Here is a 144,179-nt window from a genome sequence, read left to right as displayed (position 1 = left end):
AAGTGGCACGAGGGAAAGTCATTTCATTCTCCCTCAACAAATAGTATTTATGAGAAACTGGCTTTCTCTAAGCAGTGGGTTGGACATCTCAACAAAACTTGGTCCAAAAATTGGAGCATGTTCAAATGGAGCCAGGTTTTGGAGGACATTTGGCACTTTGAATGCAAAGACAAGCAGAAAGTCTTCCTCTAGAAAGTTCTTTTTGGATTTTTGCCAATTGGGAAAAAGGCCAAAGTGAGGGCCTTGGTGATGGAACCTGCATTAGATGCAACCAACAAACTGAGACCACATCCCACCTCATTTGGGGATGTCCAACAATCAAGAGCTTCACTGGAAGAGTTTGTAGATGGGTGTTTTGCTAGCTTGACAACCCATTCTTTAGACGAGACCTAGCACTAGGCTCCAAACGGCTAGATAATGAAGAATTGAGGACATAAATGTGTATAGTCAGAGATGTAGTCCTGAAAGCCATATGGGTCTTTAGGAATGAATAACTATTTCAAAAAAAGAACGGAAGGCTACATACAAAATTAGTGCGGGAAACTTGCAAAATGCTTTTAGCAAGCAGGAAGAAGCGACTTGCCGAGAAGAAGAAGAAGATAATGAAGAATTGAGGACATAAATGTGTATAGTCAGAGATGTAGTCCTGAAAGCCATATGGGTCTTTAGGAATGAATAACTATTTCAAAAAAAGAACGGAAGGCTACATACAGAATTAGTGTGGGAAACTTGCAAAATGCTTCTAGCAAGCAGGAAGAAGCAACTTGCCGAGAAGAAGAAGATACGTCCTTGACAGAAATATAGAAATTTGGTAACATGGATTTGTTAAAGTTTTGGCGCCTCAAGTGAACTGCCCAATGTGATCCCATTATTTAGTTTGGCTTTTAGGTACTTATTTTACTTATTTGTCAAAGTCTTGGGTAGGGCAATTTACTGGGATTGCTATATAAGCAACCCCTTGCCTCCATTGTATACACATTCAGTTATTCATTGCCAAGGTTGATTGGTTCAGGAGACTCTCTCTCTCTCTCTCTCTCTCTCTCTCTCTCTCTCTCTCTCTCTCTCTGTGGTCTCTACGCTTCCACATTGTCAACTTTGACATGATATCAGAGCCCTTGGTGGAGATCCGTTCTTGAAGGCCTTGGACGTGGAAGAGCACCTTTGAGAAGAAGACAAGAACCGTTGTCGCCTGTGTTTCCCTCCACAGTCCCCCTTCGTCGCTGCCCTAACTCTACCTCTTGCATTTTAAAATGCTGCTGTAAGCAGCGGCGTTAATTTTCCCTTGTCTCTACTTGCGTTTTGAAATGCTGATTTCAGAGCTAGGAGGCAAGCCCCATTATCGACAGCGTTTTGAGATGCAAGCGCTAGTGCAATTTGAAGACGCCCCCCTCCCTGCAGCGTCTTGAAGCGCAAGCGATGGCCATTAGAGGTGTTTGCCAATAGCGTTTTAAAACGTTGTGCCAACCTTGACTAGCGATAGCCTTTGTGAATCTTGTCTAAATAGCGTTTTGAAACGCATGTGCATAGTATGGTGCAAGTGGGCTTTGAAAATCTGCACCAAGAGAAGGAGAAGGCTTGTAGCTATGGTTTTAAAGGATTGCTTGGTAGTGGAGAACCCTTCTCATGGAGTGTCTTGGTGCCAATCGTGTGGCCTTATGAAGGCGAGGATCTTGGATCAGAATTGTGCGGCAAGCATTATACAAGAGAGCGACTTCGTGCAAATTTTGTGGACCAGCTTGGATTCGGGATTAGTTATTTCCAGCTTGGGATTTTTTGCGGCCTATTGGAGCGCGAGAAGGTACGAAATACCAAGTTTTGCAACTTCAACAAGGCATCCCCTTGCTCGAGCACCCACGGTGATATCGATCAAAGACAACCAAAAGCTATGGATAACGGATCGCAACTATCCATTTAGCGGCCTATGCACTGGCATAGTTCTCAAGTAACCCAAAAAATTGTTTGGCTCGAGTTTGTGAAGTCAAAAGCAAATGGTGGTGTTCGCTAGAGGACAGCGACAAAGGCCAGTTGGACAAGGATGGAAATACCAGTACTCAGTTATCTGCCTTGGTACCCGGGAGGTATGACCATAGTCATGATGGTGATTCGATGCTTTGTTTGGCTCAAGAGTTTGAAGCCAAAGGCAAAAGCAGGAACTCACAGGAAGACAACGACAAAGGCAAGCTGGACAGAGATTACGGTAATAAGGATTTGACAGAGGAGATCGGCATGGCACTCGTAGCGGTGGCCACAGTGGCATCGATGTCAGATTTCTAGTCAAATGACAGGTGTCACCACTAGCTACAGCCATAGGGAGGCTTGTGAGTGGCAAGCAATGCTCCCTATAATTAATTTGGACCCTTGTGTTGGAGTTCAAGTTATTCGTGTTTGGACTCGTAGGTCGGAGTTCAATGCGCATGCATCTGGCAGGGAACCAATCAAACGTCTAAAACACTATGGATGAGTGCACCAATTCATTGTTGTTGGTCGGATCATGGACAGGATGTGTTCCAATAGTTCATTATCTTAGAGTTTTATATTTTTGACGTGATGTGTTCACGATTCACGAATGGGGATTATTGGACGTAGTATGGTCTACAGTTAAAAGTTTCTACAAAGGCAACCGATGCTCAAGATGGCATTACTTTCAGGTACAAAGTTGAGGAGAGCAACATCGAGGTGTATCCAGTTGGTGGCCACTATTGGGGTGTCCATGGTAGCTTCTTCATCGGCTTGGTCTCACTATTGATGTCCACTATGAGTTGCAGAGAGGGTGTTAAAGTTTTGGCATCTCAAGTGAATTGCCCAATGTGATCCCATTATTTAGTTTGGCTTTTAGGTATTTCTTTTACTCATTTGTCAAAGTCTTGGGTAGGGCAATTTACTGGGATTGCTATATAAGAAACCTCTTACCTCCATTGTATACACATTCAATTATTCATTGCCAAGGTTAATTGGTTCAGGAGACTCTCTCTCTCTCTCTCTCTCTCTCTCTCTCTCTCTCTCTCTATCTCTACGCTTCTGCATCGTCGACTTTGACACGATTAAGGATAGGTTTAGGGTCAATGGTCTCAAAGCCCCCAGTGGGCTTTGTGTCCATTGGATTGACTTTTTTGTATATGCTAGATGTCCTTGTGCAAAGAATATGCCAAGGTCTTCATGTAGTTAATTCAAATCAAGCTCAAATGAGCGTTTAAAAAAATAAATAAAAATGTTGCTCATGGAGTTAAAAGGGAAGAGTTAGCCTGAGGGTATTTTGAGATTCTTCCAAGTGGGCTTCTCAGCGCTATGCTTCTTGAAGGTCATGGGTGTGGCTAAAGGAATTATCAACTGCACTGGTCCCTCTTATCTCTAGACAACAAGAATTCACATTTCTAAAGCAAACCAACAATTTAAGTCGCCACGGTTTTGGAAAAATAAAAGCCTTTAAAACATCGAAAATTTTAAAAGTGTAGAAAATGAAAAGCCCTATGCCATTGGAAAAGTCATTCTACTCTCTACACCATGAGGTTGTATACTGTGCATGCAACGTATATATACACAACGTATATATGTATATATACATTCTATTTCATTTTTCTTTAGCTTTCTCTCTTTTCTTTTTGCTTTTAATAGCAAATCGCACATATTCTGTTGGAGACGATATAAACGTTCGTGAGCGCTACCAAGGTCGCTTGGTCGCACTCGAACCCATCTCCCGTGTCACGACGATCAAGTACTCAACCAACCAAGCTTTCTCTCTTTTCTTTTCAATAGGTTTTCATTGCACTATGGATCTATACAATGTATTAAGCTTGAAGCGAAGCATATATGTAGTAGACGTGAGAAGTATCATGGTTAGGGAGGATGGAGGAGACCCACAAAGGAGAGAAAATGAGTGCATTTTGTCCTCTATCATTATCCTTTGCAAGGGAGAGGATGCTGTGCTAGTGATTATCCTTTTCTATAAACAATGTCTTACCTTTTGGCAACAAATAGGCAAGCATAGTACAAATTTGAATTTGAAACATTTGTTTGCAATATTGATGATGCTCGAACACAAAGGACTGTCTTTCCATAAGTTTCGGTAAAGTGTATGCATCAATAAAACTTCTTACTCCTTCCGGGCTAGGAGCTAATAAGATTTTTTTCCGCAAATTTGTTTTCACATGCAAAGGGTAATCTTAGAAATAAAGAAAGATATAGCAATGTCTACAAAAGGCTAGCATGGCCATGAGACAAATTAGAGCAACTAGTATGTGACCCGCCTGTTGTCGCGGTTCATTTTATAAAAGAATGGCCTTCCTCCTCTCCAAAGTGGAAAAGTTTCAAATATGTTTTTTTAATGCTTCCACTACGGTAATGCTCCACTATGTATATGATCTTTCTACTACGCATCAATAAATTTCTCCATAGAGAGTAGTTATGCATCTTGCAAGGTTCTTGGTATAGAGAGAGAGAGAGAGAGAGAGAGGCCAAAAATGTGGAGCTATGGGCTGGAGAGATGCGTCAAGCTACGAAAAATGCAGCTATGGCTAGGGCATCCATGATAGCTGCACTCAACTTCAATAGAAATCAAAGCCTTAAAAATGCTTTCACTTTCCTGATAGAACAATTATCCTAATTTGCAAGCTGAAACTTTTTTCGTTTTTGTATTCATAGCTTTTGTCACCCCATCTTGTACATCCCTTGATGATGAACTTTGCAATATCAATTGCAAACCATGCAAAAAAACACATGCAAGATTCCAAGTGAAGGAGTAAAAGAGAGAGGGACTTTATTTTACTAGCTTTAAAATCCATATTAAGTGAGTGCCTAGTTCTAAAAATGTGAACATAACCCCATTAATACCTAGATGCCCGCACACCATCTCTCTCTCTCAGAGGGACTCTATTTTACCAGCTTTAGAAGCCATATTATGTGAGTGCCTAGTTCTAGAAATGTGAAAATAACCCCATTAATACATGGATGCCCGCACACCATATCTCTCTCTCTCTCTCTCTCTCTCACACACACACACACACACACACACACGCACACTTGTTGCTTCTTGTTCTCTCTCTCTATCAACACCAAGTGTTCATCATAAGGTAGAAAAATAGGAGCATATAATGTTCACATCACAAATCTACACACTGGGCTTCTAAACCAAGTGCTGCAACATAAAACTCCATCTTCATCGGGTGCTCCATCTCTTTGCCATTTTCTCTTTTCACCTATTTGGTTCTCATCTCCAACCATGTCTTCATCTATTATTCCATCTCTTGTAAGTCTGACTTGGTTGATGCCCACATTCCAGAATGCCCGTCGTAGTAGGTAAAGAATCTGCCATGACGTGAGAGTCTTAGTGATGAGTGATGTAATCCATTGATGCATGAATATGTATTCTTTTCCATACAAATCCTTTGGTTCATAATCTTCTCCCTTTCTTTGACTATCAGGTAGGATTCTTCTTTCCAATCTTCTTCATTCGCTCTTCTTCCCCTTCTATTCCTCATAAGCCCGTTGTATGAAAAATGCATGAGCATAACCTTGCATGGCATTGAAAGATAGAAGAACTTGGGCTACTGGTTCCTCATCCCTGCTAAAGCAGCAAGCAAGTCCATTGGTGGCTTGCCAGGCACACTTGCACCACATTCTCCATGGTACACACCCTATCAATAGAGTGATCTCCTCAAACGCAACCTTGTCAAGACTAACTCCCCTGCACCAACTACTCATACTTCCTTCCCTGAGTCAATCTTGCTTTGCCTGCTGAAAAAAAAAGGCATGAACGAGAGAGAGAGAGAGAGAGAGAGAGAGAGAGAGAGAGAGAGAGAGAGAGAGAGAGAGAGATCCCTCCAAGGAGCTGCGGGTAATCTGTAAGGTTGGTGACAATGAAATGGGCAACCTTGGAGCAGATAACTTGGGAGCCATAGGAAGTTTTGCCTTGACTATAGCTTGCATGGAACATCTATTACTTTTGTTGCTTCTCTTTATCTTCTTATTTCTCTCTCCTCTGGCTATCTATTGAAATTAGGGATTTCTCTTTTCTTCTTACAAGAATTGATACAAGGAGTTCTGCGTGTGTGTGTGTGTCTCACAGACACACACATATACACACGCACACGCACACACACCACACACACACACACACACACCCTAAAGGATTCCATGTGAGTGTGCTACCCCCACCTCCAAGAGCTTGTAATGTGCGCTGGTTCGTGATATGTAAGGTGAGCCGCTTAATATATCATGCCATCTCTCTTTCTCTCTCTCTCTCTCTCTCTCTCTCTCTCTCTCTCTCTCTCCCCCCCTCCCATAGAGTCACGGACATTCCTTTTCCTTTTTCGTCAATGTGACAGTGTGTGATAGTACTCTCTACTTGAGGACTTCTTAAGCAAAATAAAGAAGTAACACATGTAGGTGTAGTTTAGAACTTTACACTTTCAGTTCCACTTAAGTTTGTATAAGAAGTAGTACAAATATAGTATAAATATGAATAATATAAGTATTGATAAATATAAATAATATAAGCAGTACAAATATATTATAAATATGAATAATATAAGTATTGATAAATATAAATAATATAAGTATTGATAGAGTACAAAAGTTTTTGACTTTACAATGCCAGAACTCAGAAATCTTTTAATTTTTTACAATCTTACTACTTACTTTTCACTTTTGCATTAAACTTGAAATCAACTTATGTGTGACAAGTGGATGCCCTCTCGCTCCTTGAAATTTTTAAGCTCCATTATATATAGTACAGAAGGTGTTTTTCACATGCTCTTTTTATGACATGCACATGTTGTCGTCATATCTCACACATTGATTAATAATACTGGCTTTACCATGGATTTTGCCAATATCTCTTTGATGAGTTTTCATGAGAAGGTTGCTAAGGTGGTGGTCATGCGAGGCTTAGTTTTCACTTATTTTCCTTGGAAACTAAGCCTCGCAATGGTCACGTGCGTATAACTAAGCCGGCATAGTTCTACTATGCCTCCACTCCCCAACTATGCCAAAAAAGGCATAGTTGCAAACTTTTACCGGAGGTTGCCTTTAATGCCCTCTTGCTAGGTGCTCGCTCGGCTTGCTCAAATCCATTAGCCACCTTTCCCAGTTGCACAACTTTAGCAGAGAAAGAATAACGATTGTCTTCAGCGATTAGCGCTCCATGATTGCCTCTATTCTCTCACGCGCACACACACACACACACACACACACACACACACACACACACACACTCCCTCTCACTATACCATTCGACTAACAAACTTTTATATTAGTTTGTATTCATTTTTTACTTTTGCCCTAAACCTTGACTGTATCCCTTGGCTTAGCTTATACCACACTTTGAATAATGATATTTTTGGGTTCTTTAAAATGACCAACCACTTCTCTGGCGGTGTTGAATGCACCTACCGTCTCGTTTTTACTTTTCTTGGAATAGAAACTGGTTGCGGGTCCTTCCTGCACTCTGAACCTTTGAAGAAAACATACGTGCAAACTATTTCTGGCATCCACGTCCCCAAGAGGGTCTTCGTGGTATATATGGGAGCACTACACAGAGCTAGCAAGGCTATAAAAGGTGAGCGCAAGCTCACTTAGCTTTCATTCATACCTTTTTTCTGCCCATGTTTGTTTGAGCGAAGTGAGGAATACTTTTGAAAACCTGGTTGTAATCTTTCTCTGGTACTTATGGCTCCCAACAAAAAATCTGCAGCAAGCTCCTCTGAGGTATTTAGTTCTATCATTTCAATAAGAAACCCTAAGTTTCTCCTGATTGAAGTCAAAAGGGTTCTTCTTTTCTACTCTGTTCAATATTGGGATCAAGATGATGTCGAGATTCTCTATAGTTTGAGTAATGTCATATTTGGGTGGTACTACTAACACATCAACAAGGTTCTGCATTCCTTTTAGGTCTTGTTTTTAAAGTCCTTTTCACAATCGGTTCAAACTACGTATTTGGATTTTTAGTCATCTTGAGAGAATTATTTTCCTTGATGTTTGAGACATAAATAGGATCAATGATGGGACTTCACTATTGTGCACTAGCTTAATGACTAATCTGTTATATTTGTAAAGTCTTATGGCTGATATACTTAATCTCACTCACCCACAAATACACCTGCACACACTATTCTAATAAGAATGGACATCATCTTCAAAGAGATCATGGCTTTCACACCTAGCTCTCCTTTTTCAATAATCATTGGTTGCTAATCTCATCAGATACAATCTCCTTGAAGGTTTGAGTGACTTATGAGTCACACAACGCAAGAAGTTTTTAGAAAAATAATCACCTCATTTATGGTTTATTTGAATGGGTGTATGCACTGTGGGTTTTGGACTTGAACCTAAGGTCTTCCGTCTAACATTAACATTGCTAACCTATATATTTTTTGATGCTTGGTTGCTTTATCTGGGGGCCTATTAATTTGGCTTGCCTTGTTATATCTGATTCAATAGATGTGGATCTACCTTTTTGAATTTACTCTAGAAGGGCTCATTTTTCTCAACATTAAACTTCTTTGTGGCCTCAACTTCAAGGACACCTGAGATTTTCATTTCTCAGCTTGCAATTATAAATCTACTTGATCTTACATGCATCATCTAACTGCTGATAAGCTTTGCCCTACTCTTTTTGAATCTTCAAGATATGCATATGTTGGTTGTGTTTGGGATGGGCTGTGTAATATTCTAATGTATAAGCTGCTAGCATGAATTTTAACTAATTGATGGTCTCTTCTTTGCCACTTATTGGATGTTTTTGCTGATGGTTGTCTCTTAGTTGAACTAAGGCTACAAATTCTTGAACTAAAGAACTGGTAGCTTGGTTGTTGATTTCAGTAAACTGGTTTGAATCTACCGTGGGAAATTGCTATACCCGGGTGCAGTTCTTTTTAGTTATTTCTATCTGTTTCCAGCTCTAAATTTCCTTTTAGAAGTTTATTGGGTCCTTCATTGCTCCTTATACACAAGAGTTTGGTCTACGTAGTACCATGTTGTAATATTCTACCCTATTGATATATGGGTACCTGGCTCATTGGTATGGGGTTTTATGTTGATGGTTTTCTAGGGTTCCTTTTGAAGACTTTGTGGGGTCTCGTTCATAGGGTCAAAGTTTCTACTTATGCTAATTACATTTTTTTGTGAAATCTGTGGTAGCCTACATTTTGTTACATGATTTTGATATAGTTTGTTGCTGGTCTTTTCTTGTAGCCCTTTGATGCACCCGACTGATTTTTTTAGCATGATGTAATTGGCTATCTCTCAGGTGTACTAGTGTATGTCGGGTATGGCTTTGCCCTAGTCAACTGGCTGGGTTTTCATGGTTTGGCTTTCTGTGGCTTTAGTTTGCAGGTTTTACACTGGTTTCTGGCAGCAATGTGAGAAGAACCCTGCTCGTACATCATTCTTACTACTGGGCTGTGTTTTTGGGTATTTGACACATGGTACTTGGGTTCATTATGCTAGTTGGGCCGCTGGCTATCGGCAACATAAGTCACACCGGCTAGCGGCAGTTTAGGAGCAGCTGTTGGCAGATGATTTTGTGCTGCTTACAGCTACAAAATGCTGTGCATGGTGAGCAGCAGAGTACACAAAGGCCATGCATCTCCTGCCTCCTCGCGCCATGCTATGGCTATTGCTGCCACCTTGCCTCCAATATGCAGAAAATAACATCTGATGCTCTCTCTCTCTCTCTCTCTCTCTCTCTCTCTCTCTCTCTCTCTCTCTCTCTCTCAAGCATAAAAAATAACCCGAAGCTCTAGGAGTAGCTCTCCAGCCTTGAATTTCCCCCAACCATCATGGATCATTTTTCATTTGACCTCAACAGCCTCTCGTCTGAAGTGGAGGACAGCCAGCAAGGGGAGGACTTCTAATGGTCTCAACTCTCCCAAGTAATTGCATCGCAGCCATCTCTCTCATTCACATCCCAACCTACTATTCCGAGCGCATCACAACTTTCATCCCCGGTCGTGACAACCTACACCACCTGTTTGTCGTCACCCTTGGAGCGTTTCCTTCCATCGACTCACGGAATCATGCCAATTGGAGCTTCATTTTTTGGTCCTCCTCCATGCTTGCCCAATCCACCACCTTTGCCAACTCCACCCACTACATTGGCAACTGATTACGTCATGGCAACACCTTCAATTGACAATGAGAACACTAGGAGGACATCGTCTGCCAAGAAGGGCTCTAGCCATCTCATGGTGAGCGTGTCAAGAAGAATTCAAAGAATGCAACACAAAAGGCTCGTCGTACTAAGCTCTCTACAACTGACTCAATCGGCAATCATGGCAATTGGAGTTTGGAAGAGGTTCGTGTCTTGGCGGATGCAAAACTCCGTCTCCATGAGTTCTTGGTGGATGCACATGGTAGAGAGCGGGTCTTGTCCTTGGATGACCACTGGTGCAAGGTAGCCGAATGGTGCAAAGAAGGTGGAGTGACACAAGCGCCATTGCAGTGCATGGACAAATGGGAGAACATTTTCCCACAATTTAGGAAAATACGGGATTGGGAGAGGGCCGTGCCTTCCGGAATGATCTCTTGGGGACAAATGGATCCCAAGGAGCGAGTAGCCAACAACTTCCCAAGGTATTACGATGAGAAGATCTACACAATCCTCGACCAAAGATTCTCAAAGGACTCATTAGTTGATCGAGGTGATAACCCTATTCATAGTTCAAAGTCAAACTTTGGTAAGCCTCTTTATAAAAAGCAATGCCAACTGTTCTGCTTATTACCTATGTATTATTATTATTTGCGTATAATTGCGTATAATTGAATGCATTCCTATTTCTTGTATTTTTAAGAAAATTGCAATCCACCACCCTCCAGGTGAGGACTCATCATCAATCCTAGGCGAAGTTCCTAGTTCGAGTGGCAAAAAATGAGGGCAAAAGCTAGGGAGGGTTGTTGAGGTGAAGCACGAATTTCAAGAGATCTCCAAAAACTTGGTAGAGAGCATGGAGAAGACAGCTCAACACCGCTCACTAGAGCAAAAGCAACAAATTGAGGAGCTATTAGCTTTGCAGGAGCGCCAAACCAAGGTTGCAAAAGAGTAAACGGTGGTGCTTCAAGACTCCATTTTGACGCTAACCAATTTGGTGGGTGCCTTTTTAGCTAAGCAAGGTTAAATTGGTGGATGTAGCCGAGCTCTCTCTAGTTTGTGAACATACTTCGGTTTATTTTTGGATGTGAGAAAGAGTTGTTGTAATTTAAGCCTTTGGATATTGGAGTTCATTACTTTTGCAATGGCTCCTTCTAAAATGCATTTTGGATGTAATGTGCTAACTTCTCTCTCTCTCTCTCTCTCTCTCTCTCTCTCTCTCTCTCTCGCAAATCATGGTTGAGGGTTAAGGTCTCTATTATCTGCCATGGTTTGGTTTAAAGCCTTCTTAATAATAATTAACCATAATCCTCACTAGTGCCAACACGTGCTCAACAAGCTTTTGCATTGTCTAGCAAGTCAACATGGGTCTCAGCCTGTAGCTATACAATGCCACCTCATAGTTAGTTAATTATAAGCTCAACCCCTTAAGCAATTAAGGTTTGACTTAAACCTTGTTATTAAGTATGCCTTTAATTAAGTAAACTAAGGTCAAAGGGGATGTTGAGGCAATCACCTAGTGAAATTGGGTTTCTCTCTTTCTCTCTCTCTCTCTCTCTCTCTCAATGAGAAGAGGTAATTAAGAATTAATACAAATGGTAATGATTCTGAGGGCACTGAAGAAACAACCAAGAACTGTGAGACCTGAGTACAACTAGGCACATGGGAAAATTGGAAAAACCAAAAACCAAATGGAAATTCTCTCTTAAAGGATTAAAATTTTTCCATGGTAAGCTAAATGGAGAGAGGATGATAGCAGCCTCGAAAGATAGGCACTTCCATCAAGAGCACACTCTGCAAACTCTCTCTCTCTCTCTCTCTCTCACACACACACACACACACACACACACACACACACACACACACACACACACACACACACACACACACACACACACACACATCCATGAGAAGAATTTCTAATGTACGTGCATATACCCATGAGGGGTCACAGACGCAACGGAGAGAGGAATTTCTAACGTACGTGCATATGCCCATGAGGGGTCACAGACGCAACGGAGAGAGGAAAGTTGAGAATGGTGTAGACGACGAGTGCAAGCAGACAGATTGGTCCTACATAGCAATGACGAAAAAGGGGATGGATCTTTTGAATTCAAAGATTCAAAATTTAAAAAGAATCTAAATAACCATGTGGGTGCACTTCATAAAGCACACAAAGTGCTTAAGGAGCTTCATATCCGAGTCAATGTTGTCTCATGAAATGCACTAATTGTGGGATATGCCCAACTTGAAGGCCAAGGAGATTTGGGGACTGGTTTCAATCAATGTGAAGCGAGAGTATCTCTCCAAGTCTCTCTTCAAATGGAATGTTGTCTCGTGGAGTGCATTGATTGCAGGATATGTCCAACAAGGTCATGTCAAGAAGAGAGAGCTATTTTGAGTAGATGCGTGTATACACATACATATATAAAAAAAAAACACAAACACACACACACACACATTTAGGTACTTACACACATACTCACATGAATGAGCTTGAGAGTGTATAGGATTGACCGGTTGATAAGAGCGAGTAACACTTGCCGAAGTCGAGTCACGTGAGCTTGTAAAACATAAAAATGGCATTCAACTTATACCTTAACAGAAATTTTCTTGTTGCAAGCCTCAACATTTATTTATTTGCCAACATGAACAAAGGGTATTGAATGTAGAATTGAAATTTTCACTCAATTGGCATGTAAAAGAAAGCGTGAGTTTTTTAATCTTGTGTTAATCATGAGGAATGAGGAGTTTGACCTAGATAGTTTTTCACCATTTCTTTACCTCGGCAAACCAAGGAAAGTATGTATAAAACTTAAATCTAGCTGAGGTCACCCTTGGAAAGAAACTGAGAGTTTTGACCTTGAGGCAAGCAACCTTAACCATTCAAACTTAAGCTCCACCCTCTACAATACTTAAGGATCTTAAAGTCCTTATGAAATCAATTCAAATGTAAGATGGCACAAGACACCATTTGGCACAATGTGGGTGATGATCTTCACCATAGAAGACTCTCTAAAACACTAAGAAGGTGTGCAAGAGCGATCACTCATCAAAAGCTTCTTATATCACGTACCTTTAAGAGATTATTAATAATGTCTATATATAGCGGTTACATTTACATTGCAAACTTATTTTAAAACTCCAACCCCCGTCTAATGTATACATAAAAGTATACATTTTGAATCGTTAATAATCGTCTTAAGCTAACGCACGCTATAAGATACCCATTTTGAAAAGTCGCTGCCATGGGGTTTTACACTACAGTGAAATAAATCAAGGACTCACCGATATTACACTATAATCCACATGAAAAATTTCAAATTGTCGATGAGGCAAGCTAAAATTTGCCTATCTCTCATCACACAAGGTCTACAAGTTTGTACTTTCTTGCCTCTCTCTCTCTCTCTCACACGTGCACACACACACACACACACTCACTTAGAGAGAGAAAAAGAGAGTGGAGAGTCAATGAGAACGTTGGATGGTTGAAACTCATTGATGTTTGCTTTAGCTCACTCTCAATCTCATGTTCACCTAACTAAACTTTGATTGTAGTAATGACTTGAGGTTGCATTGTGTGTAAGTTAAAGCTTCAATGGAACACTCTTTTATTGGCTTTTTCTAAGAAACCCTTAGTGTTGTGTTGGGTTAGGAAGACTTTCATAGTTTTCACTGTATAATGGAGACTTACCTTTCATTTCACACCTTGACATGTCTTTACTTTTCTTGCATTCTATTCTTTTAGAATGCTAAAGTGAAGTTTCACCTTGCATAATTTTAGTAATTTTTACACACACACACACACACACACACACACACACATATATATATATATATATATATATATATGTTTTTTTTTTGCATTCTATTGTTTTAAAATGCTAAAGTAAAGCTTCACCTTGCATAATTTTAATAAATTCTATATACACACACACATATTAATTAGTTCTTTTTTATTTCACCTTTCATTTCAGAACTTCACATGGCTTTACATTTCTTGCATTCTATAGCTTGATTCTAGTCAATGTTGATGTTCAAAAAAGTCTCTTTTATTAAGCGATTGTTCGTCGAGTCTCCTTCTCACAAAGAAGAAAATCGAAAATACTAGCAGAATTTTTGAGATTTGTAAAATTTTTGGACGACTCTCACATATTTCATCGGTTTTTCTTCCATTTACCATGGTTTGTAGCTAGCTAGTCTCGATTTTCAATCACTGAAGACTAGGCTGAGGCAATCCTTTCCCAAACATTGATACTAGTTTAATTCAACCTAACAATTTTATCACTTTCTTATTGTTTTTGAAAACCGTTATAAGGATAAACACATTGATGTGGGTGGATTTTCATTGGATTGTCTTCTCAGAGGGTTAAGATGTCATCTCCTCCGTTTGTCTATATGAGATGTCACTATTGATAGTTAGTTATTATAGTTTCCTTATTGTATTTCACATGTTGTTGAGGAAAGAGAGTGTCACATACTTAAGCCTGGCTTCTAATTAGCTGCAACAACGCGGGGGTCACATACTAGTTCTCCTAAATTCACATGAGCAAAGTGAGACTGTATAAGTTGGACTCCCCATTTTTGGATGACTGTCCCATGGTAACCATGACACGTAAGATAAACTACCTTTGATTGTTGATCATGATGTGTAGAAAAATAAGGCAACTATTTGGTTGCGTTTGATAGCATAACAAATTGTACTTACGCAACCATCAAAAGAGTTTGTTCATACTTTTCGTTCATTCATACTTTTTGCTTTGTTCATTAGTTTAGTAGGAGTATTAACATGATTAAGTTTTTACTTTATCTTAAAGACAAAGGTGAGAGCTCTCTTCTATTTATACTATATATAATGGAGCTTAAAATTTTTAGGAAGGAGAGGGCATCCGCCTGTCACACATTGGTTGACTTAAAAGAAACCCTTACAAAAAACTTTATTTTAACATGCAAAAGTAAAGGTAAGAAAATTTAAAATGCAAAAACGAAGGGTGAGTATGTCTGCTTGATTTTAGAGAAATCGTTAAAAAATGGAATCTAGGGATGATGTATTTTGAGTGAAGACTGCAGGTAAGACGAAGGAGGAAGGTTTGGGATAGGTGGCACGTGGAGTGTATATCTGGAACTCTCTTCCCCCTTTCTTGTCGAGACTGCCCACCGACTCTCTCCTCTCATCCCCACATCATCACATTTGTCTCTCGCAAATGCACTCGAAGGTACAACAGCAATCGTAGCCTCGTAGGAATTGTAGCAGAGAGAGAATGTGACCTCTCTCTCTCTCTCTCTGAGTCTCAACTCGGTCAATAGGGTTGTGTGGTGATACCTGATGTACACGTGCAGGGCATGGAGGCTACGATCGCGTACTGTTGTAGACGGAGGTTGCCAAGCAGGGGCACTGTTGCGCAGGCGATAGAAGACAAAGGCAAAGGTTACGTGGGGATCTCGGGACGGATTGTGGGAGAGAGTTGGGTTTTGTTTAAAGTGAGAGAGAAGAGCAAGGAGGGGCGAGGTTGGCAAAAAGGAAGGCGCTATTGGTCGAGGCAGTGGCGGGGCAGAAGCCGTAGCAAGGCCGAACAAAGGCTCGGAGAGGGGGGGGGGGGGGGGGGGGGCAAAGAGAGGAGCAAGAGGTGTATGCACAGTGCGCTCTCTCTCGGAAAGTGTGTGGGAATATCCCAAGGGATCATCGTAGTTAATAGTATTTTATTTAATTCAAGCCAGTATATTAGTGAAGAATGTCTCCACGATTTCACAAACTGTTTAAAAAAGGGAATCTTGTGGTGATCCATTTCAATTTTTAAATAGAGGTTGATGAGAGGAGAAACACGTGGTTGATGCGCCCTTTGAAGTCGAAGCAGGTGGCTCTCTCTCTCTCTCTCTCTCTCGAGCGCGCGCGTGGTTCCTCTGGAACTCTCTGTCAAAAGGCTGCGAGGGTTGTGGGTGGGCGGTTGCCGACCTGCAGCTCTTACTCGTCCGTGCTCACTCAAGCCGGGACACGAAGGGGGTGGAAAGGTCTCTCTCCGCATTCAGTTCTCATGCGATGGGCAGGTGGGAGGCCCGATCGAGCAGGGGCGGAGGCCAGGGGATGTCACTGACGCCAGTGGTGCAAGAGTTGGGGACGAAAAGATATTTTTTTGGGAGAGGTTTGGCACAAAGCAGGGCTACATCATCTCAACTGAGTCGGCAATATTGGAGCACTAGTGGCACAGCAACGTCGTTGAGATTTGCAGGGGTGCAGCTGAGAGAAAAGGATGTAGAGCGGGGTTGCACGGGCATGGTGCTACAGGTCATGGGATTGAAGTAGTTGCAGGAGTAGTCGCTCTCTTTCTATTTCTGGTCTGTCTATAGCTATGAATGCAACGATCCAAGCCTAGAGAGTCCTCCAAGCGAGCACAATAATTTGAGCAGGGTATGCAAGGATTCATGCGCGTGAACGGGACAACAAGGCCTTTTCTTTTTAAATATGCAAGATTCCGACGGACGGTATCTTGATCATTAATTAATTGAGTTTTGAGAATGGACCCCTTTTTATAGTACTGGATTGGACTTGGACGTCGTTAGATAGTATCTCATGAGATGCTTGATCATTAATTAATTGAGTTTTGAGAATGGACCCCTTTTTATAGTACTGGATTGGACTTGGACGTCGTTAGATAGTATCTCATGAGATGCTCTCAAGTGAAAAAGCTGGGGGAAGAGGGAGAGACAGAAAGACATGCCATATGGAAAGAGAGATATTTTTTTATTATGAGCTGATGGCAATGATGGGAGGTGTGCCATAATCCATTTCCAGGTGCCTGTTGAGCTGCCGATTCCAGGTCGTTCTTCGTTGCCAGAGATGCCATGTCCGCACGAAAAGAGAGAGAAAGAGAGAGGGAGAGATGGATGGATTCTTTGATGCAGAATTCTTTGCAACGATCGATACTCACTCCCATTGTGCTGCTTTCTGTGTGCTATCCGATCTCGGCCACCAAACCCTGCGAGGTCACTCACTCTCAATGTCTCCATGACGAACTGTGGCACCCCATGAGGGGTCACAGATGTAACGGAGAGAGGAAAGTTGAGAATGGTGCAGACGAGGAGTGCAAGCAGACAGATTGGTCCTCATAGCAATGGCGAAAGGGGGGATGCATGACAACGAGTACTTTTTCTTTTGAATTCAAAGATTCAAAATTTAAAAAGAATCTAAATAACCCTGCGGGTGCACTTCATAAAGCACACAAAGTGCTTAAGGAGCTTCATGTCCGAGTCAATGTTGTCTCATGAAATGCACTGATTGTGTGATACCCAACTTGGGCAGGGCCAAGGAGCTTTGGGGACTGGTTTCAACGGATGTGAAGCGAGAGTATCTCTCCAAGTCTCTCTCCAGATGGAATGTTGTCTCGTGGAGTGCATTGATTGCAAGATATGTCCAACAGGGTCATGTCAGAAGAGAGTTATTTTGAGTAGATGGTGTATACACACATATATAACACACGCACACTTAGGTACATACACACATACTCACATGAGTGAGCTTGAGAATGTATAGAATTGACCAGTTTGGTAAGAGCGAGCGAGACCCTCTGGAGGCGGATTGCGTGACCTCGTAAAACATAAAAATGACATTCAACTTATATCTTTAAAAGAAATTTTCTTGTTGCAAGCCTCAACATTATTTATTTGCCAACATGAACAAAGGGCATTGAATGTAGAATTGAAATTTTCATCCAAATGGCATGTAAAAGAAAGTGTGAGTTTTTTAATCTTGTGTTAATCATGAGGAGTGTGACCTAGATAGTTTTTCACCATTTCTTTACCTAGGCAAACCAAAGAAAGTATGCATAAAACTTAAATCTAGCTGAGGTCACCCTTGAAAAGAAACTGAGAGTTTTGACCTTGAGGCAAGCAAGCTTAAGCATTCAAACTTAAGCTCCACCCTCTACAATACTTAAGGATCTTAAAGTCCTTATGAAATCAATTTAAATGTAAGATGGCACAAGACACCATTTGGCACAATGTGGGTGATGATCTTCACCATAGAAGACTCTCTAAAACACTAAGAAGGTGTGCAAGAGCGATCACTCATCAAAAGCTCCCTATATCACGTACGTTTAAGAGATTATTAATAATGCCCATATACAGAGGTTACAATTACATTGCAGGCTTATTTTAAAACCCCACCCCCCTCTAATGTATACATAAAAGTATACATTTTGGACTATTAATAATCCTCTCAAGCTACCGCACGTGATAAGATACCCATTTTGAAAAGTCACCGCCACAGGGTTTTACACTACAGTGAAATAAATCAAGGACTCACCAGTATTACACTATAATCCACATGAAAAATTCCAAATCGTCTATGAGGCAAGCTAAAATTTGCCCAGAATCTTCCAAACTTTAGCCTGGAGAAACTGAACCAAGTGTCGGATTTCCATAAATACCGATAGGAACACACATTGGTAATGGCAGACTATTTATCTTCTCCAAACAACACTCTCTCTTTGCATACTAAGGAGTCCAACCTCTTCGAGAAAACGCCCTTTATTTCACAAAGCAATAACGGTAAATGCCAACAGCAGCGTATGGATGAGGATGATGATAGCACCTGCATAGTTCACCAATGCTATCAAGTGTGTCGAACTAGACGTCGATGTGCAGTTGGAGAATATGGCATCCATATAATGAATATCAAGAGGTGGGGAATGTTGATAAAGGAATGTGTGAGAGGCATTCGGGGCTAGGGATGCTCCTGGAAGAAGTAGGCAAATGCCATCGCCTCCAATGCTAAGATCTGTCGCATTCACGAGAGCTTGGGTCCATTCGGAACCACACACTAGTCGTATGTCTGTGGCAAAGCATGCACATTCTACAGTTGCTGTGAAGGCAGTGATTGGATGATTAAACTGCAAGTCGCGCTGCTCTATTAAAATGGAGCTCTTCCCTTGGCACGTCGCTTCCTCGTCGCTTCCTGCATCTGATCGGTAAAAAAAAAGACCTGCATTTAAAAGAATAGAGTGTGCATCTCTGTTTGTTATCTTCAGAAACAAGATTTCAAATGTTTCTAAGGTTTGCTGAAAATCGAACAATTCAATACAAACAAAAACATCCGCAACCTGCATACCGAATATCCTGACACAAAATAGTATTATTTCATGAACTAAAACCTTTACTAGACCATTGAGTGTGCCTCCCAATTTCATTCAACTTGTTCCCATTTACTCTCGAGCTTTGTCAAAAATTTCTGGCACCCCATCTCAATGGCCAAAATCTCTGCAATAGAAAGGGCTGGAGCCACTAAGGTAAAGAACAGAAACATAATCAAGGGGTCCGTGCGTATTGCGCATTGTGCATACTCTGCTTCTCATCACCTCAACTCAAAACTCATGAATTATTGAACAGCCTTTCTGCTTATGCATGTGATTGTGTCGCTTCCAATCTTTGAGAACTGGCATACACACCTTATCCTTACTATGGCAGATTCATCCTATGGCTGGTTCAAATCAGGAAGAGGAAGGGAGGAGGGGCAGAGGTGCGTTTGCGGATGGGGCACACACATATTGGCAGAAGGAAACCCTCCGCTACTGCCAGGCCCACCATCTCTCTTTGGAACAGAGTCTACCATCCCAGCCCTACACCAAGTTCTGCCTCTCAACCACTGAGGGTGTCCCTCTCCTAAATTTCCTGCATACTTTCATGTTCAATCACATCTAAAACCCGTTCTTTTTGAAACTGCCCTCCCTAACAAGACGTATCATCATGTAGCTCCATACGCATAATGATGCCTGCTTCTACACACGAAAAAAACTCCAAAAGTCTGCATTCGTGATGATTACAACAGAGGGAATTCTAAACCAAATGCGCTCAATCATGCAGAAATGAGAAAGGAATGCAGAAAGGTACCAGCTTGCAGGAAGATGAAGATGCAGATTAGAGCGCGAGGGAGGAGGGAGGTGCTGTGCATGGTGGAAATGGCATGCACATGCAGAGATGGGGAGTAGTTACCGTCAAAGTTCAGAGAGTAACTTCGAGGATGTTTCTTCTTGACTCGAAAGCTCCCGCAGTCCCGGCCTGGTCAATAACTTCCCAACTCCAACATATGACTTTCAAACTTGTCCTAAAAGGAAGGCTTCAGAAAACTTTTGTTGGTGGCCCACCTTTAGGACTAAAGAACAGGGGGTTTTCAGTGAAGATCCCGTCATGGGATCCACGGCGAGGAGTTACGCACATAAAATACGAGGTAGGTTTGATCGTCCGATTTTAAACAAACGTGTTCGAGTTAACTTCTTCTGTCTTAGTTTACTTTTCCTTGTAGGAGTTTATCTTATATAGTTTATTTTTCGCCTTTGTGACAACGAAATGCATGCGCATGCATGGTTAGCTCACCGAATTTCCATGGTTAAGATTGTGGGTTCAAACCTTGGGGGGGACGTTGACCTCACTTTTTTGTTGGACGTTGATTGTCCTCGAGATTCTCGCATGCTACGTCTGTCGGTCGATCCCATGACGAGGCCTTCATTGAAGCCCCCGTGCCCTTTAGTCACGTGGGTGACCCACGCCATGCTTTCCATTCAAACTTGGACTCGCTCGGAGGTATCCAATATCTGTCTAGTTGTTCTATCACTCTATTGACCAACAGTCTTTCCGTCCCACTCAGGTGAAACCGGGAGGTCAGTTGTGTCTTTCTTTTGTATTGGTGTCATACTGCTCTTTCTCTTCCTCTCGTACCCTGTCTCTATTGCACACCATCTCAAGTCGCCATGGTCTCTCTTCGTTGGCACCCTACATAGCCACGTTGCCCCTACAACTGGTATCAGAGAATTTGTGCTCTTAGGCGGCAGATTTGGCGGCACTGAAGAAGGGAATTTCAAAAGGCATGCAGAACCAAGCCTCGTCGTCCTCCTCCTCCACCTAGGCAGTTGTGCAGAGCCGGAGGCAAACCTAGGCGGTGGCACCTACAGAGCGTATCAAAATGCCATCTAGAGCAGGTGACAAGGAGCACAATTAACTATGGCATATCAAAACACTGTTATTCTTAAGCAGTGAAATCCCACAGCGGTTCTTCACATTGCCTCTCAATGTTAGGAAAATTGAAGTATCAAATCAATCTCATCACCTAACCTCCCAAATATAGGTTGGCACACATTTCCTTTTCATCGGAATCAAGCAAGATACTAGTGGGCCGACGCTTTAAGTGACAAGTAAAAAGAGGAGGAGGGGGGGGGGGGTGTAGGGTATTTAAACAGATGGCAGGGTTGGATGGGGAGCAGCACCACGTGGCAACACGAGACATGTGAGGCAAACAAAGGGGCGCATGTGCCACCTGAGGTAGAGAACATCGATTGGAGCTGCAACATTTTTTCGTAATATCTCCAAGCTCGCATTTGTAGCTACCAGGTCATGGCATCAAATTGGCTCAGCTCGAATAATTGCTCTATAGGGTCCGTTCTTGAGCTCGACCGTGAGGGTCTGCATTGCCAAATGAAATGCCCCCACTCATGCTTTCACCCTAAGACGTCCCTATCTAATTCGGTACAACTTTAGCTAAGTTTGAGGGAACGAGATTTTATACCTACAAGAGATAAAAGTTCAATTCCATCTCACCAAAGAGAGGCTTTGCTATTACTTTTTCAAGAGAGAGGGTTTAGAGAACATGACAGCAGTTGAGGACCGGATTTATGTGGTTCTTCCATCAAGAGAGACTTGGTACCATACAATCTTTGTGTTCCTTGTGACCTAGGTGATGCAATCAAGATGGAAAGCTTAATGAAGCAATACAAGAAGGCGCTTATTTGCAATCAATAAGGTTTAGGATCAATCCACAATGCATTGCTCTTGATGAGGTAGCTTTGTCTACTTCATGGAGTAGCTCTCAACCAAGTGGATTTCTTAAATGGAAAGGGAAGAGTTATTGCCCTTGTGCACAAGAAGTAAGAGGAAAAGTTTTGGATGATTTCCATGATAGTCCTCGTCTAGGCCATCCTAGCATAGATAAAGCTTTACAGTTACTAAAGCACACATTTTGGTGGCCGCATCTCAAGTGATAAGTCCACACGTATTTCGCAGAATGTTTTAAGTGTCAGGTTAACAAAGCAAAAAGAGTTAAGGCACATGGGTTGTTACAACCTTTACAGATTCCAAAATATAATTAGCAAAGTATTTTTATGGACTTCATAGTGGAACTACCAAGAACTCAAAGAGCCAAGTACTCTATTTTGCTAATGGTTGATCGTTTGAGCACGATGGGTCATTTTATTCCTACTGTAGAGACTATGGTAGCTCCACATGTCACATTTATTTATTCAAAACATTTTTGGACTTCATGGATTACCTCAATCCATTTTTTCTTACAATATCAAAAGTTCACATAATATTTTTGGCAACAAGTGTTCGCTAAGTTGAATGTCACTTTAAGTATGAGTAGCGATGATCACCCTAAAATCGATGGTCAAATAGAAAGCGTGATCAGATTTTAGAAGATTTGTTAAGAACATATATATTTGACAAGCAAACACATTGGGATACTTATCTTTAATTGTTGGAATTTTCTTATAATAACCGTCCACAACGAGCTACAAGATTTACACCATTTGAAATGAATTACGGTATGACTCCTCTAGCTCTAGGAACTTTAGGTTCTTAGGATAGTTGCCCTATTGTCGCTGTTACCATATACATGTGGTAGTGATGTGTGTGAACACGCTAGGACCACCGGGGCATTTTTTCCCTCTTTAGGAGGTTTTTTCCCCCGAGCATTGTATATACGCCCATCACTCTAGGGCTATCTATCTTTCCATTGCATACTAAGTAACACACTCTCTATTGTGTGCCTTGAGCTTCCTTCGTCTTCTCCAAGCTGTGTGCGTTTCTCTGCAACCCTAATTCCAACAATTGGTATCAGAGCAGGTTGCGTCCTCCCGGGCTTAGTCGCCAGTTGCTCCAGCACACGCCTGCTCACTTTCTCCGATTTCAGTGAGCTTTGGCAAGCGTTCGTAAGTCGACAAAAATTTTGGGTGTGCTCGTAATGCTCAGTCTGCTCAGACTTTTAATTCGGGCTCATTTCGGCCTTCGTTTCCACTACAGACAGTACTGCGCATGCTATTTTATCATTTTGTGCAGAATTTTGTCAGTGCCGTGTTTTGCATGATAGGTGTCTTATAGTCTTCTACGGTTTGTGCTATATAGCACGTCTTGTTCCCGCTCCGTTTCTCCTATTTTTGGGTAGTTTTCACATCAGGTGCAACATTTACCATGGCTGACAACAACACAGATGTGTTCAAGATGTTTGCTGCTGAGGACAGGTTGGATGGGGACAACTATCCTATGTGGGCTTATATGATGCAACATGTTCTTGTGTCAAAGGGCGTCTGGAACATTGTGCAGGGCATTGATGTACGTCCTGGTTCTGAGGATGTAGGCGATGTTGAGGATGTTGCAGGTCTTGCTGCAAGGATTGCTACTATTAGCGTTGTTTTGCCTACGGTAGAACAAGCTCGTTGGGATGTAAAGGATGCGCAGGCTCATGCAACATGTTCTTGTGTCAAAGGGCGTCTGGAACATTGTGCAGGGCATTGATGTACGTCCTGGTTCTAAGGATGTAGGCGATGTTGAGGATGTTGCAGGTCTTGCTGCAAGGATTGCTACTATTAGCGTTGTTTTGCCTACGGTAGAACAAGCTCGTTGGGATGTAAAGGATGCGCAGGCTCATGCATTGATTGCGTTGTCTGTGAAGCGCACCATTGTTCCTCACATTCATTCAGCAAAATCTGCAAAATAGTCTTGGGATATTCTAGCAGGTCTTTATGCAAGCCGCAATGAGGCTAAAATTGCTTTGCTGCGTAAAGAGATGAAGTCAAAGATTATGCATGAGGAAGATGATATGGATACTTTCCTTGTTGATGTCAAGGATATCAATGAGAAACTTATTTCTGCAAGTGAAGTCATTTCAGACAGTTTCCTTGTGCAGACTGTTCTTGATGCCTTACCAGATTCCTACCAGACTTTTGCTAGTACTTGGTGACTGATGACCCAAGGAAATCCTAAAGTTGTCAAGTTTGATGTATTATGCACATTGTTGTTGCAAGAGTCACTTTCCAGAAAAAACAGAGGGAGCGTGTAGTTGAATAGGCTTTTATTGCTTCTCAAAGAAAGGGTGGTAACAACAATGCGGCCATTTCTTATGGTTTGGTTGCGAGTGGCAAAACTTCTGTTCCTAATGCTTCTGCTGGCAGCAATTCGTCTGGAAATTCTGGTGATAAGGGAAAAAAGAAGATGCGTTGCCATTATTGTAAAGCTAATGATCACTTGATCAAATCATGTCCTAAGTTGAAAGCCAAAGAGGCTAAGAAGAAAGAGGGTGGTTCCACTACAAATGCAGCCATTGTTGAGTCTTCTGTGAAAGGAGACTGTAATGCTAATGTTGATGCAGAATGGGCTTTTAGTGCAGAGTGCACTTACAATCCTGTTGTCCATGATGCACGCTTGTCAATTGCTGCAAATTCACACCTGTGGTATTTAAACAGTGGTGCTACAAAGCACATTACCTCACATCGTGAATTGTTTACCTCTCTCGAGTCTGTCCCTCATGGGAATTCAGTCACTTGTGCCAACAATGCCTCTTATTCGGTTCAGGGAGTTGGAAAGATTGTGCTTACTGCTACAAATGGTAGTTCCTTCACACTTGTTGATGCACTTTATGTACTTGGGATCAAGAAGAATCTCTTGTCTGTATTCGCACTTGCTAGACTTGGACTTGTAGTCAAATTTGTGGATGACAAATGTACAATTCATGATCTCAGTTTTGGTGATGAAATTGTTGCATCTGGCCTTTTGTGCCGTGGGCTGTATAAGGTCACTTTGTGACAAAATTTTGCAAATGCTGTTGTAGATTCAAGGGCTATTTTAGATCCAAAACTTTGGCATGCACGTTTTGGTCATCTGAATTTTGCCAGTTTGCTGCGTTTGCAGAAATCTGATATGGTTGCTTCTTTGCCGCCTCTTGAAGCACCTATCAAATATGTTTGTGAAGGCTGTATTTTGGGTAAGATGCAGCGTTCTAAGTTTTCAAAGGATGGTATAGTTCGGGCCACATGTAGGTTGCAGCTTGTGCATAGTGATGTTTGTGGGCCCATGCAAACTCCGTCCTTGGGCAATTACCTTTACTTCGTGACTTTCGTTGATGATTACTCCAGGCATGTAGGGGTATTTCCGCTTAAAGCGAAGTCCGAAGTTTTTATATGCTTCAAACAATTTCTGACTATGGCTGAAAATGTCTCGAAATGTACTATGGGCACCCTCCGTTCCGATCGAGGGGGGGAGTATATGTCTCATGAATTTAATGCATTTCTGGCTAGTCGTGGGATAAAACACCAATGTACAGTGCCTTATACACCTCAGTAAAATGGTGTTACTGAGAGGAAAAACAGGTCACTAATGGAAATGGCACGATGTATGGTCAAAAGTCAAGCTTTGCCGCATTCTTTTTGGTTTGAGGCCATCATGTGTGCCACTTATGTACTTAACAGGTGTCCTACGAAAGCTTTGCAGTCTATTACTCCATATCAAGCATGGCATGATAGAAAGCCTTCTATTGAGCACATGCGTGTTTTTGGCTGTTTGGCATATGCTTTGGTGCCACAAACACAGCGTAGAAAATTGGATGATAAGGATGTCAAATGTATTTTTGTTGGTTATGTGTTGAAAGCAAAGGTTATAGGTTATATCATTAGCAAACAAAGCGTATTCTGGTTTCACGGGATGTAGAGTTTGTGGAAGATTCTGTTCAACCATTGCAGTTATGTACTAGAGACAGTAATGTAAGCTCATAGGACATTTAAAACACTTTGTTGCCTCTTTTCAGTGGTGGACATACGAATGTAATTTCCAATGAGGCAAATGTACAGCCTATGGGGGTTTTTGAAAATGTTACAGATCAACCTATTACTGATGCAGATGTACATGATGTACTTGATGAGGAAAGGGCTAAAAATGAGCAGGCTAGAGGTATGCCAAAATGGATGGTGCACACTCTGCGTGATAGTAAATTGGATGCACCTTTGTCTAGTCGTACTCGTTCACGCTCTCGCCATGCATGTTATGCATCAGATTGTTATGCTTTGGCTGTATCTAGCTTACATGATGTTGAGGAGCCTCTATGTTTTGATGAATCACAGAATTCAGAAAATTGGATGGCTTCCATGCAATCAAAATATGATGCACTTATAGAAAATGACACATGGACTTTATGTGATTTGCCTCCTTGCAAAAAGGACATTGGTACAAAGTGGGTTTACAAGTTGAAATGCAAGCCCGATGGTGAAATCGATTGCCATAAGGCTCGACTTGTTGCAAAGGGTTATGCATAGAAAAAAGGCATAGATTATGAAGAGACTTTTGCTCATACTTGTCGTATGACTACTATGCGTTTTCTATGTGCATTGGCAGCTCATTTTGGTTGGGATGTACATCAATCAGACATTGTTACTGCTTTCTTGAATGGTGACATATTTGAGGAAGTTTATGTAACGCAGCCTCGCGGTTTTGTCATAAAAGGACAAGAGGACAAAGTGTGTAGATGTAAGAAGGATTTGTATGGGTTGAAGCAATCTCCTCATGCTTGGTATGAGAAAGCTGACACTCATTTGGTCAAACAAGGCTTTCGTAAATGTCCAACAGAAAGCACATTGTATGTAAAGCGAGAGGGTGATGTACTTCTCATTGTGGTTCTTTATGTCGACGATTTGCTGATCACTGGACCAAATGAGAGACATATTTCTGAATTTAAGGCCGATTTGAATGCTACTTTCAAGATGAAAGATTTGGGGCTGTTGCATCATTACTTGGGTATATAGTTTAAGTAGTGTGATGGTGGTATTGCCTTGTGTCAGAAAAGTTACATAGAGACATTGCTATGTAAGTTTGGACTTGAGGATTACAAACCTATTTCCACTCCCATGGAAATAGGTTTGAAGTTGAGTCTACATGATGCTGGTGATCCTGTTGATGTCACTCTTTACCAAACTGCTATTGGCTGCCTCATTTATGTATGCAACACGAGGCCAGATATTCAGTTTGCAGTCTCACAGGTAGTAGATTTTATGCATAGCCCAGGGTCTAAGCATTGGCAGGCTGTCAAGAGGATTTTCTGCTACCTTAGTGGCACTTTACATCTTGGCTTGTTTTATCCCAAGGAGGGATCATTACCGCCAGACTTACATGCTTTTTCGAACTCAGATTGGGCTGGTTGTTTTGACACGTGAGTGTCCATAAGTGGTTTTTGTTTCATGCTTGGCAGTTCATGTATATCATGGTTGAGCAAGAAGCAACCTACTATGGCCACTTCGAGTTGTGAGGCTGAGTATAGGGAAGTCTTCACAGCTACGGTTGAGTGTGTATGGCTTAGACGCCTTATGGCTGATTTGGGTGCTGGAGAGGAACTGCCAACACTATCTACACTGACAGTCAGAGCGCATTGGTAGTTCCTAGTTTTTCATGCTCGCACAAAGCACATTGAGGTGCATTACCACTATGTCAGGGAGAGGCTCTAAGCAGGAGAGATCAACTTGGTTTATGTGCTAACACAGGACAACCTTGCAGATCTTTTCACAAAGGCATTGTCTCGTGAGAAGCTTGAAGCTTTCCGCAAAGCTTTGGGCTTACTCCCTTCATGGACTGATCATGTCCTCAGGGCATGGAACTTCCCTTTACTCTTGTGCCAGCTCTCGTTCACCACATCACTCCAGGGGGGATTTGTTACCATATACATGTGGTAGTGATGTGTGTGAACACACTAGGACCGTCGGGGCATTTTTTCCCTCTTTAGGAGGTTTTCCCCCCCGAGCATTGTATATACGCCTATCACTCTAGGGCTATCTATCTTTCCATTGCATACTAAGTAACACACTCTCTATTGTGTGCCTCAAGCTTCCTTCGTCTTCTCCAACTATGTGCGTTTCTCCCTGCAACCCTAATTCCAACAGTCGCCAGTTTTCTTGCCAAGATGCAAGGCATGCTAACTTTAGCCAAGAAAAGGATTCAGCAAGCAACTAATAAGGGTAAAAGTTCTGCAAATCAAAAGATATGCTTTAGGGATTTTGAAGAAGGAGAATAAGTGTTTCTCCATGTTCCTTCAAAGTCTACTTTGTCAGTAGATAGATGTCACAAACTTTCACAAAGATATTGTGGTCCTTGTAAGATCATTAAAAAGCTTCATGTTAGTAAATTGAAAATATTGATAATGTAATTGATGGAATTGATCTTTTACAAATATTTGTAGAGTAAGGATAATTCAATGCTCATTCTTATATTATATGTAGATGACATTCTAACTGTAGGAAAGTCCACTCAGAAGATTGCCAAATTAAAGCAAACGTCGCATAAAAAATTTGTTGTGAAAGATTTGGGGGATGCAAATCATTTTCTTGGTATGTGTATCAAGAGAGATAGTAAAAGGGATGCTCTTGAGGGGTTATACAAATTGGCGAGCGGGTGTTTCCTAGCAATGAAATAATCGAGTAGGTCCCTTGATTCCCACTTCAAAGTGGAAACAATGTGAGCAATCTCAACACAATGCTTCCTGTTGTGCATCATAAGAAGGTCCAATTCAGCAGGATTGTGCACCAAAAACTTCATGAAACCATTGGGTAGCACATGCCTTGTCTTCTTGTTTGAGCCATACCCTGCAATGTTAGGCACCCTTTGAATTTCCTCCTTACACGTGAATTAATACCCTTTGATCTACACCTTCTTAGCTTGACACAAATCTTGCGATCACTCTAAGCGTGCTTGAACTTCTCCACAATCATGGGCTTCACGAGGGGGGTCACCATGGCTTCCGCTCTTGCCTCCCACTTCTCAAACCTATGCCACGTCTCTCTCTCTCTCTCTCTCTCTCTCTCTCTCTCTCTCTCTCTCTCTCTCTCTCTGTGCCTTCAAAGCCACCTAGTCATCCCCCTCTCACCATGCTTGCCCTCCATGGGCTTGACGAGGGGGGTCACCATGGCTTCCGCTCTTGCCTCCCACTTCTCACATCTATGCCATCTCTCTCTCTCTCTCTCTCTCTCTCTCTCTCTCTCTCTCTCTCTCTCTCTCTCTCTGCCTTCAAAGCCACCCAGGCATCCCCCTCTCACCATGCTCGCCCTCCGCCCTTCCACTCCCCTTGTCAGCGTGCTCCCTCTGCATCTGCTCCTCTCCCCTTCTCATGATGCTTTGCCTCCTTCCCCACCACACCATTTGCTCGCCTTCAGGCAGGGAGAGAGAGAGAGAGAGAGAGAGAGAGAGAGAGAGAGAGAGAGAGAGAGATGGTTCTGTGGTTTTCAATAGTAAGCCTTCAATTTGGTGAGAGATGAGGCTCAGAGAACGGATCTGCTGCTCCACGCCATCGCGAGTAAGCAAACCAGTGTGAGTAGGGTCACCAAAATACCCCTTTAAGAATTTCAAAAGTTCCCAAAGTACCCCCAATATTTTGTCCTAAATTCCCATAATGCCCTTTAGATTTTTCAAAATTCCCAAAATACACCCAATTTTGAGATTAAATTTTTCCAAAGATAAAAACATTTGTAGCTTTTCATAAGAAGACTGATTGTCTATCAATACAAGATGCTAAAAGTAGAATTTGAGTTGGTTATGTAGGCTCTGCAAACAAATTGCTTTATTATTTTTTGAACATAATTACCCTTTTTGTGAGGTAATTTGTGACAAATGACATGCTAAGCACTCAAAAACGGATTTCAATTGTAAAAAAGGAATAAAGATTTTGAAGATTCCAACCAAAATTTGAGGGGTATTTTGGGAATTTCTAAAATTTGAGGGGTATTTTGAGAATTTCCACAAATTAGAGGGGTACTTTGGTAATTTTCCCTTGAAACAAATAGCATTAGTCAAAATGAGTTGGATTTTAAGCTTTTGTGAATGATTTATTTTTTGTTGTCGTTCGTCTCACTCGCACCTACAATTGCTGTGTTTTGTCCATTTGCTGCTTCTTGCCCATAGAATCACGCCCACACAATCCGGCTCTTGCTAAATATCAGACTCTCAAGGATATGGGATCCTTGAGAGCTTGCCATGTAGTCGCAGGGACAACCTGCTTAGTAGATTAACTAGTAAGCAGTTCATTCCACCAAACGTGTTTGAACATAGGCTACAAATGAGCATGAACTCAGTTCAACATAGCTCAAGATACAAACTAGGACTGGCTATGAATGAGCACGAACTCTGTTCAACACAAGTCAGGATTCAAACCAACACTCTCGATTCATTCCAACATGGTATACCCCATAGCACTAATGACGTTGGCTTACTGTCTGACATTTATCCTAAGTCACATACGACAGTACTCTGATAGATTGGAGGGACATTGGATTGTAACCATAGACGTCGGCATGTAGAAGAAACAGTTCTATTGTACCTTTGTTCCTGTGATGGTTGCTCTTGTTTACCTATTGTTGCAAAAGATCTCGCAGGCTTTGGAAGTTGTAAATCACCATTCTCTGAGCTAGGACTAAAAGATTCTTTCAATCTTGCATGGATATCCTAGGATTAGATGATTCTCTAGTTGTGCCATGGCCTTGGGTGTTGTTAACAATGAGAGCACTAACATTATAGAAGCTTTTAAGGAATTTTTTCTTTATGACTTTATCTTTGCATCCAACAGGAAAATGCACCTGAGACTTGGGCCTTTCTTGTGTAGAAGAACTTGCATTTGGCTCTGGGTCGTATCGTTTTTGTCTATTGATCTCACAATAGACTCGTTAGGCAAGAAATTATCTCAAGGAAAGTGGTTCCAAAAGCAAAATGATCAGATAAAGCATCAATTTGGAGGTCCTGCAAGGCACCTCTTCAAGCTTTATTTTATCATTAATTTGCAATCAAGAGGGCTCATAGAATTAAGAGGTAGCTTAGAAGCGAATGCTGCACAAGCTGGCAATAAACTTAAGCGAGACGAGAAGTTTTGACTTGAACTTTTGGTAATAAGTTAAATGGAGCTTGCCAAATATTTTACAACCTATTTTTGAGAGGAGGTATGCCACATGGAATTGGATTGTATATGTATCAAGTATGAAGAGATTGCTTGTGCCTCAGGTATTCAATTTTCATATTGGTTCTAAAATCTCATTTTTTGTCGATTGAGTGTTAGATTTGTGTAGTGAAAGTAATGTGCATGGCATAATTTTTTCCTTTCACCATTGTTGCTATTGTATCAATTTGCTCGAATTTGTCTTTGCTCTATTTTTTTTTCTCGGTGATTAGAAACCCCCCTCTTGAGTTATCTCAAGTATTTAATATCCACAAGGTCTTGCATCATTTTAATATGCAAGGGGAGGAAGGCAGTGAGTACTACCCCACTACTGTCATATTTGAAACTAAGCAAGAACGATCTTCTCAAGTCGGATGTTCAGAGAGCAGAAATGGAAAATGTGTCATATTCTTCAACCATAGACCGTCTTATATATGTTATGGTAGCTACAAAGCCAGGCATTTCATTTGTACTTAGAGTGTTTAGTTGGGATATGGCTAACCTTGGCAAGAAGCAATGAATAGCAGTGAAACATATCCTCAGGTACTTGAAGGGTACAACAAGCAAGTGCTTACGCTTTGGTAGCTTACAAAGACAAAAGGAGGTCTACATGTGGCTACATATTCCTAGTCGCCTAAACAACCATTTCTTGGAGGTCACCTCGCTAGGATTGTACGTCTTCTTCCACTTGAGAGGCTGAGTATGTTGTAGCTTCAGATGCTTGTAAAGAAGCTATATGGTTGGCAAGTCTAGTGGGGGACTTGAGTATTCATGAGGTTCCAAATTTTGTAATGAGAGTGCTTATTGCTTTGGCAAGGAATCCCATGTTTCAATCCAAGTCAAAGCACATTGAGGTGAGGTATCATTTCATTTGGAATGCGTTGATGGAAAAGTGGTTGAAGCCTATCAAGGTCCACAGTGATAACAACCCAGTGGATGCTCTTACAAAGGGCCTAGCTATAGAGCAAGTTGCACATTGCATCAAGTTAATGAGTGTAGGGTGAACTCAATTATACAACGGTGAAGATATTGGCATTCTTTAGAGTTGTACATACTAACTTTAATTGTGCCACTAATGGACGCATTTTTATTTAAGTGGGAGATTTTTGGGGTAAAGGGCCATAGTGGCCGCCTGTCCCCCATACACTACTAATATTAACCCTTTTGTTCATTCTCCTTCATATAAGCAATAGGGAACCCAAACACACTCAGACTAAGTGTGGTTCCACCCAACCTCTTCCCTCTGTCTCTCCTCTTCTTCTTCTCCACCACACATATCCTCAACATTGACTTCTCTTATAACCACGAGTACAAGAATGAGTCAAAATTTTGATACCATTGAATGGATCCTTTCATCAAGCCATAAAGAGGCTTCTTTAGTTTTCTTACCAAGTGCTCTCTACCTTTAACCGCAAACCCCTCATATTGTTGCATATATACATCATCATGGAGACACACATGAACGAAAGGTGTCTTCACATCCATTGGAACCAATTCCAAATCCTCAATAGCTATTAATCCAAGCACGATACACAAAATAGTCATCTTGACCATAAAGAAAAAAGATGGCATCAAAATCAATGCCTTTCTATTGTGCAAATCCCTAAGCGACTAATCTAGCTTTGTAGTTAGGCATAGCACCTCTAGATATACTCTTTAGCTTGTAAACTTGCAAGGTGAAGTATTCTTTCTAGTGGAAAAGTTCACCAAGTCCTAAATCTCATTGTTCACAATCAAGTTATACGCAATTGCATATCTTGCTCCACTTCAACTTGTCATCCATTTGCATGGCTTCTTGTTGAATGAAGATTGTTCATCACAATCAAGTCATACTCGATTGCATAGCTTGCTCCCACTTCAACTTGTCATCCATTTTCATGGTTTCTTGTTGAAGGAAGATAGTTCATCACAAATCAGTCAACATAACATAAGCGACACCTAGCTGAAATCACTCAGGTGGATGTGAGGCTCTCATAGAACGCCTCAACATTTCACTACTGCTTTTTGCTCATTCATGAGCATTGCTAGTGGAAGGCATATCAGTAGACTTCTCGATTTGTATTGTTTCAGAGGTAATATCCTCAAATGTCACTCTTCTATACTTGATTTCCTTAAGAGATTGTCTATGCATTTTGACTCATTAAAAGTCACATAAAAAATACTAATAATCTTACAAGATTTTGGGTGCCATGGAAAATAACCCATTTCACCATCAGCACCATAACCAACAAAGATGCATTTATATGATCGTCACATGACCATGTGTCTCGCAACCAAAGACAGGTAAGTGATATTAATATAGTCCACATCTCTTTAAGAATCTTGTAATCAAAGCGCATGCTAAGAGACCTATTGACAATATGCGCTACTGTCCAAATGGTCTCTGCCCAAAAGCCTTGTCTAAGGTTCATTTTCAAACACTTATAGGATGCAATACTCTATAGTGTAGACATCAATCTGACCCAACTCTTATGTGTCAAATTTGTTACAAACTGCTGCAAAAATATCACCAATGCATCTAAAACATGTCAAAATACCAAACTAGACTCCTCGATCATGTCTATCCAAGTCCGTATGAGAGAGATATGCCAAAAACTATGTTTCAGAACCCAAATACAAAAAATGACATGCTGCCACAAAACTCTGTTATCAAAATTTTAGAAATTTAATTGCATCAACATGTCTGAAAACATGTCAAAACCCTGTGATAGAACCCTGGAATACACAAACATATTAACAAAAAATTGCATTTTGAAGCCTAAACAAAAGAAACTACCTGTTGAAATCTTCTTTTCCCTACTTCTTGTCTCACAAAATCAATCAGGAGTTTACTCCTTAAGCTCTGCACAAGCTCAAGACTCATAATCAAGCTCAAATTTTCACTCCCTCTTGAGCACTACTCGATCTTCACGTGCCTCTTCGCTTGGTCCACAATGCTGTTAAAACCTCACTCTGATATTTGTTTAAAGGGACGATTGTGTGGGGATGGAGAGCATAAAAGAGAGATAAAAAGAGAAGAGAAGAGTACACAGAGACTTGGAGGAGCACAAGCACATCAATTGTGCAGCTCTTTATTCTCTATTATCCACATTGTATAGAATAATGTGTTAGTGATGGATGTTAGTAAAGGAAATGGGTGACCGACCATGTCCTAGGTTGGCCAACCATAGTGACCTTTTACCCAACAAGGATGAGAACAAGAAAACCCCTCGCATCCGCTTAGCACTATCAATACCGCGATTCTTATGTAAATGCTTAAAATGTAACATGCCATTACAAGTAAAAGTGCCCTAATTATCTATGATGGTCGCAAACTGACTCTAAACAACAGAAATTGGATGTAAGATTCTCATGGGAGGATCCATACTCCCACAGGTTGATACGAAATTCACGCACGAAGATAGATTCTCCATCGTCTTTTCCAAGTCTTGGTGATAAAAATTGCAAGCAAAGATGAAGTTCTAAAGTAGATAGGAAATTCTTTAATGCATGAGATAGATACCATAGATGTGTAGAACTTGCTGAGATATTTCTAGAAAGTCCATGGTCACAAAATTCCTACAAATGCGATGGAGGGTTTTGAATCTCATGCCTTTGAGATTGGAAGTTCATTGGATTGGGCGTCATTAAAGGAGACGCCACAGAAAGCTCTAATACCTGGTTAGTCTCCAAATTCTTTCTCAAGTAATTTCAACAAGATGTATATTCTAGAAAAACACAATCTATTAAAAAAGATTATGAGTCAAGCATGGGCAATCACAATCACTGACAAAAAAGTTGAAAAACAATCAATGAATTTGCAAGGGACACCATATTAGTACCGATCTTCCCCCACAATTACTTTGAGTGAGAATTTTCCTTCCAGCTCTTTAATACATTATCCAATTGTGAGTTAAAATACAAAAAAGATTGTGTTTCAAAAGGAAAGCAATAGGGAGAGCACACAAGAGGGCTGATAGAAAACATAATATAGAGGGATCATATGTATAACCTCCACAAGTTTTCTCTAATTGAGGTTTTGACTCCTTAGTTGGCTTGGAAAGGGTTAAAACATTCAACCAATTGATGAGGATGCTCCTTACGTTTGTATGTCTCATGGAGTCTTAATTACGTGATTGTGTTTTTAGAAAGTTGTGTGGAAAGTTTTTCCATTTCCAGACTTCACTTGTGTAGTGTATCAACGCTAAGTTGTGTGGAGAGTTTTTCCATTTGCAATATTAGCTTGTGTAGTGTATCAACCCTAGATGCCCAATCCCGACTATTTTTTTCTCTTGAAATGATGCAAAATTATGTCTTGTTTCAACACCATTATGTTCTTATCCACCCTCGTGAATAACCCCCCCCCCCCCCCCCCAAAAAAAAATAAAAAATCTAGTATTTGTCTACTACACTAAGTGGAATAAGATTCAAGTTCATTCCCTTGGCAACCCAAGTACATGCAATGCCCATTGGGCCAATAGCCGAGTGGGCAATATCTTGATTATTTGACAAGGAAAATATGGAGGATATTGAGGTTTGTTTACCTAGGAGAGATTGTCTTGTTTCAACACCATTATGTTCTTAGTACCTCTTGATGACTTGCTCAATGCAATCGCGATCTTGGTGAAAAGTAATTGAAGACAAAAAATAGGTAGGGAAACATTGATCAAAAGTGCCCCTAAGTAGGAAAACCCACAGCACCTTTGCACACCACCACGAAGCATTCGAACTTAAGAGTGATCAAACATTAAGTTTCCCAATGGCTGTTGGGAAATTGATTTTCAAAGAGACCGCTTAACATGAGTGGATAACATTAGAAATCCTAAAATGCACATGCAAGAATCTACACACATAGCTTTTATAATATACTTCAACTTCATAAAGGAGAGTAGTGGTTCAATGGAATGTTCATGAACATGCCCATACTTAGCTAATCACACATAGATTGAGAATTAAGAGGAGTTAATCTCAAATGTCTTTGATACCAATTAAAGTGACTATCTATTTAAGAAATTGTTATTATGGCACATATCCCACATGCCATGCGCTAGAGAGAAACATGCATCCCCAGAGTTTTGAGCAAGTTTCTCCATTTCCAATCTTAGCTCATGTAGTGTTAGTCTCTCCTTTTAATGGTGCAAAGTTATGCTTTCTTTCTACACCATTAATATTCTTATGCACCCCGTCAAATGACAAAACTACCAATGTAGTATGTGTCTACTACAACGAGCGGAAAAAGGTTGAAGCTCTTCCCCTTTGGCTCCCAACAATAAGCAACACCCATTGTCAATTAACCGAGTGAGAAATTATCCTCTCGTTTGAGAAGGAAAACATAGAGGTTATATCACTTTGTCTAGCAAAGATTTAGTGTGTTTGATTAATCATGCTAATCAAATCCGAATGGAGTGGCTAGGGGCTCTTCTGGTATCTCTTGATGACTTGGTACACACACCCACAATGCGATGCAATCAGATCTTTGTGAAATGTAGACAGAAAAAGGGGGAAGCTTACCACAAAGTGAACCTCAATAGAAGTTATTAAGAAAACCCACACTACCTTTGCACACCACTAATTGGCTTAGGGACCAGGAATGATGATCAAAAACTGAGGTGCCCAATGGATTTTGAGAAATGGATTTTCAAAGAGATGGCTTGACATGAGTGGATGAAAAGAGATATCCTAAAATGCATATGCAATAATCTACATACATAGCTTTTGAAATATATGGAAACTTTATAAAGGAGAGTAGTGGATATTCATAAAAATGCCCACACTTAGCTAACCACGCATAGAGTAAGAAGACTATATGCTAATAACTAATTGAACTATGGTTAGATGGTGGGTCTAAGAATTAACAGGTGTTAATGTCAAAAGTTGTGGGGTGAGTTTTTTCATTTGCAATCAATCTTAGCTCTTATACTGTATCAATCATAGATGCCCAATCCTCTCTTTCTAATGATGCAAAGTTATGTTCTCTCTCTACCCCATTATTGTTCTTATCCACCCTAGTGTAATGGCAAAAATACCACTCTTGCAAGTGTCGTAATATGTGGAAGAAAATTTGGGTTCTTCCCCTTTGCCTCCTAAGAACTGCCTTCCCACACTACCTTTGAAACCACCAATTGGTGTATAGACCAAGAGTGATCAAATACTAAGCTGTCCAATTGCTATTAAGAAATGGATTTTCAAAAATATTGTTTAACAGAGGGGATAATAGGAGAACTCTACAGATGCAATAATCTCCACACGCAACTTCTGTAATCTCTAGCGACTTCGCGAAGGAGGGTAGTGGCTTAATGGAATGTTCATGAACGTGCCCACACTCAACTAATCACACATAGATTGATATTATATACCAATGACTAAGCCAACTTGTGGTTTAATGATGAGATTGAGAATTAAGAGGTGTTAATCTCGATTGTCTTTAATACCAATTCAAGTGATTACCCTCTTTAAGAAAGTGTTATGGTTGTACACATCCCACATGCCATGTACTAGAGTGACATATGCATCCCTGGAGTTTGGGGGTGAATTTTTCCATTTCCAATACTAGCTCATGTAGTGTGCCAACCCTGCACGCCCAATCCCATCTACATTAGTGATGTGAAGTTATGTTCTCTCTCTACACCATTGACCTTATACACCCAAGTGAAATGTTAAAAAATACCAATCTATATGTGTCTCCCACAACCACTAGAATTTGTCCACTTCTATCAATAGTAAATTGCTTAAGATACATGGACAACAAAACCAATGAACAAGTGGCAAACAAAACAAAATATATTTAAGGTGAACATAGGTCAAATCGAATAGAACGTACTAACGGTGTAACACATTCTTATATAGCTGGTGAATGACCCTTGTCTTTTCAATATTTCAAACTTTTGATTGTCCCTTGCTTTACAGAGTCTAATTGCATACAGGCAGGTTCTCATTTTATCATAAGGAATCCTCCAAAGATTCTTCCTCAACGTCATTGTCATAAGACGAGCAATCCCCTTCTCTCAGGGAATGAGGGGTTTGAACCCGCGCGCAGGTGACGAGGATTTCAACTTCACTACCCTACACCATAAGGGCCAGTAAGGCCATACGCTACCTGGCCTGCACATTCTTTTTTAAAACAATATGCTTGCCTCTTCAGTATCCTCCTACTTGCGCCCCCATGCATGTGTCCCCCCTCGTCCCGCCTCCTACTTGCATGGTCTATGCCCCCTCTTCCGCCTCTTGCTTCCACGGCCTCCGCACCCATCCCCGCATCAACCGAGATTCCCCTCTTTATTTGAATTTACCCCAGCTAGTTATTTTGTTCAATGCCAATAGACCTTATAAAAGTTAGTGCATCTCGCAATAGCTAATCGGGTATTTATGTAATGAGCCTAGGCTACAAACATGTCCTCCTTTGATAGGAAAAATCAGCTTTTACTAGCTTCATCAAGATACTGCTTGTTTCAAAAGATGAAAAAGATTCTATAATAGCAATTAGGGAAAATTACCAAAATACCCCTCTAATTTATGGAAATTCCCAAAATACCCCTATTTCAAAAATTCCCAAAATATCCCTGGTTGTGAGAGTAAATTACTTCAAAAAAATAATAATTTGTAGCTTTTCATAAGAAGAGTGATTGTCTACCATACAAGATGCTAAAACTAAAATTTGAGTTGGTTACGTAGGCTTTGGAGATGAATTAATTCATTATTTTTAGATATAATTCACTTTTTTTGCGAGGTAATTTGTGACAAATTACATGCTAAGCACTCAAAAACCGATCTCAATTGTCAAACAAGAATGAAGATTAAAAAATGTTGAAGAATCCAACGAAAATAGATACAAGGGTATTTTGGGAATTTTTGAAATTTGAGGGGTATATTGGGAATTTCCACGGGTATTTTGGTAATTTTCCCTATCAATTATGTACGCGAGAGAGAATTGGAGAAGTTCATGAAGATGGATCCATGTATCCACAAAGAGTGAATGTTAGAAGCATTCATATACAACTAAATCCAAAATGTCAGTGCCATATAGCAATAAACTTTTGAATGATCCCTTGTGCGATGAAATCCTAAAGATAGTAAAGACTTTGGGCACTGCCGCCAGGAGGTTGCAGAAAGTCTCCTGCTCATGTTACGGTACTCCTTGAGGGAGGCAGCGAGGTAGCTGTAATTAGGCATTGGCAAATTGGTCAAACAGAGTAATTTCATGGAGCTCTAAACAGCCAACAGGGCAGCTTTGACTCCAAAGCAAGTTTTCCTCAAGGCTCTACCTCATACCCTTTTTCTTTAAGAGGTCACTTGATATAGTATTTGATAGCTCTTTCAATTTTCCAACATTCAATATGTTGGGCATCATCTTTACCTGGTCATTAGAGGCACCAATGAGTACAAATGGTTATGTATTGTCATATATAGGTGGTCGCTTGATATAGTAATGGATAGCTCTTTCAATCTTTTTGTTGATGCCCTGTCTACCTCAAGCAGCGTAAGGTGGTCATGAGAGGCAAATATAGGTATACATATGACGATGTGTGCACTTGAATCATGGATGTGAGCATGGTAGACACTTAGCTAGTATGGTTGCTAGCATGTACACAAAAATGATTCACTGCCACAATTTCAAAGAGTAAAAAGACAAGAATGAGGTGAAAAAAGGAAGACTTAAATACTTTTACCGAATACTTTTACCTAAAGGGAAGTAGGAGGGTTAATGCCCAACAAAATTGTTTCTACTTGTGTGCTTTCCCTGCAATCTTCACAAGTTAATCAGAACACAAGGAAGTTCATGAGAATATGGTGACGCAACACTTGCTGATGATTGAGGCTGACCTCTCTTCTATAAGGTGATTGACATTGCAGTGTGCTTACCTCCACCCTTCTCTTCTCTAGCATTTCTTTCAGTCATAAATGTTCATGCATCTAGGCTTCTCATGCATCAAGACTCTTCCTCTGCTTCATTTATTGTTCACACATCTAGACTCTATTCAAGCCACATAAAAATTAAGTACTTAAGAAAGAACATAGTGAAGCTTACCAGAAAAGAGGAAACGGATTCGACCCTCGTGATATTTTTCCCGACAGGTTACAAGACAACATGCCTCCTTAGCTTGAAACACATGTATCAGAGGATCCTGAATCCTTTGATAATGCTGAGGCAACAAAAAATGTGGATTGCAAACATTGTTTGAAGCCCCCAGGTGATTATCTTCATGTCTCATAATATTACAAAATGACTTGGCAAATATATACATAATACATCTACAGACAGGGAAGGTGGTTGCAAAACCCTTGGAAAGTTGCCCATTGTCAGGTTTGCAGATACCTTGAATAAGCCAAGCCATGACTTCAACTTCCTTATGCAATATCAGGAAGGACAGGTGAGGACCGAAGAAGCCTCTCGAGCTCATCATTGGCCTCCGCTTGTATTTTCCATTGCTGTTCACAAACAAAGAACAATTTGTTGAGAGTTTGCAATAAACTACAATAACTTTATCCACACAGCTGGCAATTTCTCACGTTATTAACTATAAAAAAAACGATTAAGGGTAACCATGCTTGACTGTCCAATTAATATTCTAGGAACAAGACAGCATCCAGCTGAGAGGAAGTCAGCCCATTGCACATCTACCTTTGAGACAAACCAGCAGGGCACGGTGTTCCATCTCAAAGCTTGATAGTAAAGACTCCTCCATGCTAGTGAATATCAGAATTTCAATAAAAAGATGAAAAAATGAGCTAAATTTAACTTTTGGATTGGGTGAGTACATGGCTAACACTCAGTGCATCCTTAAACATCCACGACCGAAAAAGCCTTGACCCCCACATCTATCCGATCGCTCTGCCACTCACTGACACACCCCCAAGTAACTGTAATTTCAACATTTTATGGTATCTTTTGAGCTGATGAGTATATACATGATTTACAAACTGCCTTCAAAAGGTCAAAGATACCATAAGTTGCTCTCAGCACAAGCAAAATGCTAAGCACCGTTGTGTTTTAAGTTTTAAGAAAGCTGATTGGATTTTGCTCAAGTTCCCAAAGGCCCACAATGGGCAAGAATTGGCAAGGTGAACAGACTGGCCACCAGAAATAGTTCAGCCCTAATTAGATATTGAAAATTGTCACAGGTTATTCCAGTTATCGTACCTTCTGTTATCTCTCAAGTTCCCAAAGGCCCACAATGGGCAAGAATTGGCAAGGTGAACAGACTGGTCACCAGAAATAGTTCAGCCCTAATTAGATAATGAAAACTGTCACAGGTTATTCCAGTTGTCATACCTTTTGTAATCTCTCAACCTCTGCCAAGCGCTCAATTTGTGCAGCTATGTTAGCCTGCATAAAGAAGGAAAGTCATTACAGAAATTCAACAAAGAAATGATCCTTACATCATTCTTCATTTAAATTGTCCTTTTATGTAATTATCACACACCACAGTACTTCCAGCCTCCGCAGCCAAGACATCCAGATCCATTTCGACTTCAATCTCAATCATAGAGGATACCTGATATTAAACGTTGGCCATGTGAGGCTTCCAAAACTGCACTTCCTCTTAAAAAATGGAACAGCCTACCTTGGCATAATTGTCAATCAATTCCAATCTTGAAGCCAGACGCTGATCAAGTCCTTCCCGAGCACTGCAAACACGCTCCATGCGGGCACTAGAGACTAGCAATTGAATTAAGACACAAGAAAGAAGATCCAGAAAGTAGCAGGTGAGAGACACTTGAAAGAAGACCTTATTACTACCTGTAAGTTGCTTCTTGAACAGCCTCCATCTTATTCTGCAGCTGGCACATCCGGGCAAGCATTCGGACCTAAAAAATGAAGGCTTTCTTAGGCATGCAAGAAAATGGCACATGGCAAGCATCCATAACCAACACTGGCATCTATGGCTTTTCGCAAGACCGTGAAAGAGACCTCTTCTGTAGCACCTTGTGTAAGCTCCTGAAGACGTGCTTGCAAAACCTCATACTGTGCCAGTAATTCTTGTCGCACTGCTATTGCATCAGCAGTTCTTTGAGAGAGCTGTTCAAAAAATGTATTTCCAGCCCGTGAGACACTACCCTCCAAACTGTAGCTATGTCTATTTAAAGGTGAAAACCAATATACCTGACTTAAGCGAGGTAAGAACCAATTGTTGGCTGCTGTTCCAAGGACAGTGGCCACAGCAGCGCTAATAGCTACTGTTCGTGGAAGTGTTGGATCAATCAGTGCCGTTGCTGCATCACTACTTGCTAATAGCAAGGCTGCAGGAATAATGACTGAGGTGTCCAAGGCAGCTCCACTGCCAGATTTCGGTGGAGCTCTCAACAAAGGGTATATGCAACCAGTGACGTGATTGATTATTGACATGGGTTCACTAGGACGCCATCCTGGAGCTCTGGCACTTAGTTTGAAAGGCCCAACACCCCTAGAGCTGTTCGTTGGGGCAGCGGCAGCTACTGTGACACGCTCTCCTTCTTGTGCTGGAACGTCGGCTGACGCAGTGGCAAAACGATGCGTTCGAGCATTTCCATCTGGGGACCGAACCTTTAAAAAGTAAAAGCAATGAATCTATTTAGGTCTCCCCCATCTAGGAAGCCTTTCAAAACATCATAAGTGCATAAGTGAAGGGTGAGTTTAGGAAATGAAAAGACCCATGGAAGCGGAAAGTCAAAAGATTTTTTTGTGTCTATATAAATAGAAATGGTCGAGTGCACTTATACATTTGTTTTTTCTTTGCTTATTTTCCCTTTAGAGTTTTTTTCTCTTTAGAGTGTCCTTTGCACTATGTCAATAGCGATTTTTTTTTTTTTTTGAAGCCATTAGGAATACCTTATATTGTCATCACCAATACAGTAGAAATAGCCAAAATAAACATGGAATTAATTAAAATGTATAGCTGAGTCGACCTTGCCTGCTGTCAACTCTACATTAACACCCTCTGGATTCTTAGGATTCACTAATTTCATCAAGGCATAACCCAATCACCTTGCTGCCAAGTCAACGTTCTGGACTACCTGGAGTCACTGATCTTGTAAAGGCTCTCATAGGCTTAGCAAAATTGAAGGTCAAAGAAACTTCTTGAGAATCTGATAAAAAAAACCTTCTTCAAATTTCTGATTGAAGTCCCCGAGTTCTCTGTATCCAACATCAAAAACTGTTTCTATGAAATGAATAGGTACAGTTTAACAACTTCTGCTCATATGTATTGACAAGATACAGTCCAGACTCCATACCCTATACCTATGCCTTAAGTTTAAAGTAAATGAAAAGTTAGGCTTAATCAACTCAAGCAACTAACTGACCTCTAACAGATTCACAACAAACTTGCAAAACCAAATTGCTTGCATACAAGAGTCAATTTTTTCAAGCAAAGAGTTTTACCACAAAGGAATGTACTGCAGAGGGTAAAGGTTGCTTCATCAACCTTAAGGCTCTCAGGCCCCTCTCAAACGCAGAGGTATTCATGCTGCATGAAAGGCAATGGAAGAGTAAGAACAGCAGACCAATGCAGCAGTAGTACAAAAAGCAGAAATAATTATCGAGAAGACATGAAGAGCTATAAAGTCCCTCTAGAAAAGATATAATCAAGTATTATACCTAGAGGCGGATCCAAACAGGCACCATCCACTCCCCAAACGGTGCCTATATTGGTGCAGACCCTCACATAAGAGGAGTAACCGTGAAAAAAAACATACACTAATAATTCGATTTCGGTCTATCAGGTCATCTTTTGCAGGATTCTGCTAGAGAGAGAAATTGCTCCACATGAGAAGCATCATTTTCTAAACTGGCTTTGTAGGAGGAAATAAGGTGCCCTACACGTATAACTATAATCTGTCACAGCATCTCTAGTGCCTGCGTCTCCTTCTCTTTGGCTGTATGCTCTTTCTGCAGCGCATTTTTGGTTTAGAGCTTAACATCTGAATCACTAATCACTGCATCATTCTCATTGAGCCACACGCATTCTTTAATCAGATGATGATCAGATGAACTATATGGCAACAAAAACAGCTACGCCCTGTTGTGTTTGGAGGCCACACACACACATCATACATACCTGCTTTTCTCAGGCGCATGCTTTTGGAGCCATTCTTTTGGTTGTAAAAAAACCCAAAGCACACACTTTAACGCAGACCAGTGTTGGATTCACACCCGTATGGTTCAATTCTGTACCCGTGTGAAAAAGGGTATTCCGTACTAGTGTGAAAAAGTAAACCATACTTGACTTTTTGAAGAGTTTTTTTTGTTTTGTTTTGTAAGGCGCTTGATATTTTGCACTTTTCATCCCAGCCTCTACATAGGCTTGCAGTTGTAGCTAGCTTTGGTCATTGATGGTTTATTCTCGACTCCCATGCATGTAGTCTTGACTCCTTGGTTTCACCTTCTTTTCTTTCATGCTACTTTAGGTTTGTTATACCATGCACCTCTGGATTTCATCAGTTTCCTATTAGCTATGATCTATGGAGTTTTCTATCTACTCACAAGTCATACTTGATAGTGAGATATGCGGATTCTTAAAGCTTTCAAGTTTCAATTTTGAAGCGTTGGGTTTACATCTCAAGTCTAAAGTTTCTTTCGAGAAAGATGTTTTCAATGTTTAGTAGTTTACTAGTTTGTACATATTTGTCTATTAAATTAGGGTCATGTATGGTTCGGCAGGCAGGGCCGAGAACCGTACTCCAACCGTACTTCCGTACCCGTGCATTATAAATTCATTATAACTCTTTCTAAGATGTTAATTCTTTTTCTATGGTTAGTGAATATACTTTATGGTCTACTTGGTTTGAAACTTTCTCAAGTTATCTATAACCTCCCAATTTGACCATCATTTTTTACTTTTGTATGTTTTACTTAGATTGGCTTATATACATATATATATACACACACACACACACACACACACACACACACACACACACACACACACACACACACACACACACACACATACATACATACATACATACACATATATATATATATATATATTATTTTATTTTTTTAATTTTATTTTTTTGTGTGCTTCTACTCATAAAAGTGATTGAAATTCAACCAAATGGATGGTCTAAAGTCCTCCATCTTTTCATACTTTTGGAGAACTTTCAGCTATCAAGGAAACTGCAGCCGGAACTGTTGAATCGAAAGGTGCTATCGATAACTATTGGGTAACCTCGGATTTGGATGCTCGCTGCTGCTGCTGCCCACGCTCGCGCTCGCCATCGCCTTCAGCCCCCCCTCGCGCTGCCCTGTCCTGCCCGCCCTTCGCGCACGCTGCCCTGAGCTGTCCGCCCACCCCTCCCTCCCCCCTCACGCTGGCTGCAGCCTGCCCGCATTCCCCCACACCCACCTCGTGTCTCTATTGGAGTTGGTTCACAGCGATGCCGACTCGCTTCCTTCGCTTCGACGTCTTCGACCCCCCCTCGTTCGCCTTCGCAACAGCAACAGACACAGAATGGCGGCTTCTGCTCCACCTCAGAGGGACTCCACTGAAGGCCCCTCGCCCGACACCGCGGAGCCGACCCTTCAACTTGCTCTTTCGCCAGAAGAGCAAGCGAGCTTGATGCCGAAGTGGAGCGCTTGTAAGACACTTCGGTTATCTGTAAGATCATTGGCACTCGGTCCAGTCGGAGCGAGGTTCGGGATTTACTACAGGCCCGTCTTCTCTCCGATGTGGGCAAGATCATTGATGTCCAGATCCTCGGGAGAGGGTACTACCAGGTCGAGTTCGAGTATGCAGAGATGACAACTAAGGTGATTTCGATGAGCCCACTCAGCATCAAAGCAACTCGAGCTTACTTCCAACATTGGCATCACGGTTTTGACCCTACTATAGATGTTCTCGAGGAGGAGGCAGACTTGCCGATTTCGGTCTGTTTCCCGGGCCTGAGGCGAATGTACCTTCCCCTCCTACCCAGGATTGGTTCCATGTTCGGGACAGTTCTGGAGTCTTCATGCACGGCAGCTTCAGTTGTGGCCAAGGCCGCAGGTTTACCTATTGTGCGGATTCTCGGTCGTGACACGCACTCCCTCCCCAAGGGGGTATTGTTGCCTAGGGTGAGTGGGGGATGGATCAGACAGAGTATAGAGTATTTGGGTCTCCCGAACCACTGTTTCATTTGCACGCAGATGGGCCATATGGCAAAGGCCTGTCCTCGCAACAGACCTCGACCCACAGCGCATGCACAGCCCCCAAGGCTGAGCATGCCAAGCAGCCAGATACATAGGATTCAAAGGCTGGTACATCGACAGAGACCAGTGATCAGCTAGGTGATGGTTGGCAGCAGGTGCCTGGCCGCCGCCGACAGGGGAGGGCTCGTCCCACTGCTCCCCCTAGTGGCCGACTTTCTGGAGCTCAGCAGCACTGGGTTCCGATTGGGAACCGTTTTGACCCCCTTCAGTAGGACCTGCCTGAGGAGGCCCCGTCCACTTCTGTTCCTCCACCTCCGCCTCCTTCTCCCTCAGACGCTCCCCCTCCCCCCCCTCCCCCCCCTCCACCTTCGCCTCCCGCCCCTCCTCTCTCCCCGATGGGGCCCACAGCCTCGTCTCCCGCCCCTTCCGCCATTCCTCCTCAGTCGCTCGAAGGGTACTGGACAGCTTCTGCAGCGAGGCGTTCTCTTGGTAGTGCTTTCGCTACGAGCCATGTGGGCTCGAGAGGGACAGCCCCACATGAGGCCGTCTTTTTTGGTGCACACTTCTCCCTTTGCAGCGGTCCCTACCAGCTTCGACATTCGCAGACATTGGGACTTCTTCGACTACAGCTTCACTCGAATTCTGGGTGACTCCTCTCCCGACTTGGAGGAGGCCAGCTTTTGAGTCCACGTCCTCTTTCTTGCACCCAGCACTAGACTTGTAATGAGCCACAAAACTGGCTGAAGCCACAAAAATGGCTCACATCAGGATTCTAGTAAATGAAACATAACTTTTGTATATGACATCAAAATTTCATGAAACTTCTTAATTATGGGTTCAAGGTATAAAAAACATTTCCACGTATAAAATTTACATGAAAAGCTCAAAAATAAAAAAATAACTTTTCTAAAACTAGCAAATTTTACGTAAAACGGCACTCCACTACTTAACTTGGAGAAGTAACAAAAGTCGGCAATCTTTGTATATGGATTAAAAAAGCTTGGTACATCTGTCACATACCTATTGAGAGAATTTTCAAAGAAGTTTGGGCTTGCTTAACAACAATTTGATTTACTTTCAAAAGAAAATAGAAAAATTTTGTCCATCCGCACAAATTTGTTGTAGAAGATGGCAATGGAAAAACACCTTTAAACCTTCATTTAGCTCTATACTATTTTTTATCAACTCATATTGAGTGTTGGTTATAATTCCCTGAAACCGTTTTCTATTTAGATAACTAACATAGTGTTGGAATTTTTTTTACAAAAGTCTCGAAAAGCCACAAAAGTGGCTAATTTTTTACAGGACTAGTGCTAGAGGCATTGAGGCCCTGGACACAGCGATGGGTCTCTCTTTTCCATTGTGTGGTAGGGATCTCACAGAGTGGACCAAGCACACAGTTCTTGACTGGCTCCAAATCCAGGCTACTGAGTTCTCACACCACACAAAGGACTTAGCAATGACAAATCTGGTACAGACTCTTTGGCCTCTTGCCAAGTTCAACGTGACACCTCCAGATGTAGCAGGGTGCAAGCACATTGTGGTGCATTTGTTGGCTGACACTCAGTGCCCTCCGTGTTATGTATTTGTGCATGAGGATTCTTGGACAGAGGATGTAGCCCTTCGGGCTGCACGCTCAGCTTGGGCCTGGGCGAGACAATCACTTCTTGCACATTTGTCTAGAGGTCGTTCGGATGCGAATTACTCCCCATCCAAACCGGCCTCAAAGGCAACATCTGTTTTCTCTCACTGACTCCATGAGGATCGTCTCATGGAATGTGCAGAGACTAGGAGGGCCCCAGTTTCAGCGTCAGAGGGGTCGGCTTCGTCAGGAGCTTCAGAGATGACATACTTATGCTACAGGAGCACCATCTCTGCGAGAGCCACATTTTGCGATGTGGATAGATTTTGTGTGGTCGCTATGAGACGTTTTGGTCAGCTGCTTTTGGACCTAGAGGCATCCAAGGTGGGGTATGCATGACTATTGCATTCTTTGTAGCAGGCCATTGTGGGCAGAGGGATTATTGTGCCAGGCAGGGCTCAGTGGATCACTATGCAGGTTCAGGGTTGTCTCGTTGGTTTCTTGAACATCTATGCGCCCAATGCGGCGAGTGCATGGGCAGAGTTTTCGTCTCAGATTGTTAAGTCTCTACCGCAAGCAGAGCAATGGTGCATAGGGGGTGACTTCAACATGTTGGAGGAACCCTCTGACAGGATTGGTGGTAGCCATACTACTGTGCATGGAGTTGAGCTGGCAGCTTGGGAGAGGATTTGTATGAATCTGCGGGTTTCAAATGTGTGGCAGCATGCCAGCTTTGTGAGGCCCCCACACAGCCTGGACTTCTCTCGTTCGGACCGCAGAGTGGGAGGCGTGAATCTATCTTGGATAGATCGCTTCTACACTAGTGACCACTTCTGTGACTTGGGTGGGACAGTTTGCATCCTGGCAAGGACCTCCTTTTCGGACCATGCTCCAGTGATTCTTACAGTGATTGATAGGCAAAAGAGGGGGAGCACGATGCTTCGCATCCCAGAGAGGGTCCTGCTAGACTCGGCGCTTAGAGAGCGAGTGGAGGCTATATGGACAGAGAGCTTAGACATGCAGGAATCTCTTGCTCACAGAGTGGCCTTAGGAATTGCTCCACCTTAGTCGACTCTTTCTTCAGGAGTCTTTGACTCGCCAGGCTGCAGCGAGAGAGAAGGAGCAGTGTCTCCGACGGGGCGTTGCTTCCTTGCAGAGGATGCAGGAGCAGCATCCAGACAATCCTTGGTTGGAGGAGCGGTTCCAGCAGGCTCGCCAGGATCTCGTCGGCACTAAGGAGAGGCGCCATGAGTTTGCTTTCCATCGACAGGCATCTCAGTGGACCCAGGTGGGTGACAGAGTGACAGGCGCTTTCTTTGAGGTAGTGGGACCTCGACATACGCATGCCAAGGTCAGTTAGTTGAGGAGGCCCGACGAGTCAGTTGCTTCAGAGCCAGAGGACATGCGTGCAATTGCTACTGACTTTTACGGTGATTTACTTTCTGCAGAGCCCCAGTCAGAGCGTCAGGATGCATGCAGAGAGCAGGTGTGGGCACAGATGCCTTGTCTTGTGACTGAGGAGATGCGCCACAGGCTTGTGCTGCCACTACAGCTGCACACGGCTTTACTTTTTGGGAGGCTTCTGCCCTCGCGCGGCTCCGTGGTGAGGATTTGGTGATTCTTCTTCTCGATTTTGAGAAGGCCTACAACAAAGTTGACTTGTATTTTTTGAAGGGCACTCTACGCAGGATGGGCAGATGCTTGGATCATAGGGCTGCCCTCTTGCCCCCTTCCTCTTTCTATTCTATGCTGAGGTGATGAGCAGGTTTTTGGTTTCACAGCAGGTTGGCTTACATGGCTTAGCACTCCCTATTCGAGGAGATGAGCTACTGGACGCTGAGTTTGCAGACGACTCAGCCTTGTACTTGGATGGCCAGGAGGCCAACCTACACAGGTGCGAGCAGGCTCTAGAGACTTTCTGTTGTGCATCTCGCGCACTGGCTTTCTCGGTTGGTAGTGCTCCTACACCCGATTGGATGCCAGGTGAGGGTTTTAGGTGGATTCCCCCAGGGACTGCACTTCCGTACTTGGGCTGTCAGGTTGCTTTGGACTTGACTCCCGAGCAACAGATTGCTCCCCTGCTCCTGTCTATCAGGAGGAAGTTGTTACATTGGAGCTCCGCACGACTTTCTTTGCCAAGCAGAGTTGTAGTTACCATCAGGTATTGTTGGCTACTATCTGGTACATCACTTCTTGTTGGATCTTCTCGAGTTCTTGTATCAGTCGGATAGAGAGGCTGATCAGGAACTTCCTTTGGTCAGGGCGTGACTCAGATTGCCTGGGCCAGAGTGGCATGGCAGGTCATCACTCTTCCTTGTTCTCAGGGAGGGTTGGGGATCATAGATTCAACATAGCAGAGCAGAGCCCTTCTTGGGAAGTTCTTCGTCAGAGGACTTCTTCTAGGTGAGGAGCCCTGCAAGGAGATCTTGCTTCAGCGGCTTAGTGCTAGGGTGCTTCAGGCTGGAGGCCCCTGGCGACCCTCGACTCGATGGATTTTCACAGAGATGCACAGAGTTGGCTTGAGCAAGAGACTGGAGGACCGCTTCGCTGTGAGTCTGGCAGTCTGCTCCTATCTTGGGAGCAACTGCGACGAGGCTTGGAGAAGCGTCAGCCTAATTGCACGGAGGAGTGCCTGAGACAGTCCCTTGTTTGGAACCCCATGGTTAGCACTCAGATAAGCCACTTCGTTGGTAGTCGGCCTCATGTTTCTTGGGGTCCCATGGCAGAGGGTCCAACACGCTCTCTAGGTGACTGGTTACAGTTTTCAAGCTTGTCAGAGGAGCTTCACGGCGTTCAGCTTACAGGGCATGAGAGGGGTGGAGAGCATGTGTCAGGACATCTCAGAGGCAGTACCAGCTGAGTGGCTCACATCTCTCGAGTCAGCAGCGCCAAGATGGATGGGAGCCTTCACGCGACTGGAGGTTCTCATCTCAGTTCGGGCTATCTCAGAGACTATACTATAACGGACTTGGACACTCCAAGTTAAAAATCAATCGCGACAGCACACAAAAACCACTTCAAAACAATTCACAGACCACAATAGAATCGCACTGGCCCGGCGGAGTTCCGTGCCTAGAGATATTGGCCCCAAAGACTGGCACCCCTTTCGGTATTTCTTTTTATATTAATCAATCATCAAAGTACAAGAGAGCGGTTAGGGTTTCACTCTCAGACTCTGCATCCAGATGCTCTGAGAAGTGAAGCCCTCACCACTTATTTAAAGATACAAGGGATGCCCAAAAGCAGAGCCCCAAAAGCTTTAAAAATAAAAAGCATCAGTTCTCTCTCTCTCTTAGAGAGTCTTTTCTCTTTGATTAATAAAAAAAACCAAAATTTGCGTCGCTCATCATTTCAAAAAAAAAAAAAGCCTCTGTGATTTCCGGAAATTAGGGTTTCTGGCAGAAATTAGGGTTTCTACTGTCCGCCACGTCATCACTTGTGACATACCCCCCTCTTGAAAGCATTGTAATCGACCGCGATTACGGCTGCAAAACCGACAAAAGCCATAAACCGTCTTAGCAGACACTGACTGTTAGTACCTACGTACTAGGAACACACATCTAGCACATGTACAAAATCGACAGTCACATCACACGACATCACAGGACATCACATGACATTCAACATTCATTCCGATCTTAGACCGTGATTTATCGGCAATGTAGCTAGCAATCACATCTAGGTCCAATCGGGACCTCATCGATGTTCGATTGACTAACCCCTATTGCAACCATGTCTATTCGAGATCAATCAGACCAAAATGCTGCAGTCATTTCGGCATCAGTTCCTGCACTCACAAGAAGTCAAGAACAAATCAGTATCATTATCAGGAATTCCATTTCATAAAGTCATCCAACAGAATAATGTCTGCTCTCAGTATCCCTGAAGCTCAAAGAGACATCAGTGACTTTAGTATCAAAATCAAGGCATCTGTTGACAAAGGAGTGGAGTGACTCCCCTCTTGTGCATCCCACTGCACCAGATCTTCGGCCAAGCTGAATTCTGGGTTCCGTTTGGAGTAGACTATGCTAAACCAAAACATCGAGGTAAAGTTTCACAATCCGAGGAGTATCTGCTAGGTCCTCCTCCTCCATCCACTTCGCATCAAATGCAGGAAAGTTCTTGAACTAAACCAAGAACCGCCTTCGGACTTTACCTTTCTTCGTATCATTATGTGCCAAAATCTGTTCAGGAACAAGGATCTGCTCGTTTTCTTCCACTTCGGGTTGCTCATCAGGCTCCCCATCATCAGCCACATCACCCTTAACAGGTTTCAAGAGATTCACATGCAATGCATTGTGAATCCTCCAAGTATCTGGCAGTTTCAATCGAAGGAGACATCATTTATCTTTTCAGTAATCTGGAAAGGTCCGTAGTATCGCATACTAAGATTTGGAAAAGCCTCTCCTTTCCCTTTTTCTTTCTTAGGCGTGCCTTCTCAAAACGTAAGAGCACCCAATCATCCTCCTTCAGTTTCAAGTCGCGACGGTGGCGATCCGCTGCCTTTTTCTGTCGTTCTTGAGACTTCTGCAAAGTCTCGCGAACCTTGGCAATAGCCATATCCAAATCTCGCGAATATTCATCCGCTTCAAATATCTAATCTTTCTTGCTCAAGAAAGATGGAACCTTCGCAGCACTTTCAACAATCTCACATGGCGTCTTCCCCGTCGAAGAGTGTATCGTGTTATTGTAGGCAACTTCCACCAAAGGTAAGTTCTTTTTCCATTGAGTCTTCTAATCTGAGATACAAGACTTCAATAAATCTAAAACCACTGAATTGGCAATCTCAGATTGCCCGTCAGTCTGCAAGTGGAACGATGACAAGAACTGCAACCGCGTGCCAATGTTCTCCCAAATTGCCTTCCAAAACAAACTCATAAATAAGGGGTCTCTGTCGGAGACAATCATCTCAGACGTGCCATATAATCGGAAAATCATCGTGATCATTCTGTGTAATCAGGAGATCAAAAATGAAATCCATTTCAATACTTTCCCAGGGGCGGGTGGGTATGGGTAAAGGGTGTAACAATCCCTGTGCCTTATGCCTGTCAAACTTGACCTTCTGGCATACTACGCACAACTCTTCCACGTCCTTTTTGAGTCTCGGCCCAAAGAAGTATCTCTCTACCCTCTTCATGGTGGTAGCAATGCCGCGGTGACCCGTAAAAGGTGGACAGTGGCATTCAGTGATAACCTTATCCCTCAACGGCTGTGTAATGCACACCATAGTCTTTTTCATCAAGTAGCCTTCCCGAAGGGAATATCCAGCTACTGTCTCCCCATCCCGTATCCGTGTGAAAATATCTGCAAAAATCTGTTTCTGTGGCATACTGATCGACCATATCCTCGAAGCTCCTATGATGTATCGCAGAAATACCCAGAACCAACGGTTTCTGAGACAAAGCATCTGCCAACACATTCTTCTGTCCCAGCACATGGACAATCTGGAAGTGGAACTGTGACAAGATGTTCGCCCACCGCATCTGCTTTTCCGAAAGTTGCTTCTGTGACAAGAAGTAGCGCAAACTCTGATGGTCTGTAAAGACAGTAAAATCCGCTCCGGGTAGGTAATGCCGCCACTGAGTAAGAGCATCGATAACTGCCAAAGGCTCTTTCTCATAAAATCTATGCTGTCATCTCCAACCTAGAGAACAAACGGCTCTCATAAGCTATGACATGGCCTTCTTGCATCAAGACCGCACCCAGACTAGGACCACAAGCATCACAATATACTTCAAATGACTTCTGCAAGTCCAGCAAAGTCAAAATAGGTCCCGTAGTCAATTTCTCTTTCAATGTCTGAAAGGCAGTCACCTCTGTGGGTCCCCACGAAAAAGGTACTCCTTTCTATGTCAAGATATGCAAAGGGGAAGCAACCTCTGCAAACTTTCGTATGAACCGCCTGTAGTACGAACACAGTCCCTAGAAGCTTCTAACTTCATGGACATTCCTCAAATCGGGCCAATCACGGATAGTCTCTATCTTGGCCGGGTCCATTTGCACTCCTGACTGACACAATGTGTCCCAAAAAGTGTATCTCTAGTAGGAAAAAATTCACTTTTCTTTGCATTAATCACTAACATGTGATCTCGTAATGCCTGAAAGACTTGAAGCAGATGATCTCTGTGTTCTGCCTCATTCTTGGAGAAAACAATGATGTCGTCAAAGAAAGTGTCAATAAATAGCCTGTACTCTCGAAAAATCCTGTCCATCATCCGGTTAAATGTCGCAGGAGCATTGGTTAAGCCAAAAGGCATCACCAAAAACTCAAATAACCCAAAAGTCGTCCGAAAAGCTGTCTTGTAGACATCTCCTGGCGCTATCCTGATTTGATGATATCCACTCTTCAAGTCAATCCCGCTAAGGCACGAGGATCCCTGTAACCTGTCAAGTATATCATCGATCCTAGGAATCGGAAATTTGTTCTTCATGGTGATTTTGTTGAGAGCGCTATAATCGATGCAAGATCTGTCTTTCTTCAAAACCAACAACACTGGAGAGCAATACGGTGAAGTACTAGGCTGGACAAGACCCTTTTCCAAGAGGTCTTTCACTGGGTTCATAATCTTTTCATTCTGTACTCGGCTCACGCGATAAGGTGGCCGATTCGGTGGCGTGGTTCCACGTATCAGATCAAGGGTTTGATCTTCAGGCCCTCTGAAAAGCAATCGGCATGAGTGTGGAGAAAAATCTTGGCGTTCTTTTGACAAGTAGAACGTCACTCGCGTGCCCTGAACCCCCCTGTCATTGCAAACAAAGTTTGCCAATGCTCGGTGTAATGGCAACATCCCATCCGGGTGCCAGTCGAACTACCTCCGCCTGTGGTGTCAGTCTGTCGGGCGTAATTTCCAAATCGAGCCGCCAATTCCAAGTGAAAAGAAGTTGGCCTTGGCTCCTTCAAAAGACCTTCTTGATCCTTCACTTTGCCCCAAAAGCGGCAAAGTTTGTACTTTCATTCATTAGATTCGGTGCACGTTCCACGCCATGTGGTATCAGTTCTGTTTTTCTATCTGCCTTTTCTGCCACGTTCCTCAGCTGCTCTCGAACTCTCAGCCCTGTCGTCGTCTTTATCATTCTGTTCTTTCTGTGCCTTTTTAGGGCACTTCGCGGAGATATGTCCATGTTCCCGGCATCCAAAGCACTTCCCCTCTCTGATAAAGCGAGCTCTCTCCTCGGGAGTAAGCTTGGATCGTGCATCCTTTTTCTCTGGGTTGCTCTTTTTCTTTCTACTTTCATTCCCAGAAGTCTATTCGGCTCGTTGTGTCATGGCCTTATCTGTGGGGTAGGTCAAACTGCCAGAGTGAATGGCAAAGCCCCGCTTCGCATGACTCATCAACTCCTAAATAGAAGCTGACTTCTGTTCCACGCAGTGATCTCGGATCTCTGTAGGTAGACCCAAGGTAAACCGCTCAATCTGTTCTCTGAACGAGATCTTCTTGAATGAAGAGGCGGGTAGAAAAGAGCTCCACAATCTTTCACAATAAGCATTGATTGTATCTTTCTTGGTCATCCGAAGATGGTTCCAAGCAGCTTGTATATCTCGTTCATATTCTTGCGTCAACCAAGAAGAAATAAAAAGCTTTTTTAAATTTCAGCCATTTAACTGGCACAGTCTTATTTAAAAGAAGCGTGGACCACCAAGTACGAGCATTCCCCTTAAGGTAAGAGATAGCTCTCCGAATCTTGGAGTGCTCTAAATAGCGTCCTCCCGCAAAAGCGATGTCAAACTGTTGTATCTTCAAAGCATCTGAGTATCCTGAAAAGTATCAAACTTGATCGAGTGGCCACCTTCCTTAAACTCTCGGACTTTCTTGCTTTCATCTTCGAGAAAGTCATACTGGTTGGCTTTGTAAAAATTCTTCTTGTTCGCATAAAAGTTTCCATGATCAGAATCTGAGCTGTCTGTAGACAAGTCCTCATTAGAACTGTCAGTCTCTGGGCGAGATGTAGCCTTCTTCTTGCCCTTTCTGAAGCTTTGTTTCTTGCTTCGCTTTTTACCTTTTCTGTCTTCTTCGCTCGAATCTGAATAGCTAGAAGAACTGTCAAAAGAAGAAGAAGAAGAAGAATTGGGTACTCCTTCAAATCGAACACGCTTCTTCTGTTTCTTTGCCTTGTCAAATGTCGACCGACGACCCAAATAACCTGGAAAGTCAGTGCTTTTCTTCTACTTTTTTGCCGTGCTTTTTGGCTTTCTTTTGCGCGTCAAAAAGCTGAGCAATCCGTGCATCAACCACGTTCTCCAATTCCTTCTCTCCGTATATTTTCTTGGAGGCAGAAGGTTTCTTAAAAGCGGGTTTCGGGAGTGGTGTTGTGGTTCTCTGCCACTCCATCTGTACCTCTTCCAAAGAGGTCTGGTTCATATATTTTGCCATCTTCGGGTCCTTGGCAAAATTGAGCATCATCTTTGTTGCATCGCCGATCAACTGGCGACGCTCCATCTCTCGCCGCTCCGTCTAAGTAGGCCAAGGCGGGCCATACTCTCTGCCGGAATCTTAGTTGTGATCCCTGCCCGCATCTCCAGATGCAGAGGGAGTCGACTGATCATTGCCTGAAGCCATATGTGCCGCGGAAAAAAAAATTGGGGATCGGATTTCCCATAGAAGAGAAATCGGCCGAGCTCTGATACCACTGTAACAGACTTGGACACTCCAAGTCAAAAATCAATCGCGACAGCACCAAATAACCACTTCAAAACAATTCACAGATCACAATAGATTTGCACTGACCCGGCAGAGTTCCGTGCCTAGAGATATTAGCCCTAAAGACTGGCGCCCCTTTTGGTATTTCTTTTTATATTAATCAATCATCAAAGTACAAGAGAGCGGTTAGGGTTTCACTCTCAGACTCTGCGTCCAGATCCTCTGAGAAGTGAAGCCCTCACCACTTATTTAAAGATACAAGGGATGCCCAAAAGCAGAGCCCCAAAAGATTTAAAAATAAAAAGCATCAGTTCTCTCTCTCTCTTAGAGAGTCTTCTCTCTTTTTTATTAAAAAAAAGCAAAATTCGTGTCGCTCATCATTTCAAAAGAAAAAAGCCTCCGCGATTTTCGAAAATTACGGTTTTTGGCAGAAATTAGGATTTGTAGGAATTTTAGGGTTTCTCGCAGAAATTAGAGTTTCTGCTGTCCGCCACATCATCACTTTGTGACACTATACCCTCCTTGTTTTTTGAGCTACATGTGGGGGACGCCTACACCGAGTTGCAGTAGAGGCCCTGCAGGTGGCAGAGTGTTGTTTTTAGAGGATCCGTGTGGTGGGCATCTGTGGGAGGACTTGTGTCATAGATCCCGACCCAGCAACTCTTGAGACTGGCCACTGGAGACTGTGGGCTTGGAAGAGTTGTCCACTAGCACGAGTACAGTGGGATCCTGGAGAGTGGCTTTGGAGGGACCATTTCTCCTCTGCAGACCATCCAAGTGTCCCTTTCTTTCAGTACACTGTTCGACTGGGACGTCACATACTGGCGCTCGTCCTGCTGCAGCACCTCATTGGCAAGAGGAGGGTCTCACAGCTGAGTTCTTGGCAGCTTTTTGGGAGAGGTTATGGGACTCCAGACAGTCGAGACGAGTCACTTTGTTCCAGTGGCCGGTTGCACACAGAGCTACAGCAGTAGGGAGCTGGCTTGTACATTGTGGTCTCTCGGCCGCATGTGCAGCTTGTGACCATCTTGTGGAGAGTCAGCGTCACTGTCTTTGGGACTGTCCTTTGGCACAGCAAGTGTGGCTTCGTGTCCTTCGGCTGATGCCATCTCTTTCCACAGCTCGGCAATACACTTGGGGGGCAGCTGCTTGGTCCACTCTCACGGGCCCGGCACTTCAGTTTGAACTATCTTCCACCAACACGATGATAGTGATGCAGGGGGGTCGACCTACACTCCAGCCTAGAGGCTTTCCTTCGACTATGGCATCCTGGCCCTTTTTTCACCATGGTCCATGGAGTGCTCAGATGGCATTACCGTCCACTTGTGTGGCTCTTCCTCCTCCCATCTCTTGATTTAGCCTCATTGTATATATGCTGTTTTTTCATTGGGAGAGTCTCCCCATCATGTTTGTTGTAGCCCTCTCTTGTAGAGGTGGTTGTAGCCCTATGGGCAGTTTTCATTAACTAATAGAAGGATCTTTTCCTCGGGAAAAAAAAAACTATCGGGTAACCTCAGAGATTCATTCAGTAGAAAAGACTTTATATACAATTGAAGAGACCCAAGTGGGTGAGAGTTAGTTATACCAGCTCAGAGTGATCACGTTTTGATGATGAAGAAATACTGCAAGGGGCGCCTAGTTCGGAGCCAATGTCACTCCGCCGAGAAATGGACTCGCCAATAGGATTGTGAAGTGTTGATTGTCTCTTAATTGATGGTGCATCTGATGTCTTTAAGTTTGAGATATGAAGGATGATCAGAGTCTCTCTGAAGTGTGGTTGAACTAAAATTGGGCTTTAGTTCCATTGCTGGGATACACTCACCAAGAGAGGTCACACTCACAACAAGAGATACCAAAAAAACGATAGGATTGCGAGTCAAGAGGAAGAAGGTGGTTGTAGTAAAGAAGAGACTTTTATAATATTTTTACTGTTTGACCACATTTCACCAGTGTTCACCAAAACTTGACCATCAGTTGACCAAAGTGGACGCAGGTGGGAAGTGTTTACAGTATATAGACATGGATAATCATCTCTCCACCAAATGTGGCTAAAATTTCTAACCCTGGCTAAGAAAGCATTATCAAAAAGTATTATCTTACAGAATCAAAATATATTACCTTATTGACTCAGATTCACATTTCACCACGTCCCCAGACATGAGCTCATACTGATAGCGACATTTTGAGCAAGGCACCAGCTGCAAAACTGCAGGTAATGGTGAGCTTTTACATTTATGCAGAGCAGAAATCATGGTGTGCTTTTACATTTATGCAGAGCAGAAATCACAAGCATTATTCTGACTGTAAAAAACAGTCCATCTGATGTCAACACACATTTTAGCACAAAGTCTGAGTTTGTGTTAAGTGTTAAGAGACTTGGCAGCACACTTGTCCCTGACAGAAAATCCTTGGGAAAAATTCAGTTAACCTGCCATTTTGGTAAAAGCTTAAAGAAAAACTGGCCACCACTTTTGACACTCCAGGTCAGTCACAAACATCTACCCAGCAGACCAAATAGTCTTGGAAATGGAGAACTGGCATTCATGTAGACTTCCAATTACTTTTTTCAAGTCAAACAGTGGATTTCCGTCTAAACCTTCAAACTTTCTCTGATACAAGGACCCCCATCCAGCAAATCAGCAGCGTTGAGTTTACATTAAGAAATACCTCATAGCCCAAAATGCTAACCTGTATGCCCTGATGTGGTTGGACCACAGCCAATGTAGTTTCACAAGTTGGGCACTTGACAACCTTTCCAAAAGGCACCTACAAACCAAGGCCATGGGGCCATATCAGCACCTTCAACTGCATGAACTAATGTAGAAGAAAGCAGGACAGCATTTTCCTTTCTAAAGATGCAGAGCCTGATTGAAAATGAAATACTTTAAATTCGGACAAGGTCATCTAAACACTAGGCAGATTAACTTGAACCACTGACATTTAACATCAAAAATATTTAGGCTGAAATTAAATCAACCCCTTGATAGCTACCATTTCCTACAAAAGGATGAACTTGAACCATCGATCGACATTTAACATCAAAAAAGTTTAGGCAGCGGGTGCCTCTCAAGTGGTCATTCGAGGTGAGTAGGGCGTCTATTCTTTGCCTCTAATCTCTCATGAGTAGGCTAAGCGCGAGCTACATCAAGGAGCTCAAGCTGTGTTCGTTTACGCCATTCCAATGGCTTAAGACCTCAAGACCACAGCATGGTACTCGGGTTTGTTTAAGAAGTATGAGCATCTATTCTTGCAGGATGATCTCCCATCACGTCTCCCTCCGGAGCATCCCAAGGACCATCACATCCAACTCATGGAAGGAGCGAAGCAAGTCAACAAGGCTCCCTACCGCTTGAACAAATCTCAAGAAGAGGAGTTAAAGTGGCAGCTAACCGACCAGGTGGCCAGGGGATTCATACGAACTAGTGTAAGTCTGTCACAAACTGCTGAAATGTCAAGCCATTGAAGAATGGAGCCAACCTGCGGATTCCCAGCCGAGGGGCCTAAACTCTAGAAGCAGCAGATTAAATTATACCAACTTGCAAAGTCTTGCCGAGTGGCCTATTTTCAAAAGAGAGATCCCACCAACTTATGGGACCGCATCCGCCGATGGGGTTCAAGTGACATGGCAGACCTGTACGGATTTCCGGATTCTGCGCTGACATGCTGTTGTGACAGACCTGTACGGATTTCTGGATTTTGCGTTGACATGATGACGTGGCAAACTAATACGGATTTCCGCAATTTGCGTTGGCTGTGCTGACGTGGCAGTTGTACGGATTTCCCTAAAATGCGGTGGCAGCTTTCTAAGCCAATTTTTTGGGATCAGATGCTTTTGAGTTTGAAAGCTTTTCATGTAACTGCTTTTCATGACCAAGGCCTTTAAATATGTTCAGAGGGCTCATTCTTTGGCATGCTCCACGTGAGGTGCAGAGGATGGAGTACCAGCGTTGTACAGAGTTCAAGTAATATAAAGAAATACCGGCGCCAAGGTTTGGGGCTAGTGCTCTCTTGGGGTGGAACTCCGCCACTCCCCGACTCGTGTCGTGCATCTCTTTCAGTTCAGTTATTATTGAAGTGCTAAAAGTCTATTTAGTCTGTTCTTTTCTATTAGCACGTCGTGCCTGTCTCGGTTACAAAGTCCATTTGTTGCTTCTATTTTGTTTGTCCGCAAGAAAGATGGTGTGTAGATTACAAGGCACTCAACAAGATGAAAATCAAGAACAAGTTTCCTTAGTTGACATGTATGAGGCATTGCAAGTGTTCTCTAGTGTCAAAGGATCTTTTCAAAGTCGAGTCACTTTCAAGTGGAGGCGTTGTTGTAGCCAAAGATGGTCGAACCTAAGAGTGGGCACAAGCAGTGCTATGGGTGCCTACAGGTGCATGTAAGGGTGCTCAAGCAGGTAAGAAGGTGTTGGGCAAACAGATTGTTGCTGAGATGTATGGTTCCCTAGGCCAAGAAGGCTCCAAAAGGCATAGTCACAAGGGACGGTTCCGGGACGGGGAACGGGGGACGGGTTGATGGTGTGCAACTGAGTGCGGGTTTGCTCATCGTGAGCGTGTTGGTGCGTTGGTGTGCAGATAGTGCTCTGCTAGTGGACGTGTGAAGTTTTGAAGGTGTTTTTCGAGAGGACACAGGTGTTGTGAATGCCCTGAGCTATAGAGAGGCCATTGTGTTGTGTTTCGGGTGTGTTCCCCATTCCCCCTCTCCAGCCTCCACGGGATTGGAGGCCTTTCCATGTCTTCATTGCATCTCCCGCTGCCTATTCTGACAAGTTCAAACTGTGAAATCGCAATCACATTCTTAACTTGACATTGGAAAAAATACACCAAGGACTTTAATGAGTTTACAACTGGTCTTGAAATTGCATATTGAGGAAATAAATTATTGTGCAGACAATATTGAAAACAAAAACCCCACTTTTGTAAGAAAATTGAAATCCACACAAGAAGCATGAAAAGCTTTTACTCATGTTTCAAGCAGTACATGAAACTTTAATTTACTGTTTTTAATGAAATCACTTTCCAGCAGTTTCTTTGAGCATATTGTTATTTTGGCAGCACTTACGTGAGAAACCCCTTCCTATGTTCTTATACCATAATCTACATCATAATGCCCATCCCTTGTAATTTACATTTTTTACATGCGAATGAAAACTAAATTGGGTGAGCAAAACAACGAAAGCCTTTGACAATACAAAGTATACTAGCTTGAGCGACAACATAAAATGTGGCCCTGTCATACATTTGGATAAACTAAAAGAGAAAACTGCAAAGGAAAATAACCGACCTCCTCTCCAGCTGGAATACCTCGCCGCTTAACATCACCAACTGCTCGAATGGCATCTGACACTCGCAAAGTTGCTGCTAAGCCTCTTATTAAAGCAGTGTATGTCTTGACATCAGGTTGAGGCCATCGCCAACTTAGTTCTTGTACATCCTCTGTCTTTTCACCTATCAATTTTTCCAATATTACAAACTACGAGAGTTACTCCAGCACTATACATAAACATGTGAATGCAACTACTATCATTTGTGGATAATATACAAACTACTTTGTACTTCGGCAGAGTTGAAAACATTATTCCCAATTGCAAACTCAGAATATTGCAAGTCTACTCTTATTACAGCACTCGCATAATTGTAAAAAGATCTTTTCTACATCACTATCAATATTGAAACCTTCTTCCAAATAGAAAACATTTTGTAACGGGAGGGCGCCACGTGCCAATGACAAAGAGCATTGAACATACTTTAGACGCTTAAAAACAAATGAACTTAAAGAGATACATTGCACACAAGACACAATGTGGCAGAGTTCCTAAAACCCACCCGTGGGGCCGTAGGCGTTGGCTTTCACACGAAATTCTTTACTTTAGACACACACAGAGAGAACGTGCAAAGGAAACCTGCGACGGGAATTAACACTTAAGCATACACACGGCTCAGAAGCTAGAATGCTCCGAGCAAACGCCGACAACTTGTAGGCCCCAAAATTGGCGCCCCTTTCGGTATTTCTTTATACTTTGAGAGGGTAAATTACAAAGTAGAGTCTTGGGAATCCTTTACCTATATCCCGCTAGATACCACCTGTTTTGGCCAAATTTCGGCAGCATAACAACCCCAAAACTTACGCGAAACCAATTCCCCTGCTGGAACACACTTTCACTCGCATAAACCCTCTGATTCCTGCCCAAAAACAGTAAATTCAGCACGCTATATTTACTGGTTTTTGCCCTGTTTTCAGCCCTAAACAGTCCCCGAACTGTCCTCTGGCGGCGGGGCACTGTTCCCAATGGTTCTGGTGTCCGTACGGCTGAAAAACAGTCAAAATACAGCGCATACACAGTGCTGAAAACGCACCTGTACAGTGAAGTTATGACCCTCATCGGTGCCTACTTTGGAGTAGCAGTTAGCTACCCTTGCTCCTGCTCAAGGAGGCTCTTGCCGCAGCACAAAAGCATGAAACCACACAATTGTACATCACTCAAATGAAGAGCCCTCTTGTGGGGCATCACATAACTGCACGTAGGGGAGAGAGAGAGCAATGTGTAGTGTGCAGGGCATCACTCCTAGCACCACACTGTACATTGAGTGGAAAGAAAGCACTCCATAGCTCTTAACCTGTGACAATTGCAAAATGAGGCCTCTCCCAACTAAAAATTCAGCGCCCATTTTTCTGCATGAGGCAAGTGCACAGGAAAGGGCCATTTGGCACATTTACAAACATTTGTCCGTTTTGGGGTTACCGCCTAAAAATCTCCCGATTGGTTGCCCAGTTGACTTCACGGCAGAGTTGCAAAATGTTCCCCTGGTCATATCGAAGGTAATGACGCGAACACATTTCATGGCCCAGAATAGCAGTTTCCTAATTTTTAGGAGATGCTTCCGTTGGGCTCCCACTAGTCATCTGACCATCTATCCTCATTGGGACCGCATCCAAAAGTGCAATGTTGTATCGTGTTATTGTAGGCAAATTCCACCAAGGGCAAATACTTTTCCCATTGAGTCTTCTAATCCGAGATGTAAGACTTCAATAAATCCAGTACGACTGAATTTGCAATTTCCGATTGCCCATCTGTCTGCAGGTGGAAAGATGACGAGAACTGCAACCGCGTGCCAATGTTCGCCTTCCAAAACAAACTCGTGAATCCGGGGTCTCTGTCAGAGACAATTGTCTCAGGCATGCCATGTAATTTGAAGATCTGGGCGACAAACAGTCTCGCTAAGTGATCCGGCTTGACTGTTTTCTTCACTGGAATGAAATGAGCTTGCTTGCTAAATCTGTCAATAACAGTCTAGATACCAATCGTGCCCACTCTGTTCTCAGGTGATCAAAAATGAAATCCATTGCAATACTTTCCAAGGGGCAAGTGGGAATGGGTAAAAGCTATAACAATCCCTGTGTTTTATGCCTGTCAAACTTGACCTTCTGGCATACCAAGCAGCTGCGTACAAAATCGTCCACGTCCTTCTTGAGTCTCGGCCAAAAGAAGTATTTCTCCACACCTTTCAAGGTGGTCTCAATGCCGCGGTGACCCATAAATGGTGGACAATGGCATTCCGTTAAAACCTTTTTTCACAACGGCTGTGTAACGTACATCATCGTTTTCTTCATCAAGTAGCTATCCCGAATGGAATATCCCACTACTACCTCCCCATTCTGTATTGGACTGAATATATCTAAACAATCTGTATCTGTGGAATACTGATCGACCATATTCTCAAAGTTTCTATGGTGTATCGCGGAATAGCCAAAACCAACGGCTTCTAAGACAAAGCATTGCCACCAAGTTCTTTTGTCCCTGCACATGGTCAATCTGGAAGTGAAACTCTGACAAGATGTTTGTCCACCGCCTCCGCTTTTCCAATAGATGCTTCTGTGACAAGTAGCGTAAACTTTGGTGATCTGTAAAGACCGTAAAATCGGCTCCAAGTAGGTAATGTCGCCACTTAGTACAAGCATGGATAATCGCCAAAAGCTCTTTCTCATGTAGTTGTGTAGTCAATTCCGACCTTGAAAACAATCGGCTTTCGTAGGCAATGACATGGCCTTCTTGCATTAAGACCGCACCCAAACTACCACCACAAGCATCACAATATACTTCGAATGACTTCTGCAGATCCGGCAAAGTCAAAATTGGTCTTGTAGTCTATCTCTTTTTCAATGTCTGAAAGGTAGTCACCTCTGTGGGTCCCCACGAGAAAGGGACTCCTTTCTGTGTCAAGATATGCAAAGGGGAAGCAACCTCTGCAAACTTTCTAACGAACCACCGGTAGTAAGAACATAAGCCGGGTCCATCTGCACTCCTGCTGCTGAGATGCTGTGTCCCAAAAAGTGCCACAAGAAAAGGATCGGATTTCCCGGTAGAAGAGAAATCGGCCGTGCTCTGATACCACCGTAACAAACTTGGACACTCCAAGTCAAGATTCTACCGCGACACAGCAAAGATTCACTTCAAAACAGTTCACAAATGATTCGACACGGTCCGGCAGAGTTCCGTGCCTAGAGATGTTGGCCCCAAAAACTGACGCCCTTTTCGATATTTCTTTTTATATTAATGTGTTCAAAGGACAAGAGAGTAGGCAGGCGCTCACTCTCAAACTCTGCGTCCAGATGCTCTGAGTTGTGAGGCCCTGCCCACCAATTTAAAGGTTACAAGGGATGCCCAAAAATAAGGTTACAAGGGATGCCCAATAATAGAGCCCCAAAAGTTGTTCTTTTAAAAGCTTTGTAAAAATAAAGCATCTATTCCCAAAAGCTTCCCAATTAGCTTGCGTAGATTTTCAACAACGCAAAAAGCTAATTTCCGTACACTGTCAGCGTAAAAAGTGGGGATTTGTACGACCAACCACGTCAGCACTGTCAGCGGGATTTACAGCGCGAAATCAAGAAATCTGCCACCTAAGCATGTCAGTGCTTTTTCCGGGTTGGTCTACCAGCCGTGTGTCCGGTCTGCTGTCCCACTTGATGCTAGGGCCATGCCACGTCACCGGCTTGTGACAAGTGGACCACCATGTTCGAGCATTTCCCTTGAGAAAGATGTAGCCCTCCGAATCTTGGAGTGCTCTGAGTGATGCCCTCCAGAGAAAGCTATGTCAAACTGCTGAATGAAGGCCAAAGCCCTCGGAGCATCTCGAAATCCAGAAAAAGCGTCAAACTTAATCAACTGTCCACCTTCTTTGAATTCTTTTACTTTCTTGCTTTTATCTTCGACGAAGTCATATTGGTTGGCTCTTTTAAAAATGCTGCTTCTTTGCATAAAACATGTGATCGTCGAAGTCCAAACTGTCTGAGGATGACTCCTCTGTAGAACTGTTAGAAACTGGGCGAAATCTAGGCTTCTTTGCCTTTTTCTTGCCCTTTCCGAAGCTTTGCTTTTTGCTTCGCTTTTTGCCTTTTCTGTCTTCTTCGCTCGAGTTAGAAGAGCTAGAAAAACTGTCTGAAGAAGAAGAAGAGCACAATATCAACCGGTCATATCACTATGTATGGATTTCAAACGGGCACCAATGTACATTTAAATGGTTGAGCAAAAGTTATGGATGACAAAGCTTCAATATGACGCACCATTGGAAACTAAATGGGAAGCTTTCAAGAAAGTTATTTGTTCTTGTGCCAAAGAATGTTTTGCCATAAAGCATCTCCATGGTATCAACAAAGATAGATCACGCAAAAGGTGGTTTGATAAAGAATGTCAAAATGCTAAAAGTCGACATTGATTCAAAAGAAGAGAAGAAGATGGGAAGTAAAGCAACAACTTTTTCAAGTCCAAGAAAAGGCACATGCATGTGGAAGATTTTGGAGAAACTTGAGGAACAAGCGTGTTGAGAATTTTCGTAACTTGAGTATTGTGGATATGTACACATATTGTAGGCAATTATATGAGCAAGCAAATGTTGAAAAAATACCATTTTATGGTTCACTCCCATGTATGCCCTCTTTTTTTACTATTGAGAATGTATGCGGTGAGCTTGAAAAGTTGGCTACTCGCAAAGCTGAAGATCTTCAAGGTATAAAGTCGGAGATTATCAAATGGATGGGAGATTTTACCCATGAGAGGATGTGTGATATCTTTAACCTTGCACTTCAACATGGTATGCCTTATGATTAGAGTACTAACTGGGTTAAGCCTTTGCATAAAGGAGGGGATGTAAAGAATGTAAACAACTATCGAACTATAATGATTGGATCTCTTATGGCAAAGTTATTTGGGTGCATAATGAAGATAAAATTGAGTGATTGGGCTAAAGAGAATGACAAGCCTGCTAAAGGACAATCGGGTTTTTGTCAATGCCATAGCACCATTAATCATTGTGTTCTCATGGAGGAATGTCGATTGAAAGGCAAGCGATTGTATTGTTGGTTTGTGGACTTTAAGAAAACCTTTGATATGATTCCACGTAACAATTTGTGGAGAAGGATGGAAGAACTCCAAGTGCCAAGTGAGTTTATGTTTGCGGTTTCTCGTATCTATGAGAAGGTGATTTATCAATTGCGCATGGGAAGAGAAATTTCAAAAAAATTTGTATGCACTATTGGGGTTAAACAAGAATGTCCATTGTCACCAACTCTCTTTGGTCTATGCATCGATCAATTGAAACAAATGGTACTTGACTTTATGCAAGAAGAAAGCATTGAAGAGGTCACTATTTGCAATGCAGTAATCATGCTTTTGTTGTATACGAATGATGTAGTGCTTCTAGCACACACTTTAGAAGATGCACAAAGCTTATGGTTGTCCTTGAGAACTTTTGCTTGCATAGTGGGCTGATTGTGAATGAAACCCCACAACAAAGGTTATGCTTATGAAAACCAACCATAAGGAGAAGCCATGCATTGTGTACAACAATGAGACACTTGAAGTTGTTGAGAGCTTGAAGTACCTTGGCCTTGAGGTTCCATTCAATCACAAGTGGCATGAATGTGCATACGTCGTTTGGAAGTGGGAAAGAGAACATATTATGCATTTGAGAACATGTGTAATGCGGGAAACATCAAGTGTTGGGTTCTCAAGAAGTATCTTTTTGATGCATTGGTGACATTGATTCTTCTTTATGGAGTTGAAGTGTGGGGCGGGAGCATCTCAAAGTCTACTTGGAAAGAGTTTGAGAATGTCCAAAAGCGTTCTCTCACAAACTTTCTCCAAATTAAGACACAAACACCATATATGCTCCTACTTCTTGAATCGGGATCTCTTCCAATTGAGGGCATGGAAAGGGTTGTGGAGTACATAATAAAGATGCGTCAAACCCCCTCACATCGACTTCCTACAATTGCATGGGAAGCAAGCAAAAAAGTTCAAAAGACGCATAAAAGTAAGATCTTGAGCACGGGATGCATGCAAAAAATAAAGAAGTGGTTTGGGAGATGGGATGCATTACACTTGCTACATGATGCTTCAATTGACTCCCAAGTGAATGAAGCTTTCCTACACATCAATGTATTACGGCTTGTGAGAAATCCGGTGGGTCGCGCTTCATACATTACACCACCCATATTGCCCCCAACTACAAAACCATGTTCTTCGCTGAAAGACGAAACCGTACTCACACTTACATGCTTGAGCCTATCCCCTTGTCGGCTATACACACTATCGTAGCCTTTCGGCTTAGCTCCCATTTCCTTCGATGCAAGACAGGCGTTGGGGCAATGGAGAAGAGTCAAATCGACTGTGCACATTATGCTCACTGCGAGTTCGAGAGTCTGAGTACCACACACTACTAGAGTACTCAGCTTTTGGTCACATCCGAACTTGCTTCTCTCACATTTTCAGCCATGACATAGACCTACAAACTTTCCTCTCCCAGCCACAGTGTGGGCTCTCCATTTCGACTCTCATCACCACAATGTTGGAGCATCGAGAGTCACTCATCAACCATACACATACTACATCACATGTAACTTTGGTCTCATAGGTCATATTTGACCTGCGAGAACGATAATAAAATCTCTCTCTCTGAAACCGGCCCGTGGGGCGGTAGGCCTTGGCTTTCACCCGAAATTCTTTACATTAGACACACACAGAGTACTTTGCAAAGGTAACCTGTAACGGAGATTAACACCTAAGTACACACACGGCTCGGAAGCTAGAATGCTCCGAGCAGACGCCGACAACCTGTAGGCCCCAAAATTGGCGCCCCTTTCGGTATTTCTTTATTCTTTAACAGAGGGAATAAAACCTGTGATCTCCTACAAGCTGCCCCGCACATCTAGGCTAAGAAACACCTGTTCTGGCCCGATTTCTGCAACATAATTGTACTAGGAGGCTTCACAATCAGTATCCCCACGCAATAGGTGACTTTACACGCATACGGACACTTTGCAAAACCTGGCAAGAATCTGCAGCACGCTGAATTCTCTGTTTTCTGCCCCGAAAATGCGCCAATTCAACTGTACAGCGGTCCCCTCGCGTCCCCGAACCTGCTGGGGGTATTAGGGTCCGTTTAGGGCCGAAACCCTAAACCTGCAAAAATACACAGCAGACTGTAATTCCCTGTTTTGGGCTCCGTTTCGCGTGCCGGTCGCATTTGTAGCAAGACCTCAAACTCCCGCACCTGTAGGGCTACTTGCCCTTTGAATCGGACGATATTTCTGACATGAAACCTCTCCGAATTCACCTCTACCTGCGAGGGATTAGCCGCTAGCTAATCCAGTACCTGTGCAAGAGACTCTTGCCTCGGCAATCGCGCATGAACCCACATAACTGTACATTGGTCAAATGAAAAGCCCACTAGTGGGGCATAACATATTGCTCGTAGGGGAGAGAGAGAGCAGTGCGTAGCGTGCAGGGTATCACTCCTGGCACCGCACTGTACATAAGGGGGAAAGGAAACACTCCATAGCTCTTAACCTGTGCAAATTGCAAATGAAGCCCCTTCCCTGCATATAATTCAGCGCTTTTTTTTCTGCATGAGGCAGGTTCATGAAAAAATGACACTTGGCACGTTTACAAGCATTTAACCGTTTCGGGTTTGCCGCTTAAAAGTATCCCGATTGGTCGCCCAGTTGACTTCGCGGCAGAGTTGGAAAGTGTTCCCCTAGTCATACCGGAGGTAATGACGCAAACACATTTCACGGCCCAAAATAGCAGTGCCCTAAATTTTAGGAAATGATTCTGTTGGACCGCATCTAAAAGTGCAATGTGGCCCAACTGTCGGATACTTTCTGTTGGTAGTCACACCTTGACTTTAGGCCTTTATTGAGTTCACTTCCTAGTATCCACCAACTTGCTAAGTGCGACCGGGGGGACATATATGATCTTGCTCTGAGCCTAGACATCCTCTTACCATACGAATGCCAGTGCCGACCACTACCCATCTGCGGGTGAAACTACCGTTCACTTTGGCCATACAATGTCCGATCGTTTGCTACTTCAAGAAGAGGGTCTCAAAAAATAAAACAAAACCCATTGGAAAGAAACCAACAACTAAAGTTAGCAGTTGCCACGTCCTTATCACATAGTTAACAGTTGCCACGTCCCCGCGACATACCCCCCTCTTGAAATCGCAAACGTCCTCCATTGCATACCATAAATACACGCCACTGATGATCTTGTGCTATTAACACTCTTTTATCATCGCATGTATCCGCAAGAAAGGTCATAACACATAGATACAAATGACTTAATGAGGCCTTCATACTTTTGTCATTTCCATCTATTACACTGAATTCATATGTACATTTGATGTACTAGCTCTATCATTACCCCTCCTTTGCACACGTTGGGTTGGGGCATAAGTAGGCTGTAACCCAAAGGCTTCAAGGTAAAGCTGCAATACATTTGGTGACTCTGGTAGTTCATGCTCTTCCATCCACATTGCATCCATAGGCGGATAGTTCTTGAACTTCACCAAATAGCGTCTTGCAAATTGTCCTTTAACTTTTCTGTCCTTATGTGCCAAAACTTGCTCAGGTACCAGGATCTCATCAAGTTACTCAACTTCTGGCTCATCCTCATCTGGCATATCTTCTAGCACATCACCCACGAAGGATCTTAGAAGACTCACGTGAAACGCATTATGAATCTTCCATGCATCAGGCAATTTCAGCCTGTAAGCCACATCGTTGATCTTGTCAAGCACTTAAAAAGGCCCATAGTAACGCATGCTGAGCTTAGGAAACAGCCATTCCTTGCCCTTCATCTTCTTTAACCTTGCCTTTTCGAACCTTAACAGAACCCAATCACCAGGTGATAACAACAATTCACGACGGTGACAATCAGCAGCCTTTTTCTGCTTTGCGTGAGTCTTCTCCAAGGCAACTTTAATCTTCTTATACATCTCATCCATGTTCTCAACATATCGATTTGCCTCAAAGATCTTGTCTTTTGTATGCAGTATGGGAGGAACCTTTTTGCCGCCTTCAACAATCTCAAAAGGTGCTTTGCCAGTAGACGAATGCACCTTATTATTGTACGCATACTCAAGCATAGGCAAGTATTGTTCCCACTTGCTCTTATTATCTGATACATAGCATTTCAACAGATCTAAGACAGTAGAATTAGCCTCTTCTGACTGTCCATCAGTTTGTGGATGAAATGAAGACGAGAACTTGAGCGTAGTGCCCATGTTCTCAAATAATCCTCTCCAGAACAAACTGGTCATGCGAGGATCACGATCACTGATAATCGATTGTGGCATACCATGGTACTTAAACACATTGTACATGAACAAGCGTGTCATCTGATCAGATTTTATCTTCTTCCTGACAGGGATAAATGGGCCTACTTGCTGAACATGCAGATAATGGTCCATATACCATCATTCCATGTTGGCGTCCTTGGAAGATCAAAGATAAAGTCCATAGCAATACTTTCCCATGACTTATCCGGAATCGGCAGTGGTTGTAACAACCCTGGTGCCTTTTGCCTGTCAAACTTGACCTTTTGGCAAACTATGCATGCTCGCACAAAGGCATCCACATCTCTCCTCAAGGTAGGCTAATAGAAGAATGTCTCTATCGCTTTGACTGTTGCATCAATGCCACGATGCCTTGCATACGGTGGGACATGACTCTCTTCCATGACCTTATGTCGCAGTGGCCTAGTGACACAAAGTCTACCATGCACCATCATAAAACCATCTCTGAGGAGGTAGTATCGTGATGTTGCCCCTCTTGTAACTGTTCAAGGATCCTTACAAAATCTTCATCAGCAGTATATTGTTCCTTCATGTCATCTAACTCATGATGATAAGGAATTGACACAGCTAAAATTTGTGGCTTTCTTGATAACGCATCAACCACAACATTCTTCTTGCCTTCCACATACATAATCTGGAAGTGTAACATGGAAAGAATGTTTGCCCATCGCATATGCTTTTCAGATAACTTTGACTGTGTCAAGAAGTATCGCAAGGTCTGATGATCTGTTTGGACAACAAATTCAGCACCTAAGAGGTAGTGCTTCCAGCTAGAAAGCGCATGAATCACGGCCAAGAGCTCTTTCTCATAGACTTGCATAGTCCTCTCTGGCCCTTGCAAAATTCAGCTTTCATAAGCTACTACCCGTCCATCTTGCATTAGCACTGCTCCAATGCTACTGCCACCCGCGTCACACTGGACCACAAATGACTTCCTGAGTTCTAGCAAAACAATAACTGGATCTGAAGTCAACTTTTCCTTTAAGAGACTAAAAGCTGAAATCTCTTTTTGGGTCCATCTGAAAGTGACCTCTTTCTTTTGCAAAGCATGAAGAGGTGATGCTATCTCTGCAAAATTTCTGATAAACCTTCTATAGTAGGAAAACAATCCCAAGAAGCTTCTGACATCGTGCACAGTCTTCAAGTTTGGCCATGTCTTGATAGCTTCGACCTTTGCGGGATCCATTCTGACACCATCCTTTGAGACTATGTGGCCAAGAAAGTGGATCTCTTCGAGGAAGAATTCACTTTTCTTAGGATTGACAGACTGCGCAGCTCTTCGAACACAATGGTCAAGTGACGCCTATGCTCCTCTTCATTCTTCGAATACACTATCATGTCATCGAAGAACGTCCCAACAAACTATTGATGCGAGCGGAAAATCCGGTCCATCATTCTGTTGAACGTGGCACGCGCATTTGTTAGCCCAAACGGCATCACTAGAAACTCATAAAGACCAAATGTCGTTCTAAACGCAATCTTGTGCACATCCTCTGGCCTTATACGAATCTGATGGTACCCACTCTTAAGGTCTATTGTCACAAATGGGAGCGCATACGAATAATCAGCAAGATGAAAATAAATAATATTTCAACTAAACAAAGTTGAGGGAGAAGTTCGACACAGTATTTGGGACCAGAAGATGGGTTGGTCCCCCCTCCTTAAAGAGAATAGGGAGAATCTTTTTACAAGCACGAAAACCCCTCCGTTCTAAATCTTTGACTCATTGGTCGTTCCTTCCCGTAAGGGAAATCCGAGAGACAAGCTCTAAATCCTTTTTTCCGTCTGTACTCGGAGTCGAGACTCCGCAGACAATTTCCGAATTCCGTTCCCAGAATTCCCAAGCGTAGGCTGAAGCTTTCTCACTTCTCCTTCGCGATGAAGTACCTGCAAACACACACACAAACACGCGATAACAATTCGTATGGCGAATCCACAATAAATACATGTCGCTCTTGCGCAGAGCGACTTCCGTGCTTCGTAGTCTCGCGATCTCTTGCGTTATCTGGCGGCAGAGTCTTCTCTTGCTGACGTTGGTAACCCCCTTTCAGTGAGGGCATGTGGTGCTTTTATAGCTCCTTGGCCACGGCACAAATAGCTGCTCGCGTAGAGCTCGAGGCCGTTTTTTTTTTTTTTTTTGGCTGTTCTACCAGAAATAGGGAGAGAGAATTCGCTGGCTGGATTTGTTGCTTTATTTTCTAAGTGGCTGCCCACTTGTTAAGTGGGCGGCCGACATATTTTAAAATTGGTCTGAACCTGCCCAAAAACTCAATAAAACCTTATAAGTTAAAAACAATGCCTTTCACAACACGTCCCAGGCGTCCCTGGATGCAACCACATGCACGAATGTAATGCAAACATAGGTTCCTCGCGGGAAAGCGTCTGCTCTTCCCGGAAAACTCGTTAAAATATTCCGCTTTTTAAGAAAAGCTTCTCAAAATCCATCTTTATTCTTGTGCTTGCGTCTTTACGCGTATTCCTCTTTCCAATTCTGGTTTCCTGTCAGACCAACGAGATATTCCCTTTCCGATGCTCCCGTCACCCCATCACGTGACGCATCAGGAATATTCGTTTCCTGGTCTCTCCCACCGAACTAACGGTAAAACCCCTTCGCGATGCTTAATGTCACCCATCATATGACGCATCAGAGTTTTCGGTTCCTGATGGCTTTTAATAATTCCAATAGATCTACAGTTCCTAACCTTACGGTTCAAGTGCACATCTTTAAATATCCTAATTTCAATAAAAAGAAATTACTCGAGAAAATAAGAAAATAAGTCCATTTAGCAACATCCCTCTGGCTTCTAAACAGTTGTGCTCAACTGTAGTGCTTGTACATATCCTTCCAGAATCTCGGGATAGGGTGCTAATTCCTGCTCGGTCATCCACTGAGCATCTAGAGTAGAATAATTCTTAAACTTGACCAAATACTTCCGTGTAATCTTCCCAGACTTAAGTGGCCGCTCCTGATGATGAATGATCTGTTCCAGTTGGAGTATTTCTTCCGTTTCCTCAACCTCGGGAGATTCCTCAGCAATAGGCTGACTTGGAGACGGTCCCACATATGGCCGGAGTAAACTAACATGGAAAGCATTGTGGATCTTCCAATTAGATGGTAAGTCTAATTGGAACGTCACATCGTTCACTTGGTCAATTATCTTAAACGGCCCATAATAGCGATTGGAAAGTTTTACCACTTTCCCTTTATGAGTCGCTTGTTTCTTTAGTCTTGCCTTCTCAAACTTGAGTAAGACTAATTGACCGATTGTTAAGTCCAGATTCCTTCTGTGCTTGTCCGTAGCTTTCTTATGTTTTTCCTGAGAGCGCAAAATTACTCTCTTAACTTGCCCGTAGGCCGTGTCCAAATCCCGGACAAACTCATCTGCTACGAAAATCTTATCCTTAGTGACAAGGATCGGTGGAAGCAAAGGCTTACCATAGAGAATCTCAAAAGGTGCTTTCCCCATAGACGAATCCACGGTATTGTTATATGCGTACTCAACAAGGGGCAAATACTTCTCCCAGTCAAATTGTCTTTCTGATACATAAGATTTCAGCATATCCAATACTCTGGAATTAGCGATCACACTCTGCCCATCGTTTGAGGATGATATGCAGAAGAAAAATTCAACTTCGTGCCAAGGTTATCAAACAAGGCACGCCAAAAGTTGCCTGTCATGCGAGGATCTCGATCACTCACAATAGACTTGGGCAGCCCATGATGCTTAAATATCTGTGCTAGAAAAATTCTAGCCATATGGTCTGCTTTGATTGTTTTCTTAATTGGAATAAAGTGAGCTTGCTTGCTAAATCCGTCCACGATAGGCCAGATCGCATCATTTCCAGTTTGAGTCTTTGGGAGATCCATAACAAAATTTATGGCAATACTCTCCCAGGGTTGATAAGGCACAGGTAAAGGTTGAAGTAACCGAGGCATCTTGTGCCGATCATACTTTACTTTTTGGCAAACCAAGCATTCCCTGACATATTGATCAATGTCTGCTTTAAGGCTTGGCCAAAAGAAATATCTTTCCAATGCTAAGGTCGTAGGGAGAATTCCCTGATGATCTGCATTGGTGAAGCATGTGCTTCTTCCATGATTTTCTTTCTCAATGGTTCTGCCACGCAAATTGCTTGGTGGTGATAGAGATAACCATCCCGAATAGAATAGGGATATTCATCCTGTCCGTTCTGTAATTTATTCCAAGTGGAGGAGAAGTCTGGGTCATTTGGATACAACTCTGGAGGTGATTCCAATTCTTGGTGATACACAGAAGTAACTGCGTTCAGCCTAGGCCGTCTAGACAATGTGTCTGCAGCCACATTCTTACTCCCAGTCGTATGGAGGATCTGGACGTGAAACATGGACAAAAAATTGACCCATCTCATTTGCTTCTCAGATAATTTCCGTTGCGTAAGAAAATACCGCAAACTCTAGTGATCGGTTTTGATCACAAAATCCGCTCCTACAAAATAATGCTTCCAGGTAGACAAGGTGTGGATCACAGCCATAAGTTCCTTCTCGTAGATCGAGGCATGCAATTCTGCATCCTTAAGTCGTCTACTTTCATAAGCCACTGCATGGGCTTCTTGGTTAAGCACTGCACCGATGCAATCACCTGAAGCATCGCACTAACCCTCGAATGGTTTCCTTAAGTCTAGCACTATCAAAATAGGTCCATGGCTTAATAAGTACTTTAGCCTACCAAAGGCACCTTGTTGTCTCGATCCCCACCTGAAAGGAATCTTTTTCCTTGTTAGGTCATGAAGTGGTCCTGCTACTTGAGCAAAGCCTCGGATAAACCTCCGATAGTAAGAACACAATCCCAGAAAACTTCGTACATCATGTACCGTAGTGGGAGTTGGCCAATCTTACACGACTTGGATCTTTGCGGGATCCATTTTCACTTGGTTGTGTGAGACTATATGGCCGAGATAGTGTATCTCAGTGAGGAAGAACTCACTCTTCTTTGCATTCACATGCAACTCATGCTTTCACAATTCCTGAAACACTATATCCAAGTGCTTCCGATGTTCCTCCTCGGTCTTTGAAAAGATGAGTATGTCATCAAAGAACACTCCTCTGAAAGCTCGGTGTGGGCTGAAAATTCGGTCCATCATTCGATTGAATGTGGCAAGAGCATTGGTCAAGCCAAACGGCATTACCAAAAAGTCATAAAGTCCAAAAGTTGTGCGAAAGGCAGTCTTATGGACATCTTCAGGGGCTATGCGTGTCTGATGATACCCGCTTTTTAAGTCAATGCGACTAAAGATGCTTGCTCCCTGCACCTTATCGAGAATATCATCAATCCGGGGTATCGGAAAGCGATTCTTGATAGTGATCTTGTTTAGAGATCGATAATCTATGCACATTCGAAACGTGCCGTCTTTCTTCTGCACCAGTAGAACTGGAGAGCAGTACGGCGAAGTACTTGGTCGTACTAGACCTTTTTCCAGAAGCTCGTTGACTTGCTTCAAAATTTCCTCTTGCTGAGCAAGACTAACCCGATCAGGGGGTAGGTTTGGGGGAGAGCTACCTGGTACGAGATCAATGCGATGATCTTCCGGACGTTCCGGAGGTAGCTTGTCTAGTAGAGTATCCGTGAAACAATCTTTATACTTTTCAAGAAATTGAAAACATTTAATTTCCAAACTAGAGAGCGAACCCTCATTAGTTTTATCTCTTTCACGTGCGAAAATCAAGTAAGCAGAAACGCACTTCTTTATTTCCTTCTTAATGGAGATATGGCTTACAATAGGGAATAGCCAATCCCCTGCATCGGCAAAAATTTTAATGTTCTTGCCCTCATGCTCAAAAGCGAGGGTCTTTTCTACATAATCTGGGACCGGTTGCATATGGTAATGCCATGGCATACCCAAGATGATATCACATCCCTCAATAGGTGCCATCAAAAAGCATTCGCGGTCCTTGTATTCACCAATCCGGAGATTGAGTTGTCCTTGCACGGGAGTTGCATTGGTGGTCAACCCCTCAAATGCTGATCCGGAAGTGACTGGAGTTCCAAGCTGAGCCAAACGTTCTGCAGTTTCCAGTGAGATGAAGTTGTCCATCGATCCAGGGTCGTAGAGGATCAACACCCGCTGGTTATTCACAGATCCCCGGCCTTTAAGGAGCTGGCGCTTCCCTTTCTCGGTTTCTGTATTCCCTTGCACATCAGGAATGGAATTCAAGCTCGGTGGTGCGGCTTCCTTCTTCGATTGTTCCTTCTTCGAAGATGCTTGTTCCTGCCGTTGCTGCCGAACAGGGCAGTCGGGCTGCACATGTCCTTTTTCACCACAGTAGAAGCACCTTCCTTGCTCTTTGAAGGTTTGTACTTAGTTCGGCGTGAGATACTTAAGCCGTTTTCCGGTACCCTCTGGCTTCTTAGGCTCATCCGGATCCTCTGGGGAACACTTTTTGCCTTGGTTGCCATGTCATCATAGACCGCTCTTTGCCTTGCACGGTATGTGCTATGTTCCATCCGTCTGGGGGTACCAGTGGAATGTAAATCCTCAGCAATGATTGCCGACTCCATCATCCGCTGAAGGGTGTCATATGGGTACACCTTCATGCTCTTCCGAAGTGGTGGTTGAAGACCTGCTTCAAACTTTCGCATCTTTTCTTCGTCGGAAATCTTCATAAAAGGCGTAACTTTTAGAAGAACCGACCAAAACTTGTCAACATAAGCCGTGACTTTCTCTTGTTCCTTCTGGGCATGCCAGTCCCATTCCTTCCAAATGTCCTTCTCGAATTCAGGTGGAAGAAATTGTTCATAGAATTCAGCTTTGAATTGAGTCCAGGTTCTAGCTTGAGTACCTTCCAAAATTTTGGCTAGCCACCAGTTGCTTGCAGTCTCCTTGAGATGCATCCAAACATGACGCAACTTGGATTTTTTAGTGAAGTTTCCGTTGGCAAAAGCAACTTCAAATTGCCTGATGAAAGACAGTGCCTTGGAGATATCTCTCCGTCCTGTGTAGTTATCAAACTTCACATCCTTGTCACCGGATTTGAAAATCCGCATCTTGCGGTGACGTCTGCGGTTATCCCTCTTGAACTGAGGCTTCTCTTTAGTAGCATGTAGGGAAGTAGTAGGAGTTTTCTTCTTGGGAGAAGATTTAGATACTGTATGAGAAGTAGATGTAGTAGTATAACCAGAAGAGTATGATGGAGAAGAGATAGAGACATCCTTGCTTTCATTAAGCAGAGAAAGTTCTTTTTCCTGGCCCTTGCTCTTGGAAGGCCGTTTGTCCTGATCCGGAGATCCCTTGTGCGTTTCGGCACCTTTTTCCGCACCATCCACCTGCGGGTTGCTTCTATTAGCAGGATTTTCTTGACGCCCATCGGCATCCATTCATTGCGGCTTCTTGATTCCGTCCAAAGCCTTTTGGACAGCCGGCAACGAAATAAGTTGTTGCAATTCCGCGAGTTGGGCTCGCACTTGCTCAAGTTCGTCTTCAGCGGTTCTTCCGTGGCTTGTCATGGTTCTTCCCGTTCCTTCTCGGAATCGTCCTTCTTTGCAGAGAAAGAGAGGAATCCGAGCTCTGATACCATTGTCACAAACGGGAGCGCACACAAATAATCAACAAGATGAAAATAAATAATCTTTCAACTAAACAAAGTTGAGGGAGAAGTTCGACACAGTATTTGGGACCAGAAGATGGGCTGGTCCCCCCCCTTAAAGAGAATCCTTTATTAGGGACTCGGGAGAATCTTTTTACAAGCACAAGAACAGGAGAAAACCCCTCCGTTCTAAATCTCTGACTCAATGGTCGTTCCTTCCCGTAAGGGAAATCCGAGAGACGAGCTCTCAATCCTTTTTCTGTCTGTACTCGGAATTGAGACTCCACAGACAATTTTCGAATTCCATTCCCGAAATTCCCAAGCGTAGGACGAAGCCTTCTCGCTTCTCCTTCGCGATGAAGTACCTGCAAACACACACACAAACACGCGACAACAATTCGTATGGTGAATCCACAATAGATACCTGTCGCTCTTGCGCGGGAAAAGCGACTTCTGTGCTTCGTAGTCTCGCGATCTCTTGCGTTATCTGGCGGCAGAGTCTTCTCTTACTGACATTGGTAACCCCCTTTGAGTGAGTGCATGTGGTGCTTTTATAGCTCCTTGGCCACGGCACGAATAGTTGCTCGCGTAGCGATCGCGGCCGTTTTTCTTTTTTGTTGTTCTACCCGAAATAGGGAGAGAGAATTCGCTGGCTGGTTTTGTTGCTTTATTTTCTAAGTGGCTGCCCACTTATTAAGTGGACGGCCGGCATATTTTAAAATTGGTCTGAACCTGCCCAAAAACTCAATAAAACCTTATAAGTTAAAAACAATGCCTTTCACAACACTTCCCAGAAGTCCCTAGATGCAACCACATGCACGAATGTAATGCAAACATAGATTCCTCGCGGGAAAGCGTCTGTTCTTCCCGGAAAACTCGTTAAAATATTCCGCTTTTTAAGAAAATCTTCTCAAAACCCATCTTTATTCTTGTGCTTGCGTCTTTACGCGTATTCCTCTTTCTAGTTTGGGTTTCCTGCCAGACCAACGAGATATTCCCTTTCCGATGCTCCCGTCACCCCATCACGTGACACATCAAGAATATTCGTTTCTCGGTCTCTCCCACCGAACTAACGGTAAAACCCCTTCGCGATGCTTAATGTCACCCATCATATGACGCATCAGAGTTTTCTGTTCCTGATGGCTTTTAATAATTCCAGTAGATCTACAGTTCCTAACCTTACGGTTCAAGTGCACATCTTTAAATATCCTAATTTCAATAAAAAGAAATTACTCGAGAAAATAAGAAAATAAGAAAATAGTACATTTAGCAACATCTATCCTGCTGAAAATTGCAGCACCCTCTAAACGATCGAGAATATCATCAATTCTAGGAATAGGAAACCTATTCTTGATGGTATTCTTATTCAACGCAGGGTAATCAATACACATGCGCCATGAGCCATCCTTCTTTTGCACTAGGAGCACTAGGGAGCAAAAGGGTGAAGAACTAGGCTGAATCAGCCCCTTCTCTAATAACTCCTCAACCTGGCCCATAATCTCTTTCTGTTGCGCCGCACTAACCATGTAGGGAGGTCTATTTGGTGGGCTACACCCTGACACCAAATCTATCCGATGGTCCTCAGGTCTCTCTGGCGGCAATTGCGGCGGTAATGAATCAGAAAAACAGTCATAAACTTTTGCAAAAATGCTGACCTTTCTTTATCTAACACAGATAAATTTGATTGATCACTATCTAAGACATCACGTGCAAAAATCAAGTACACAGAAAGATGATTCTTTATTACAGAAGTGATAGCAGAAGCAAATACAATAGGGACTGACTCTCCTTTAAGCTTTACATCCAAGATGTGAGTTTTGCCCCTATGCTGTACAGTGATCTTTTTGTTGTAGGCATCCAAGACGCCATGCACTCAGAACATCCATTGGAATCTCAATAAGGCGTCACAACCTTCCAGCGGCATGATGTAGAACTCTTCTGTGTCCACATATGACTGGATATGCAGACGCTGTTTTCCAATGATGGGAGTAACACACTCTGAGTCGCCAGGACATGCCAACCCTGCCTCTGCTGTTCAGCTCTAATGCCCAGCTTCATACTTAACTCTGGTGAGATAAATTTGGCTTTGGCACCTGGATCAAAGAAGATGAGTGCCGTCCGATCCCTAACTTGACCCCATGCCCTGCATAACTGACTGGCATCTGTGCTGGGCCTGTCACCCATCATGTCTGGCACTAAACCTGCCGTGGGTTTAGGCTTCTTGCCTTTTTGGTCTCCTTTATCCTCTGACTCAGCTGGTCTTTTCCTTTGTGGACAATTGATAGAAAAGTGACCAGGCTGCTCGCATATAAAGCATTTGTTCTCAGCCATTAGGACCTTCTTTTCCTCGAGCGACTTGCACACAAAAGGCTTCCTTTTCTGTTTCTTTGCCTACGCTCCAGAAGTCCCGGCTGAATCCTTGTCTTTGGTGGCCTTTTCTGACCCCTGTGACGCATCAGGAGCCGTTTTCACAAAGGGCTTCTTCGCTGAATTTTTCTTTTGCTGTCCTCCTTTGTCGTTGCTCGGAAATCCACTGTCCTCTCCTTTCAACAAGACAATACCAGTGTTCGCAACTTCCATAAGCTAAGTGAGGGTAGCCACTTTGTTCTTTGTACAGTAATCGCCAAGCCCTTTAGGCAGCCCACAACAGTACTTATCTATCTGCTCTGTCAATGGCACAAATCTGTAGGTCACTAAGAGTAACGCTTTACAAAACCTCCTATTGTACTCCAGCAAGCTCTTGCACGAAGCTGAAGTAAGCTGGTGCCAATCTGTCATGACGTCGGCTTCAAATTCATTTGATAGCCAAGCAGATGCAAACATTTGCTTGAAGTAAACCCAAGTGGCGGGTGCCTCTCCTTGCATTAACAATGTCGTCCACCATGTAAGCGCATTGTCCTTTAAGAAAGTGGCGGCTTTCCTGACCTTCGAGGCCTCTGTAAAATTCCCTCCCGCATAAGCTATATCAAACTGCTGGAGGAAAGTGAGGGCCTTTGTCTTATCCTCGAAACCACTGAAGGTACTGATCTTTACAGCTACACCACCTTCTTTGTAAGCTTTCGGCTTCTCTAGTGCCCCCAAGTTGTCATATGGAATGGTCTGCAACATGGGCATTGTAGTAGGCATGATCGGCACATCTTGGCCATTCACATTTTGCGTCAGAGGTGAGATATCTGGCTGCTGTCCAGAAAAACCAGCCATGCCAAAATGACCCTGTGGCACCCCAAACTGGCCGTGGTTGCTCTGAAAACCATGCTGCATGCCGATACTACCATACATGGGCTTTGGCATGATGCCTTGCATACCCCCAAACACTGTTCCTAGCATGTACGGCTGACTTCCAGGCGCATAACCTCTATGTCACCCATCCTATGACGCATCAGAGATGTCCGTTCCCGGACGGTCAGATACTTCTTCCCGATGCTCCCTGTCACCCATCCAATGTGACGCATCAGAAGTACTCGGTCCTGGTGGCCTTACAGATATTCCCTTTCACAGTGCTCCCGTTATTACTCTGAATGACGCACTAGGAATATTCTGTACTCGGATGTCTCCAGTGAGAAAAACCCTCTCACTTAAAATTCCAATAATTCATTTAGAATTATTTTTATGTCAGATAAAGCCAATTTAGCAACAGTTGCATTGGTGGCGCTTGCAAGAACTCCATAAACCTTGGATTCTGCACCAGCTGCGAAAAGACATTCACCGCGGCAACTAACTGAGTCTTGAACGCATCATCCTCAAGTTGCCCAATCATAAAGCCCTGTACTACAGGAGGGACATTCATGTTGACAAGAGGTACAGACTGACGTGGCCGTGAGCTCTAGCCAATTATCACAAAGTGATGACGTGGCTACGAAGAGCAAAACCCCTAATTTCTGCCAGAAACCCTAAAATTCTTGCAAACCCTAATTTTTGCCAAAAACCCTAATTTCCAAAAATCGCAGAGGCTTTTTTTTTTTTTTTAATGATGAGCGACGCAAATCTTGCTTTTTCTCTACCCAATGAGAAAGAGAGAGAATGCTTTTGCTTTCAAGTTTTGACTCTCTGTGAGAGAGAGAGAGCAGTTGCTTTTGATTTGAAGCTTTTCGGGCTCTACTTTTGGGCATCCCTTGTAACCTTTAAATTAGTGGTGAGGGCCTCACTTCTCAGAGCATATGGATGCAGAGGCTGAGAGTGAATCCCGACCCACTCTCTTGTACTTTGAACTGAGTTATATAAAAAGAAATACCGAAAGGGGCACCAGTCTTTGGGGCCAATATCTCTAGGCACGGAACTCCGTCGGGCCAGTGCAAATCTTTTGTGATCTGTGAATTGTTGAAGTAGTTATTTGGTGCTGTCACGATTGATTCTTGACTTGCAGTGTCCAAGTCTGTTACACTGGTATCAGAGAACGGCCAATTTCTCTTCTACGGGAAATCCAAGCTCAATTTTTTTCCGCGGCACCTATGGCTTCACGCAAGGATCAGTCGACTCCCTCTGCATCTGGAGATGCGCACAGGGATCACAACGAAGATTCGGACAGAGAATATGGCCCGCCTCGGCCTACTCAGACAGAGCAAAGAGAGATGACGCGTCGTCAAATTATCGGCGATGCAACAAAGATGATGCTCAGTTTTGCGAAGGATCCGAATTTGGTAAAATATATGAGCGAGACTTCTTTTCAGGAAGTGCATGCGCAGTGGCAGAAAACCACTACACCACCCCTGAAACCCGCTCTCAAGAAACCTACTGATCACAAACAGTACTCAGAGAAGGAATTACAAGAGGTGGTTGATCCACGGATTGCTCAGCTTTTTGACGCGCAAAAGAAAGCCAAAAACAACGGCAAAAAGCAAAAGAAAAGCACTGACTTCCCGGGATATTTGGGTCGTCAGTCAACTTTTGATAAGGCAAAGAAACAGAAGAAGCGTGTTCGATTTGAAGGAGTACCCAGTTCTTCTTCTTCTTCTTCTTCTTCTTCTTCTTCTTCTGACAGTTCTTCTAGCTCTTCAGATTCAAGCGAAGAAGACAGAAAAGGTTAAAAGCGAAGCAAGAAACAAAGCTTCGGAAAGGGCAAGAAAAAGGCAAAGAAGGCTAAATCTCGCCCACAGCCTGACAGTTCTACTGAGGACTCGTCTACAAACAGCTCAGATTCTGAATATTGAAACTTCTATGCGAACAAGAAGAATTTTTACAAAGCCGACCAGTATGAATTTCTCCAAGATAAAAGCAAGAAAGTCCGAGAGTTTAAGGAAGGTGGCCACTCGATCAAGTTTGATACTTTTTCAAGATACTCAGATGCTTCGAAGGCTGTCTTTTATACAGCAGTTTGACATCGCTTTCGCAGGAGGACGCTATTCAGAGCACTCCAAGATTCGGAGAGCTACCTCTTACCTTAAGGGGAATGCTCGTACTTGGTGGTCCACGCTTCTTTTAAACAAGACTGCTCCAGTTAAATGGCTGAAATTTAAAAAGCTTTTTATTTCTTCTTGGTTGACGCAAGAATATGAACGAGATACACGAGCTGCTTGGAACCATCTTCGGATGATTAAGAAAGATACAATCAATGCTTATTGTAAAAGATTCTAGAGCTCTTTTCTACCCGCCTCTTCATTCAAGAAGATCTCGTTCAGAGAACAGATTGAGCGGTTAACCTTGGGTCTACCTACAGAGATCCGAGATCACTTCTTGGAACAGAAGTCGGCTTCTATTCAGGAGTTGATGAGTCATGCGAAGCGGGGCTTTGCCATTCACTCTGGCAGTCTGACCTACCCCACAGATGAGGCCATGACACAACGAGCCGAACAGACTTTTGGGAATGAAAGTAGAAAGAAAAAGAGCAACCCAGAGAAAAAGGATGCACGACCCAAGCTTACTCCCGAGGAGAGAGCTCGCTTTATCAGAGAGGGGAAGTGCTTTCAATGCGGGGAACAGGGACATATCTCTGCGAAGTGCCCTAAAAAGGCAAAGAAAGCACAGAATGATAAAGATGACGACAGGCCTGAGAGTTCGAGAGCAGCTGAGGAACGTGGCAGAAAAGGCAAATAGAAAAGCAGAACTGGTACCACATGGCGTGGGACCTGCACTGAATCTAATGAATGAAAGTACAAACTTTGGCGCTTTTGGGGCAAAGTGAAGGATTAGGAAGCTCTTTTGAAGGAGCCAAGGCCAACTTCTTTTCACTTGGAATTGGCGGCTCGATTTGGAAATTACGCCCGACAGACTGACGCCACAGGCGAAGGTAGTTCGACTGGCACCCGGATGGGATGTTGCCAATACACCGAGCATTGGCAAACTTCGTTTGCAATGACAGGGGTGTTCAGGGCACGCGAGTGACGTTCTACTCGGGATCCCTTGGTACCACAAGAACTACGCCGTGGTTGACTACCGGGCAAGAAAGCGACTTTGACAAATGAAGGGCTCAGAGATTGTACTTGATGATTTCTTTACTCATTCTTATGGGAGAGACCTGAACGATGGATAAAGGTTATATTATGGAATGAAAATATTATGGACCCAGTGAAAGACCTCTTGGAAAAGGGTCTTGTCCAGCATAGTACTTCACCGTATTGCTCTCCACTGTTGTTGGATTTGAAGAAAGACGGATCTTGGAGAATGTGCATTGATTATAGAGCTCTCAACAAAATCACCATCAAGAACAGATTTCCGATTCCTAGGATCGATGATATACTCGACAGGTTACAGGGATCCTCGTGCTTTAGCAGGATTGATCTGAAGAGTGGATATCATGAGATCCAAATCGCGACGGGAGACGTCTACAAGACAGCCTTCCGGACTACTTTTGGATTATTTGAGTTTTTTTGGTGATGCCTTTTGGCTTAACCAATGCTCCTGTGACATTTAACCGGATGATGGACGGGATTTTTCGAGAGTACAGGCTATTTGTTGGCACTTTCTTTGATGATATCATTGGTTTCTCCAAGAATGAAGCAGAACACAGAGATCATATGCTTCAGAGATACATTTTTTTTGGGACACTTTGTCTTAGCAACACGAGTGCAAATGGATCCGGCCAAGATAGACACGGCCCGATTTGAAGAATGTCCATGAAGTTGAAAGCTTCTTGGGACTGTGTTCGTACTACAGACGGTTCATTCGAAAGTTTGCAGAGGTTCCTTCCCCTTTGCATATCTTGATACAGAAAGGAGTCCCTTTCTTGTGGGGATCCACAGAGGTGACTGCCTTTCAGACATTGAAAGAGAAATTGACTACAGGACCAGATTTGACTTTGCCGGACTTGCAAAAGTCATTTGAAGTATTTTGTGATGCTTATGGTCGTAGTCTGGGTGAGGTCTTCATGCAAGAAGGCCATGTCATTGCTTACGAGAGCCGATTGTTCTCTAGGCCGGAGATGACAGCACAGATATACGAGAAGGAGCTTTTGGCGATTATCCATGCTCTTACTCAGTGGCGGCATTACCTACTCGGAGCAGATTTTACAGGCCATCAGAGTTTGCGCTACTTCTTGTCACAGAAGCAGCTTTCGGAAAAGCAGATGCGGTGGGTGAACATCTTGTCACAGTTTCACTTCCAGATTGTCCATGTGCGGGGACAGAAGAATGTGGTGGCGGATGCTTTGTCTCGAAAGCCGTTGGTTCTCGCTATTCCACGATACATCATAAGAGCTTCGAGGATATGGTCGATCAGTATGCCACAGATACAAATTTTGCGAATATTTTCACACGGATACGGGATGGGGAGACAGTAGCTGGATACTCCCTTCGGGAAGGCTACTTGATGAGAAGGACTATGTTGGGCGTTACACAGCCGTTGTGGGAAAAGGTTATGACTGAATGCCATCGTCCACCTTTTATGGGTCACTACGGCATTGCTACCACCATAAAGGGGTAGAGAGATACTTCTTTTGGCCGAGACTCAAAAATGATGTGGAAGAGTTTGTGCGCAGTATGCCAGAAGGTCAAGTTTGATAGGCATAAGGCACAGGAATTGTTACAGCCTTTACCCATACCCACCCGCCCCTTGGGAAATATTGAAATGGATTTCATTTTTGATCTCCCGAGAACACAGAATGATCACGATGATTTTCCGATTACACAGCACGTCTGAGACGATAGTCTCCTACAGAGACCCCAGATTTATGAGTTTGTTTTGGAAGGAAATTTGGGAGAACATTGGCACGCGGTTGCAGTTCTCGTCAACGTTCCACTTGCAGACTGAGTTTGTTTTGGAAGGAAATTTGGGAGAACATTGGCACGCGGTTGCAGTTCTCGTCAACGTTCCACTTGCAGACTGACGGGCAATCTGAGATTGCCAATTCAGTGGTTTTAGATTTATTGAAGTCTTGTATCTCGGATCAGAAGACTCAATGGGAAAAGAACTTACCTTTGGTGGAATTTGCCTACAATAACAAGATACACTCTTCAACCGGGAAGACGCCATTTGAGATTGTTGAAAGTGCTGCAAAGGTTCCATCCTTCCTGAGCACGAAAGACTAGATATTTGAAGCGGATGAATATTCACGAGATTTGGATTCGGCTTTTGCCAAGGTTCGCGAGACTTTGCAGAAGTCTCAAGAACGATAGAAAAAGGCAGCGGATCGCCATCGTTGCGACTTGAAATTGAAGGAGGATGATTGGGTGCTCTTACGTTTTGAGAAGGCACGCCTAAGAAAGAAAAAGGGAAAGGAGAGGCTTCTTTTCTAAAGCTTAGTATGTGATCCTACGGACCTTTCCAGATTACTGAAAAGATAAATGATGTCTCCTTCCGATTGAAACTGCCAGATACTTGGAGGATTCACAATGCATTGCATGTGAGTCTCTTGAAACCTGTTAAGGGTGATGTGCCTGATGATGGGGAGCCTGATGAGCAACCCGCAGTGGAAGAAAACGAGGAGACCCTTGTTCCTGAACAGATTTTGGCACATACGGATACGAAGAAAGGTAAAGTCCGAAGGCGGTTCTTGGTTAAATTCAAGAACTTTCCTGCATTTGATGGGAAGTGGATGGAGGAGGAGGACCTAGCAGATACTCCTCGGATTGTGAAACTTTACCTCGATGTTTTGGTTTAGCATAGTCAACTCCCAAACGGAACCCAGAAATTTAGCTTGGCCGAAGATCTGGTGCAAAGGGATGCACAAGAGAAGAGTTACTCAGCTCCTTTGTCAACAGATGCCTTGATTTTGATACTAAAGTCACTGATGTCTCTTTGCGCTTCAGGGATACTGAGAGCTGACAGTATTCTGTTGGAATACTTTATGAAATGGAATTCCTGATAATGATACTGATTTGTTCTTGACTTCTTTTGAGTGCAGGAACTGATAGACGAAATGACTGCAGCATTTTGGTCTGATTGATCTCAAATAGACATGGTTGCAATAGGGGTTAGTCAATCGGACATCGATGAGGTCCCGATTGGACCTAGATGTGATTGCTAGCTACATTGCCGATAAATCATGGTCTAAGATCCGAATGAATGTTGAATGTCATGTGATGTCCTATGATGTCTGGTGATGTCCTGTGATGTCGTGTGATGTGACTATCGATTTTGTACATGTGCTAGAAGTGTGTTCCTAGTACGTAGGTACTAACAGTCAGTGTCTGCTAAGACGGATTATGGCTTTTGTCGGTTTTGCAGCGTAATCGCGGTCGATTACAATGCTTTCAAGAGGGGGGTATGTCACAAAGTGATGACGTGGCTACGGACAGCACAACCCCTAAAATTCCTACAACCCCTAATTTTTGCCAAAAACCCTAATTTCCAGAAATCGCGGAGGCTTTATATATATATATATATAATTTTTTTTTTTTAATGATGAGCGACGCAAATCTTGCTTTTTCTCTACGCAATGAGAAAGAGAGAGAGAGAGAATGCTTTTGCTCTCAAGTTTTGACTCTCTGTGAGAGAGAGAGAGCAGTTGCTTTTGATTTGAAGCTTTTGGGACTCTGCTTTTGGGCATCCCTTGTAACCTTTAAATTAGTGGTGAGGGCCTCACTTCTCAGAGCATCTGGACGCAGAGTCTGAGAGTGAATCCCGACCCACTCTCTTGTACTTTGAACTGATTGAAATACCGAAAGGGGGGTCAGTCTTTGGGGCCAATATCTCTAGGCACAGAACTCCGCCGGGCCAGTGCAAATCTATTGTGATCTGTGAATTGTTTAAGGTGGTTATTTGGTGCTGTCGCGATTGATTCTTGACTTGGAGTGTCCAAGTCTGTTACACCAATCTCAAAAACCATAGGGATCTCATGTCTGTCCTTTGAAGAGGAACCCTCTTCCATAATGGCCTTCCCCTTGTCGGCCACAGTGTAATCCCCGCGTTCCTGCATTGTGTGTCTTTACCCAAAACAACCGAGGCTCACTCTTTGAGGAAAAAGTGATTGATGTCCCAGCAATGGAACCTTGAAACCGGCCCGTGGGGCGGTAGGCGTTGGCTCACACCCAAAATTCTTTACTTTAGACACACACAGAGTACTTTGCAAAGGTAACCTGTAACGGGGATTAACACCTAAGTACACACACGGCTCGGAAGCTAGAATGCTCCGAGCAGACGCCGACAACCTGTAGGCCCCAAAATAGGCGCCCCTTTAGGTATTTCTTTATTCTTTAACAGAGGGAATAAAACCTGTGATCTCCTACAAGCTGCCCCGCACAATCTAGGCTAAGAAACACCTGTTCTGGCCCGATTTCAACAGCACAAATGTACTAGGACGCTTCACAGTCAGTATCCCCACGCAATAGGTGACTTTCCCGACGCATACGGACACTTTGCAAAACCTGGCAAGAATCTGCAGCACGCTGAATTCTCTGTTTTCTGCCCCGAAAATGCGCCAGTTCACCTGTACAGCCGTCCCCTCGCATCCCCGAACCTGCTGGGGGTATTAGGGTCCATTTAGGGCTGAAACCCTAAACCTGCAAAAATACACAGCAGACTGTAATTCCCTGTTTTGGGCTCCGTTTCGCGTGTCGGTCACATCTGTAGCAAGACCTCGAGCTCCCGCACCTGTAGGGCTACTTGCCCTTTGAATCGGACGAGATTTCTGACGTGAAACCTCTCCGAATTCACCTGTACCTGCGAGGGACTAGCCGCTAGCTAATCCAGTACCTGTGCAAGAGGCTCTTGCCTCGGCAATCGCGCATGAACCCACATAACTGTACATTGGTCAAATGAAAAGCCCACTAGTGGGGCATAACATACTGCTCGTAGAGGAGAGAGAGAGAGAGCAGTGCGTAGCGTGCACGGCATCACTCCTGGCACCACACTGTACATAAGGGGGAAAGGAAGCACTCAGATTGCAAATGAAGCCCCTTCCCTGCATAAAATTCAGCGCCCTTTTTTTCTGCATGAGGCAGGTTCATGAAAAAATGACACTTGGCACGTTTACAAGCATTTGCCCATTTTGGGTTTGCCGCTTAAAAATACCCCGACTGGTCGCCCATTTGACTTCGCGGCAGAGTTGGAAAGTGTTCCCCTAGTCATACCGGAGGTAATGACACGAACACATTTCACGGCCCAAAATAGTAGTTCCCTAAATTTTAGAAAATGATTCCGTTGGGCTCCCCGTGGTCATCTGACCATCTATCCTCATTGGGACCGCATCCAAAAGTGCAATGTGGCCCAACTGTCGGATACTTTCTGTTGGTAGTCAAACCTTGACTTTAGGCCTTTATTGAGTTCACTTCCTAGTATCCACCAACTTGCTAAGTGCCACAGGGGGACCTATATGATCTTGCTCAGAGCCTAGACATCCTCTTACCATACGAATTCCAGTGCCGACCACTACCCATCTACGGGTGAAACTACCGTTCACTTTGGCCATACAATGTCCGACCGTTTGCTACTTCAAGAAGAGGGTCTCAAAAATAAAACAAAACCCATTGGAAAGAAACCAACAACTAAAGTTAGCAGTTGCCATGTCCTCGTCACATAGTTAACAGTTGCCACGTCCACGTGACTCTCTCTCTCTCTCTCTCTCTCTCTCTCTCTCTCTCTCTCTCTCTCTCTCTCTCAATTGAATTCAATTTCTCTTTTGAAGTGAAGTAAAGCAACCTTGTGTTTGTGCGGAGTACTAGATCCGAGCTAAATCCTAAAACACTTTCGCTGCACCTGACAAATACCACACCGGCAACGGTGTGGAGGCCTAAGGGCCCTTGAGAGGGTAGGTTGGGACCCCATCCAGTGTTAATTCTCCATTTTACTCTCTCCCCCCCTCTACACATCTCTACCTCTCTCATTCTCTCTCTACAAGAAGAAAATAAAAGGAACCATCATTTGTGCTAAGTAGCACCCATTCAAGCAAGGAAAGAAGAAGATTTGTGGAAGTGTAAAGTCTAAATCTTGTCACCATTTCAATTCTGTTGCACGTGGCATTGGTATCAGAGCTTTGAAGCTTTTGCACTAATCCGCTAATTCCCAAATTGTTTTTTTTTTCTCTCGTGTTTGAGGTTGTGTTTTGCATTGTTTCGGGATACTCCTCCCACCCTTGGAACAGTAGACCTGCTGCCATTGCACATAGGATCGTCCACCTTGAGCATCTAGAAATAGCAATTAATTGTATATTGGGTGTTGCATGCGGGGTGCACTGATGAGGGGGTATATAGCTATCCTGAAGATAAGTATGCGACCTTCCTTGAGCACAAGAGAGGAAATCCTTTGGTCAAGACTCGTAGCGATATGGAGACCAAATTCCTCCTCTGGATCCTCCAAGTAGCCCTCCCCATCCTCCAAGTAGTCCTCCCCCTACCCCTCCACCCTTGCGGATGATGATGGAGATGATGATGCGGCAACAAAAGGCATGCCGATAAGAGCGTGTGGAAGCGGAGGAGCCACGGAGACGAGCATGTGGAAGCAGCAGAGCGAGAGGAACGTCGATTGGCAGCCAAAGCCAAGGCTCGTAGGCAAGAGAGAGCAGCCATGCGTAATCTCATAACATCTCTCGTGGTTCAATCCGATTCCTCCTCGGATCCGGATTATGAGAAGCTTGCCAAGACCATCGTGGAGGTGACCAATTCTATACGGAACATCGACGAACCAATTCCCGAGAAGATTACGTTCAATTAGTATAACGGCAAGACGGATGCGATTTTCATCTACTCTTGGCTGCATCAATTTACATCTTATTTTGTTGTTGTTCAAAAGTCTAATAATAACAAAGTTCTCTTGGCTTCCATGCATCTCACAGGTGATGCTATCACCTAGAAGGATGAGTGGATAGAGGAAAAGGACGATGCTATGGGCATGTTAATGGTCAAAAATTCGTTGTGTTATTTGATTAGCACACAAGAAATAATTCGTTGCGGGGTAGCACACAAGAAATAATTAGTGAGGAAGTGATGACACATTCCCGTCTCCCGTCCATTCCTATTTCCACCTACCCGGTGATGGGATTCTCGGACGGCATATGTCACAAACCAGTGACATGGCAGCCCGGATACACACACTTACACCCCGGCTGGCTGAAGAATCCCGTAAAACACGTTGCAGTGTTGACGTGGCAGCAGTGTATGGACCCCCGAAAAATGCGGCGCAGATTGCGGCGGAAACAAAACGGCAGCTGTACGGAACTGCTGACGTGGCAAAAGCATACAGACTTCCAGCTTTTTGGCTACGCAATGCTTGAGAGAGAGAGAGCTTTTGAATAGTTGCTTTATTTTTAATGCTTTTCAGAGTATGGCAGCTTTTGGCATCCCTTGTATGAATAAATAAGTGGTTTGGGCTCCAACTTCTCAGAGCATCTGGACGCAGAGTCTGAGAGTGAGACCCCTCCCACTCCTTGTACTTTGAGTTGCAGATTAATACAAAAAGAAATACCAAAAGGGGTGCCAGTCTTTCGGGCCAATATCTCTAGGCACAGAACTCCGCCGGGCCGTGTCGAATCAATTGTGAACTGTCAACTGTTTTGAAGTGAATCTCTGTTGTGTCGCAGTAGAATCTTGACTTGGAGTGTCCAAGTTTGTTACAGTGGTATCAAAGCACGGCCAATTTCTCTTCTACCGAGAAATCCGATCCTTTTCTCACGACACTTATGGATTCAAACAAAGATCGGTCGACTTTCTCTGCATATGGGGATGCAGGAACAGATCACGAAGAAGATTCTAACGAGTATGACCCGCCTCGGCCTACTCAGGCGGAGATTGAAGAGATAAAGCGTCGACAATTGGTTAACGATGCGACAAAGATGATGACCAACATTGCGAAGGATCCCAAATTTGCAAAATTTTTGACGCAGACATCCTTCGACGAAGTGCACTCTCAGTGGTGGAAGGCCACAGAACCACCCCTCAAACCGGCACTCAAGGAACCTCCTACTCCAAGGATGTTTACAGAGCAAGAATTACAAGAGGTGGTTGATACACGGGTTACCCAGCTTTTTGACGCAACCAACAAAGCCAAAAAGCACGACAAAAAGCAGAAGAAAGGAATTGACTTCCGGGCTATTTGGGTCGTCAATCTGCTTTTGCCTCGACAAGAAAACAGAAGAAGCATGTCAGATTTGAAGGAGTATCCAGTTCTTCTTCTTCTTCTGACAGTTCTTCTAGCTCTTCTGACTCGAGCGAAGAAGACAGGAAAGGGAAAAAGCGAAGCAAAAAGCAAAGCTTCGGAAAGGGAAAGAAAAAGGCAAAGAAGCCTAAATTTCGCCCAGTTTCTGATAGTTCTACAGAGGACTCGTCTTCAGATAGTTCGGACTCCGATGATCGTAGATTTTTTGCAAAGAAGAAGAATTTTTATAAAGCCAACCAGTATGACTTTCTGGAGCATAAAAGCAAGAAAGTTCGAGAATTTAAAGAAGGTGGACCGTCAATCAAATTTGACACTTTCTCTGGATTCCGAGATGCTTCGAGGGCTTTGGCCTTCATAGAGCAGTTTGATATAGCTTTCTCTGGAGGACATTACTCAGAGCACTCCAAGATTCGGAGGGCTAACTCTTACTTCAAGGGGATTGCTCGAACATGGTGGTCCACTCTTCTATTGAACAAGAAAGCGCCAGTTAAATGGCTGAAATTTAAAAGGCTTTTTATTTCTTCTTGGTTGACTCGGGAGTATGAACGCGACATACGAACTGCTTGGAACCATCTCCGAATGACCAAGAAAGATACCTTGGACGCATATTGCGAGAGATTTTGAAGCTCTTTTCTACCCGCTTCTTCATTTAAGAAGATCTCGTTTAAAAAATAGATTGAGCGGTTTACCTGAGGACTTCCTACGGAGATCCGAGATCACTGCTTAGAGCAAAAGTCAGATTCTATTCCAAAACCGATGAGTCATGCGAAACGGGGCTTTGCCATACACTCAAGCAGTCTGACTTACCACACAGATGAGATCATGACGCAGAAAACCGAGCAGACTTCTAAAAATGAAAGTAGAGAGAAGAAGAGCCCCCAAGATCAAAAAGATAAGGATGCACGACCCCGGCTCACTCCGCAAGAGAGAGCCAACTACATTAAAGAGGGGAAGTGTTTGGGATCTAGGGAACAAGGACACATCTCCGAAAAGTGCCCTAAAAAGGCACAGAAAGATCAAGATGAAGAAAGGCTAGAGAGTTCAAATGCATTTGAGGAATGTGGACGGAAAGGCAAGATGAAAGCAGGACTCATTCCAGATTGCATGGGTACTCACCCAAGCACGATTGATGAGAGTGCACAAGTTTTCCGAGCTTGGGGTAAAGTGAAAGATCAAGAAGCCCTGATTTTCTTTGATGGAGGAGCCAAGGCCAACTTCATTTCACCTGAATTGGCGACACGACTTGAGATTACACCCGATCGGATGGGACCACTAGCAAAGGTAGTTCTAGCGGTAGGGACGTAGCCATTACACCTATCATTGGCAAACTTCGGTTGCATTGTCAAGGGTATTTGGGGCAAGGACTTCTACATAATGCCCTTGGAAGGTTGTGATGTCCTCCTCGGAATTCCCAGGTACAATAAGAATAACGCCGTGGTCGACTATCGGGCGAGAGAAGCGACTTTGACTACAAAAAAGGGCCGAACCATTGTACTTGATGTAAAACTTAAGGGCGAATCTGTCCCTATTGTATCGACTTCGCCCGTTTTAAAATTAATGAAATCCAGTCTGTTTGTTTACTCGATCTTTTTGAAAGAGTTAAACGATGATCATAGGACAAATATGTTGGATCTAGAAAAAGAACGCCAAGATTTTCTCCACACTCATGCCGATTGCTTTTCTAAGGGCCTACCAAGCGAGTTGCCACCAGCTCGTCCTAAGGATCATACCATTGATCTGATACTTGGAAGCACACCACCGAACCGGCCACCTTACCGTGTGAGCCAAGCCCAGAATGAAAAGATTATGAACCAAGTAAAAGACCTCTTGGAAAAGGGTCTTATCCAGCCCAGTACTTCACCTTACTGCTCTCCGGTGTTGTTGGTTTTGAAGAAAGACGGATCTAGGAGAATGTGCATTGATTATAGAGCTCTCAACAAAATCACCATCAAGAACAGATTTCTGATTCTTAGGATCGATGATATTCTAGACCAACTAGAGGGCTTCTGAATACTTATATGGCTAGTATGCCCCAAGCAGGCCACCCATGCATTGCATGAAGGCTCCATCAGGTCAACCAGCTTGGCAGGTCATACTCTTTTTTGGACCTTGCTACATCACTCTACTGATTCATCTTAGGTCTTCTGAATACTTATGTGGCTAGTATGCCCCAAGTAGGCCACCCATGCATTGCATGAAGGCTCCATCAAGTCAACCAGTTTGGCGGGTCATATTCTTTTTGGACCTTGAACCCCATTTGATGGATATCCCCTATTTTAGGGATTTTGATTCCTGGCTGGATACAGCATGTGGGAGAGGTGCCTATTGCCACCTATATACCCCTTACAGTGCACGCTTGGTGGCCCCCCCCCAAGGGGCTGCACCTTGGTCATGTGATGCACAGCATGCCCTTTGTTTCTCAGCATGCCCTTTGTTTCTCAGGCAATCTCTCTCTTAACTCCTTTTCTTGGCTTCTGCTACCACTCTGACAAGGCCATCTACCAAGTCACCCTCTTATATCCAAATTGGTTCGCACCACCAAGCCTATCGTCACTTGGCCCACTTCTGCAAAAGTTCATATAGATCTTCTTTTTTCCGAGAAAAAGATCCTTTCATTAGTTAATAAAATTGCTCATAGGGCTACAAAACCACCTCTACTAGAGAGGGCTATATCAAAAGCATGGGAAGACTCTCCCAGTGAGTAAACAAAATATGTACAATGAGGGCTAAATCACAAAATGGGAGGAGCCATCTAGGCGCACCCTGGACCATGGTAAAGAAAAACACTGGGCGCCAGAGTCGCAGGAAAGCCTCTCTACGCTCTCGCATCCAGTCGGAGCTGCCTTGAAGTCTCTCGAACTGACCCCTGAGAGTGTGAATCAACTCCAACCAAAAGTCACAAATAGTCTCTAGTGGGACAGGGCGAGCTTCGAAGATGCAAAAGCAGTGGGCCCGCCAAATGAACCAGAAGAATAGTGTCAAGCAAAAGACAAGCTCCCAACACAACTCTCTCACTGCACGACTCCTAAGAGGTAAGCTCTGTGGCAAGCTGGAGTGTAGAACCTAGGTCAATCCCCCTGGATCACTATCATCTTGCTGGTGCAAGCCAAGTCAAAATGGAGCGCAAGGCCCGTGAGAGTGGACCAGGTTGTAGCCCCCCAAGTGTACTGTCGAGCTGTGAAAAGAGTTGGCATCAACCGAAAAACTCGAAGCCAAACCTATTGTGCCATGTGACAGTCCCACAGACAGTGACGCTGACTCTCCAAAGGATGGTCACAAGCTACACAAGCTATCGAGAAGCCACTCTGTACTAGCCAACTCCCAAGTATTGTAGGTCTGTGTACAACTAGCCACTGAAATATAGTAACTCTCCTCGGCTGCCTGCAGTCCCACAACCACTCCCAAAAACCTGACAAGAACTCAGCAGTGAGACCCTCCTCCTGCCAATGAAGTGCTGCAGCACAACAAACCTCTCTCTGTGCTGCCAATATGTGGCGCCCCAGTCAAAATGTGTACTGGGAAAACGGGGTCCCAGGGTGATCGGCACAGGAGAAGGGATCTCTCCAGAACCACTCTCCAAGGTCCCATTGTACTCATGCCATAGGGAAGCTTCAAGCTCTCCCAAGCCCAAAGCCGACAGTGGCCTGTCTCAAGATCTACTACGTCAGGATCTATGACATAAGTCCTCCCACAAATGCCCACAACTCATGTCCTCTGAAAGCAACACTCTGCAACCTGTGGAGCCTCTATCGAGACTCTGTGAAGGCAGCTCTCTCCCTGAACCTCAAAGAACATGCGGGATACAAAGATCTTCAATTTCAAAATTCCTTAAATTCCAATAACCTCCTAAGCGTGCCACCACATGGCATATAAAAATCATCAACCGAATTGACCATCCTTTCCAAACTAGACTTCTTATTAACTCAAAAATGGTCATAAATTATAAGAAGTGCACCTCAATAATATTGTTTTGAGTCCTTCCGGAAGTAATCCCATAGATGATGCCATCCCTCTTGGATACAAACCAAGTATCATCCCATGCATGTGTGTCAAGTGGCATAAATCACCCTTCTTGGATAGTTATTCACCCTCAAGTTTAAAGCCTGCAGTTATTTTTTGTCAGTTTCGTTTATTGTCAAGTTGAGACAATCAGGAAAAGGTTGTTTTTCTCGAACATAGAGCCAAAATATCCAACTTGAATCTAATTACCTGGACTAAATGAGGATACTTTCATGAACTAATAAGGTCAATAATACTTACACATGAGCATTTAGACCCGCCACCACTGGCACATCCAAATGTTTCAAAAATGTACAGGCGTATGTACATTTCCTTAGCACACAATAACTATTATTTGGAACAACTCAACTGTGCACCACGTGTGGCCTAACAGAAGCAAGAGCGAACTGTTCGCTTATGCTTTTTCTTCTTTTTTTAAACACAAAACACACATGCATGCACACCCCTCCACACGCGCACACGCATGCAGAAAGAAAGAAACCTGATCTTGCCAGTCTTCTTTGAAAATGACTGTTGCGCATTGTATCCAGGATCGAATAAGCTAAATCAAAATTTCCTTCAGCAAGTGCTGCATCAATTAGCTTAGAGCAATCATCACCCGAAAGAGTCCCTCCTGGACCAATGCATTTCTGCGACAGTATGGCGGTCGCACATTCTGCATTCTCAGCCAATGCTAAACACCTCAAGAGCTCCTCATCTGCAAATAAGGAAGCTTCAGCATTTTCTTGCTTCATGTCCTGAACGCCTGGCTCAGCTGAGCTTTGTGCAGCACTGGTTGTCACATCCCAATCATCAGTTTCCACGCTCACAGCATCATCTTTCATGAGATTGCTGGCATCTACCTGCTGTTTGCTTGCTGCTTGAGCATAAGTGGTACAACACCTTTCGCTTGATCGACAAACTCTTATCAGGTGAAGCTTTGTGAATACAACCACGAAAGAGAATATTGTTCCCACTCGTGCATGTCTCTGTATCCTTGTTAGCGAAGAGATTGATGCTGTTGAATTGGAAAGACACACAACGGGTTCCTCCAAAAAATGGATTCCGACTGGCTTCATGAAGCTCAGGAAAACTGAGGGTCTTCCAGCATGAAGAAGCAAGCTCGCTTTCTTCTTGGAAGTGATGCCGAGCAGATTCCCAAGGCATGCAACGGTGCATGCATTGCGGAGAGAACTGCTCTTGTGAGAGCATGAAGCGAATGCAGCCCCAGCGCTCGAAGTTGCCACAGAGGTGGCTGCGGACTGCGAGGTCACGGAAGAGTCCATGACCAGAAGTTAATCACGAGCATCGACAGGCTCCAAAGCCAGCTTGCACGGGAAATTGGCTATGGTACTCTCTGGCTGCGATCCGCGGCCTTCAATCCATTCATTATCCTTCATTTTGGATAACATACTCTAGTATTATGGTGCCACCAGCTACATAAGTTTTATCAAAAGTGTAACATTATTATATATGTAATATGTAATATGTAATACCAACGTTGAAGACTGACGGATCGGGCTATAGAGCACACCATTGGAGCTGGCCAGAGCAAGGAGAATGTGCCATGTGTCAAGGGGAAGGGAGCCGGAATCCCTCCTCCCATTATAGATAGTATAGATACATCAGCTCTATGCAATGTACAAACCACTCCACAGCTAAGCTCTTCCTAAGAGCATCAGCAAGGTTGTCATTTGTATACACCTTGATGAGTTTGACCTTCTTTTCTACCCATCCAATATGAATTGATAGCTCTTTGTGTTTCGTTTTGGAGTGAAACAAAGATTCTTTTGTCAAAGCAACGGTACTCTGACTATCACCATACAACATTGGAATCTACTAACCCTTGTTCAAATTTCCCACTAAGTGTGCCAACCACAGTGCTTCCTTACTGGCCTCTTTGATGCTGAAACATACTCAATCTCTATAAGTGGAAGCGGATATACAATTCTAAAGACACGATCTCCAAGAAATAGCACCTCTAGCAAATATGAAAATATAGCAAGATGTAGACTTCCTGTTGTCTACACTCCCTGCATAATCTACATCTATGTATCCAACCATGGATGTGTCACTATTCTCGAATTGTAAGAACTTGCTTGTTGTACCTTTCAAGTATCTGAGGATATGTTTCACTACATCCCAATGCTTCTTGGCAGGGTTCACCATGTAACGGCTCACCACTCCCACCGCAATGTAATGTTTGGCCTCATAGCCACCATAGCACACATGAAACTGCCCAATGTTGAGTAATACAGAATCTTATCCATCTTGGCCTTTCAACATTAGACTTAGGAGAATCATTCTTGCTAAGTTTCAAATATGATGGCATCGGGGGTACTTGATGCCTTCCCCCCTTGCATATATGAAACACTGCAAGACCTCTTGTATGTATGACCCTAGAGAAATCTCAAGAATACCCTTTGACCTATCACGCTTGATATGCATACCAACAAAGTGACTAGCTTCTCCCAAATCCTTCATGGCAAAAGTATGACTCAACATTTGCTTCAAAATTGCAATCTCATGAATGTTTTTCCCAATGATTAGCATGTCATCAACATATAAACTAGAAGAATAAGTGATCCATCGCTAAGCTTCTTTATAAATAAGAAGTTATCTTGGGGGATTCACTCTGTATAAAAAATGGAATGCCACCTACAAGTAGCCAAACTGGGAAAACCCCCTATTTACAACTTGTATAAGGTAAATATAGTCCCCTTTCTTAAGCTTATACAGTTTTCAACTTTAAAAAATATCATACCCTTGGCTTATTATATAAGATTTGAATTCAAGTGACCTTACTTATATAACAAGATGAATCAAAGAGAGAGTCCTTCAACAATAAAATATTTATAACCATATTTTTCACAAAGGCATGGTTTTCTGGACGAAACAAGACAATTATTTGAAAAACCGTGTACTTAACAAGAACACCTTTTGGGAAACAACCAACACAAGTACAAAGTGGCACTAGTGCCTTTTGTATCTATATAATAATTTTCACACAAGTTGGAGGATAGGGGTGTTGCTCAAGTGGGCCGCCATTCTAATGAGACACAATAGTTCCCTTCCTTACAACACTAGCGTTTTTAAGCTTAACCACCTCCTCCCTTATTCTTAACTTTACGTGGTACGATAAGTTTTCTATGGTTGATCCCTCTGGGCAGTGATCCTTGTTATTTTGTTTATATCCACCATGAGACTACATGAAAGTATTGAATTTCTGATGCCATTGTCTCAAACCTTACCTAAAGCCATAAAGTGCTTTTTTGAGTCTGCACACAAGTTATTCTTTGTTTGGCTTAACAAACCATTCAAGTTGCTTCATGTGCACATCTTCCTCAAGATCTGTGTGAAGGAAAGTCATCTTCACATCCATTCGGACTAGCTTCAAGTCCTCTATAGCGACTAGTCCAAGCACCATAAACAAAGTAGTCATCTTGACCATAGGTGAGAAGACTTCATCAAAGTCTACACCTTTCTACTACTTGAAACCTTTAGCTACAAGTTTGGCCTTCTTCTTAGGCTTTGGATCTTTGACGTACACTTTTTCTTATCAACTTATTTGCAAGGTAATGATGTCCTGCTTGCATGCACTTTAACTAGCTCCCATGTCTCATTTTGCTCAATCGAGTTTATCTCTGATTGCATTCCTTGCTCCCACTTATTCTTATCATCGATTTGCATGGCTTCTTGGAAACAAGACAGTTGCCCACAGTCAATCAAAATAAGGTGATCTAGAAGTGGCTAAAAACGCTAAGGCATACTTGAGGCTCGACTAGAGTGTCTCAAACCTTGACTACCGCTCTCAGCTCTCTATGGAATGTTGCTAGTGGAAGGATCCTCGCTATTCTTTTTTGAGTTTTGACCAACTATTAAAGAGTGCACAGATGCATGTGCACACGGTGTGGGGAAGGGAAGAGGAGAGCATGCACGGTGTGTGGATGGAGCGAGCCTCTCAAGAGAAGAAATGAGATTGCTCTTTATTCATGTACATGTATAATGAATAAGGGTAAGTGTGGCCAATGGGCAACCGGGCATCGTATGTTCGGCCCTGGGTAAAGGCACGTCACCTTTACCCCAAGAAACTTAATGATGGATAGCTAAACTACTAGTATGTACAAGAAAATAGGTGAGAGACTCTCTCAACCTACACCATTGGCTCGCTCACTCGATCTACATGCAACTATATCGGTTCTAATGATAGATGGATGTGTGTATCTACACGAAAATTTTGCAAACAACTCTGCATAGTCTGAAAAGCTCCACAATGCATCATGCTAGTGTCATTCATTGTATGACTGACAATCCCTGTTGCTCAATGAAGCTACTAGGGTCTGGCCTTGACACTAGTAGGTTGTACATTAGATGCCCGACTGCAAACAAAATCTGCACAAACATGTCTATACTAGCCTCCTCACAGTGCTATATGCATGCATTGCATCATCAAGACTACTCATCACGTATGGATGTATCATCACCAAAACTAGGATGGCTATGTCCTCTCATCCATAGGCAAAACTATGTGTCCTAGCATCAACTCATCAATCTCTAGCATGAGCATATCAAAGAACTCCATGTCCATCTTCTCTGTCTGTGTCTCTAGAGAGCAGACCCACTCTACCATTGTCCACATAGATTTTGACAACACTTGTTGTGTCTCACTAGAGCATTGTCACTCTACCTTTGACTCTAAAGAGTCTACTGACATATCCTGCACAACTACATGCTCTGTCTCATGAGCATACTAGAACTCACTAGCAAAGGAGACACTTGTGGTCTCTCACTCAACCCATACCAATAAAACTGAGACTATGCAGTCTCATACCTTAGATATATGCATAGGATATACTAAGCCACTCTGGCTCCCTTGGCAATCACTAGTGATCTGTAATGCATCTAAAAAGACCGCTCTCTAAGAAATATCTAACACCCACAATCTCCTAATTGTTTTACTAAGATCAAACTCTGTCTCAACTGAGGAACATATCACACATGTCGTAGCGTATATGATGCACCACTAAGCAATGACAAGAAAACATCTCCTACACCTCAATGTCAAACGTCGAACCATCAGCCAAGTGCACACAACCAAAGCTCCCACTAGAGAAAGTGCTAAACCACTCATGATATGGTGTGATGTGGAGAACTTCATCCTCATCTACCAATCAATGGGGAGAAGTGCCACCTCTCATAGACATGTAGGCAAGAGGAACGCTAAAGGTGAACGTGATATTACCGTCACTAGCATATGAAGCCACTGCTCTAGCATGTGTCAAAACCTCATCTACCTCATATGTTTGAAACAATGGCGCCTAACGTGACCTGTGTGACCACAATGCCAACATCACCTATATCGGCAACTACGAGACCTTCGTCTCTCTCACGAGTCAACACTGTCGACTCTGAACTGTCACATGTCAATAAACCAAAACTATGGTGAGAAATCCTAGGAGAAATCTAACAAAATCTCCCTTGAAAAATGAGCAAAATCTTAACCATAAACCATGCCAAAATACAACAAAGTGGGAGATCACTCGACCACTACACAATCATAACCATGATCAGCCACATCAATAATTGATGCTCGAATACGTGTAAAACGGCTCTACGATAAGTATATAGTGTAAAGTCCACAATCTGCATGCATAAACAATGTCATTAAACCAAGTGAGCCTAAGTTGGGACAAACAACTCAACCAAGCGTAAAGAGAATAACCATATATGCAAGTAGTGAGCAAACACGATGCTCAAAACGCATCCCACAAGAAAACTACCTGCAAAGATCTGACAATGTTCCAAAATTCTGTAGAACCTTTGATTGCCCATAATCTGTAGCCACTTGAGCATATGCAACTCTCACTCCTACGAGAGTGGGTACAAGAACACTAAATCCATGTCTAAACTGACAATACTGGTCAAAGTGAGAGTAAAAACTTGATCACTATCAAAGTGGGAGTCACGCTTGACCACTAAACCATCACAGAGTAAACTATAGATACGCAAAAGGCATGGTAAGAATTTGGCAGCGTTTTCCTTAAAATTTGAGCAAAATCTCAAAATTCTCACTAAAATGCATGAAGCATGAACAGACAGTGTCTCATTAGCAAAACCACATATGGTATACATAAACAGCCAAAAGCCTAGCAATGTAGCTCAGCCCTAAAACGAGCGGCTCTATGGACAACTACACATGTCCAAAATCCCTATAAACCTGTGGATCTGCCACTAGCTCATGTTGTATTTGCATATGCATATATAGCATAAAATCGTGCTAAAAATACTCTCCGAAGTGACCCACACAATCATAAATGAGCACAATACCTTTTCTACATAATCTGCACTGAAAAGAATGTGCAACTTGTGAGCAAAATGCTAAAATCTAGAACACTACCTCATCCGTCGGAAGCTCCGATCAGAAATTCGTCGACCAAAAATTAGACACATAGAAGAATCAACAGCCTGTGGTCGTAAATGCCATTTGGTAGGCAAACTCACCCGTGGGAAATCCGCTCGAAAATGGTCCACTGAAGCCGTATGTGTCGGATGAGTTTTGTTGAACTAAGAGAAGTGAGAACCATTGAAGCTGAAATTGCCAAGGAGACAACATCAGAGCCAAGCCATCCCGGATGCGGGCTAGAGGGGAGCCGTTGCCGTGCTCTCTCGATGGTAAGTCAATGTTGGGAAGACTCCGTTGAAGAAAAACTTCTCTAGAAACGGAAGAGAGCCGATGGTGAGGATATGCCGAAGGAGGGTAGCCAATGTTGAGGCTATGCCAAAGGAGAGCCAAAAAATGCTCTCGCTATGTCAAAGTCAAGAAGAACATGCCAATGCCATCTTTCACTGTCGGACATAACTGCTCACTGTTGATGTCGTCTTCTGCCATCCAATGGAAGCTCACAAAATCTATGATGTCAAAGCTTGAATGCCAAGAAGAGCGCCAAAAAATTGGTAGTCAATGCCATAGAGAGTGTGCTCATTGATGCTGGAATAGAGCCAAATCCAAAATTGTAGTTGATGTCGGATGATGCTAGAGGAGAGACAATGTGATCTCTATCTTACTCTCTAAGCCGAGGTCTTTGAAGCCTGTGTGTGTGTGTGTGTGTTTTGTATTACACACAATCTGAGAGCTTAACATGCTCTCTATCTCTCCTCGCTCTGTGTCAAAAAACCGGGCGTGTGCATATATGCGCACACACTCTTTGTTATTTTCTCGAATGCCAGAGTAGGAGAACCAACCAACTCTCCACTGCTTGCTTTCTTTATCTATCTCTTCCACTCCTCTCTTTTTCCATGGGCTTCTCTCTCTTTGTAGAGAGTGTGTGTGTATGTGTGTCACACACACACAACCTTTTGTAGCACTAGAGAGGCCCTGCAATTCAACGTTGGCCTTTGTTAATTGACCACAACTCTACCTTGGTTTTCCATTGGTTTTTGCTCTAAGGCTTCAAGCATGCGTGTGCTTTCCTCAGTGCTACTATTTGCCCATTTTATTTCCTTGCTTCTTGTTTTAAATGTTACGCTACTCTCTCAATTGACCGTCTAGCGTTTTTCATTTGCTATTCAATGATCTCTATTGTAAGGGTCCCAATTTGATTCCCTTTCTCCCCAAGCTCTCCTCTCCTCACTATAAATTTCAATTCCCTACTATTTTTTATTCCATGTAGAGATCAAAGATCTCCCTTAAGATTCTCTCTTGAGTACAAGATGAGCTTCACACAATCAAGTTCTACAGATCCCCTTGTGATGCTTTTTCCAAAGCTACTCCAAGCTTCCAATGATTCCCCATTTCTTTGTTGGCTCCATATGTAGAACTTCCTATTGCCCCCATTATCTACATAGATGCCATATCCTTAAGATCCCATTAAATCTCCAAGCGAAGCTACACACGTTGTGTGGGGAGGGGGGGAGCTACCAGGTTTGAGATTGAAACACCCAAGCTTTGATACCAGTTGAAGAGTATGTGGATGCATGTGTGCGGATGCAAGGATGGAAAGAGGAGAGCATGCACAGTGTGTGGTTGGAGCAAGTCTCTCCAGAGAAGAAGTGAGAATTCTCTTTATTCATGTATATGTATAATGAATAAGGGTAAGTGTGGTCAATGGCTGTCGGGCACTTGATGTCCATCCCCAAGCAAAGGCATGTTGCCTTACCCTAACAAATATGAGGCAACATCCTCAAATGTGACTCTCACATCTTTGATAGGTTTCTTATGCATCTTGGACTCATTGAAAATGACATCCGAACTTCTAATGATCTTACAAGATTTCGGGTGCTAGAGATGATACCCCATCTCTTTATCTGCACACCATAACCAATGAAGATACATTTGTGTGACTTTGGTTCAAGATTATGTCTAAGCTCTTTTGGCACATGGGCATATGCCTCGCAACTAGAAACGTGTAAATGATCATAGTGCGGTTTCTTGCTTGACCACAACTCCTCTAAAATTTGGTTATTCAAGAGCATACTAGGTAATCTATTAACAATGTGAATCGCTATCAAAATAGTTTAGGCCCAAAAACCTTGAGTCAAGTTTGCCATAGAAAACATAGCTGTGATCCTTTCCTGAATTGTGTGATTTATACTTTTAAAAACTCCATTTTGGGCAAGTGTGTAAGGTGCAATAAAGTGTTGTCAAATCCCAATTCTAGCACAAAAGTCAGCAACCTCCTCGGAGACATATCCTTCTTCATTATCAATCCTTAAGCTTTTGAGTTTCTTGCATGACTGATTTTCATTTAATGCAAGAAATTTCTAAACTATAGAGAAGCCCTCAACCTTATGTTTCAAAGGATATGCTCTCACCTTCCTATTAGATTCATATGTGAATGTCACAAAATAGGAGTTAGGATATGGAGAGAGCTTGTCAAATCGAGCTTTGGAGCAAGAATTTTTTTTTGGGAGGGGGAGCCACCAGTGCACCACCATTGCCACCCTCGTTGGCCACCAAAGCTATCAGCTCTTCCTCTCCTCCTCCACCACCTCCTCGGCCACCACTATTGCCACCCTCCTTGGCTACTTAAGCCACCCTCTCCTCTTTCACCACCTCCACATATCCCCTCTCATCCTCCCTATCCTCTGCTCTCTCTTCCTCTCCCTGCTTCCACTCTCCTGATCTCTCTTCCTCTCCCTGCCTCCACACCTCTCTCTCACTAACTTCTCTCTCTCTCTCTCTCTCTCTCTCTCTCTCTCTCTCTCTCTCTCTCTCTCTCTCTCTCTCTCTCTCTCTCTCTCTCTCTCTCGGATGTGTTGTGATTCACTTGTTGTTATGGCAATATTCCCCATGCATATACTGGAATGCATACATGAATGGCAACTTCTACCGAGCCGTTTGTATCTACGGCACTGTTTTTTTACTCACCTTTTGAGTTTAGGAAATACTTTCAATTTGTTGACTTATCATAAGCATGTACATGAGCACCCTTTTGGTGTCTGCAACTTTGGTTTTGTGATTCCCTTTCGAGTTTAGGGATATTTGCCAATGCATATATATGGTCTTGTCATAGGCATGTTAAAAAAATCATTGTAAGATGGTATCCTCTTTCAATACTGGTTAAATGTTGCCTTGAATACCTTTTTGCTTAAAAGTAATGATAGAGGTTCTTCTTATTACTGCCGTCTTAGTGTTGTGTATATAGATCCTTTATATAACTGCTCAACTTGGCCAAATATGGTTATAAATGGTTGGTGTGAAAAGGGTTAAGATTGATTGTGGCTGCATATGGTTATGTGAGGTTGTGGAATATGGTAGATATGGTTGTTAATGGGCTGTTAATGATTGCTTATTACATCAAAGTTTGGGATGTGGTGGCTCACTCTCCTGATTTTTTGGAACAAATGTGGAACTATGGAATATCCCTTCTATATACTATATGATTTAGGGGATTAGCACTCATACTTACTACCTTACATGTGGTTTCGACTCCGTCTAAGGTGGTGTAGGACTTACTTACTAACATCTTTTTATGTTACAGGTGACTCCAAAGTATAGATTGACTGCACGTATGAGCACTGTCACTGACCCTAAAAAAATAGCGGCAATTAATGCCAAACTATGTAAAGTCAAGAAACAGGTATATGTGACCAACTTTGAGGTTAAATTGCCTCATAAAACTCATCTCCGACCTTATCTCATGAGAGCTTGCAAAGCAAAAGGGGTTCCAAGTGTGTTTGTTTCCCCTTGTAAATGAAACCATCTTTGAATATATGAGTAACTTTACCTTTCTTATTATTTATCTTTGAAATCAATTTAGCTGGGTGACATCTATAACATGTGGGATACCCATGCATCACCTGCATACGATGCCATTCCTAACTGAAAGTTGTGTTGTCTCCATGGGTGCAGGTGAGGGTTACCTTCTCAACTCTGGTTTTCAAAGGTCCTTGGCTTGTACGCTTTAAAATTCCCATGTTTGTACCTGTGCTCGCCCAAACCCTTACTCTATTCACTTTGTCAAAATCTCGTCCCAGTCCAAGGAAACGGTGATAGACTTCAACCCTTATGTACCATCTCTTATTCTTCGTCTTTGATCCTTTTGCATCTCCGTACTTGACCTTGTTGTAATAACTGATCCCCTTCTTATTTCCTGCTTATGGTCCTTCTTTATGCCTTAATCCTTAATTTGTACCTAATGTTGATCTATGTACTTGCTATTGTTGTACTCAATCCTTCTGCATCCACTTTTTATGACCCTAAATAATGATCTTCTTTATGCCTCTCCAATACTGAGAGGGAAAAATATCAAGGTTCTACGCTTCTTCCACATTCCTTCTTGCTCTTATACCCTTCTTGATGCTCGTAATGTCCTTAAGACCATCCTGAATGATCTCTTGTGATGCCCTTTAAAGCTGCGAAATCAAAATATGGAGACTTGATTATGGCAGTGATATCAAGGAGTTGGCTACTTAACATGAGAGAGAGAGATGGCTATGGCGATGGGAGCGAAAATACCACTGGAGGCTTGAAACAACATGAGAAAGAGAGAGAGATGGCTATGGCGGTCTCAAAGCACAAAGCTATGGATTTTATTTGAGAATACATATGAGAGCTCACGATGGGAGCTTGGGATATGGAGGCTTTGCACCCAAGAGTGAGCTTGTCAGCTTTTTGATATGGTTTCCGACTTCCCCCAAATTCTGAGAGCGCGCCCAGATGCATAAGAGCCTCCCTTTTTTTGCATGCTAATACACCTTCTAATTATAGCTCCCCTACCACTAGCACTTCCGCTAGTGGTCGACATGGGGATGGGCTCCTGATGATGTGGCAAAGGTCCTCACGACCTGCACCAAGTTCACTGTCAGAGGCACCAAAATGGAGCGCACAATGCTGCTGATCATTTTTGTCTTCTACGGCGGCACCATTCGATTTTCCTATCACTCAGGGGGTTCACCGTTCAGTACCCCCTATATACCGTGCATTCACGGGGTATTAAAAAAACCCCTCTTTTAACATGTCTAAATGAATAAAATGACCACATATTTTAGGATTTTGTTTTTTGAAATTGAATATAAAACCCCCTTATTTTAATGTATCTAAGCCCTATCACCCCACGCGAGCATCTTCCCCCCTTTGCGCCAACTTGTTGCTACCGCCCTCCATGCTCCCTCTTTTGTTTTTCCTTGTTCACATTAAAGCCTTCCCCTTCCAACCCATTGGGCGGCCACCGCATTTTTGGTGCCTTTTATTTTAGGCCCCATCATACGGGGGTCCCATAACTTGCTAGGAGTTAGGATTTTAATGGGCCACTCGGCGAGAATTTGTAAGTTGGTGAGAAATTCGTCTTCTTCTGCTTTTGCTAGTGTTTAGGCCCCTCGGCTAGGATCTACAGGTTGGCTAGGGTTTTTTGGGCGGCCAGCTCCCCTTGTATGGCCATGGCCCTCAAAGTGCTCCACATTTGGCATACATACCAACCAAGCAAAACTTGTTTCACCAATAGCCTAGCGGCATACAATTTGGTCCAAAGCACTGCCAAGCACAACATCTTTTCCCTAAAATTTCCCGACCACACCCTTACTCCATGCATTTTGAATGATGACATTGAAAAGAGATACCCCATCTAGAACTTTATTGCTTTCGTAAAAGCATCATAAATGGCATGTTGATAGTCAAAGCAATCCCAGCTTGTTCTGCCCAAATATCAACTAAATCCATCTCAAGCACAACCTCGACTGCTTCAACATATTTTTCCCGCTCATAGATGTCTGAAACTGCATAGCAAACCGAATCGGCCATAACTTTAGCACTGAATGCCCGATTCGATCACAGTAAAGCACATACTCTAGCCCATGCTAGATGTTATCAAAGGGAGCCATGTCAAGTTGAAATAGATCACTCGAGCACGTATCCCAACTTTGGTCTAAAGATAGCGGATCTGAACCCTGGAAAATACTAAATTGCCCATAACTTTTCCATCCGGACTCCAATCGACGAGTTGTAAAGACATGCTTGTAGAGCATTCCAAGTACTACAACCTTGTCCTATAAAACTTCATTTTAACAGGCTTGGCTTGTAGGCATTAATCTTCATTTCTTGGCCCCAAAACTCATAATAAGTATACATATCAGTCAATCCTGCTATCATATCAAATTCTCACATTAGTGATAAGTTTGGCAAAAATTGAAAAATGCTTGCGAATCCTCCTCTTTCATCCACCTCCTCTAAACCACACATCCTCCTCCGGCATGTGCCAACCATTATCTAAAACAGGTATGCACACAAGAGCAACTCCTCCCTTCTGCCGACAAACATAAGATCCGTATCACAATCAGTAACAAGGGGAATACAATAAAAAATCCGTATTGCATATCTCATAATTTAAAAAAGATAGCAAGCATTCTTTGAAACTAATCCCATTCTCACATCATCCCCTTTAGCACATGGAATCTTAGCAACATTCGCCACATCAATAAATTTTGGAACATCGCTCACACATATAGACTTGTCTATGCATACCTCCTCTACATGATCATCTTTGAACATATCTGTGCCTGTTGGAAACCCATCCTCCCTGTGTAAAACCTACACCCCCTCTATATAGGCATTCCCGTCAGAAGAAGCATCATCACATGTTAGACCATATGCATGTAAGTCACTTACGAAAGCATCAATGATGACATCCTCATCCTGTTCAACAACATCTCCATTTGCATGAACTTCTTCCTCAATAGACATAGGTATATCCATGGTAACATGTGCATTTTTCTTATCATGATAGGCATCTCCTTTCAGATTCAAAGACTCGTCACATACCTGTAAATAGTCTGCATGCATAGTGTCCCTCTGTGAGTTGATCATGGAACAATCAACATCTTCATTAATAGATTCACCTAGGTTTCTAATGGCATAGCTATTAGCTTTAGGTAGATTTGAAAACTTTGCATTACTTTTAATATTTGGCCCTTCAATTTGTGCAACATCTCCCAAAGCATCTTGCTCTGCTGCTAATTTTGCACAAACTTGTTTCCAAAATTCTTCGTAGTTTAGTGCCTGCCCATCATCGTACTCCATTTCCCTTGCCATATATTCATTACTGGTATGAAAAATTACTTCTTTAAAGTACTCCCAACAATCTGCATATCCCCTGGCAAGATCTTTAAATTGTGTAGTCAAACTTGGAATAACCAACCGCTCAAATGATTTCACCATAAGCTCCTCTAGAACTTGGCGAGCCCGCATTTCCATCTCGTAGTAGGAAAGGTATCCCAGTGGATCATAGCACTCGAACATATTTCACGCAACATATATAGCGGCTAATGCCTCTTCCACATCATCTTCTAATTTATTCGCCTTCAGTTCATGTGTTCGTACATCGATTGATAATGCTTCAATCATCTCCATCAATTTTTCAAAATTTGGTGTATTCTGTACCTCTTTAAGGAAGTACATCATGCAGATTCTTGTAAGTTTTTGTAAAACCACTTGCACCTCTTGCTACGACTCCATCTTCACTCTCTCACCCGGTCAAGTTTCACGTCGAGGGTTCACCAAAAATATCGGAGTGTATTTCGTGTAGCCGAGAACACACGGGGTGCTTGGGCTATGAGAGCGTATATTGTAGAAATGGCATAAATGGAGAAGAGAGTAGCAAAGAGATTTATCACGCCTGAAGAGGAGAGAGGCGAGTAGAAGCACCAATACACCAGGAGACACAATTCCAACACTATTTATGTCCAAATCGTTTACAAAACCTTGTGTTCAATATCTTTTCTCTTCATGAAAGAGAGCTATGGAGATATGATTGTCAATTTTCTAATGAAGGCAAGGCAAAAGAAAGAGAGAGAGAGAGAGAGAGAGAGAGAGAGAGAGAGAGATAAACTATGGGTTAAAGTTAATGAAGCTTACGAGCTTGGCTATGACTATTTTAAAAGAGAGAGAGCTAGATTTTAGAATTTAGGCTATGGGGTTTTGAACCCAAGAACTCGATTAAATAAGGGCCATTTAAAATCAACTAAGAGCCCGAGTTCTCCTCAACGCCCTCCTCAACCTTTGACAACCTCCTCAACCCTGTTTAATCCTTTTGCAATTTCTGCTGATCCCTTTTGCTTTGGCCCTTCTTCTCACGGCTCTTTGTGGCTCCTATTTTGCTTGCAGACCTCTTGGCGGCCCCACTTTAGCATGCTCCTCTCGGCCTTCTCTCCCGACCACTTCTCTCTTTGCGACAGCTCGTGGCCCTGTTTATGGTGCCCAAAGGCCCCTCATCCCTTTCTGATGATGCTCCTTGGTGCCCCTCATCCCTTCCTTGATGATGCTCCCTTTCTCGACACACTTTACTGCTCCCCAACCTTTTCACAGAAGGGCTCTTCAACCTCCAGCACGTCGGCCAACCCCTCCTTTGCAGCTAACGACACCACCTCTCTTTAACTAGCGCCTTTGCACCGACTCCCTAGGCCCCCCCATAGGGATTAGCCTCCTCTTTCGATCCTCTTTTGACCGCAATTGATGGCTTCTTCTCGTGCTTCTGGCCCTGCTCTCATGCACCTCAAGGCTACTGTAGATGCCGCATTGGCCTTGCTCTCAAGCGCCTTGTCTGCAGCTCTCCAAGGCAACTGCACCCTTTTGTTCACCATGAAGGTTCCGGCCTTGCCTGCTACCAAATGCAGCTGACTCCATGCTCTATACCGTGTTGCTACAGGTTTCCTCTTTTCGCTGCTACCCGATTATCCCCATGCCAACTCCCTTCCACTCCGCCTCTGCATGGCAAACCCCCCATGCATCAGATAGTAGACGTAGATAGTGGTTCCTAATGCCAACTGAGAGCAACGCTACCTTTCACCAGCTTTATTCTCTTTTAAAAAAATAACTCCGGCTAGCCTTGTTTCACACGCCCCAACAACCTTTGATTGCCGATGCTAAAAAAATTCCTTCGATCCATGCCATCAACTTTATATGGTCACTTGCCTTCAAGATGCAAACATAGATGACAGCTTTTGAAGAAAGCTCCTTCCCTTCAAAGCCAGTATATACTGCAATCAAGGCATTATAAGTGATGACATTTTGGATGAGAAGCCCATCAAGACTTTTGTAAGAGCACCACATTAGGAATTTATGTTGATTAGCATTGTCAAGCATAGCATTCCCGATCTTAACCTAGCTACCTGCTAAACATATCTTGCAAATCGGCTTGATCTGCATGTTTTGGCCCTATTTCCCATCGTGAAAGCACAGCGACACGACAACGCGCGTGAGTGCCCTATACACACTATTTGTAAAAAAAAGTTTTACTTTTTTTTTACTTGTTCAAATCTCTCTCTCTCTCTCTCTCACACACACACACACACACACACACACACACACACATTCTCTCTCTCTCTCTCTCTCTCTCTCTCTCTCTCTCTCTCCCCACACCCCCCACCCCCCTCTCTTTTCACTCCCCTCCTTGGTGTTGCTACTCTCTCTCTCTCTCTCTCTCTCTCTCTCTCTGTGTGTGTGTGTGTGTGTGTGTGTGTGTGTGTGTGTGTGTGTGTGTGTGGCTCTGGCACACGCCAACACCATATTCCTCCGTCCCTTGTCCACTATCCTCTCTCTTTGGTCCCCTCCCACCCCATACTCCTCTATCTTTCCCTCCCTTCTCTCTCTCTCTCTCTCTCTCTCTCTCTCTCTCTCACACACACACACACACACACACACACACACACACACACCCCAATGTGTTTTGGCTTTGACAAAATCCAACGTGCTACGTTGCATACATTACATCACCCATATTGCCACCAATTACAAAACCATGTTCTTTGCTAAAAACGGAAATCGTACTACTCCTTCTAATATGTTTAAGACTATCCCCATTGTGAATGATACACACTATCTCAATCATTTGGCTCGGCCCCCACTCCGCTCGATGATGCAAGACGGGACATTGGGGCAATGGAAAAGAGTCACGTCAAATTATGTATATTATGCTCACTGCAAGTTTGAGAGTATTATAAGTGCCACACACTATGAGAGTCATATACTTTTGCATTACATGATAGAATATGAAAGGCTATGAAAAGGGATGCAATGTGTCAAATGCTCAAGCTCATTGCATATCCACCCCCTTCAATGCAAAATAATGTGTGTGTGTGTGTGTGTGTGTGTGTGTGTGTGTGAGAGAGAGAGAGAGAGAGAGAGAGAGAGAGAGAGAGAGAGAGAGGGAGGTTACATAAGAAAGTATGGAAAGACATGGAGATGGATAAATGGAGATGGTTCTCAATATAGGAGAGAGAGAGAGAGAGAGAGAGAGAGAGAGAGAGAGAGTTTCATAGGAGGGATAGAGTGTGTGTGTGTGTGTGTGTGTGTGTGTGTGTGTTTTGGGGGGTGGCGGGTGTTGCATTTTTTTTGGGACAAGTGCATCGTTTATATCATAGTACCACCGCATGAATTTTTGATATGCACATCTATTGCAGTACCGCCGTCTTGCATTCGTTTGCATCCATCTCGTATCCATCTACACTATTTATGCTAAAACTGATGTATTTATCTTGGTCGAGAAAGGGGTTTCCGCTTTGCAATTACAAAGAATTTTGAAGTCGAAGACGTCGCCCAATAGTTTGCAAGCATGCGAAGGCATCACGACCCGTGCCGATAGAAGGAGATGCGAAACATTTTCTGTGGTTCACATTTTGATCAGAGTTCAAGCGTTTAGTCAATTTACAAAATTATAAGATGGAGTCTTTTTTAGAATAGGCATGATTTAAAAAAATAAAATGAAAGGGTGTCTTTTGGGAATGGTGACTGCTCGTGAGGGAGAAGAGGGGAAGGGGGTTCCATTTGCAAGGGCCGGTTGCTAATGAAACAAGCTCTGTGTGTGTGTGTGTGTATGTTGTGAGCACCATTGCGTGTATGTGTATGTGTGCGAGTCCATTCCTGTTTGCGCAATCCAATAGATAGAACCTCCCTTCACTGCTTGTCGAGGTTGAAGGAAACGAGAGTAGAGAGGGAGAATTTGCTCTACAAAGGAGAGTCAAAGAGAGAACGCCTCTCTACAGTCTGTGAGGATTCAAAGACACACACACACACACACACTTATCTTGACGACAGTGTCTTGGCCCAATTGGGATCTTGCTTTTTCGGGTGGCACGCTCCTTACCAACCCACCTCCTAAATCCCTTGGAGGCTTCAATGCATATCAAACACAAATGGACAATAACCGGTTTTGCACATGCAGTGTCTTAAGTGTGTTGCATTGGCTCACATGCAATATTTTTACTGCAAAGCAAGATCTCTCTCTCTCTCTCTCTCTCTCTCTCTCTCTTTGTCTCTCTCTCCCCTTAGATGTAGATAAGGTCGAAAGACTCCCTTATCACATAAAACGTGGCTCATATTGTTTCTATCGAGCGGTCTCTATCTCTCGCTTTCTCTATCGGGTACGCAGACACTCACAGCGCCCTGGGATCTGCAATACCGATTTCCTCCATCTGGTCGCCTGCCACCGCTGCTCTAGTAATAATGGAGAGCTTGTGCTCGCAGGTTCTCTCTCTCTCTCTCTCTCTCTCTCTCTCTCTCTCTCTCTCTCTCTCTCTCTCACTCACACACACACACACACACACACACACACACACACACACAAGGGAATGGCGCTCTACCTTGCGAGATTGGAGCTCTCTGATTTACTGGCTTTATCAGCAGTATTGGGCTTCGGAAACTCTTCTGTCTCTATGGCTCAATGGACGACATGTTGGCTGTGTTGAAAGACAACCATACTCGGCAGCCCATCTGAGGGACGAGATGTGCTCCTTTCTCTTCTCTTTTTGCTCGCGGATCCCTATCGAGGATTAGCTGTGTGAGTTAATCCTATGCTCATCAATTTTTTGCTACGAAGATTCTTTGATTGCTATCTTTATCTGTGTATTGGCTCTATGTGTATGCATACACTGTATCTCTCTCTCTCTCTCTCTCTCTCTCTCTCTCTCTCTCTCTCTCTCTCTCTCTCTCACACACACACACACACACACACACACACACACTCCTAGGTGGCAACCACTTCAGAGAAATTGGTTTATGCGGGTCTGTTCATTGATAGTGCCCTCTTCCGCAATAGGCCTCAATGGAAACTCGGATCAGGGAGTCAATTTTGTTACAGAATACAAAGTCAACTTAATGGGGCAGGATGCATACCATAGGTAGGTGCCCTGGCACCTGCTTAGAATTTGGACATGAGTATATCAATAATTTTTATGGGTTTTCTTCAATCTATTTTTGAAACATCAAGCTTGATTTAACAAATAAAATAAACTATAACTTATGTCTTAGAATTTTCAATCTCTTTTAAGGACATTTTGTGATTGTTGAAATGCCATATTATAAATTCAGAGATTGTACTGTTGGTTGGGATGGTATTAGTGTATATTCATGATGGTACAAACTATACTAATAGACTATTAAAAAGCATTGCCTATCGAGGATGTTTTGGAAGCATAACGAGCATGTTTTGGAATGCCTATTTAAACATTTTGTAAAGTAGCCTGTATGTTTCAATGCATTGAGAAAACTAATGTTTAAAGACTCTCTCTTTCAAACACTAAGAGCGAGTGGGTATATGCCATGAATGGTAAGCCGTAAACCTCCTGTGGAGGATCTCACTAGGAGATGGCACAAAGTGGAATTTTTGAAAATGTGTTCAATTTACAAACAAGACGATGCCCAATTTTCTTGCCATACAAGTAAAGTTAACCTTATCAAATTGTTGTCCCTTTTATTCAAGTTGGTAGTGACATTATGACTCCTAGAAAGATCGAAGAAATCTTGCCTCAATCAGTAGATACCGTTTTTAATGATTGTATGCAGGAATTACATGGACAATTGTAGCTAAAGACAAAGAACTAATGAAATTTGCCTACATGAAACCAATTGATGAGTTGAAAAAAACCATCGAAGTCTTCTACTTAGAATAAAACATTGAAGTCTTCTGCTTTGTATGGTAAGGTAACTTGGGAGCTTTGTAAGGCAAGGTAATTTGGACTTTTATAAGCATCATAATAAGGTAACTTGGACCTTAATCCTCCTGTGAGGGTCTCTTGGTGAGATGGTATAGTTTGTTGGAGAGTTTTGAAACTTTATTTGGAATACAAGGGAGATGCTGCCAAATTTTCATAAATTACGAACTTGCAAAATTAATAGTTAATATGACATAAGTCCGGATAACATGGGAGTAGACATTGACGGCAAATTATGTTAGGAGAATGCTCAAATTGGGTAGAATTGACATATTGATATATTCATTTATTGCATTATGTTTTGACAAGCTTCTACTTCATGAATAATGTAGCTGATGAATTACTCATCAAAGAAAACCTTGAGAATACCGTATTTTTTAAGCTACTATCCAAGGTAAGGGATAGTATTTATCTTTGCGAATGGACATAGTCTTACAGGGTATTTATGATACTACAAGTGTTTGTATTCTTGGTGTCGGTTATCATTGCATATAAACATATTAAGAATTGGGGATATGTTTTTTCAAATCCTTTTTTAGATACAAACAAGGTGTTAATCTCTAATATGTTTTGAGGATGCTACCATATTTTAGAGATAGTAACATGGGATATACTGCCAGTTTTTTATACATGGGATATGTTTTAGTTCTTGAAGTCGTAAACCTCCTGTGGAGGGTCTCGTGGGGAGATGGCATAAACTGAGTTTTTTGAAATACTACTCCAAATACAAAGGAGGTGCTGTCCAATTTTTTGCCAGGCGTTCTACATTGATCGATAACCCAGAAATACATAGGTATTTGCATCAAATATGGTAATCGACACTAGTGGTTTTTTGAGAGAGCTCGACGAGTATCGAGGTAGACATACATATACATTCAGAGGTTATCTTACTTGAAATTTGAACTTAATAGTCAATCCTAAGGGTAAGCTGTAAACTAGGTCTACAGGTGTGACATGGATGACAATTGGATCCAGTGTCGACACCTGCAAAATGCACAAACATAGCCAGTTCTAATTGAATGTTTTTGTATGGATGCAAGTAACAATTGGATCCTTCTCCATGTAGATGTAGTGGAAGCTCAGCCCAAAGGGTGGACGCACACAGATACAACATTAAGATATCAATTTGTAATGATCAGAGATTGGATTTCTGATCTAAATAACTGTATTATCCATTAGATACAGAATGTTGTATTGATGTATATGAAATGGTAATTGAGTTGTATGACATATTGTTTTAAAATTTGTTATTTAATATATTATTTAATACAATTGTCTAAGTATGGTTCAAATCTGAAGGGATTTTTTTACTTAAACACACACACACACACACACACAGAATCTCCCTCTGCATAAAATCAGGGAGAGAGTGGTTTGCTTCGGGCTGCCAAGGGCGACATAGGGGGACAAAAGATCCTTGAGAGGGCTGCCTTGAAAACATGGGAGGAAGAGGGCTTTGCCCTACTGTGAATCGAAGAGAAGGAGAGCTCGGTAGGTTGCCGAGAGTGAAGAATAAGAAAGAGTGGGAGGGGCTTTTCCCTCTATACAGTGCTGAGGGGAGAGAGAACCATCTGTAGAGGCTGCCAAGAGCCGAGTAGAGAGAGGGTCGACTCTCTGTGTAGCAGGCCATAGCCGAGAGAGAGAGAGAGAGAGAGAGAGAGAGAGAGAGAGAGAGAGAGAGAGAGAGAGAGAGAGAGAGAGCTTCTGCAAGGGCTTTGCCCTGTAGCATATCGAAAAGAGAAAGAGAGAGAGAGAGAAAGAGAGAGAGAGAGAGAGAGAGAGAGAGAGAGAGAGAGAGAGAGAGAACCTCTCTGATTAGGCGAGCAAGAGGAGAGAGAGCTTGGCTCTCTGTATAGAATCGAAGAGAAAGAGATAGCAGGGTCGGCTAGCTTTGAAGACTCGAAACAGAAAGAGAAAGAGGGAATCTCCCCGAGCGCGTTAAAAAAGAGAAAGAGAGATAGAGTAAATCACTTATTGAAGGAAAGAGAGAGAGAGAGAGAGAGAGAGAGAGAGAGAGAGAGAGAGAGAGAGAGAGAGAGAGGCAGGGCGGTTACATTCGAACCAAAAGGGAGAGAGTGGCTCACCACCAAATGGTGAGAGGTGCTCTCCTTCTTGGCGTACTTTTATTGCTGCAGACTTCAAGTTCCAGTACAAAAGCGGACACCGAAGTCGCGACTACCATCAAACCTCAGAAGTGACGGTAGGACAACAATACCAAAGCAAAGATTTTCTACCTCTAGCTATTTACATGCTTCACACACTTTTGCTTCCATATACCCACTCATAGCAATTTTCGTGAAGTTTGTAAATTTATCAAAAATATTGAAGCTTTGTAAAATTCACCCTTTAAGGGAGGTCATGAGGGTCCCTCCTAGCCTTGCCATCAAATTTTAATCTTGATGGTTTAGTTTTGAGCTAAGTTTTCTCCTCTCCCCCCATTTTGATATAAATACATCTAAAGTTACATCTATAAAAGCGGCTTGCGCTCATACATCATAATACAAACGCAAATTCGGGCCTATTTCCATTGTGTTGACTCTTGTAAGCACAGTCTACATCATTTTGTTATCTATCATCACCATATTTGTGCTCGTACTATGTTTTCATTTGCGCATTATCTTTTCTCTAGGTCCATTCTACCTTTCTCATTAGGCTTTGGGGTTTCTATTGCACTTTCTATCCTATCTTTGTTGGGTATTTGGGGATTCTTTGGGTCTTTGTCCTCTTTGCCTTGTTCGTCCAGGTATTTACCAGACAGGGGGAGAGAGAAAGAGGGATGGATAGAGAGAGAGAGAGAGAGAGAGAGAGAGAGAGAGAGAGAGAGAGAGAGAGTTTTGGGGGAGGGATAGTGTGTGTGTGTGTGTGTGTGTGTGTGGAGGGGAGGGAGAGGGGGGATAGACAAAGGGGGTGAGAAAGGAGAAATAGAGAAAGGAAAGGTAGGAAAGAGAAATCTAGAGACATAGAGAGAGAGAGAGAGAGAGAGAGAGAGAGAGAGAGAGAGAGAGAGAGAGAGAGAGAGAGAGAGAGAGAGAGGCTACCTACTAAGAAAATGTTGGAATTAGGGTTGCAAGAAAAGACACACAAGACGAAGGAAGCTCAAGGCACACAACAAATGTGCGTACATGAATGAGTGAGAGCTCCTTATTCTTTGTATGTATAAAGAATAAGGAGATAAATGTGGGCAGCCTCAGACACTAGTCGGCAGACACGGCCAAAGCACGGTGAGGCTCACCGCCTTTACCTAACATTCTCCCACTAAAGGCTGTGTGCCGATAAGTGGCAAGAAGACTAGCCTACAACTAGTATATACAAGAGGTGAGAGAAGACGGCTCTCAACCTATGCCCACTGGCTCACTCTGTGACCGCTCTAGTGTAGATGCAACATGCATACCACTAGGGCTAGAGCTACGATGCCAAGACTCCTGATGCAGGTAGCGAGTGATGACTTGCATGACTCCACAATGCACAATGCCAATGTTAGTCAACGCATGACTGACAACTCCCACTACTAATGTACCAACCGCAGAAGCAAGATCAGGTCTCGACACCAAAACCTCAGTGCCATAATGCATCCTCATAAGGAACTACCTGACTATGCATCACCATGTCAGCATCGTCTGGCGAAGGCATATCTGCTGAGAATGACTACAAAACTGAAAAATCACCACCATTGCAATCACACATAGCTGTCTGAAGGACACTTTCGCCCTCAAAAGTATCAGACGCATCATAGGACAATGCATTGGTCTCTGGCTCAACTGATGTCACCTAAACTGATGACTGACAAAGCTGTGCATGCCCAGAGATACCACTGTCTGCGTGAACATCACCACAAGATAAATGCACAACCTGCTCTCCATGCAGCACATCCGCAAAGGAGACATGCCTCGTCTCTCGCTCCAAACATGGTTGCAAATACACCTAGACTACACGACATCGTGTGTTAGGAATATGCAAAGGGTATACCAAACTCCTCCTAGCACCTCTGGCTATCACCAGTGATTCACTATGCATCTGAAATGACCGCTCTCCAAGCAGATCACAATGTCCACTACTCTGCAAACTGACGCACTGAAATGAGACTTTGGATGAGTCCTGGTACATAACGTACATCTTGTAGCGTAAGCAATGCACCGCTAGGTAAAGACATGCATACATCTCCAGCACCCTCTATGTCATATGCTAAACCATCAGCAAACTGCACACAACCAAGTCTCCCACTAGAGAAAGAGAAAAACAAATCACAACATGGCATCACGTGAAAAACTACATGCTCGTCTAGTAGAAAATGCGTAGACAATGTGCTATCCCAAGACACAAAGTAGCCTGAAGGCAAAAGCTAGACTCAAAAATGACATGTCCGTCACATGCATACTCTCTAGCATCTATCCTCATAGTAGCACCATGCATCTGCCTCTTCCGCTGCCTCATACACCTGAAGCAACGACGTCTAATATGCCTTCTGTGACCACAATGCCAAGAACGCAAGTATTGGCAAGAACGAGACCGCCGTCTCTTAAAAGTCACCGTAGTGGACTCACTATCACACATATCTACAACCATAAGTGAATGGCTAAGAACCAACCCTGTGAGAGTGGGTACAAGAACACCAAACTGTGTCCAAAGTGACAAAACTTATCAAAAGTGAGAGTAAATACTCGATCACTGTCAAAGTGGGAATATATTGACCACTGTACAAGATGGCATAACATTGCAAACTTTTATGGCAAGAAGATGGGGAAAAACGAACAGAATTTCCTTTGAAAAATGAGTCAAAACTCAACGCAAATTGCAAACCCAAAAAACTGCATATAACTGCCAGAGTGGGAGTCAACTCGACCACTAAACCATCAGAGAGTAAACTACGAATACGCATAAACCATGGAGTGAAATCTTGGGAAAAATCCGACAGTTTCCCCTAAAAACTGAGCAAAAACTCAAAAAATCTCACCAAATACGCGTGACAATAGAAACTATTTCAGTAGCAAAATCCACAAATGGCCTACATGCAATGCCAAAAGGCTGGCAAACAGGCTTACTCTTGATCGAGTAGCTCTATGGAGTGTACCTGTCCAAAAGCACTACAAACCTGTAAACCTGCTATCTACGAGCTATGGCTAGCTCAAACTGCATCCGCATAATGCATGTATAGCATGAAACTGCACAAAACCGTGCTAAAAAAGCTCTCTGAAATGCCCCCCACAGTCAAACAATGTGCATAAAACCGCATTGAATGTGTAACAATCCGAAAGTCACATCCCAAAGCACCACTTGCATACGCAAAAACAAGGTGAATTATCTCTTAAATAGCACCACAGTGTGCCATACATAGCCAAAGATGCAAACGACATCACTCTCTACACTGTAGGAATCAAACTGCAAAACCACCTCGATCTGTCAAGATTGTTGACAGGCTGCTGCAAAAATTCAGCGCTCAGAATTTCAAAATTTTGATATGAACAACGCGTCTAGAATGTGCCAAAACCTCAGGGTAGACTCCTACATCACATGTGTCCGAGTCCAGGTGTGAGAGATATGTCAAAAACCTCCGTTTTCGACCCAAAAACGCAGCATAAACTTGTTGTTGTTGCACCTGCTGTAATTCAGAGTAGAATTTCAGAAAACGGGTATCATCATCGCGTCCGGAATGTGCCAAAACCCCAACCTATGCACCTGGATCATATCCATCCGACTTCGTGTGACGAAGATATGAAAAACAATGTTTCGAGAGCCAAAAACAACAAAAACGAACTGCAACACTTCTTATTCCTGCTGTTTTTTTGCAAAATTCAGCAATGGCTTGCTACACAAGCTTTACACAAGCTGAATATACATGCCTAAGTTGAGATTTGACACCGTCGAGCCGTATCCACCTCCCCTGAGCTCCGTCGCTTCCGTCTCGCCGGGAAGCCGTCGCCAAAGCTCTGATACCCCAATTGTGAGTGTGTGACCCCAATTGTGAGTGTGCGAATGCGGTGCGTTTGCAAAGAGTGAGAAGGGGGGAGAGAGAGAGTACACAGGATGTGGGTGGAGCTCCCAAATCTCACTGTAAGAGCACAATGCGAGAATGAGTGAGAGCTCCTTATTCTTTGTATGTATAAAGAATAAGGAGATAAATGTGGGCGGTCGGACACTGACTCGCAGATACGAGAAAATCATGGTGAGGCACACCGCCTTTACCTTACACAAAGAGTATATAACTTAGTGTGCAATGGAAAGATAAGTTAGCCCTAAAGTGATGGGTGTATTTACAATGCTCGAGGCAAAAAAATTCCTAGTGAGGGGAAAAATGCCCTGACGGTCCTAAGTGTGTTTACACACATCACTACCACATGTATATGGTAACAAATCCCCCCTGGGAGTGATGCGATGACAAGAGCTGGCACATAGAGCATAGGGAAGTGCCATGCCGTGAGGACATGATCGATCCACAAAGGGGAGTAAGCCCAAAGCATTGCGAAAAGCTTCGAACTTCTCACGAGACAATGCCTTTGTGAAAAGATTTGCAAGGTTGTCATGTGTTGGCACATAAGCCAAGATGATCTTTCCTGCTGAGAGTCTCTCCCTGACATAGTGGTAATGACCTCAATGTGCATTGTGCGAGCATGAAAAACTGGGTTCCGCGCAAACACTAATGCGCTCTAACTGTCAGTGTAGATAGTGTTGTCAGTGTGATGTCCAACACCCAAATCATCCATAAGGCATTTGAGCCATACACACTCAATTGTAGTTGTGAAGACTATCCTATACTCAGCCTCACAACTGGAAGTGGCCATAGTAGGTTGCTTCTTCTCAACAATGATGTGCATGAGCTGCCAAGCATGAAATAAAAACCACTAAAGGACACTCGTGTGTCAAAACAACCAGCCCAATCTAAGTCCAAAAAAGCATGTAAATTTGGTGGCAATGATACCCCCTTGGGATAAAACAATCCAAGATATAAAGCTCCACTAAAGTAGCAAAAAATCCTCTTAACAGCCTACCAATCCTTAGACCGTGGGCTATGCATGAATTTGCTGACCTGTGAGATTGCAAACTGAATACCAGGCCTCGTGTTGCATACATAAATGAGGCATCCAATAGCACTTTGGTGAAGAGTGACAACGGCAGGATCACCAGCATCATGAAGACTCATCTTCAAACCTGTTTCAATGGGAGTGGCAATAGGTTTGCAATACTCAAGTCCAAACGTACATAGCAATGTCTCTATGTAACTTTTCTGACACAAGGCAATACCACCATCACATTGCTTAAACTGTATACCCAAGTAACGATGCAATAGCCCCAAATCTTTCATCTTGAAAGTAGCATTCAATCTCTCATTGGTCTAGTGATCAACAAATTATCCACATAGAGAACCACAATGAGAAGTACATCACCCTCACGCTTTACATACAATGTGCTTTTTGTTGGAATGTTATGAAAGCCTTGTTTGACCAAATGAGTGTCACCTTTCGTATACTAAGTATGAGAAGATTGCTTCAACCCATACAAAGCTTTCTTACATGTGCACACTTTATCCTCTTGTCCTTTCCTGACAAAACCGCGAGGCTGCTGCATTACATAAACTTCCTCAAATATGTCACCATTCAAGAAAGCAGTAACAATGTCTGACTGATGTACATCCCAACCAAAATGAGATGCCAATGCACATAGAAAACGCACAATAGTCATACGGCAAGTGGGAGCAAAAGTCTCTTCATAATCTATCCCTTTCTACTGTGCATAACCTTTTGCAACAAGTCAAGCCTTATAACGATCAATCTCACCATCCGTCTTGCGTTTCAACTAGTAAACCCACTTCGTACCAATGGCCTTTTTGCAAGGAGATAAATCACATAAATTCCATGTGTCATTTTCTATAAGTACACAATATTCTGATTGCATGGCAGCCATCCAGTTTTTTGAATTCTGTGCTTCATCAACAGATAGAGGTTCGTCAACATCATGTAAGCTAGACACAGCCAAAGCATAACAAGATGATGCATAAGATGCATGGTAAGAACCTGAACGAGTACGACTAGACAAAGGTGCATCCAATTTACTGTCGTGCAAAGTATGCACCAACCATTTAGGCATACCTCTAGCCTGCTCATTCTCAGCCCTTTCCTCATCAAGTACATCATGTACATCTGCATCAATAATAGGCTGATCTGTAATATTTTCAGAAACCCCCATAGGTTGTACATTTGCCTCATTGGAATTTACATTTGAGCTTACACCATTGAAAAGAGGCAACAAAGTGTCATAAATGTCATGTGAGCTTACATTACTACCTCTAGTACATGACAATAAGGGCTGAACAAATCTTCCACAAACACAAAATCCCCTAAGACCAAGATACACTTTCTTTGTGGATGATACAGTCTGAAACCTTTTCTTTCAGCACTATAACCAACAAAAATACATTTGACAGCCTTACCATCCAATTTCCTGCGCTACGTTTGTGGCACCAAAGCATATATGCCCAACAACCAAAAACACGCATGTGCTCAATAGAAGGCTTTCTATGATGCCATGCTTCATATGGAGCCATAGACTCCCCATAGATTGCAAAGCTTTTGTAGGACACCTGTTTAGTACATAAGTGGCACACATGATGGCCTCAAGCCAAAACGAACGTGGCAAAGCTTGATTCTTGACCATACATCGTGCCATTTTTGTAAGTGACCTATATTTTCTCTCAGTAATACCATTTTGATGAGGCATTTAAGGCACTATACATTGGTGTTTTATCCCACGACTAGCCATAAATGCATTAAACTCATGAGACATATACTCCCCCCTTGATCGGAATGGAGGGTGCCCATAGTACATTTTGAGACAATTTTAGCCATAGCCAGAAATTGTTTGAAGCACATAAATACTTCGGACTTTGCTTTAAGCGGATATACCCATGCATGCCTGGAGTAATCATCAATGAAAGTCACAAAGTAAAGGTAACTGCCCAAGGACGGAGTTTGCATGGGCCCACAAACATCACTATGCACAAGTTGCAACCTACATGTGGCCCTAACTGAACCATCCTTTGGAAACTTTGAACGCTACATCTTACTCAAAATACATCCTTCACAAACATGTTTGATAGGTTCTTCAAGAGGCAGCAAAGAAGCAACCATATTAGATTTTTGCAAACGCAGCAAATAGCAAAATTCAGATGCCCAAAACGTGCATGCCAAAGTTTTGCATATGAAATAGCCTTAGAATCCACAATCGCATTTGCAAAATTTTGCCCACACTTGTCATATAAAGTGAGCTTATACAAATTACATCATAAAATTCCAGATGCAACTATTTCATCACCAAAACTGAGATAATATATTGTACATCTGTCATCCACAAATTTGACTACAATACCAAGTCTAGCAAGTGCATATACAGACATTTTTTTTTCTTGATCCTAGGTACATACAATGCATCAACAAGTGTGAAATACCTCCATTTGTAGCAATAAGCACAATCTTTCCAGCTCCCTTGATTGGATAAGAGGCATTGTTGACACAAGTGACTGAATTCCTACGAGGGACATCCTCATGAAAGGTAAACAAGTCACGATGACAGGTAATGTGCTTTGTAGCACCACTATCAAAGTACCACACTTGAGCATCTGCAGCAAATGACAAACATGCATCATGGACAAAAGGATCATAAATGCACTCTGCACTAAAATCCCATTCTACATCAACATCAACATCATAATCTCCTTTCACAGAAGACTCAACAATAACTGTATTTGTAGTGGAACTAGCATTAGTAGTTGAACCAGCCTCTTTCTTCTTAGCCTCTCTCACCTTCAACTTCAAACACTGCTTGATCAAATGATCATTAGCTTTACAATAATGGCAACACATCTTCTTTTTGCCCTTATCACCAGAATTCCTAGACAAATTGTTTCCAGCAAAAGCATTAGGAACATGTGATTTACCACTCTCGCAGAAGAATCATGAGAAGTGGCTACATTGTTGTTACCACCTTTTCTTTGAGCAGCAATAAAGGCATGTTCAACTGCACACTGTCTAGTCCTATTTTTCTAGAAAGTGAATCTTGCAACAACAATGTGCATAATGCCTCAAACTTGACAACTTCAGGCTTTTCTTGGGTCATAAGTCTCTAAGTACTAGCAAAAGTCTCGTAAGAATTTGACGAGGCATCAAGAACAGTCTGCATAAGGGAACTGTCTGAAATGACTTTATCTGCAAAAATAAGTTCCTCATTGTTATCCTTGACACCAACAAAGAAAGTTTCCATGTCATCTTTCTCATGCATAATCTTCGACTCTAGCTCTTTATGCAACAATTCAATTTTTGCCTTATTGCGACTTGCATAAAGACCAGCTAGAATATCCCAAGCCTGTTTTGTAGATTTTGCTAAATAAATGCGCAATCAATGCATGAGCATACGCATCTTTTACATCCCAACGAGCTTGCTCAACCGTAGGCAAAACAGCTCTAGTAGCAGCAACCATGCCACCAAAACCTGCAACATCCTCAACATCACCTACATATTGAGAACCAGGATGCACATCAATGCCCTGCACAATGTTCCAAACACCCTTGACACAAGGACATGTTGTCATGTAAGCCCTCAGGGCAATTGTCCTTATCCAGACTATCCTCAACAACAAACAACACATCTATGTTGTTGTCAGCCATGGTGAATGCTGCACCTAATGTGAAAACTGGCCAAAAAGATGAGAAATAGAGTGGAAACAACACCCGCTATATAGCACAAACCGTAGAAGATGGTACAAGATCATTATGCAAAAAACGGCACTAACAAAAATTCTGCACAAAATGACAAAATAGCATGTGCAGTACCGCCTATAGTGAAAATGGAGGCCGAAATGAGAACAAATAAAAAATATGAGCAGACCGGGCTCTAGAAGCTCACCCAGAATATTTGTCAACGTGCAAACACTCACCAAAGCTCACAAAAATCGGAGAAAGTGAGCAAGCATGTGCTGGAGCTACTGGCGACTAAGCCTGGGAGGACACAACCTGCTTTGATACCAATTGTTGGAATTAGGGTTGCAGGAAAACACACAGATCTTGGAGAAGATGAAGGAAGCTCAAGGCACACAACAAATAGTATATTTCTTAGTGTGCAATGGAAAGATAAGTTAGCCCTAGAGTGATGGGCGTATATACAATGCACGGGGAAAAAAACCTCCTAGTGAGGAAAAAAAAGTGCCTCGACGGTCCTCAGTGTGTTCACACACATCACTACCACATGTATATGGTAACAAAAAAACAGGGCGAGAGAGGAAGATGGATAGATTAATAATGTGCTATATATTATATATATATATAAGCTAGCCCCTTCTAGAGACTTGGTTGACATATGACAACTTATCTCACTATGTACAAGTTCTAGTGGCTCAAGATGCTTTCTATCCAATGGCAAGTGTAAAGACCTAGTTTTTTTTGCCATAAATACAATACTCACACACAAAAAATTATTAAAACTCAACACAAGTAAGTAACCAAAACATGCTAGAGTCTTTATTCCCTTTTGGCTCATATGGCCTACCTAGCTATGCCACAACTCACTAGACAATAGCTTGCTATAGAGATAAAATCATCTTTTACATAAGACATATACATGGAGTAAAGAGTATCATGCTTATGACCTTTGAGAACCACAAGATTACAATCCTTGATTACCCAATATTTGTTCCCAAAAGCTGTAGTGTGCCCCACATTATTTAGCTATCCAACTCTTTGCTAGTTCAAGTACATGTCTAACATTGTGTAGCATAACATTTCTGCCATTATTCTACACCAACTTGATGTCAATTGAATGAAAACTACATTGAACTGATTGAAGTGTCCACAAACTATGCCACTGTTGAAAGGTCAACCTTTCAACAACGCTTCCACAAAGATTCCATAAAGATTCCTCAAAGATTCTCTAAAGATTCCAAATAAAGATGCTAATGAAGTGATGAAGACGAAGATGGATGCTGTAATGTGAAGATACAAGCTCATGGACATCATCGAATATCTCGTTATTATTATTTGGTTCTTCAGTGAGTGGAAAATCGCATGTTTCTAATGCTTCTACTGGCAGAAATTCATTTGGAAATTCTGGTGATAAGGGCAAAAACTTAGATGTGTTGCTTGTAAAGCTAATGATCACTTGATCAAGCAGTGTCCTAAGTTGAAGGCCAAAGAGGCTAAGAAGAAAGAGGATGGTTCCACTGCAAATGCTGGTTCCACTACAAATGCAGCCATTGTTGAATTGTCTATGAAAGGAAACTGTGATATTGATGTTGATGCAGAATGGGATTTTAGTGCTGAGTGCACTTACAATCCTGCTGTCCATGATGCATGCATGTCAGTTGCTGCAGATTCACATGTGTGGCATTTTGACAGTGGTGCTACAAAGAACATTTCCTCACATCGTGAATTGTTCACCTCTCTTGAGTCTGTCCCTCATGGGAATTCAGTGACTTGTGCCAACAATGCCTCTTATCTGGTTCAGGGAGTTGGAAATATTATTCTTACTGTTGTAAATGGCAGTTCTTTCACACTTGTTGATGCACTTTATGTACATGGGATCAAGAAAAATCTTTTGTCTGCATCTGCACTTACTAGATTGGGACTTGTAGTCAAGGTTGTGGATGACAGATATACAGTCCATGATCTCAATTTTGGTGATGAAATTGTTGCATCTGGCATATTATGTCCTGGGCTATATAAGCTCACTTTGTATGACAAGTGTGGGTAGAATTTTGCAAATGCAGTTGTAGATTCTAAGCTATTTCACATGCAAAACTTTGGCATGCACGTTTTGGGCATCTGAATTTTGTCAGTTTACTGCGTTTGCAAAAATCTGATATGGTTGCTTCTTTGCCACCTCCCTGGGGGATTCACTGTATATACAAAATAGAACACGACCTACGCGAGCGGACAACTTTGATAAAATCCCTATATACAACTCATATTAGGGAATACAACCCCCCTTTCTACGCTTATACAACAATCAATGAAGAAAACTATCATACCCCTATCTTACATATAAAATTTAGGCCTCACATGATCTAATGGAGTAAATCTAGTCAATGAGTGTGTAGCATAGTGACTGGCAATGTACTAAGAAACCACTTCTATTGATAGCTAGATATACCCTCAATGTGTCTTAGTTTGACTTTCAAACTATGTGCCCGATTAGCTTGCACTCTGGTTACTCTCCCATTTTGACCCATCCAAAGCTCGTGTAAATCAACCCTTGACCTGCTCCAAATCAGCCCTTATCTATGACCATCTTGATGCAAAATTTGATGTGTGAGCTGATTAAAAAAATTTCCCTAAATTCATCCACCGAGTTCTAGTGCACATTGATGAACAATCATTACAAGTAATAAACCTAGGTCAGTCCTCCCCCCCCCCCCCCCCCCCCCCCCCCCCCAAATATGATACCCCTCTTCCTTGTTTTCAGCTTGGGAGATAAATTATTGGTTGCCTACCCCTAACTTATACGCTTATGTAACTTGTTGAAAAAAACCCCTCCCCTGCACTTACATGGTGCGGTAAGTTTTCCATGGTGAATCCCCCGGGGCCACCTCTTGAAGCACCTGTCAAACATGTTTATTAAGACTGTATTTTGGATAAGATGCAGCGTTGTAAGTTTCCAAAGGATGGCTCAATTAGGGCCACATGCAAGTTACGGCTTGTGCATAGTGATGTTTGTGGGCCCATGCAAACTCCATCCTTGGGAAATTACCTTTACTTCGTGACTTTCATTGATGATTACTCTAGGCATGCATGGGTATTTCCGCTTAAAGAGAAGTCCAAAGTATTTATGTGCTTCAATTTTTTTTTGGTTATGGCTGAGAATGTCTCAAAATAGACTATGGGCACCCTCCGTTTTGATCGAGGCGGGGAGTATATATCTCATGAATTTAATGCATTTCTGGCTAGTCGTGGGACAAAACACCAATGTACAATGCCTTATACGCCTCAACAAAATGGTGTTGTTGAGAGGAAAAATAGGTCGCTTATAGAAATGGTACGATGTATGGTCAAAAGTCAAGCTTTTTTGCCACATTCTTTTTGGCTTCAGGCCATCATGTGTGCCACTTATGTACTAAACAGGTGTCCTACAAAAGCTTTTCACTCTATTACTCCATATGAAGCATGGCATGATATAAAGCTTTCTATTGAGCACATGCATGTTTTTGGCTATTTGACATAGCTTTGGTGCCACAAACGCAACGCATAAGGTCGGCAAGTCACGGTCCAGGGGAATGGGTGCCATGCCTTCTGATCAATCCAACAATGATGAGTGAAGCAGTGATTATGAAGATTATGATCCAGATGAGGATGTCCTCGAGCCACCTCTCGAGTGCTGTCGCAAGTCAAAATTGTATAGGAAGCCGCAATAAGCACGTCCACAAGGAGCTCAGAGGCCCCCACAATGCCAACCTCAAAGAGCACGATGGTTTTGTCGAGCATTTGCTGAAATTCGACATTACCAGAAGACAACAAACCTGCTTATAAGGAAAACACCATTTGCACAGACATGTAAGGAAGTGCTACAAAGCTAAATCACAGAGCTTCGGATGTCTAGAGTTGCCATCAAATCAATTCAGGAGGCTGTAGAGGCATATTTGGCCAGTCTCTTTGAGGACACATTCTTATGTGTTTTCCATGCCAAGCGTGTAACAAGCATGGCCAAGGACATGCAACTTGCACGTCACTTAAGGCATGAGTGATACCCTCTGACGTCAAAACCTCTTTTTGTAACTAACTGTTGTATTGGAATCAAGTTTGCTTTGGAACCCTTGTACTAGATTCAAGTTTTCTTGGGAACTTAATGTATTTGCACTTTGCAACAAATACAATCACGTCTCTTTTTGTCGCTCTATGTAAACTTAATATCCACATTTAATTTCTATATTTGTATACATTTATTTTGTTAAATGGTTTAAGGTGAGATGATAATTAACTGTACAAAAGGTTCATTAGGTAAAAAATTTGCTATGCATTTGCAAAAAATGGCAATATTGGCCAAATTGGTTGTGTCCACAAGGCAGCGAGATTTGGTCAGATAGTAGGCTTGAAGGGCCATTTCTCGTTGCCTTGTGGACACATCCAATTTGGCCTAAATGGCCACATTCAGGGCACCTCTAGTACAAAAATGTAATTTAAATGCCAATTTTTCGACAAATTTTTTTCAATGTATAAAATCAACATTCAAATAGTTAATACATATTACAAATGGGTAGAATTTCACAGATTGCCTTGTCACTTAACATGATCAAATCAGTAAGTTGAACTTTGCAAAAGATCATGGACAAAATGGCCGTTGGGGGAGAAATCCTTGTGTATGATGCACACATCCTGCATTGGTAGTTTGCCGATGTAGTGTGCAAGGGCTGCTTGAGGCCCAAACACCGTGTGCTCCCCCCCCTTCCGGCTAGCCCACAGGTCCATGTCCAAAACATCTTGCAAAAATGGAATTAACCAAAAGCAAAGAAGAAAGGTTGAATTATCAACGTACAAGATGCTTAGTATTACCTCTTGCTACTTATCCTCACCATCCATAGTTGGTGTGGCTTCAAGGTTGATAGAGGATTGTCTCTCATCAACCTTGTGGGGGCTCCGCGAACCAGGCGAGTCGAGGCAAATAGGAGCTTGGTTGGCAAAAACCCTGGCTTGTGTTGCAACAAACTCCTGGTCCGTGACTTCACTCTGCTCTGCACCGAGAATATCTACTGTCACTAGTGCAATTGTGTCAGCAACAGAGTCCCCCAATGGAAGCAGCTTGTCATCTGTAGCTTTTGGTGTACAATCAAGGGGGAACTCCATCTTGGTGCATATGAGGCTAAGACACTCATCTAGCTGAAAACCAAAAGCCTTTTCTAGATCGTGTAAGAATAAATTCTCTTCATCTTCTATAATTATGCTACTGAGACAGCTACTCTCCACTTTGGGAATTGCATCAGGGTTACGGATCTCAGGATCGGGCACCTCGGAGGTGCCAACAATCTTCTCTCTCACTGCAACTGTCCCTTCCAAGCCATGGGAATATTCGGCGGTTTGCAATCTTCGCTCACTCTGGACATCTATAGGGGCGGGCTTGGGATCTTTACGATCGAGTAGCACCCCACCCAATGCCATATGTGGGATCTCCATCTCCTCCAAGGAGGTCTCCTCATTGACAAGGAAGAAGAGAGTGGAAATGTTGGTCAAGAAAGATTGCCCAATTTTGAGCTTCTTGAAGGAGTCTGCAAATTCCTTTGTCACTTGGGGGAAGTGGTTTGCCTCTTTTGCAATCACCTCAAAGAGGGCTAGTCTCTTTGAAAATGCAGTGTCACCCTTGTGGATGTAGTGAAGATAAATGATGATGGATTTAGTATGTTGTTTGTCACGCAAATCAAAGACAAGGTTCAAAAAAATATGCATATTTCACCTATTCTACAGGTGGACAAGGCAAAGGGATCTCAATTAGATGTATTACAAAAGTTGAAGCATTTATTCGCGTCTAGTACTTGTGCATGGGCCTTTCCAAATTGCAATGATACATGGATGATTGGATCACCCAAAGAATGTGATTTTATCCTAGCCAGCACCCAAAGAATGTAATTTTATCCTAGCCAGCATTGAAGATGATGATTTCAATTTGATCCTTGATCTAAATGGTCTTCTCATTCACAAAGGGGTTCCAAAAGAATCTTTTTTTCCCCCATCTTGGAATCTTGAATATGACCACGTTTTGGTGGAAAAGCCAAGAAGGCTTTACTTCCTCATGTACCCTGTTGTGGGCAAGCACACACTTCAAGGTCTCCATATGGAGCTCATGCATAGGATGCAATCTGGTGGTGTGTTTTTCTGAGTGCTTTCTAGATTTATGAGGCATGATTGCAAGATTCATTGCATAGGGTCCATGTGGTGTCTTGAAGGACATTTTGTTGCATCATGCATGGCAAAAAACTTGTGTTTTTCAAGCACCCGGATTATTTTTGGAGCAAATCTTGGGATGAGTTTGGTTGATGATACCCTATATAAGTGATTTTTTAATCTCAACAGCACTTGTTGCATTATGCCAAAGTTTGGCCATCAATTAATACAAGGCGTGCACCATTTCTAATCCACAAGCCCATGGCTATGAAACTAAAGGATAAAATTAAGTTTTTTGGGATAGAAGATGTGTTTTCACATGGAGCAATGAAGAAGATGTTAGTATTCTTACGCTCATTGAACATTATGGTTTAAAAAAATTGAAGTGATGTGGTGGTGTCAAATTTGGTTGCATAGTAGAAAAGACCTCAAACGAGCTTGAGAAGGAGAAAGATGAAAACGCAGGGGATGAGCAGGAACAAAAAGAGGCGTTCAAGGTGGTATGTAGCAAACCAATGTATAAATGAGCAGGGCAGACCTGATTAGGCAATTTTGTTGTGCAAATATCTGGCCATGAGCTTTTGATGTAGTAATGGCATGTGATGTAACGTTTTGTATTTTAGCTTGTGAGCAAAAGTATTGCAATCCAATATCAAGATGTATTATGATATTTTGTGGCTCTTGCTCTATTAGCAACATAATTGTGTATTATTTTTGTATTGGACATTCATTTCCAAGTATTTTTTTAATTGAAATCGGTTCAAGTTCCATATCTCTGGTAGCAAGACCTTTGCAACATTATGAATGGACTTTACAATAGGACAATTTGTGCTAGTTGAGAGCTTCTTAAAACCACAGGATCTGGATACATTGTAGTTGAATATTGCAGGAATATTATTGATGAATCCTTAAGCTCTTTTGTTGAGCTAAATAAACCTGCAATTTTTTTAGTTTTTGGTGATAACATGTACTAACATCCCTAGGAATAAATATGTGTCTAATAGCTATGAGGTTGCTACTACTAGGAATTATTGGTTAGATCGGACCCTAATAGCTAGCTATTAGCTACATAAATATGTGATAGATATTTGCTAGCTAATAGAAAACTATAATCTAGTGATTGCATATAAGTATGTAATTGACTTTGTCTAGCTATCAACATACAACTATGCTTGTGATAGCTATCTAGTAGCTACCAATTCTAGCATTTGACATTAGGAAAAATATGAACCCCAAAAGGGCCCTTTAGCTTAAGGGGTGATTAAGCATGGACCAATAGGAAGAGGGTGGTGGCCATTGGAATTGAAAGCTAGTCTTGGGATTTCTTAAATGGGAAGGAAAGGACCATCGAGTCTAAGATCTAGAACAAAGAAATTACTCTAGTTGTGCTTGTGAAAATATTCTCCCTGAATAAAGATCCTCTGTAAGGGGGAGACTAGACCATCTTCTGTTCCCCAATATTGTGTCCATCTTCTCCCTACCCTCTCAAAAGGTAGGGTAGTAGGGGGCATGGGGGCCTATTTGTTCCCCTAGAAAGAGAGAGAAGGGGGAAAAGGGGGGGGGGGGGGGGGGGGGGGGCTTTCTCTCCATTTTCATGCGCGACCATAAAGTAACCCTATATTTTTTTATTTTATTTTTTTAAATCTCAAAATCTCACTTTTCACTCTCCAAAAGCTCTCCTAACCAAATACATGGTCGAAAAACTATTTTCTTTGACCAAAATTTGCATTTCTCAGCAGTACCTTCTATTCTACATCTTCTCTCTCCCCTTTAGCCTCCAAGCTTTCCATAGCTGCAGCACATAGCAAAGATTTCCGTAGATGCACCACTTGTCTCCCCCTTTCATCCACACCATCCCTTTGAACTAGTTCTTCTCCCCTTACTCCCCATTGAACCACTTCTCCCCCTCCCTTCAAGCTTTCCATAGCTGCACCACCTGTTTCCCCCTTTCACCACACCATCCATTTGAACTACTTCTTCTTAGCTTGTTTCCCATTCAACCACTTCTCCTCCTCACTTCATTCCTGAAGCAACAGGCTTCTCTCTCTAACACCACAACTCTTCTTCTTATGGTGCTACCATGTCAACCCCCTCCACTTCAAAGAAGCCAAAGGATGAGATAGAGGTGGTTTGCTTGCATAACACTAGGGATTCTGATCGGGAATGTGTGCCGCAAGTGTTTTCAAAAGGATCTTGGGTCTTCATGCAGCCTGCAGCTATCGGGACTCATCAAGTTTGAAACCGTGGTAACCTTGAAGGACATTGGAAGAAGAGACTTCTTGGTTTCAAGAACCATATAGTTAATGGCACAATGGCCATTTTTCAACACGCGTACTCTTGGCGTTCCATGCGCTTGAGAAATCAAAGCTCAAGAGATTTCCCAATACATTATAAGTCGTAAAACATTGTTGGTTGCGGATTGTAAACGCTTGTTATTTGTTTTTGACTGGATAGTTTTTGGTGTTGTCATAGATATATTCCCATCCAACTTTGTTGAGGAGCAACCAATCAAGAGTCTCACAAAAACCTTCAAAGCTCTTCATGCCGACATTGGTGTTATGATGATGCGTCCAACTTGCCACCTTCGATTCTGCTGCAACGCAGAATCTTCTTCTACTCACACACGTATGTAGTGCTGGCCTCGAAGGATGGATATGGTAAGATCATTGTTGTTGACAAAGTTTCATTACTGAGCCTGGAATGACCACAACCCGATGCGTGGTCACTCTTCTCAGTGAAGGAGAAGATGCTTTCTAATATTTTCTCTTCATTAAAATTTGGGAAGGCTTCCATATTAGTAGGGCTCAATTGGTGCTTCCCCGTGCATGTTTTTGTACACTTGTTCAAAACATTGCCATTCAATGTCACACCTACTATGTTTTGTAGCAAGAATGTTATGTATGAAGCACTAAAATTGGTATTTGGAGATAATAGGGGAATGGTTGAGGGAGTGCACCAAGGAGATAAATACAAGTGTAACATGGATGCTTCAGGTATAGGGATACAATATTTGAAAGTGCACACTACTTTGTACCTACGTTTCCACTATGAGCGTTGAATGTGTAATAGGGGAAAGTGGATACCCTCACAATCCACAGTTGCTAATTTTGTGACATTTGCCATGCCCTTTACTTTGTCAAATGGTGTTTTTGAGATTGTGCAAGTTAGTGAACGCTGGACTCTCACCAACATATGGGAACACTTGATTATCTTGGGATACAAAGATATCAAAGATGCTTACTTTCTTCTCAATCGGCAAAAGGTCAGTTCAAATTTTATGTTGTCTACATGTGCCAATTTTTAGTCTTATTAAAAGCATTTTTGTTGTTTCAGATTGGTAGGGAGATGGAGGTAGCCATGAAAGTGCAAGAGGAGTGGAGAGTTGGCAGCGCACTGTCTTTAAGTTGATTTGATAGACCAATGTAACCAACTCTAATGCCACGTTGTAAATCATTTTGTTTAATGGAAATTTTTACTTTTTTTTGCCGTTATAGTATCACCTTCATTAATTAAGTTTTTTTCATTTTGTTTGGGTTTTGTGTGCGCACCCATGTGTGTTTGTATGTATATCAAAGAGCTTTGGGATGGTATCTTTTTCTGCAGTGGGCCGTGCGGGGGGGGGGGGGGTATATAAAGGGGGGGGAGCTTCTTATTTGTCTTCCAACGCTTGAGAGTGAGACTGCACAGACAAGGCATCCTATATTAGACAACAAAGTTGTCATGATATGCAATACAACATTTGAAAGAAACAATTATGAAACGTTTCACAAATAAGTCTGACGAGAGAGAGAGAGAGAGAGAAGGGGGGAAATCGGGTTGTTATGTGTCCATTCAAAATGAATGTTTTTGAAATATTTGACCTCTTAAGTTTTTACACAGCTTCTATACTCTCCAAAGAGGGGGATTTAACATTTGAGAGTTTTTCATTTCATGTTTTTTTTTGACAATTTCAACAAATTTTTGAGTTTTTTTAACCAAACATGTTTCATAGCATAAAGTATCTATTTAATGTAATTTTCAATCATCATAAGACTCCATATATGTGTGGTTGACTAAGAGAGAAAGTATAAATTCTAGAGAGATAATATCTATGCACGTTACCATTGGAAGAAGAGATTATAGACCCTAGAGAGAGAAAATGACTTCTCTTCTAAAATCTTTAGAGAGATGAAGTAAAATTCTAGAGTTGTATGTCACTATGCACACCAATTCAAAGCTTATATAACTTTCGACTACCAAAATAAACCCTAAACCTTGACTATATAACTTTCGACTACCCAAATAAACCCTAAACCTTGACTACATTGGTAAGCTAACAAAATTCCGGCAGCATAAGGACGTGAAAATGAAAAAAAAATCCCCATTCCATACTTGCTTCCGTGCAGCAGTCCAATGCTCTTGGGACGAAGAAAATACACACACAAAAGAATATGTGTTGGTATATCATTGTGCACACCAATCCAAATCTTGCCTAACTTTCATTTAGCTTTGTAAACATGAAACTATGATTACTTTTCCAAACATGATCAACACCAGAAAACATGATTATATTGACAAGCTATCAAAATTTCGGCAGCATAACGGCGTGAAAATGCAAACAAAAAAATCCCAATTCCATACTTGCTTCCGTGCAGCAGTCCAATGCTCACGAGAAGAAGAAATTACATATGCAAAAATATTTGTGTTGGTATATTACTTTGGTAAATCCAAAGCTCCCACCTAACTTTTGTCTAGCATAATAAAGATGAACTCATGATTGCATTGATAAAGATGGTCAACACCAACAACATGTCTTCAATCAAACCAAAAAAGTGGCACCCAAACACCATAGTCATACGTGGTCCCATACATATCATAGACTAGAAAACACCATAGACAATACCAATGTAGATGTCAATCAAGGGTAATGTGATCCGGTCTATATTGTTGCCAGTCGGTCTTCTCGCCTCTATTTGCATCAACTACTGGAATAGAACTTGCACATCGAGCCTTGAGCGTGATAGATGCTGTTGAAATACCCGTGGATCACTATCTATGCAGAGACAATGTTTAGACAACTCATCATAGACATAGCCCAAGCCACCGCATCTAGAAAAGATATCAACAACGTAGGTGTGTTCCGTAGTAAATGTCCGCACGAGTCAGCTGAAAAAAGAAAAAAAACATGCACTTTTTTACTTTATGTAACATAGTCTAACAAGATATAGTAGGAAGCATATCTTCTTACCAAAAGAATTCAAGGCTATGCACGGTGGCACCTCTAAGAGCACGTCCTCCAATATACTCTCCGTCAGCACGCTCCTCTAGTATTTCGGACTTGGCATCGAAAGAGTTGTTGTCCATGCTCTCTCCATCTCATCGATCGTAGATAGGATGTTGACCCTTATGATAAAACAATCCTAGCAATAGTGTTTCCACTTACAAATTACAATTAGAATGTGATCTAATTGAAGAAAACTATGAGCATGCTTTTTCAATCAGCAAATAACTTTAGTTACTCTCTCAATCTCAATGGTCTTTTGCACATAACCAACGGGGATCAAAATAAGGATGGTGTGCATCATTTTGAATCCCACCTCAATAGCATGGCCAGAAACAATGCTAAAGTGATTAGTGGAGCTTAAGGTGATGTACCACCCATTGTCTGCCACATACTTAGAAGCTATTATGGTCACTTTCTTACTCAATATTTTAGAGAATTGATTTCATGGAGGGACGTGCTTATTACACATTGTTAATTTATTTAAAGCTCCAAAAATGTCATAGACTAGAGGTGCCAATTGAGGTTTTGAAGAATGCATACCTCGTTCTCCGAAAATTTCTCAACTTAAAAAATTATTGGAAAACCCGCAATGAAAAATCTACAAACAAAAGAGAGGCCACTGCATTACTCTTTTCCCCATCAACATTGGCTGAATGTAGAAAATCCAAGATCTTGCATACAATCAAACATATGTATTTCAAACATTCACACCACACACCACATAGTCAATCTTTCTTCTCACATGTATTTACCATTTCTCATCAGCGAGAGAAATTTTGTAAACATATGTCATGTTGCCAATAACAATCACATCATAATCTATGGAGGGCACTACATAATCTAAAAATAAAATATTTCATCAAGACTTGTTGAGTAGACAGAAAGTGATAGCTAGATATCTTTACAAGCAAGGTTACTTGTGGAACGTTGAGCACCTATTTTGTTCTTTTTGGGGGACTTCTTGGGCTTCTTGGATTTAACAAAGTCCAATCGTTTCCTTACAGAGGAGATTGTACTAGTGTTTACTCTTTTTGAGAGGTGGATTTTTTGGAAGCCGAACCAATCTCTCAATACCCTCTTCTTTTCTTTCAAGAACGTACTCTAATGTAAACAAGAATATGTTTCTCTCACAAACTTAGTCTAAATAATATGAGCACTTGGTCGCGTGGATAGGTGCCTCGAGTGTAATCTAAACACCAAGGGAAATACTCAATTTCCCAAGCAATCAAACCATGATCTCTCATCCATAGTGGATACATACACTCCTTAGAAGAGAGATCCCTCCAACTTTCAACAACAATTGGCCAACAAAATTTGATCATAAAGCTAAATCAACCATCTACATAAAATGCATTTAAGTTTCTTTGAGCTCCTTTACATAGTGACTTATTTATTATACAAACTCTAAGTGCAAAATAGAATATCAACCATAAAGATATCAATTGTATTACCTGAATAAAACTCTCCTCGAAGATTCCATATCTGGAATTTTTTCATCCGACTCTTTTGTGTTGAGAGCTTACTCCAAAGCTCCATAAAAGCTTTATCAATGTGCTCCCTCAACCGATGATGAAACCATGCTTCAAAGCCTCCGGAAGTTCATCAATCATTTTCCCTTTGACCTTAAGCATTGCTTCAAGATACTTCCCCAATACCATTCTTTATGCAAGTACATTCTAAATTTCATGGCACTAATACAACACTTAGAAGTAGCATCATCTACATGGCAATGCATCAAAGAGTGCAACATTTCCTTTTCCCTATAAAGAAAACAATAAACAAACCATAAATGCATTGATTCATTTGATGATTTCATGTGCATTTCTGGGCCAACGATTATTACCTCTCCGATGATATTTTAGAAGTTGCCAAAGAGTAGACCTTGTCTCTTATAAGGCTCACCTGGTCCTTTTCTCTTACCCAATTGAAGTTAATAACAAAGAGAAGAACCCTTGGCCATTGGAGGGGTTGGAAATAGCCAACATCTATGTTGCATTTGCACCAACTAGAACAGCTAGTATGATGAGGAATGCTGCGAGACTAGAGCTAGACTTCAGAGGGAGGTGCTTGTGGGGGACATCACTCACAGACATTCATAGATTGACTTTCTGCGCAAAAGAAGAGGGCATTTTTGGCTTGCCTAGAGCAGGACCTATACCAGCTATTCTTGAGTCAGGACTCACGTGAGGCATGGTGGCTCTTTCATGAGACCCCCCCCCCCCCCCTTTTTCCATTACCTCTACAGAGGCATGGGGCCAGTTTGCGTCATCTCTGTATACAGTTCCTAGACAGCCGCCCCTCTCCAACCCCCCCATCCATGTCCCCACACATTTGCTTTTTTCACCGCTAAGATGGTGAGGAAGGTCATTGACAAGATGAAGACTGGGAGAGCATATGATCATGATGGCTTTGTGGCTGAGCACTTCATGCAGGCAGAGATCTACCTAGCAGAGCTTCTAGCAATTTATGTTTAACCGTACCATGTCTGAGGGCTTGCTTGATACTTGAAGCCTATCTACTATTGTACCTATCTTCAAGTCAAGAGACCCTATGGAGCCTGGGAATTATCACACTATCATGATCGGACACACACAAGCACGGTTGTACGCATCCATTCTTAAGCAGCAGCTGAACAGATGTGCAGAGAGAGAGAGGATACGGGCAGCCGGGTAGGCAGGGTTTAGGAGAGGCTTTTCTACTCTTGACCGTATCTTGACACTCAGATCCATCATTGAGGAGGGTAGATCACATCGGAGACGGATCTATTGTAGCTTTGTGGACTTCCACAAAGCATTTGACACAGTATCCAGAGCTAGATTGATGCACAGATTACAGGAGATGGGAGTACCCACAAAGCTCATTTGGGGAGTCATGGAATTATACAGGTCAGTAGTGGGGCATGTACGCACCCTAGAGGGCCTTTCTACAGCGGTTCACTCCACTATTGGGGTGAAGCAGGATTGCCTGCTCTCTCCTACTCTATTTGGTATGTATGTGGGTGAGGTTTCTTACTACATTGAGAGAGCTGGTGATAGAGGTGCATAGCTGGCAAGGACATGGATTCCACTATTGTTATATGCTGATAATATTTTGTTGATCTCCAACTCTCTGGAGGGGATGCAACGTCACTTGGATGCTTTGCATAGGTTCGCCCAAGAAAGTGGTTTGTCTGTCAACCTTGGTTAAACCAAGGTCATGGTATTTTCTACCACCCCGTAGTGGATCAACAGGTCAGTGCCCGCATTCACATATGACCAGGAGACAGTGGAGCATACAAATGCTTACACTTACCTTGGAGTGGTGTTCAGTGGACCAGCATTTTCATTGAGGAGAGCAGTAGAGACTAGACTGACCAGAGCCCACGCAGCATTGGGTAGATTGGAGAGGATGTGTTCATGTTCAGTTTCAGAAGCCTCGGATGAAGCTCTGACTCTTTGACACTTTGGTGGCTTCTGCATTGCTCTATGGAGCTGAGATTTGGGGACCGTCATTGGACCATCACGAGAGGACAAATCCCCTAATTCTTTCAAGATAAATATTAAAACACGAAGCAAAGGTTTCAATTAATACATCCACGAAAATATATAAGCTTTGTTTAGTGCATCATATAATTAAAATAAGTTGTTTACAACATTAGGCGTATGCATCAAACTTGAAAGTATAATTTATTGATTGCTAGTGTATAATTATTTAAATATATTAGTTAAGAATAAATCTCTCCTCAATCTTCCACCACATTAGAGCCAGAGATATCCACCAAATTGATAGTACATTTACACATGAGAAGATGGTCAATCTCACCCTGCAAAACGGCTCTCCGCGTGTTGTCATTGTAGCCCCATGTCTCCCACACTGCTAGAGCACTTTTCATTGTCTCATTGCCTTGATCGAGTTCCTGGTCTCCAATGTTGCAAGCACGGTTTAGATGGTTGAACATTCTAATGGCTTTGTTTGTGTCATGCTCCCTCTGCTTCTTCTTTTCTTCAAGGGGTGCATTGGGGGGAAGTTTATGAAGCTCTTCGTGGATTTTTTCAACGACCTCATTCCCGGTAGTTGCATACCCTGTAGGCAATGTGATAAGAAGAGGGAAAATAAAGAAATCTCTCTTGATTGGCACAATAGAGTCAATTGTGTTGCATATGCTGCCTGACTCTATATCATTTATATAAGTTGAAGCAGCATGGTCTCAAAAAGCATCTGATAGTGCCATGAGTGGCGCAAGGTCTCGCAGGCATGTGTTAGTGCCATGAGGGGTCACAATTCGCAAAAATCATATGCTAGTGCCATGAGTAGTTCCAAATTGCATCTACTAGTGCCATGAGTGACCACCACTAACTGCTTTAGTGTAGTGTGCAAGAATATATGCTTGATATATGCACTATGAATATTATGTTCCTATCATTGCACAAATGACCTTTCAACTATTGTGCAAATGATTTTCTCTCTTGGCTGCTCTCTCTCTCTCTCTCTCTCTCTCTCTCTCTCTCTCTCTCTCTCTCTCTTTGTCGTTGTCGTTGTCGTTGTCGATAGTCTCACACCCCTATCCTATCTCTATTCCACAAGTATGTTTTTCTCTCTCCATCTAATCCTTCTTCTCTCCCCTTCCCTCAGTACTTATTTCACCTACCTCAATGCCACCATAGAGAGCGTACATATGAGAGAGCTCCATGCTTATATAAAATCAAAAAATCATAAGCTTTAGCCAAAAAACACGAATTGATTAACTCGCAAATAAAATTAATTCTCCAAATAGTTGTGTCTCAAAGATAACTTTTTTATCCACCCACTCATGCTTCCACCCAACTATTATTGTATGTCCAAGCAAACAATTGTAATCATTATTGAGCATTGAATGAAATTTTTATATAAATACATGCAAGAGGTAAATGCTCACTTTTGCACGAGGAAGTTTGTACCGGCCTAGTGATGTTTGCATATCTTCTTCTTGTATGTCCCCTCCTCTCTCTTGCACAAGTAGCACTCCTTTTTAGGAGGTACTTATGTACATGCTCTCATGTTCTCTCTATCTTGATCTCCAAATGTGTATCACATCCGATCTCGTGTATGTATGATTTGCCAAGTATGTATGTTGATGATTTTATTGTCTATCTGCATGCTATTTTTTGTATTTGCAGAGTTACCATGCTACTGTCTTTTGTAATGGTATCAAAACCCATATAACACTCTTGGTAATGTGAATGCTACAAATACAAAGATTTTTACAAGCTATAGCATACGTTGCTCTTGATAAGCTTTAATCACTCATAATCAAGTCAAAATCTTGTTAATTTTTCACTGCAAAATTGTTTGCAATGAGCATCTTTTGCATGCGATAGAGTTTGTGAAACATGAGTAGGAAGAGATGCATGGCCAAAGTATAAGCAGTGTCATAATAACTAATATATAATTCTCTGAAATGATTTTCTCATGTTAAACTGATCATTTAATATGGGGAAGTGCCAGGGGAGAAAAAGCTAGAATATTGGTTAAGCTGCTAGACCAGCCACAGTAGAGATCCAAAGGAGGGAAAATAGGGATCCAAAGGGGGGCCATCTGCAAAAGAGCAATGTGCAACAATGGGATTTAAAGACCCTAAGGTTCAGCCCATTAAGACTTC

The 144,179-nt window shown here is 42.7% G+C and overlaps 3 protein-coding genes and 1 pseudogene across 7 annotated transcripts; all 4 read right to left on the bottom strand.

Moving 5' to 3' along the window:
- Positions 1–18,466: 18,466 nt before the first annotated feature.
- LOC147419236 (uncharacterized) lies at positions 18,467–20,086 on the bottom strand. 2 transcript variants are annotated; one of them, XM_086505885.1, is made up of 2 exons: positions 19,964–20,086; positions 18,467–19,037 (listed from the first exon to the last, which is right to left on the bottom strand). In XM_086505885.1, exons 1-2 carry the CDS (start codon positions 20,022–20,024, stop codon positions 18,610–18,612), a joined length of 489 nt encoding a protein of 162 aa, XP_086362011.1. In that variant the 5' UTR covers positions 20,025–20,086; the 3' UTR covers positions 18,467–18,609. The 2 variants fall into 2 exon arrangements, with proteins under 2 accessions (XP_086362011.1, XP_086362010.1); XM_086505884.1 differs by having other exon boundaries at positions 18,467–19,058; positions 19,964–20,049.
- Positions 20,087–38,988: 18,902 nt separating this feature from the next.
- LOC147419235 (uncharacterized) lies at positions 38,989–40,384 on the bottom strand. The gene is made up of 2 exons (XM_086506265.1): positions 40,078–40,384; positions 38,989–39,405 (listed from the first exon to the last, which is right to left on the bottom strand). Exons 1-2 carry the CDS (start codon positions 40,382–40,384, stop codon positions 39,338–39,340), a joined length of 375 nt encoding a protein of 124 aa, XP_086362391.1. The 3' UTR covers positions 38,989–39,337.
- On the bottom strand, positions 40,194–98,436 carry LOC147419234 (Pentatricopeptide repeat (PPR) superfamily protein). 4 transcript variants are annotated; one of them, XM_086506262.1, is made up of 12 exons: positions 97,539–98,433; positions 61,667–61,830; positions 59,068–59,145; positions 58,498–58,577; positions 43,411–43,495; positions 42,154–42,573; positions 41,962–42,069; positions 41,791–41,858; positions 41,615–41,702; positions 41,474–41,545; positions 41,323–41,376; positions 40,194–40,478 (listed from the first exon to the last, which is right to left on the bottom strand). In XM_086506262.1, exons 1-12 carry the CDS (start codon positions 98,320–98,322, stop codon positions 40,398–40,400), a joined length of 2,082 nt encoding a protein of 693 aa, XP_086362388.1. In that variant the 5' UTR covers positions 98,323–98,433; the 3' UTR covers positions 40,194–40,397. The 4 variants fall into 4 exon arrangements, 3 of the variants coding, with proteins under 3 accessions (XP_086362388.1, XP_086362389.1, XP_086362390.1); XR_015187192.1 differs by lacking the exons at positions 40,194–40,478; positions 41,323–41,376 and having other exon boundaries at positions 41,496–41,545; positions 41,976–42,069; positions 97,539–98,436; XM_086506263.1 differs by lacking the exons at positions 40,194–40,478; positions 41,323–41,376; positions 41,474–41,545 and having other exon boundaries at positions 41,626–41,709; positions 97,539–98,435.
- A 39,599-nt stretch (positions 98,437–138,035) lies between these two features.
- LOC147419233 (uncharacterized) overlaps positions 138,036–144,179 on the bottom strand; it is a 10,306-nt pseudogene continuing 4,162 nt past the window's right edge.

The sequence above is a fragment of the Adiantum capillus-veneris genome, chromosome 29, assembly GCF_014529385.1.
Source record: "Adiantum capillus-veneris isolate H3 chromosome 29, ASM1452938v2, whole genome shotgun sequence".
Taxonomy (NCBI): Eukaryota; Viridiplantae; Streptophyta; class Polypodiopsida; order Polypodiales; family Pteridaceae; genus Adiantum; species Adiantum capillus-veneris.
The sequence above is the reverse complement of the archived record's forward strand: the minus strand, read 5'-3'. Positions and strand labels throughout refer to the sequence as shown.

Bases quoted from the DNA above. Each gene is read 5' to 3' on its own strand.
- LOC147419235 (XM_086506265.1), bottom strand. From the start codon at position 40,384: ATGGCTTGGCTTATTCAAGGTATCTGCAAACCTGACAATGGGCAACTT. The intron at 39,406-40,077 runs GTAAGCTTCACT...TCTAATGACCAG, and splicing joins AATCCGTTTCCTCTTTTCTG to GTAAAGATGATGCCCAACAT.
- LOC147419236 (XM_086505884.1), bottom strand. From the start codon at position 20,024: ATGCACAGCACCTCCCTCCTCCCTCGCGCTCTAATCTGCATCTTCATC. The intron at 19,059-19,963 runs GTACCTTTCTGC...TTTTAAATGCAG, and splicing joins CTTCATCTTCCTGCAAGCTG to GTCTTTTTTTTTACCGATCA.
- LOC147419234 (XM_086506262.1), bottom strand. From the start codon at position 98,322: ATGGACTCTTCCGTGACCTCGCAGTCCGCAGCCACCTCTGTGGCAACT. The intron at 42,574-43,410 runs GTAAAACTCTTT...TACTTTTTAAAG, and splicing joins CTGCAGTACATTCCTTTGTG to GTTCGGTCCCCAGATGGAAA. The intron at 41,859-41,961 runs GTCTCTTTCACG...TTCATTTTTTAG, and splicing joins CACAAGGTGCTACAGAAGAG to GTCCGAATGCTTGCCCGGAT.